Source organism: Megalops cyprinoides, chromosome 3, assembly GCF_013368585.1.
Source record: "Megalops cyprinoides isolate fMegCyp1 chromosome 3, fMegCyp1.pri, whole genome shotgun sequence".
Lineage (NCBI taxonomy): Eukaryota > Metazoa > Chordata > Actinopteri > Elopiformes > Megalopidae > Megalops > Megalops cyprinoides.
Window position 1 is genome coordinate 35397257 of NC_050585.1, and position 114942 is coordinate 35512198.

A 114942-nucleotide genomic window follows, 5' to 3' on the forward strand; every position below is an offset into this window, starting at 1 on the left:
GCCCAAATGAATATGATCAGAGAAGGCATAGTGCTTTGGTCAAAATGGAGTAGTCTCATTTTTTCACAAATAAAAAGACAGAGGCTCCCAACTGGCTCAGACAGTTAAAGTATTCATTTCACACACAGACTGAGCCCTACGGCCTATGGCCATGGTTTGAAAATGGCATTGCCATTTGCAAATTGGCTTTGTTCTGGCAGCGGTAAGAGTGGGTAGGTTAGTAAGGGCCACCTTGTCGCTCCGCTCTCAGGACCCTGAGACTTGCATTAGATCCTGAGTTACACAGGCAGCATCAGGAGGATGTGCCTATCCTTCAACAGTGTTTGCCTCTTTGTGCACTGTGGGACCTGTGAGGTAAAAAAAAAAATAGTTGCAGAAGGTGTACATGTGTATCAGAGGTTCACACTCGCCTTGCCCCATGGTCCTATGAGTTCAGGAGTTGCTGCAACAGCGGTGATATGCTTAAATAATAATAGTCAGATAGTTGTCAACAAGGTTGGGTGAAAAATGGAAAAATGCAGAAAAACATGAACAAAGGCAGGTAAATGAAGCAGAGACTCTCTCATCACTGAAAACAGAATTCACATACTATACTGTACTAGTAATATGCATCTTATAAAACAAGGAAAATACATAAGTTAAATAGGCAATCATTTTCCTCAAACCATGCATTTATATTTAATGCTTCTCACTATGCCTCTCCTCAGCATGTTACAGGGAAACCAGACCACTGTAAAGGAGTTCATCATTCTCTGTTTCCAAGGGCTTCAACCACAATACTATGACCTGGTGGCCACTTTTTTCTTTTTCGTTTATGTGACCACAGTGGCAGGAAACTCTCTTCTCGTTGGGCTGTTTGCGATCGAGCGCAGCCTCCACAAACCAATGTACATCATCATGCTGAGCCTTGCCTTGTCTGACATTGGTTTCTGCACCGTGGCCCTGCCCAGGGTCATAGCCAAGTACTGGTTCAATGCAGGAGCTCTCTCATTTCTCGGCTGCCTCTTACAGAAGCACCTAATCCATTATTTCGGGACGCTCAACTCCCTGATCATGATGACGATGTCACTGGATCGCTACTTGGCCATCTGCTTCCCTCTGCGCTACCCCATGCTGATGACAAACAGAACCATGGGGGTTTTAAACGTGTTTGCCTGGGCGTCATCCATGATCGCTCCTGGTATTACCACCATCCAGTCTTCTGAGTTGCCCTTCTGCGGGCCCAACAAAATAGCTCACTGTTACTGTGACACGTCGTCGCTGAACCAACAGGCATGTGCCGACATCACCATGCAGAGCTTTGTGTCATTCTCCTTGGCCATGTTCGTGCTGCTGCTGCCTTTCTCCTTCATCATCTTCTCTTACGTCAACATAATTGCCTCAGTGCTCAGGATAGCGGACACCCAGGGCCGTAATAAAACCTTCTCCACCTGCGGTACGCAGGTCTGCATCATAAGCATATATTACATACCACGTTTTTCTGTCTACGTAGCTCCCTTCCTACCTAATGTACAGATCACTGGTGATTTACGCACCAGTCTTGTAATGTTTTACAGCCTTTTTCCCCCCCTTGTGAATCCACTCATATACTGCTTTAGGACCAAGGAAATAAAGGAGATTTTACGCAAATGGTTCAGACAAAGAAACACCACAAGCCACAAACCCATGATTGCAGTGGTTTCCAAGTGAAGCATATAGTGAAGCCTAAATCTACAACCAAGATAGAATATAGAAATAATGCATGTACAATAAATGATTTTTATATAACTAGTCAAACATGAACAGATAAATCACATGAGCTACAGTAATTGTATGTGACTTTGCGTAGGTTGCCAAGACCCATATTAAGTGACTTAGCACCCAAATAATTTTTTTCTGAGATACCAGCTGTCGGATATTTCAACAAACACTTTTTCTAATAGATATAAATATGTTTTGTAGGGGTCTGCTGACTCAATGAGTCCTTACCAAAAAACACTAAACACTTGAAAATGCTGGAATTCAAGTGCTTACTGATGTCCTCCAGCAAACTGTATATTAATGTTGTACTTGTTGTACTATAAATGCAAACAATTGATGAGCCCCAAAAACTTCATAAATGACTTTTTTTTTCAATAACATAAAGTATAAACTCATCTGTTATGAAAAACAACACCTATATGGCCTTTCAAATCTGTGTATATTTTTAAAATGACTTCACAAAGTATGTAAAGATGCATGTATTGAATGTTATTGTTGTGCCTTAATTTCGCTCCATGTGTCATCAACACTTACATTTCGAGTGTAATCAAAGATTACTCTGGAGCTCTCATATGTTTAAGATTCTGTATCAATTATTAGACTGCAGTCTCTACTCTCAAAAATACAAATACAAATGAATACAAATAATAATTATATTTTTACCACTTGTAACTTTTCCACATTTGCACAGGTAATGTTGAGTTAGTGACAGAAATTTGCAATATGTCTATATTTAGAATCAGGCAAACGGCTATGATATGACAAAGTGATGATGAAATTAGTTGTGTTTTGATACTTTCTGTTTAGATTATCTAAGACATGAATTCATGACTGCAATAGCTGACACAGAAATAAAGTCATGCATAATGAAGCCATACAAATACAAACCAATTAATGGAGTGTAGTGGTCAGTTCATTTCCTAGAAAACCAGAAGAAAATTCAACTAGAAATTTTGTATTATGTTTGTACCAAAAAAAAAAAAAACTAAACAAACATCTAAATGTGAGAGGACTATTCATAACTATCATGTATTGTGATACTCAGAGTATAATAATCATAGTAGTAGATTATAAATAAACAACCCTGCATAATATACATTATACTGGCTATATTACCCTGGGTATATAATGACTGTGTCTTGAAGACTAACACAGTGTAGGATGCACCTCATACAAATATAACCACTTAGCCTCTTCAGTACTGAATGAAATTCCACCCAAAATTAAATATGGTTATGGTGTATTTTTTTCATGGTACAAATCCAATGCTGTAATACAGAACAGAAATAAACTGCTAGACCTTTTATGTGTCATTTTTATCTTTTTTCTTTTCATGTGTCTCTTGTGATTTTTGAGAAGTATGTGTGCAGAAGGTTATTTAGGTTATTTATAGACTAACATTTCTTACAGGGAAAGCAGAATTTGCATTTTATTTTGTGTATTTCACTTATGTAGGCTAATAGCTAAGAAATAGCCTAAATATCCAGAGTTTTTGTCTACATACTCAAATTGGATTGCAATGAAATGCCCTCAGTTGTTAACGGTCATGCTTCTCTCATGGGTGAATTGATTGCTTTGGAATTTAAAATTGACATTTTGGCACTTATTGGGCTGTAGTATGGATTGCAGTATATGGTGTCTCAAAATCCCCGGAAATAAACTAAATAATTTTGCAATCCCATGACCCAGCAAGAAGCTGTTTGCCAAAGCTACAAGTGTCTCCTCAGATCAACCCAACAGTTACTTGGTACTGGAGTGTTGTGTGTAACGGCATCATCACAACTAACATTAACGAAACAACAGAACATACATGGTTTAGCAAAACCCCTGCAAACACTTTGGGAGTGGTATTAGTGGTCAAAAAAGACAGTGGAGGCTCCCAAGCTGCCCAGTTTGCAAGGTGCTGATGATTAATTGCACGCTGATCCCTACTGGGTTCAAAACTTGCAGGAGAGGTTCTTAAAGGCAAAATGGAGTCTCAGGAAATCACTGGAACCTGAAGGAAGTGGGGCCAAGTTACTACGCAGTGTGTGCAACCTTCACTAGCGAACGTACTAGTTAGCTTTATTCCTGCTAGGTAGGAATAAGTAGTCTGGTTAAGTAGGTACACCTCTGCGTATATATGTGTACACTCAGTTGTATCAACTACGCCTTTACTGAAACCTAACACCTTAAATTCTATTGAATAACAGACTGTTTCAGACATCACAGTGGTTCTTATTTGTCACTATTTGTAAAAGTCCATGTACATTGTAAACTGTAGACACAATCGTTTTAATCTTTCTTACTGATGAGACATCAGTGGAAGTTATGTTATAGATGAACACTGCTCCCATTCAATTTTGAGAGCAGAGGCTCTGTACTGTAGTAGTACATGTTTTGACCACAAGATGGAGACTAATGAACAGTGCATATATGCCTTTACTTGTTAGTCTGCAGTTACTAAGGCATGGGTGAATTTGAGTACTGTCTGGCAAAATATTTCTAGGCTGGTTTAAACTCATTTAACCATTCTCCTTCAGCTATTTTTTTAAATGTAATCATATGATATTATGTTTTTCTATAATACAGCAAAAAAAATATATATATAAATATATATAAAAATATAAAATATATATATAACTTGAACATAGCTAAGACAGCCAATCTCAAAAATGAGCGCACATGGAAATCTCAGATATAGTGGCTCAAGAATAGTAACAAACTAACATAGCATTGTAACCTAATTCCTGGGCTACTTCATGTATTGAAAACTGACATGACTGCCTTAGCAATATTACCAGATTAGAAGTGTGCGACTGTGGATTCAAGCCGAATATACTACCACATTTATTTCTCATGTGTCAAATGTTAAATTGTTTATGCTCTTGGCTTCCTGGACCCCTGCACTTTGTCCAGAAAATGTCAATGTTTTATTAATAACGCTCCAACACAATCAGTTGCAATTACAATATTTCAGATCAAGACAAAAGAGTTTGCTTTTTACATGTCCTTTTTCCCAAGAATATTTTAAATATCTGATAGATAAAAATTGTGGTAGAGCTATCTCATATAGATCCCCTCTACCAATGAATAGTCTACTGATTTTTTTCCAATCTCAATTTTCAACACTTGGATTTAAAAAAAAAATCTATTTAGAATGCTTAAGAAAATCAGAGGTAGAAATAGGGCTACAGAAACTTTTGGTGCTATGAACAACCTTGTTGTCACTTCATTTTAACTGGTCTCACCCCCTGTTTCAGCTGGTTCCTACTCTTAATGGGACAGGGCATTTTAAGATCATTTCTACAACTATAATTTGTGTCATTTCTTGTCACCACTTTTGTATGTGGCCAGAGTCTGTCTCTACTGAGGCTACAAAGTGTTGCACTATCCATTTAAAACTATGCTGAATTACCAGCCACCCCCCACCACCCCTTCCCCTTTCCCCTGTTCCCAGTATTTCTTTCTCTTTTCCTCCATTCTGTCTCTGTACCATTCTGTCTCATACCATCCAAGCAACAAGTGCACCTACAGCCCAGCCCCAAAAGGTCACCATGAACAGCGTTGCCTCGGCATCATTATAACACTCTTTTTAGTGTCATAATTATTCAGTTGGAAGACCCTGACACCCTGACATCTGGCCACTGTTGGATAGGAAGACCCTGCTGACAGCCCACCACAGCCTGCTGATGGCCATCCCTCCAGACACCAAACAGTCCCTGGACTTGTGTAACGAACAGATGGATATTTTAATTCATAAGTCTTTATGTATTTCTATTCCACTGTATGTTTTCTTTTCAACTGTTTTCCAGTAGTCTCTCAACCACGTTTTCCTGGGGTCAGGGAATAATTTTCCAGTTTTACTTCAGCTGCCTGGATTTATGTTTTTTTTTTCAAAAATTAACTTTGTGTAGCACTTTATGACAGCTACAACTGCAAAATGATTAAAAAAAACATTTGAATTAACTGGTTGTCATGTTATTTCACAGTTTTTTTTTAAACACAGTAAATTATCCACAATTTACACATCTCAGAAACAGATGCATAACATATCACCATTCCGAGAATGATCAGGACCCCAAACACCTTCATTCTAAAGGACCACACAATGTCAACGAATTAAAAACCAGTTTTGTATAATCTTTAAACGATTCTTCTTTTAGTGTGTCAGTGTGAGAGGAAGGGAGGGAGCAGATAGGGAGGTACATAATAATAAAACACCATGGTCTTTTATATGAGCTTGTCAAAAAGATCAGTGCATGACCTTGAAGTATACCACAGTAAAAACTCACATCACTATGTGTCTATTGTGCATTCTACTGACCTGTGTCAGGTGCTCTTACTGAGGTATGGCAGAGTTCAGCCTAGCCCTTCCCCGACTGAGGCCCAGGCCCTAGCTGGAAGAGCCTGTTTTCATTTCTATTTCCTTCTCAGTCATGAAAGATTCATTTCCTGTCACATGGCCCAACATATAATTATCAACAGTGAAATATTACAGTGTTTTCTCAAAAATGTAGGCTCATACATAGGGGTGACACAGTGATCAAATTTCAAGGTAAAATGTTCAGGCTGATACAGTATTGTATATAAATATATTCATCCTTTGTTTTGTAATTGTCCAAGTCAAGCCAAGGAGACAGCAGTTACTGCTGGGGAGAGGCTCAGAATAACACTTCTGCCCTAGACCTTACTAGTTTTAGTTTGCTATGTCTTACACATGGATTAGAGGTTTAAAGCATGTTATGAGCTGGCCTCGGTGTGGGCCAAAGGGCAGCAGAGTTATGAAACGAGGGACGTGCAAAGTAGCAGGTGCTATGTCTAGGCGTTGGCAAAGACCTTTGTGGTCAGTGTGCTTGGGACCTGCAGTGGCGCGGTTGAGTGATCAAGGCTGGCAAGCAGGCCCTTGCTACAACACACACGTACACAAGTACCATTTGGCAATAAGTGCCTTCAATGACTCCATCTCCAGCATTAACGCTGGGCCGCCACCAATGTCAATGCTGAAACAGAACATTTTTTGTTTTATCTGCATTTCATTCTTGAGTTTCTGAACAAACAGCCTTGGCAGCTTGACTGTTTTCAGAGGGAATAATGTTGCATCCCCAACAGTACCAGACATGTTCCACTCAAGCTTCAAACCCACAACCTTCAACCTCTAAGAACAAACAGGTGTAATCTGTTCGGTATGCTGCAGAGGAGGAAAAGGTGACCCTTAAGGTCATAGACAGAGGAGGAAATATTTGCTCTTTGGGTGTTTTGAGGAGGGAAAACAACCCTGCAAAACACCAGCAACAGTAACCCTTTTTGTGACTCATGACAACCTAACATCACAGAACATTGATAATAGAGTATTATGAGGTGTGGATGCAACCCACATGACATGACCTGGAGCCCACATACAGCCTGTCCTAGTAAAAGCATTGACAGGCACTGCATAAGAACCTGCATTCATATTCAAAACACACAGCATGCCAGTTCAGGCTGAAATATGCCACATTATAGTTTTAGAAAGCAAATGGAGAAAGCTGATGTAATATTCATGAACGGGGCAGCAGGAAAATACAGTAGCAGTTGTACGGAAAGCATGAATGAACAGTACGTGTGAGAGGACAGGACACTCAGGCACACACATTTAGACATGATATATTACAGCAAGTGCAACACACTCACACAGATTCGCTTCTGTTTCCATCTGCCGCGGGTTCCATACAGAGCCTTCCCATTCAGGGGGAAACAAAGCTGGAGGAGCTGGATCCCCGAGTGTCAGAGATGGAGGAGCCGAGGGAGAAAAAAAAAACCCTGGGCTTTTCATTATTATGCATCAGGTCAGTTGCTGCCTCTCTGTTCAGTTGTGATAACACACAGCCTGTGCTCACCATCATAGCACACTGAGTATTCATTTTTTGTTACCTTGTTTCTCCAGCCCTGGGTAGAGATTTTAGCTTCCTGGGGTACAGGCTTTCACATTCGAGCTTGGCTGAAGGCTCGCATACTCGCTACACACCACTGATTTGTGCTTGCCGCTGTCGTGATCGGCCGCATTTGTGAGAGACGCCTCGTTCCACAAATCTGACTAAGCAGCCAGCATGTTTGACAGCCCAGCAGAAGTGATCACTGGCCTCTCAGCTCCCTTCTTTCAGAGGCAACATATGAATTACCAGGATCACAATGTTCAAAAGGATAAAAAAAAAAAGGGATCAAAGAAGAATCATGGATGGGATTGTTAGAGCAAAAACATTTAGTTCCAGCTCCATTTTGTTTTCTTTCACTCACTCTGCAGTAGTCTCCGTTTGCAGCCACAGGGCGAGTCTATATCATTCTGGTTCTAAAGCGGGGGATCATAGTCTCCTGCATGGGTCACTTAAATACCCCCCCTCAAATCCAGTTAGTTAAGTCAGCCTAACATCATGAGGGGACTGACATAAGTGAAAACACCCATTGTTACAACACCAGCCTCGCTGTGACATGTTCATACACGGACAGTTTCTCTTCTTGCAATATCCTGTTCCAACTTGTTAAAACACAACCTTCTGAGTATAACTAGTAAAAACCGAGCCTCATCTTCCTTTTCTGGAATGTTTCTTTCAAACATTCTGTCATAAACAAGTATCTGAAAGCTTTGTCTGTGTAGGTGACATTCTTTCATAGGACATGACACAATTTTTTTTCTTTTTTGTCAATATTTGATTTAGCATGGACCTACCCAGCACAAGCAGACATTGTTGAGGTATTGGGTAAGAATCACACAAGCATTACACATGTAAATAATTTCACAAAAGCATGCACTTCAATATTCTTTATTCAGTTTACGGAATTATTCCATTTGTAATTTGAAGGAAAAAAAGCATTAGTGCTATTTACAATCAGTTTGAAAACTGCTTTATACAGAGTTGAATCCTGATCAATATGAACAACACTCTTTAAGACCTAGTACTGTGTTATAAAGCATTTCTTTAAAGCAATAACCACAGAAAAATGATTATATTAGATTATCAACAGTTGAAAAAAAGTAAAGAAAAGTAAACACACATTACAATAAGTTGACTCAATGATAGGGGTTGGCTGCATAAAGTACAAGACATACTGTCAGCAAGTGACTGTTTCAACTGCTAATAAGCTATTTATATAGACCATCATACACTAAACACCAATATATCAATAATATCTATAGTCATGTACTATATAAGATTCATATTAAATATATTCTACACATATGTAACCTCAATTTTGAATATAATTCCCATTGGAAAAATATAAAAACTTTTTTTACAGGATTAGATGAAAGAGCTCATGCTTCAGTGTTGCGCAAATGTATTTTTGTATGCAAGAGAACAAAAATAAACTTCATTCCAATTTTACCTTCTGGCTTGAACTGCAAGCATCAATATCCACCACTACACTATGGTAAAAAGGAGACAAAATTATGGCAGGGAGTTTCTTTCCCAGGGGAGCAATTCAAATCTGTTTTGTACAGCTGGACACAACACTGGCGGTGATAAAAGATGTACTGACTGTTAAATGCCACAAATGAAAAGGAAAGTAAGAGTTAACAATTCGGATGATTTGTTAGGTATTTAGTACGCCTTCATGAGTGATTGGATGAAAGCAGCCTTTCCTATGTCAAGGCTAGGAAATGCACTCCTGGTATTAGGAATTTAGTTCATAATGTGCACTTTCAGAATACCTACAGGATTTCAAGAAAACAGAAATACTTATCAGTTCCTTGTTGATTGCAATCAGATTACAGGCACATCCATGTTTACTTTACTATACTGCTGGCAATATTCCTGATAAGGATTACAAGTTTGACCAATTTAGTGGTTAAAGTACACAAGTAATTTGGTGATGGGGCGTTCATCCAGTAGAACCAGGAATATCAGTGAGGGAAACAGAATCCCATCCCCAACCCACATCATCCCCTGTGGCCTGTCCCCCCTCTCCCTGATCCCCCCTCCCCTTCTGCATCTCTGAACCCCTCAAAAAATGCCACAGCACCATTAACAAAACTATCAGGGTACAAACACTCTTCAAAGAGTGACAGATATACTCCCATCTGGGATGAGCCCAGGCTCAGGGCAGCCTTTAGGATTTGCACTGTGCAACTGGCAAAGAAAGAACTGTCCCTTTCCAAAGTGACTCTGGGATAGAGGTGGGTGAACTGATGGCTTGGGGGTATACTGGGGATCAATGTTCAATCAATTTTTAAATGCCACAATCTTTATTTTTGGGACTGTCTGCTAGTAACCCAGAAAAGGAGATGCTGAAACAGGACACAAATGAAGAAATATGATGATCCAGTTTCTTCTTCTTCTGATTTTTTTTTTCTTTTTTCTCTTGTTTTTTAAAATTATTATTATAATCTCTTTTGAACAGCCTACCGGTCCTCCAAGCTAAATTACGTGTGTATTTCAGCAGCGTGAGAGATGGACGATCACACACCACAGTCAGCGGGACACAACTGGGTGTATTTACAGGATTGCACAGCAGTTGCTTTCTCCAGTCTTCTCACGGTTCCTCTGACCTGCAGGTGATGACGATATTTGGGGTCAGACATTTACATGGCATTTACATTTTTTCTGTAAACCTATCGAGTGTCCATTCAGAGGACTGTCAGGGCATTGACATTTTCCTGGTAAATACAGTTTGCACTGACAGATTCTACTCCTCCCCCACCCATTCATATGTATCCCTTGCAACAATCACAACAATAGCCAAATTTGGCTGAGTAAGAATTGGAAAAAGGAAAGACATCTGTTTGGGTAAGCAACCACCTGAATTTGGGAATGAGAAATTGACAGTACCAGTTAATAGTTTGGACACACCTGATTAAGAAAATGGGAAACATGCATTAAAAGACATTTTGATCTAAAGACTTATGCTTAAATGCTTGAAATTTGTTTGTAGACAAATGTAAATAGTGAAGTTGATTTTTTTTTACTATCATTCTAACATGTGCAAAGTAGTAAAAATAAAGAAAAAAACCTTCTATGAGTAGGTGTGTCCAAACTTTTGACTGGTACTGTATACTTTGTTTCGAATTACTCATTAGTCATTATACCATTAGAAAACACCTTTTTGTGTAAAGAAACTCACTCAGATTGATCTGTACAGACATTAACATCTCTCAAATGTTTATAGAACCATGAGTAAACAAACTTGTTAAATTATTCAGTATGTCTGTTTGTGTGCTCGGTCGGTGACTGCAAAATCAACAATCAAATCTCCATCGCAGCTCCAATCCAAGCTAACTGCAAGGCTGAATAATGTTTTGTATAGACACCATAAAGGAGAGCACATGAAATGACTTCCTAATAAAATCAAAACAGTTACCTTGGGAATTTGGCTCAGGCAAGGTCTCTCTGGCAACTAAGTGCATCACTGTGGTCTTGCCAAGGGGAAGTTTTAATGCTGGAAAAAGAGAGAGTAAATGGGCTTATTTCAGGCTTCAGAAGGGGGAAAAAAACCCATGTCCAGCCATCAAGAGGACATTTCTCAGCGTGCCGATGACCATTTCTGCAGAGGAAAAGAAAAGTGGGTGACGGTTCGCCACATGACAGCAGCTGGGCCCATTTTCGTATTTAATGGCGTAAGAAGCACCATATAAACCAAAATAACAAGCTCATAAAGACGGGTCTATTCCAGAGGAGCTTGAGTCAGTGGTATGACATTATGTGTGAACCGCAGCTCCACACATCCATCATTTTCTGTCCCCTGTCCAAAATTTGACAAGAAGCCTTATTTTACTGAAGGTTTAGCCAAAGCACTCACACTTTGATTTACTTTTCAAATACTCAGCCACTGCATGTGCAGCACCAAAACAGTCTTAATGCTTTAATTGCTGTTTTATCATATTATTGTCATTAGAAAGAAAGGATGTGCTCATGAAATGGTTTATAGATGGATATTCTGTCATCTATACAATATCAGTGCTTATGTACACACGTTTGTAACTCCTATTCTAATATACTGCCGTGCAATTAATCCAGGGGATTCGGTAAACTCAGATTGCCAGTGGGTCTCTGATGCACTAGCTCCTGCCAAGAGTACAGGACAGTTGGTCTCTGAAGCTGTCTTGGCTGCACTAAAAAGTAAAAAAAAACAAAAAGTACTCTCTGGTCAGAAGCAGTCTTTTCAGTTCAAAAAGCTCTGATTCAGACATTAACATGCTTGAGGTTTTGAAAAAGGTCCCTGATGGCAAGACATGTAACGTAATGCATCACTACAATCAGGCAGTAGGTCTCAGATGAGTTTTAAAGCAGGAGCCTAGTCTGACTAAAGCTATATTCCTTTCCTTTGCTTTCCTTGTCCGGAATGTTAAAAACCCTTGGCTCTCACATTGCTCCAGGGACACGCTTACTCATCTGAACCGCATAAACAGAAGGGGTTTAAGAGTCTGTCTGCTAGGAGAGTTTTCATGTTATCCTTACAAACTGCACAGGGTGAAACACTGCTGTATTGTCCGGGGGGGGGGGGGGGGGGGGGGGGCTTCCTTATGGGTGCCAAAGGCCCAGGCCCCGTGGGATTCCCGTGTCCCCATTTCACAGTTTTCGTGGTGCTAAAACCATGGGCTTCCACTTTCATGCACGGACCAAAGGGGAAACCTGCTCCCCACGATCAGCCCTGACCACATGCAAATATGTGCCCAAATGAGGAATCCAAAATAAATCAGCACATTTTCAGTGCATTGAAACAGACACTTCTTTACATCTTATTATTAAATACATTTTACAAAACGTTACACATACATTTTAAGATGCATATTATAACGAGTGGCCATAAGTGATACATTTTTCACCTGTATGCAGTTTTCTCCCCATCTATTTAGAAGTACATTTCCTACATTTTTTAACATAAAGTATATTAGATTTTCGGAACGGGATCCACAGCTCAATCCTAACGTTTGAGTCCTCAGCCCTGATTTCCATACACTCGATTCATCTAGAAAGCGGTTTGAAGACACAGTCATGCCTCTGTCGACAGGTTACAGTGTGTTTTTCCACTCCGCGACATGGCTTGGCACGCTCTCCCTCTCTCTCCCCGCGGGCACCTCTCTGACCACTGTCTGAGGAATAACTAAACAAAAACAAAAGTCTTTCCCCTACTGGCCAGGAATTTCCTCCCCTCCCGGTTTTTCATGAATGCGTGTTTGTGGAGGGCCTGAAGCTCAGCCATTCATCTGCAGTGAGATGCCACGGAGTCTTTGTACTGGTCCTGCTGCTGCTCTCTCTCTCTCTGTCTGTCTGACTGGAAGTGCTGCTTATTTTCACTTTGGGTGGAGGAAAATAATGAAAAACAAATCATCAGCTGGCTCTCTCCTGTCCACGTTGCTTTCAAGTCGCACACATTATAATTTAAATACATTTCTTCCATTCTAATGTGTCACTCTTTTTTGATCGGTGTCTGCAGAGGTGTCATTATGGGCTTTATTAGTTGCCCTCCTTCATAATGCAGGGGTCATATGCATCTTACAGGAAGAAGGAGTGATCTGCTCTCTCTGTAAGATCCAAGTTCTACATTTTTAAGCATTTTTAAGTCCATCTCTTAGCATCAGAAACCTTGGTGAGACCTTTGAGATGTTCAATATTATTTGTCAGGGAGAATAATTTCCAAATCCCCCTATTTCATAAAAAGATGAAAAAATACATATGCATGCAGCTAAATTATTAGAAAATCTTAACTTACTAATCACACAGATACAGCTCCCCATTCGACTGCAGCTACTGCTACTGTTCAAAGGCTGTGCATCTGCTGTGATGCTTTATGCATGACCCATGTGAACAAATATCTTAGTGACATTACCTGTCATGTTTGCAAGTGGCAAGTATCTGAAAAATATGACAACACAATCAATTTACAAGGGCACCTGGAGTTCATCACCCAGTGGAGGTTGCAACATAGCTCCAACAAGCTCCCACGCAGGGAGTTCTATTCTAGGTTCTATTCTAAAACTGTATAATAAAGTGTGAAGTTCACAATGCACTCAAAGGAGCAGAAATTTTCGCTTTGACCATGGGTATATTGTGAAGTATTACAGCAGCGCCACATCTGTCATTAACGGCACAGTTTACTAACTCTGAATGGCCACTGTAATTGTATGTGTAAGTACAAAGCACTGCCCAAGCACCTGGTGTTTATCAGTTCACTGCTGCCAGTTTTGCTTACTACTGGCAGAAATGGGGGGCCTGCAGAAGGCTCAAGTCGAGACTGGTCTGACACAGCATTCTTTGATCAGTGTAGGTTATCATTTTTTATAACAATAACAATAACAACAACAATAGCAATGTATTTATACAGCTTACTTTGGGCTGCAGCCTTCAATTTACTCAGAGCCACAGAGGCCCGATGAGAAGTGAAATGATTGGCAATAAGCCAACAAATGGAGTTGGTAACTTCTTAGAATCATTGATGTGATTGTGAGCATCACATGAGCATCTGAGCATCACATCGTAATGTCCGATGTCATCATCCACTGGTACAACCCCAGAGGATGCCCTCAGTATTGTACTGTACAGTAATTATAGCAGCCCCTTGGTACAGTAGAACAGACCATGAACACAGTCCTATGACACAGTCCTCTTTGAGGAGACCATCGGTACAGTAGTGTGGTCTTTGACATACACAACAGAACACAAGTACATTACTACAGCAGAGCTTTCAAAAGACCCCTCAGTTCAATACACAACGCAGCAGTACAATACACACCTCCAAGCGTCACATTGCCGTGCAGAAACCTGCCCTGGTAGATGAGCCTCAGAATGTTGGGACTGCTGACCTGCTCCTCTTCCCAGTCTGTGAAAGAAAGGAAGAGGGAGAAGGAGGAGGAGTAGGAGGAGGAGGAGGAGGAGAGGGAAAGAGACAGTCAGATTAGGAGATGGAGGAAGAGAGAGATGAGGCAATGAAACACTTCATTAGGCTCTACATTTTCATTCAAATTATATGTCTGTGTATATATTTTGATTTTAATTCTTTGCTTGGTTGCACTCAACCTTCTGAGACAAAAGTTTGGCAGTAAGTGTGGACTAATTAAGATTTAATCTTCTTGTTACTTTGGCTAACAAAAAGAAAAAAATATGAAAAGGAAACTGGGCCCTGAATAACTTACTGATAACAGCAACAATAATAACAACGGACTGCATTTGTATAGCACTTTTAATTTCTCAAAGATCTCAAATCACGTTCCCAATAACTATGTCTAGTTGATAGCACCATTTCCTCAGAGCTATTGCGTTGAAATCTGGCTTTGTGTGGAATCTGCATGCTTTCCTTGTGTCTACGTCAGTTTCATCAAAGTACTCCTTTCCTCTTTTCCTCTAATATGCTGACTGTTAATTGGTATCTTTAGAAATTCCTGTGTTCGTGTGTTTGTGTATATGTGTGTCTGTGTGAGGGTGAGTTTGTGTGTCTATGAGTGCCTGTGTGAAGATGAATGTGTGTGTGTGTGTGTGTGTCTATGTCTCCTGTGATGGACATGCATCATGTCTGGGGTGTGACCCCGCCCTGTGCCCTGTGCCCTGTGGGGGTTTGCCTTAGTGTGACCCCTGCTCGGTGCAACCCTCTAAAAGATAATGCAATTACTGCTCATGGATGGATGGATTTCCCCATCTCCTTCACCTCCACTGCACAGCGCTGCTCTGCCTGACTGGCTGCCTCTGTCATGTGACCCTTCCTTCCCTACAACACCCCTGTGACAAGGCCCAGTCTGTGTTAACAGTCTGCACTCTGGGGATCACTCTGGGAAGGCGTATGGAGGCATCACGGAGAAAAGGGTGCTCAATGGACAGAGAGTTAGTCAGCACCAATCACACGGATATATGAAACAGGGCTTCTCTCATCAACACCCGGCTGGGAAAATTGTGTGAGCACAGTCATGCCATGTTGGATTTACCTCATGTTGGACTACAGTCAACATGTACCATTTGACATGTCATATGCTAAGTGTGATACTTTAAAAGGGGTTTACAGAGAGCCAGACTTGCTCCTAACGGCTGATGGCATAACTGCAAGTAAGGCAGCTTTTAGTTATACATGTATGCATGCGAAGAAGCGGACATTTTTGAGATGAATTCATCAGATTGCACAATGCAAGTCTCTTGGTTGTTTAAAAGGCTTCAGACAGACTGTAGTTACTGAGGCTACAGATGTGTGGTTTGTGCATGGTGAATATTCAGTTTCTCCAAAATATTTCTTTCTTCTAAAAAATTTCCACCTCATCCCACTGACAAACAGAAGCTGCTCAGAACCTCCTTAGTGCCTGTTATGCCATCTGCAGTCAGGAGGGGCCTGGGCTCTGGACTAACTGCAGGAGTCATTCTCAATCAGCAAGGTGAGAAAAATTTACATACAGTCCCTGTTTTTGAAACCAAAATTCGTAATGAAACCTGTGCTGCTAAAACTGAACTGCAGCAGTTCCAACACTTGTTGGGAGCCTCCACTTTTGGGACAGCTTAGTGGATAAGAAAGGTAACCACTCCGTCATAACAATTTATATAAATGTTTTTGATGACATGACAGGTCTGGCTAAGGTCTGTCAGGCTAATTCTGAGTTGGCAGCATCCATGCAGACTGTGCTGAGACAGCGCCCACCACTTCTGCTGGTCAGACACTGGAACCACACCAAGCTGGTGCTTCCTGCTTCCTGCTACGGCACGCCTCAGTCTGCCTGGCTCAGGCCCATTTCAGAGTCCGGTCCCCAGTGGCGTCGGAAACAGGGTGTGCTGACAGACACCGAGCCACGCCCGGCCCAGTAAATTTTCCCAACCACTGGGCCACACAGAGGCCCAAGGTGCAAAGACGAATCAGATTAGCCTCTGACGTCCCCACTCAATCTGCAAAGTCATGCAGGGGACTGGCAGGAGAGGGAGACCACACCAAGCGGCATGTCTGGACACCATCTGCACGTCCGAGACAGGTTCACCCAGACTGCCATGCTCCATGGGTACTGCGGCTGCCCATTGACAAGCCAGGGAATGAAAAATCTGTTTTACAACAGGTGCTTTTACAAGGGTGTTCTGGGCCAAGGCCAGGCGGCTCATTAAAGCACTTTGATTCCCTCAACCTTCTCATTTTGAGGCTTTAAAACTGGCTGTATGCCTCAATACGACATTCACTTCAAGGCCTTTTTGGTCCCATTACTTGTCTCTTAACATGAAATTGGACATTTATATGTGACTAAAACACTGATGAGATTATAATCTCTCAATCTTCTTGAGTTGTGTAATTTCAGAAGAAACATGCTCTAGCTTCTTCCTCCCAGCATCAGTGAAAGATTAACTGCAACAATGCAAAAATAGAACAGAAGCTAAGCAGTAACTTTCCAGAGATAACACAGGTTTGCAAAACAATGCACTTTCATTGCTTTCTTAAAGCACAGTAATATCACACACTTCACACATTGATTTTTTTGTTCATTTCTACGCCATTAAGGCACTACTCACAAATTCCTCAGACATAATCTGTTCAGTAAAAATACAATTTAAAAAAACCCAAGATGTACTTGGCCTTACTCACCCATTGGCCAGTTGTCGTACACGTGTTTGGCAATGTCCGCAGCGGAGTCATTGGGAGAGAACAGGAACTCTTTTGTCTTTCCACTCACCAAGATGAGCCTCAAGTTGATCTGCAGCACAGCCAAGACAAAAAGAGACAGCTAGAGCCTAGAGACACTACGAGTGCTTACTGTACAGCTTTCCTTCTGCATGGCCGGTTTTACCCAGAGGAGAGGGTTTCACCACAACTCCATATGATGCAACCAGCACTTCAGTCGAGAGGGGACACTTCATTTATCAGGCATATTCCATGTATTTCCTTAAGAGACATGAATTTCTCATAGTGCAAAACTTACTACCATTTGTTTTTTGTTTTTTCATTTGTTGCCTTAATCATTCTTCACTTAAATTTGTAAAATCTTCTAAAATCTTAATGTTGAAACCAAGGCCTTGAAATCAGACAGAGAGAACAGAACACAGTGATAGCCATAGTGCCTCAGAATTACTTGGACTGGTTCTGCTTCTTAAGTGATGTCATTGTAAGCAGGAGCCATTTCACCAGGAGCCATATTACCAAGATGCAGCGTGTGTCAAGACACACAAATATAGCACAGCCTAACAGCACGCTCCCGTGTCTCTTGCTGCCGTGCTTCAGAATGAAGCACTCAGAAGAAAAACCAAAGGGGGATGGGGGTTCTGTGAGATTCAATTTCAGATCTTGCTCCTGTAATATTACTGTATCAGCGTATACGCAAGGGCCTCCATTTATGGTCACAAGAGGGGAGGACAGAGGCCTGGAGGTGTATAGAAATGTAAGGTAATGTAAGGTGAATGATTTTTCTTCGCCGAGATGTTAAATGGATGCCCATTGTTCTGGGCGTCTGTTTCAGGGAGGACATGCACAGCACCGGGTTATACACATGGCGAACAGCGCAGGATGTAGGGTAAGACAAATGGCTCTATCAGCACTCAGCCGCTACAGTACTTTCTAAGGGTTATTTTCCAATATCAATCTGGCACCGCTAGCAGTACTGGCTGCAGTCACACATTTCATATCACAATCCCAATAAGGCTGAAACAACACAAATACAAGATAAAAGAGGAGGGAAGCCTGCACTATTTGAGACAAATTCAATGTGATTTCATTCTTTACAGCAGTTACTTCACCTGGCTTACTACACTGGGACTCTGAGGGCTCAGACCTGTGCATGGAGGCAGATGCAGGGTTATATACACATGAAGCGTCTCTGCAGATCTATAATCTCTGCAAGCACTCATCTTTCAGTGTGATGTCCATTTAATGGCGTTAGCGCTTGCTTTTTACAATGTTTACCAGGAAGTGGATGTGAGTTTGTGTGTACATAAAGGGTGATAACAAGAGATCTTTCATGCTTTAATGGGATACTATTTCAAACCCGGCATGGCAGGCCCATGGCCGATGAGTGCACAGTAAGCTGCACATGTGTGTCAGGGTTTCCGCTAGGATTTTTTCTTGCCGGTCCGGTGTCTGGGAAGAATTTATTTTACCGGACAATTTTGAAACTTACCGGTCACGTTTCAATAACAGTCTATGTTACTGCAAATATAATGTACACCTAGGGTGACGAAAGAATGACAACAACCTCAAATCAGTTTGACCATTTAATGAACAGTAACGATAAAGCAAAACGAACAGTAACATTTGCGCAAAACCTCAACAATAGCCGCTAAAATATAGGCTATTACGAAACACCTGTAACCTGTAACATCTGTAGCTTGTTTAAAAAAAGACTAGGCCTACATGACATCAAATGTAGCCTATAGGCTACCAGGTAACATTTTATTTTCTCCTTTTTTTCATTGCGGCAAAGTCCTCTGCTGCCGACTTGAAATCAAATGTGTCCAGTGTGTCTTTGCAGCTTGCAATGCGCATAAGCCGCGTCACTCTCTCCTCTTTCAGACGACTTCGCAGTGCCGTCTTAATTCGATTCTGCAGAGGGAAGCCCCTCTCTGCTGTCACGCTTGACACGGGCAGAACACAGGCAATTTTAGCCAGTGTAGCCCAGTTGGGGTAAAGCTCGCTGAACTCATAAATAAGCACTTGTACTGTAGGCTGTTAATAGGCTGTTTTGCTGTCAAAACACAAATGTCCTGTTTAGGGATAGCCTTCGTTATAGCTACGTTTTGTATGAGCATTATTACCAGACATTTTGACCAGCAAGTTTTTAATTTATCGGTTTTTAATAAATTTTACCAGGCAAAAACCAGTAATTGCCGGCTAACGGAAACCCTGGTGTGTGTGTGTGTGTGTGGGTGTACGTTTATATCGCTGTATGTATGCATGTGTGTCTGTATGTGTGTATGCATATGTGTGTGACTGGTGGGAGTGTGTGTAAGTGTCTGTGAGTGCGTGTGTGAGTGCGTGTGAGCGTGTGTGATTTTGTGCATGTGCGTATGCCCGTGTCCTGTCATTCCAGTGTATCTCCACGTGGGATGTGCCTGCATGTCCTTCTGGAGAGCACATGCTGCAGGCTGATGGACCACAGCCCTGTGATGTAACAGTGCTTAACACTACTGGATTGAAACGGTGATCCTCCTAAGCGCGTTATCAAATCAGATTATGGCAGCAAATGCATTCAAACACTCTCATCGCAAACTGAAATCCACCCTCAAACCATGCCCCTGATCTAGTGAGACTGACTGCCACATGATTAGAACAATAATTTTCTATTTCACAAAAACAATAATAATCATAGTCATTTTCAATACGAAAATGAATCAGGTCTCTGGGGCCCTATTGTAAAGAACGCAGCCAAGCTGGTATGGAGTGGTGAAATAACACAGGGCTCCTTAATACGATACTAAGACGAGATCATCTCAAACCACGTACTTACTTAAATGAAATTGCAATAAAAAAGGTGGGGATCAAAGCGGGACATAAGCTGATCTCTTGCTGTTTGCGTGCTAGCGCAATTCCTGCGCGTGACGTTTCAGTTTGTTTACAAAAGAAAACAGAAATCCGACTGTGAGAGTAGCGCACTCGATGGTGCCCCAAAATTTTACAAAAGAGTTAATTAACCTTATGTGTATCGATTTAGGCTGTAGCTGTGTACCGACAACGGGATCATCCTCTACTAATATCTACCAAGATTAAAGATCTAATTCACGAGAGACCTGGTGAGCTTGGAACAAAAACATCACAATATTATTTGGCAGAATGAAAGCTCACTTAATATAAAAAGCATTCCATGTAAAGTATATTAATTGCAAATAAACAAAAAAAAATTATACTAATAACTATAATAATATACTAACATTTTATTACTACTGCGCCTCTTATAGGGTACAGGTATCCTATATGGATAGAAGTAATTCCCAAATAAAACAGAATACTGTATTAAATCTAAACCGTAGATAGACAATAAACGTACATACTTCATAAACAAAATGATTGAAGTAAGACTCTGCTTCCAGGGATCAACTTGCATACGGATGCTGGTATTATATACCACGGACTCTCAAATAAATTTTTAACTACTCTCTGACTGCACCCCCGGCATATTTTCATTGGGTCAATGCCAATATCCAGTTGAACTTGAATGAGGTGAACAGTATGAAGCAACAGTTAAAGCAGACTGAATATAAAGGGCTTGAATGATGGTAACTTCATACCTGGTGTACAAAACGCTTTCAGTGTACAGAAAGGCCAACATCCTCAAATGTACAAATAAATCATCGGTAAATACTCATTTTTAAAGGTCTTCCAGTCAAGGATTTTGATATCTGTGACAAAAACACACAAATTACTCACCAGAACAAATCATATTCTCCATATGCCAATACATACGCATTTGAAAAGACGGTTTTGCCACTCTAAATACTGTCATAGATATGGCATCAACTTACAGCTAACAAGCTACCCACATTACCTCACACCCACTTAAGAGGCAATATTCCAAACAAATACCATTGATTGTTTCCTCTACTCTTCCAAGTAACTTGGCCCTGTGTATTATTATTTTAGCACATTAACAAAATGCACTTCCCCCAATGGTCTGCACACGAATCAGCCAACGCTGAAAATGGCCAGGAAGCAAAAATCAATTCCTTGGATTGGAACAGACCACTGTTGAACTACGCTGTAAAATGTGACTGAAAGCCTTGACTTTTTGTAGTGCGTCTTATCCGGTAAAATGACATGCAGATGCAGATGAAACACAACACAGACATGCATACACACAATGGATGAAATGAATGTTACGCAGAAGTGTAGAACCTGACAGAGGTGATGCATTTGTGCAGTAGAGGAGATCCTCTTAAATTTCTCCTGTAACAGATGGTACAGTATTTGCCAATAAAGGTACTGCATTACCACATGATTTTTTTAGGACTGTAAGAATCAAAACAGTATGATAAATGCAGTGACTAACATCATATTAACACTGTGATAAAACAATTTTAAAGCAGGATTTAAGATTTAGTCATTGCTTTTTATTTTATTTTCAAAGCATTCAGATGAGTCAGATGAGATCTTAGTACACTGGCTGAAGGCAAAACCCTCCAATGAGATATTACGGCCTTAACATCCACATCCACAGTGGCTGCACATATATCCATAATTGTTTTCAGCTTAAAGCAGGCAGCAAACTTACAAATCACTATAATGACCAGATGTCAGCTACATGTGATGAAATGTATGACATCCAAACAAGACAGACCAATGGAGAACAGTGATACTAATGTAGAGTAATATTAATGGCATGGCAATATGACATTTATAAACCATACGAAACCTTTAATAACATTTTAACCACTTTAGTGCAGCACAATTGATGCTGCACTGGATTTCATAAGTCAATTGAAAACTATTCAGAAGCTCATTATCTTAAGGGCAAAATCCTGGACTGGATATTGTGATCTTACAATAGAATCTATGGTGGCTGCACATATAATTGTCCAAAATTGCCTGGTTACTATGACCAGAAGTATGGTGAACATGGGGAAATAAGCCAAACCGATCAGAAATGAGAAACTTTATTATGGAGTACTGGAGGAGAATCCTTGTGGATTGTCTGTGGAGTCATCACAACTGCCCCTTGGGAGCCTGAACCCCCACTCAGGAACAACGAACATACAGAAAAACACAACAATCCTCTTGAAAACAAGCCATTTGTGACACACCTGTCACTCACTTGCCAGAAGGGATATAACTGTATGTTATTATGGGGTATTTCTGATGCTCTCACTTGCCTTGATTGGGGGAAACAATCACACATTTACAGTCGATTTCCAGAGAGTGCTATCCCGGGGTATGCACCTGGCAGGCGAGTCCACATTCCAAGGCATCTTCCTCTGTTATTTACAATGATTTCGATGCCATTTAACTGAACTGATTAGATGATAGCATCACTGTGCATTCTGCATGGAATGTCCATGAGGAAGATCCTGCTTCATACAGTTGCTCTTTGCTTACTGCAATGCTTTTTTAAACAATTTCACAATGATTTCTGGAGTCATGCACTAAAATCACAACATTTCCTAATGTAGCAGCAACTGGGTTGGCAGGTATGCATACCCTATAGCCACACAGCACCGAGTTTGGCCCTTTTTGGGGTCTACAGAAATAACCACATTCAATCAGACTCATTACAAATACTTCACTTATGTACCATCTGACCTTATATAAATATACTGATCTACAGCTTAATTTTCCTGCCACATTATGTCACTGAAAATGTTCCTGTAACCACTACTGGTTTCTCCCCCTATACAGCCAATTTCTTCATCTGCTTAATGTTACCAAATGCAATTCACTTCCTGCCCTTCCTCCTTCCTGAAGAAAACAGATAACAGCCATCTTGGTTGCGCATGAAAGCTAGCTAGCAAGTGAACAAACTAAGCTGAAACTAAAACTAAAACATTAGGCTAATAGCAATGCGAATAAAGTTATTTAACCTTGATAGGCCACTAACATTTCTTAGACAATATGCAGCATGACAAACCTGACATTTTTGTTTACTGAAAGTGGGGATAAAATAAGCATTCACAATGGGCAAAGTGCATTCACAAAAAGGCATTAAAATGTTTTTAATTGTACTATTGTTTTTTATCTGTTTAAACTTCAGAGAAGCTAAAGAAAGGGCGATAAAGGGGGATGAGGGAGGACTGCATCTTGCAAGCTAGCATTCCCCACCTGCCTCAAGCAGACAGTACAACCTGCCATGCTGCTTTGATAAGGAATCCAAAAAGGTGATAATAGGTGAACGTTCACATGGGACCATTAGGGTTCCTTTAAAAGGGAAACCTATGATGCATAAAAGGATCACAGCTATAATAAAGCATGTGAATAGTCTCTGTAATGCTGGTAAACCGGTCAAAGTGCACTCCACTTTTTACAGTTGAAGGTCGTGACAAAACAGAAAGTAGGACAGGGACAGCGGAGCTCCTTCTTGTTGCCATAGAAATGGCCTCTGCTGCGAAGGAATTTTGACCTAATAACACCTACAGATATGCGCTTGCTTGCTCTCCTTCCTTCTCTCTCTCTCTCTCTCTCTCTCTCACTCTCTCTCACTATCCTCCCCCCCCAAAGGCAAGCATCAGCATCTTCACAGTGAATATAAATGAGGCCTTGCAGCAGAGTGAAGGAAATCAATTATCATTTCACAATGTAAACAAACCAGCAGCAACAGCATGTGATTGGCAGGGAGGGATGCGGTCTGCTTCATCTAGGTGTTTGGAGCTGTGACGTCGCACTACAACGGAGCACAAATTGAAATGGGTGCGACGTGCTCTTGTGAACACTCGGCAAGGACACAAGGACACATGAATCAGCCTCAGGGAGGCCGCCATTTCCATGTGAAGAATACCCCAGGGAAATGGATTTCCCTTAATGTTCTTGAGAGTACTTGAAGTGAAGTGACATTTCGCTCAAATTGTTATATTCGAGAGTGTGTGGGTGTGTGTATGTGTATGTGTGCGCGTGTGTGTTTAAAGAGATATGACATATGATAAAACATAAAACTATACAATCAGCAAACAAATGTGTCTGTATGTATGTCAGCAAACAAAGACACTGTCTTTAAAGTATAACATAAATGTCTTTCATACTATTTTCATAAACTTCGGACACACAATATTCTCTGCTTTGTTTCCTAATCATCTTATCTAAAATGGTTACAACAGAAGATTGTTAGAAGAATGTTAGAAGAGGCTGATGATTAATAAATACAGATTGTAAACATAAATTATAATGGTATTGTGACCTTTAGTATACTTTGCACAGTAAACACATACTATGTATTTTAAAACATACCTACCTTGCTTTTGTGCATTAAATAATTTAAATGTACTAAAATATGTAATACGTAGACAGAATTTGTGCTTAAAAGATGCCCTTCTCTTACACAGCTTGCATTTTGGATATTATCGATGCATATATCTGCATATTTACACAAAGGTAAGTCCTGAAGGTTTGCCCAGTTGAGTGTCCAAGAGTATATCAAAAGGGATGTATCATGAAATGGTATGGTTTCAAATGACGTTCTATACCACTACATCCAGCTAGTTTAAATCACTCTGAGATCACTGTGTCAGACATTGAGATGATAAAGACAAATGACAAAAAAATAGTCACAGATACAAGCACTTATGCTCATGGAGAACATGACAAACAGACAAATTGTCCATCAAGACAGTCGAAGAAAGCTCTGAACATGAGACAGTATATTTACCATAAATACAAAATCATAAACAAGTATCTGAACATATATCTGGACATGCTTTTGTCCAGAGGCGGTGATAGGAAAAATACCTGTTTCATTGAAGACAATTGTGAAAATAACTGCTGTTTTCACAAGACATAATTAAAGCTCCTGGGCTCAGAAAAGGAGACCCACTTGCCTCTACCATCAAACTGAGCCTTGCCCTGCAGTCAGCCAGAGCTTCAGGAATACAATAACCTCTGTGCTACGCTGTCCTCCATAATGAAGCACTTGTGAGGAGTTATTGTTTTGTGTGTCCATGGTGCCCGGCTTTGCCGTCTCTGGGCAGTTACAGCTCCCAGCTTGCACTGGACTGACATTTATCCAATAGGAAAAAGACACAAATAGACCCTTACGTAACAGCAAAGTGATGGAAGACCATATTAGAAACAATGCCCCGGGTTAAGCTTTCTCTCAATTGTTGTGTGTCTAAAGGAAATTAGAATGCTCATGGTAGTAATGTCGTGTTTTTGTACGCTGGGTACAAAAAAGCTGTATTGCAAACATAATGACGGGCCCCTAAATGGGAAGCATTTTTTGTGCATTTATACTAGCTAATCTGTGTCACCTTACACACTGAAGGCCTTTAACCACAAGCAAGACTGTACTGCAGTTAGTCTGCAGTCGTTTCGATGGTTGAAAATAATGTTTGTCGACATGCCCCCATTTTTTTTTTACATGTGTGTTCAGTGAAGCTGAAACCTTCAGTGAACGCTTTTCATTTCCACATTTTATCTTCATGCTGTTGCACAAAGCATGATATGAAAGAACCACTGCAAATGTCTCAGTTTCCGTTCCCACTCATGTATTAACGTCATATTGCACTTGCCACTGATGAAACTGCATTTCATACTGCTATGACTACTGCAATCGTGAGTCATGAGAAAAAAAAAATAGCTTGCACAATTGTATAGGCTAATGGCAACTTCACAACGATAGTATTAATCCTTTACTATCTTGGCTGTACTGTTTAAACAACTCTAGCTAGCATTCTTCTGCTCTCATATTCTGCAGATTAAAAATGTGTTAACATTAAAAGCATGGTGTTGATGGAATAAATATGACTGACAGTATCTGTGATGTGATTTTAAAAAACCTTCAAAGCTTATTATTACAGAAGGATTTGATAAAAAATACTGATAAACTTTCTCTTTCAAAGAGGACACACTGTGACTTTTTCATATCATAAGTAATAATAATAATAATAAGTAAGTGGCAAAGCCTCCTATCTGAAAACAAACATAAGCTAATGCAGATTGCACAGCTTTGATTCAGTGTAGAGCTCTAATGGTAAAATGACACCAATGAAAAGACAGACAAAGCTACTGAGCCAGAGGTACTGGCAATACCCTCACTGTTGTGACAGGGCAACAAAGAACAAACTGTAACCATCCGTAAGGAATGGATGCACACCCACAAACAAAAATAGGTTCTCTGAAGATCTCTAAACGCCCTAATTCGAGGTGGAGATGACTGAAACCAGAGTTTTCTCAACAGGAAATGCAGCAGGCTGGCTGGCAGACTGCAGCAAAAGTGAAATGGCACTGCCAAGGCTGAAACATTCTAATAGAAAGACATCTCTCAACCACGCACGATTCGACAACGTAACACTGATGATGTAACATTGCTTAAGCTTATAAAATAAATGTATGACTCCGGCCCCATTATTGCAAACCCAAACTGTAGGTCAATGAAGTGTGGCCCTACAGGGATAATGATTTTTAAATTTCAACTTCTTGGAGGGGAGAGGAGAGAGAGGCAGGAAGAAAGGACTGTGAAGTGAATAAGTAACAAATAATGACATCAACAGGCTCATTACAAGCACTTTCAGAGAAATTCATGTCAAAAAGTAACTGAAAAACAGCCCACATCACATATTAATGCAATATCAAAATCTGAATGAACTCGATCACACAAGCAGCCATGTCTGAGCTGATCAGATACAAGAAACAGATCACAACACTGTGATGTGTCAGTTACGTAGATGATACATGTCCCATAATTAAGATACTGGCTTGCAATGTGCTGCAAAGAATACCACTGGTAAATACAAGAAAACTTCAAAAATGCAAACAGATGATGCATTTTACAACCCTGGAGGGTGCCACATTTACAAGTGCTGGTTTCTTCTCACACATAAAAAGGTGAATGTACTGTATACATTAAAAATAAATGTGTTGCAAACTGATGTCCTAATTAAGGCAGCCCTGCCCTACCCCCCCCCCCCCCCCCCCCAAAAAAAATAACAAGGCATAATGCATCTCATTATGTGTCACTCCTCACCCCTATACATAATGTAGACCTGAAAAAATAAAAAGGAAACACGGCACTGCCCGTCACCTCCCTCTACGCACAGGCAAACTGGATGGCTGCCACAGCAGACAGCTGTCTGAGACAAGCCGCTTTCTCCGCGAGGCTTACAGCAATCTTCCCTCTGCAAACACAATGGAGAATGAGAGGTTGCCGGTGTCCTGTTCACATCTCTCCCTGTCCTCGGCAGCCTGCCGGGGCCCGTGGTGCGAGTTTCACAGGGTCCAGCTGCGCCCCCTCTCCCCTGTTGCGTTTGACAGGCACACAGTGACCTGCAGCGGCATGTACATCACTCCAAATGCCCCCTCACCCTAACAGCTCGTGTGTACTGGCGAAAGGGATGTGGTCAGATGTGAATGCAAAGGAAAAGCCACACGCGCACATTCGGTCGATTTTTTTGTACCACATCTTAATCTTCTCTGCCTGTTGTGTAAAAGGAAGTGGGCCCAAGCAACAATGGGAGTGTGCGAAAATACACTCCCCAAGATGGATTAAGGTGGCGTTCTTAAAAAAAAAAAAAAAAAAAAAAAAATCTTATTCAAACGGCTGCCCTGAGGTCATGAGATTATGCTGATGTGAGACTTAACCACCAGGATGAGGGATGAGAGGAAGGGCTATCTTTTTCCTACGATTTGCACACTCCATTTCCTCTTGAAAAAAAAAATCATCTGCTCCCCATTTTCCAAAGTAATATTCTGACTGCAAGTCTGAAGCGCTGGTCTTCAGTAAAGAATGTCTAACTCTGAGAAAGATCTTTTGTATTAGCATAATTGTTTCAGGCTCCCTGACTTTCACTGAGATGGCAACAAATGGAGGCTTTTGAGAAAACTCCGGGGAGAGCTGGAAGCAAGAATATTCATACTGCTAGCGTTTTGTACATTTTTCTCCTAATTAGATGACCTACTGTGGACTCACTGAGTATCAATGAACCAAGCTGCTAATGCTTTGACTGTCTGTGGACAAAGACAACTGTGTGGAGTTCACCTGAGGCAGCCTGACAGTGATCTTTGGCATCTAGATTAAGGAGGTGGAGAACAACTCAGCTCTTCAGGAAAAACAACAGTGACGCACCTGATTGCAGGTCTTACTGACTTAACGCTAGTGACACAGGGCAAGCACTGCCTCACCTGTCATGTTCCGTGACCAACATGGTTCTGCCTTATTTGCAAAATAGCTGACACCTTTTAGCGCTGTTAACATGAACACTCAAACCTGGGAGAAGATACCTTGCCTGCAAAAGAACCAGGCCCCTCAGTTTCAGAATGCACACCATCCAGAGAGGTGTGCAACAACGGGGCATTTGAGAATTACAGACTGAATTGCAGCTGTGTGCATAAACACACACAAGCACTCACACACATGTACATAATTAAAGTTTACAGGAAGATGTGAAAAGGTGTGTGCATGTGAAAGGTTGCACCTCATAATTTAACACAGCACCCTCAACTCACAGCATTCAGCATGAGACATTCTCTCCCATGACTGGTAGTTTGTCGGCATTAAGAACAGTCAACCAAGGATCCCTAAACAGGTATTTAAATACACACATACACACACACACACACAAGACTTTTACAAACTCCTCATCACTCTGTGATCAAAATAATCGCATCTCAATTACATCTGTTTTTTCCTTGATTCTCAGTAATAGAAGAGCAAGTGACAGCTTGAAGCAATGGGCTGCTGAACAAGAACACAAGGCTCAAATAAGAACTTAATGAGTAATAAAAAAGAAAAAAAAACATTTCACCATCCATATGCTTTTTGCAGTTCAGTAACAATAACAAGTAAGTTCCTTCTCTCCCAGAGGCCATGGTGACGTCACTGAAATTGGGATTTTTATCAATGTGTTAGTGTCAGGCTGCACATCAGGTTCCACAGCTGCGAGTATGAGACACACGCCAGCGTATCTGCCCAGATCCAGCAAGGCCCTGACCTCCTGCCAACAAGAGTGGCGTCAATTCTCAGAAAACTCTTCCAGAAGTAATGAAACAGCATATACAGCAGTCTTCACAAAAGCAATGCCAAAGAGAACTACGAGAAGTGCAATCTGGAGAACTGTCTGCATGAAACTAAACAGCTAAACACTAAACAGCTAAACTAAGCAACAACAGCTCAGCATTACCGCATATAGCGTTTATGGAATTATTGAAAACAGATATGGAAATATGAACAGCTTTTTTGCAAAAACAAAACTCTCAATGAGCTGCCGATGGATCACTGGTTTCTAGAGTTCTACAGTGTTGTTTCAAGTGGTCATAATGATTATGACGGCATGTTTGATTAGATTTATCAAGCATTTACGAATCACCTTGTTGTGACTATCAAATTGGTGTGTGCTTGGTGTGTTCAAGCAAATGGTTTACCTGAACCGTCAGATGCCTACTGTCTTTAAACAACTAACGGATTATTGGATTGTAGCCTCATTTGTAGGCTGTGCAGGTGGCTCTTGTGGCAGTGGGTCATGATGGCACAGACATCCCAAAGTTCTGAACCATGTTCTGACAGACGCAGCTTTGCCCATTCCCATTTTGTCTGTTAGCTCCCGTTGAAAGATGCCTATAGCCAAAATGCCAGCAGCTGACAGAGCAGCACCTACATGTGTGATAGGGGCAGCATTTTAGGTCACTTAAACTTGGTCCTTTGGCCCAGCTTGTCAGAATTCTGCTTTCCATGTTTACTTGTAATTTCATTTTAAGGACATATTTCTAGTAATTACACTTCTATTAAACTCTCTGTCATTCATACACTGCTATTTCCAGAAGGATTAGAGGTTCCCTTTCTCACTTGCAATACCATCATTCAACCACAAACTGTGTGCAGATAGGATAGGATAGGGTAGGGTAGGGCAGGGTAGGGTAGGGAAGGGAAGGGAAGGATAGGATAGAATAGGATAGATATCATTGAACTTTTTTAATAAATCCCACACTGTGCATGAAAATTACCCAACACACACTTTTGGTTGAATTCTGTGCATATGCAAAGTGACAAACTAGGCCCCTGGAGTTAAACAATCAGTAGCTAAACAATAGTGAAATTCCCTCCAGCCATATTTTGTCAATTATGTCTTCGCCCTGTGTATACGGCAAAAATTCCCTCTTCACATATTGACATGTTTGTTCCATCATTACAGACATCAATGGGTAAATTCACTGGATTTCAGAACAGAGGTTTTGTCCTTTTACAGCAGTGATAGGCAAACCGTCAGCCAGTCCTCGCACACAAAACCTTTCCCCTGTGCTGTGGGAAAGCAGGTTAGGGGGTCTCACTTTGTAATTAGGGATTTAAAAGAGAAGAGTTGAGAGCTACACTGGCTGACTGGAACGCACTGCACACGCCAGATTAGACACAAACAAGTCCTTTAAGTGTCACAGTGAGGTTGGAAGACAAATAAGGACAGAATTGCCGACAAGCAGAAAGAACAGCTTTCGCTGTGGCATTTTCTGGTAATACTAACTGTCAATTATGAACTTGAATCTTGAAATGATGCCTCACACACACTGACTGGGATAAGACATCATTCTGTGCTTTATTGATTTGTCCAATATTCCACCTCGTTATCTTACTGCCAGTGAAGAACGGCAGAGAAGCACAGCTGGTGAGTAAGGCAGCTTTAGTAGGCATGCATACTGAAAAACACAGAACTATCTTCAGAGTAGGGCAATCTCAATTTTTTACACTCTGATATGAGCTCATAACACTCCTCTCTCTAATGCATGACTGATAGATGGACAATTGAGTTACAAATCTCCACGACAAGTCCATTTTTATTTGCCTCAAAGCCTTTTTTATTGAAATCTTGCTACTTAAAATTTAAATATATTGAAGCTTAGTGTACTATACATCTCATTTATTTCTTGTGTGCCTCCCATTTCCAGAATATACAGTGAAGCTCAGCAGATCCTTTTTACCCATTAGCACTGGCCTAATATGCAGCTGAAATTGATGTAAATTTCATAGTAAAAAACAGGTGCAGTGTAAAAAAGGGAGACTGTTATCTTCTGATTAGCTTTATTTATGGAGACTTCATTTATGTGTTTAACTAATCAAGAATATATTTTAAACAATAAGTAATAGCATGACCTACAATATGATTTGTAAATGCAATTTGCTATGATTCAGAGAGAAAGAGAGGTGAACCGTATAATGCGGATCAGTATATTGTAGACTATGTATGAGGGATACATATCATAAAGGAGATTAAGATTAAGAAACCACAAAAGAATTTCTGATAGACTTCTGTTCTTGGTCATTAAAACCAATAAGGAGCTCTTCAAAATGGCTAATATAATAAAGGTAAGGGGAATGTTAGTAAATTTTTAAAATTCGCACTAAAGCTAGCCATTTTTCATTTACGTTTTTCATACTTAAATTTTACATTTACTATAGTTGGCAAACAAACCTAAAGAACTGAGACTGATAAAGTACACTTGGTGACAGGCATAAAAGTGGTCAACTGAACCACAGTGGTCAAATGGGCTCAATGTCAATATGCGTTTCAGAACGGCACCACAAACCACCACCTCTAGATGACCACAGCACTAACAAGGCCTGCTTGAAGATAACCAAGTAGTGTCATATAACATTAATGTGAATAATGATTCTTTTCATATATCCAAAATCACTCATGCCTATCTCAGCATTTGATTATTAATAATCCGCAAGGTTCCCTCATGCCAGAGAAGTTCAGTCATAACTCATCCATTGATGACAGCCCCCAGTACTCCCACCATGCATCACTTCATCGTACAAAGGCTTCTTCATCCCAAACCAAACCACAGATTAGATGAACAAATTAGAAAATAAGAAGCCACCATTCATCGACATGTGATAATCTCTAAATTTGTGCGTCAGACATTTTTGCCATACTTCATTCCGAATGGATGAACACAGAAAAGCATAATTTGATTATATGCCATGAGATCTGCATAATAGATGACACATTTATACATGGAATGAGGATTTTTTTTTCAAAAGATTGACTTTCATTAAATACCATTCAGTAGAGAACACAGAAACAAAGGAAGACAGAAGGAAAAAGAAAGACATCCTTGTATGATCTTACTTTGCTTCACGACATCTGTGAAGGACACCAATGTCCTTATTTCTCTGAGACTTAAAGGAATTTCCTTTCCCTGTGGTGAATGCAGACACATAAAAATGTTGCCTGCACACCACAAAGAGGCTGACATCAGTTTTCACCAAGAGAAATCGATGAAAGCACCCACGAGAGGCCTCCCATCCAAACTGGCAATACATGCCACTCACTGCATTACAGAGCATACTGTAGATTAGTACACCCCTAATGAGCCTGAATTTTGGACTGCTGTATTCGATGACACACATCTTCTGTATGCTTTCCTTCTGAGTTAATCAGAGATTAGTGCAGTGACTACTATTTTGTGGCCTTTGTAATGTTGCAAACAAAAAGTGCTTGTCAAATCCAAATGATTATTGTAAATTATGGATGCAATGTAATGCACTGCATTACACATACATTGCACATATATTACACATATTATGGGTAGTATTATAGTCTTGATTGTTTCCTTTCAAATTAACTTCCTTGCGTAGATAATTATCATTCACACTGAAAACTGAAAAAAAATATGAGTGGTTAATACCATGGAAGAGAAGCAGACTTGACATTAATTAAGGTTTCACACACTGATAAAAAAAAGATGGCAGAAACCTGACCAGAAATCCATGACTGATAAACCAACAACCTAAACTAATGATAAAACTGGTAACATTTTTTAAAAATAAAACTCTGAATGTTCAAAGGATGGCATCAAACATTTTCAAAAAGACAGACAAAATATATGTCCCACTGTTTTATGTAATATGTATGGGTCTGCTGTAAATGTTATCTGTTAAACTGCAAGCTAGATTCAGCTAAGCACTGGGTAAAATAAAGTTATGGAACAAGCTGATATCAACACTGCTCCTTACTGAATTCATAACATATTACATTAAGTGTTCTCTTTTTAAAATCATATTACAATTGGTATGCCACATTCTAGAAATAATTTATTATCAACTCCAAAGGGGCAAGACCTAAAATTTCAAAACACAAGCTAAAGTGTCTAACAGGTCTCCTGAAACAATGAGAATCTAAGGCCAGTGAGAGTGTTCAGGGGAGATAAGATCACAGAGGAAACTATTCGCTTAGGGTCATGCAGACCATCGTTTGGATTTACAGGATCCCAGATACACCCCCACCCTACCCTGTGGCTGCTGGGTATTATTTGTTGCAGCGGTAGGAGCCGTGAAATTGCTTTCGCATGCTTTTATTGATCTGCTCCCTGCTGGTCTGTGGGCGTCAGTCCATTTATGCCAATTATGTACAGGCAATGGGGTGATATGTTCTGTACTGTGAATAAAAAAAAAGGATTTTAGAGATGTTTTTCATCCCCTGCACTCTTCCCCAGCCACGGTACGATTTGGCACTCAGGGAGCTGGCTGGTTTGATGTGATGTAGCCTGGCATATGGATTCCCGAGGGCTGAGGTGTGGGGGGAGGAGGCAGGGATGCTTCTACTCACAGCACATTCACAGTCAAATTCCCATTTAAGCACAAGATGTGATGTGATTAAAATACCTACACACTGATATACACCATGTGACCTTAAGGGTCATTCACAATCCCAGTCTGGGGTGAACAGGATTAAGATTAGCCTCCCAACAGACATTCTGCAACACCTGTGTGGACACAAAATGAGACCTACACAAGGGTGACGGAGACTAAAATAGTTTCTCCACAATGACATAAAATTCAGAAGAAGTGATTCTATAAAGTGAGCAAAAACATTTACAACATTACGTTCATTGTGTGCTTAGGTCATCAAATTGCCTAACTAAGACTGACCTAGAGCTGATGTATTGTGAACTTTTACCCTCATTTTATGAATCACAATAAATCACTTATCTTTGCCATCTATTATTCTTCATTTCAACTTCTATCTTGTACCTGAAAAGGATGTTTCTTCTGAACTCAACTAAAGAGAACAGACATGTCCCTCAAGGACATAAATAATGGTTAGATCTATATGTATTCAGTTAATCAATTTCAAATGTTAAAGAATATAGCAATTCCAAAGGCAATAGCATTTGAGTTTCTCGCAGGAAGACATACTTCATGAATATACTTCACACTGCATTTGCCAATTTAGTGAAAGTGTAAATGATAGCATGGCATTGAAATAGGACTGAACTCGTTGCAAAAACAAGAAATACACCATCCAGTTACAGGTAAAAACAACTTTGCCATATTACAGACTGACTTGCATTCCATTTCAGTACTGCAGGTGAGGCAGAAAAGGTAAGAACAGCATTCAAATGAATTATTTATGATTCCTAACATTCATAAGCACACTCACAAAGTGGCAAATGCACATTCGTTTTAGAAAGAAATCCCCCCACTCTGGGCCCAAGTAAATAAATCATACAAACAAAGAAGAGAGCAACATAAAACCAAATGTCTACAATCAAGTTAGAGTTGGACTACTGCAGAATTTTAAGTACAAATGTATGATATTGCACCCATCTCCTGCACCTCATTTGAAAGCAAAATCTCAAAATATTCCGAAATGTCTTACCCAGCATTCACATTCGAATTTAATTGACTCATGCAGTACACCAGCATGTATCAAGCCACAGCTGATGAAAAGACAAAAAAAGGAAAACATGTGTTCATGAAACCTAACCCTGACTGAACCACCCCTCTGGGAGTCATACAAAATACATTGTGTTTCATCTCTCCAGTGTGGACGCCGTGAAACACGTGCAGACCACACGTTGCGGGGGCCGCAGAGACCACAGTGTACCAATGACAGGACACCAATCTTGCCCTGGTTTCCCTGCCCACCATCTCACTGAGCTGGCATAGCAACTCCACGGCCAGCCCCCCCCCCCCAACCAACCCCCTCGCTGACAGGCCTTTTAATCAGTTCACTCCATCTCTGGCACAACCCCTTCACTGTCTGTCACACTGATAGATTTTGAAACAATCTGCACAGTCTCCAATTTACTTCCGTTTTTTGTCATTCTTTTTATATATTTTTTTTATTCTAAATTCATAAACGTTGTTGTTGCAGCCGGGTTGAAAAGGACACACTTTACTCTAGGGCTGGGTATTGGCACAGATGCCCCGACTCAATTCGATTATGATCGAAAACGATCCCATTCAATCCGATTCGATCAGATCCCAATTCGATATCGATTTGATAGGAATGAGATATGAAATATATTATAGCAGCTTTCCATATTTGGAGAGATGTTTAAAAAGCTCTAAAGGGAACACAAATTTACAAACGCAGAGTCACTGGAAACAAATAGTGACAACCACTAAAGAAAAGGCCAAAGGCTTGTTAACCAAAATCTTTTTATCTGAGGAACACATGGGTATAAGTTCCTTAAAAACAAAACCAACCTGGGTCATTGCCTACTTATTAATGACACGAAGCAGCAATGTGTTTGCATTAGTTAGCTCAGAGAAAGGTGGTTTGTATGGTAGCTACAATGACTGACAAAACGTAGCTGACTGCCAGTAGCAACTTTGCAATTGTGAACGTTTCCTTGCTTCCTTCCTTTGTAGAATAAGAAAGACTGAAAAAAAGGAAATGATAAATCTTAATATTACTGCATTCTGAACAAGTTCAAACCTACTCTGAAAACTAGGGTGGCATCCTTTGGTTCAATTCCCAACACCCCCCCCCCCCCCCCCCCCCCCTCCCCAACTGTCAGAGAACTGAAGTGACCTCAGCCTGCTGGTGAAAGCTGGAGGCATCAAGTCCCCATTTTTGTGCCCAATACAATCTCACCACACTTCAAGGACAATTCAGAAGAGTCTGAATTTCGACAAGTCTCACCCAGCACTCTGCCTCACGTCATGAGAAAACATCCCTTGTCAGACCTGGCCAAATGTTTGCCTCAGCATTCTGCCTGAAACTCCTTTCCGAAACCATTACGCCATGTCACAGACAGTAAGGTACCACCTTCATAAATCACACACCATGGCAGCTGCGAGCTCAAGCCCATCCAGACCTTGCCATCAGTATCCCCGAGTTCTGACGCAAGCCGGGGGCAGTGGGAAGAACGGGGAGGACATTTATCTCGTGCATGGGACAATAATCACAACAGCTCTCTAAAGCTTTGGCAGGAGTTACGCCTCCTCCCCCTAGAAACTGGGTACTTGGCGGATTTTTCCTGCAACCTGGCACTCCGTTTATTCTAATGCTTGGAGCATCCTTGTTACTCCAAAAGGTTCATCTCAAGCATGGAAAATCTGACAAATACAAGCATTTCTGTATGTGTGTGTGTTGGGTGGGTGGGTGCGTGGTTGGGGGGAGGGAACTCATAACAATATTAACAGCATTAATGTCAGGGAGTTCCATTGAGTGTCCTGTGTGGCAGGTCAGCCTTAATATGTTTAACCCTTTTATAAAACAGCCAAAACATAGCAAGATGGATGAGCTAATCACCCAATGAGGAGTTTGAAAGAGGGGGGATGGTATGTCCTCCTGTCCTGTGTGAAACAAAAGGACCTCTATTTTAGTCCAGTGCTATGATTAGGCCAACACAAGTGGGCCACTGCAATGCTAAACAATGCCCTTTTTTAATATCTATTGTATACAGAACTGTATAAACCAATTCGTCAACAATGCTTGAAAATTCCTCCTCGACCATTTTATATTAAATGCCAACGCACAACTTGCTGGTGTACAGTTCTTTTTGCCAAATTAAGGAACATTTTGTACTCAGCTGGTGAATTCCTTTCTCGTGAAAGATTTCATTGAAGTTTTAAAAAGGAAGACTATTTTTCATGAGTATCCTGCTTAGAATGTCCAAATCAAACAGACTTACTGCTAGGCTATATCTGTGAGATTTTCCTGAAGCTGGAAAGAACACCCTTTAAATGAATGAATGGTGAGCCAATAAAATTTCCGCCGTCACTGCAAAGCACTAAGAGAAGCCAATCAGGCTGAATGATGACCAATGAGAGAGAGAAATCAAATTCAGCTTCCGGAGAAATGTTAAAAATAGATGTTTCTTCTTTCTTCTTTCCTTTAATTTCACAATGAAGTTTATTCCAGACATATCCACATCATCAAAATGGATGCATGGTCTGGCAGGTGAAAAAGTGGTCTCACTCAATCATTAAGGCACGAAAGTACCAACGTTTAATTATTCATGCTAATGTACTGCTCTGAGCATTAAAGATGGTGGGGGGGGGAGACATTTCATTTTTAAATCAATGAACCGTGTGTCTGATTATTAACCTGTGACAACAGCACGTGGTGAAATTCATTAAAAACCATCACACACAAGGGTACTGTCTCAATGTCTGTGTGTCGAGGGTGCAAAGCAGACCACAGAGGAGAGAGAGACGCCACTGGAGTCTGCACGGGCTCGAGAGGGAGAAACGGAAGAAAGCTCCCTGATTAATAAGTCAACTCCAGCGCTTCCTCAGCAAAGCTGCACACACCGCTGGGAGGAAACGGTCCCTCTCCAGCAGCCTCTTAACACACTGAACCCCCCCTCCCCCTAACCATTGCCCCTACCCCCGCTCCACTGGGGCCCAGCGGAGCACTGAGAAGCCCTTGGAGAGGGGTTGCGGGGGGGGGGGGGCTTGCCACATCAATATACACAGCTATTATAATCCGGCAATGCCAGCGGCCCATTACCAAGTCTCAGCCCAGATTTCAACGACTTACAAAAAGCACTAGTGTGGAGAGAGGGATGGAGAGAGAGAAAAAACAGAGATGAAAAGGCTTCCTCTTTCTCTCACTCTCTGAAACCAGCTGAACCAAATGCAGGCAGCCTCTTGCCCTGAAGCCACTGCCCACGTGCATGCTGTCTGCAAAGGGCAGACATCTGTAGAGAGAGAGAGAGAGAGAGAGAGAGAGACTGTGTGTGTGTGTGTGTGTGTGTGTGTGTGTGTGTGTGTGTGTGTGTGTGTGTGTATGTGTGCTGAGCTCTTGCAAACTGAAATGTTCTCTGTCCTGGAATTACCAGATGGAATCGGAAACTTGCAGCGGCATTTCTTTCATCTATTACCCTATAATTTACACACAGGAACCCATGGGGAGATTAAAAAAGTTAATTTCAATAGGTAGCACTCCAGACTTTAGGTTCCTTGATATTTCTGTCTCACAGAGAAGGATCCCAAGGTTGCCTTAAAATGCTAAGTGTGACTCTGCATACAAGACACTGCTGTCATCTACCCGTCTGTTCATCTGCATTATTCGTCTAATTAGCAGCAGCATTCTGATTAAAAGTCTAAAAATAGAAGCCAGATAGACGGCCTGTTATCCGTGACCAGCCTGGGTTTCGGGCTTCTTCCCCAAATCTGACATAGCTGACGAGCCTTTTCAGCCTTAGAGAAAAAGACAATTCACTAAAGGAAAGATAAGGGCTTGACTCATGTCTCCTTGCCTTGAGTGGCTAGACATTTTATTTCAGCTGAAAAAAGCAGGAAATACTTGTAGTCTGGAGAGGCAGTGACAAGATGAAAATCTTCATTCCACAGTGGCAAGCAGCTAGAAAATACATATCCAGTTACATCATCAGGTAGACTGGTGCTGCCAATGTTCAACAGCCTATCATACGAATGGCCTATGGTAAGGGAAAAGTCTTACCCATTCCAATGGCTGTTACAAAAACATAATAAAAGGCAAATGACTCCACTAATAAACATAATTCCAAGTATTTAATTCCAAAAACAACCAGGCCTCTAATGGAAGAACAAACCTGTAAAATAATACACTAAATTATCACTTTAACACACAAATAACTAAAAAGCTAGTATAAATAAACATCCAGGGTATTTTATTTTTTCATGCATTTATTCTCTCAGTCATGCAGTGTCTCTTGCTCACATGTTAATGAGTGCGGTCAATATCAGAGCCCACTGACAAACTGAAACACTGTTCCAGTGTATTTGTCAACATTTGAAAAGCTGGAAAATGTGCAACTCTGCTATCACTGTGCTGCACTGATGTGTTAGTGTACTTATGGATGGATTAACATGGACACTGTCATACCTTCCAGTCAAGCAACTGGTTGTGCTGTGTCTGCGCTCTGTGCTTAAGTTAAAAACAAATGGAGGTTAGTATAGGGGACATTTCTGTTTTCTCTAATGTAGTTGTTCATCAAGTTGTGTGGCATAACTTATGGTTTTTAGTTTATATTCACTATTAATACAATGATGACAAAAGTATTGGTAACTGAAATTATTTCTGCGGAGGGGAAATTAGGAAATTAACTTGTGGGTTGTGTGGTAATAAATTAACTGGATTGTGGAGATGAACATTGTGGTCTCCATAATGCAAGTCAAATTAAAGTATAACATTTAAACCATTTCACACAGAAAACATGGTCCAACACATATGTTTTTATTTTATGTATTGTTATATTTCCTAGTTAATCAGGAGTATGAGTTGATTAATGAAAAAGTAAATTGAGTAAATTGAGTGCATTGTATATGCAGTCAGTAGGCCAAAGTTGTTGGCCAAAGCCAAATGGTGTAGAATATACAGTACTGTAATGTAAGAATGCATGTATCAGTACATGCATTAGGGAGGCAGGTCACCAAGAGATATGATTATCTCTCTGTGCTAGGGTCAGCTGGGTCCTTAATCACACTGTAGTTCTGGCTGTAGGGGATGATGTCAGCTTCTGTAGCCCCACTATGCATGCAAAACAGGATGCTTGATCAGGGCAACTTGTATATCTAATGTGATCATAGGCACATAAAAAATATCCTTGCTTTGACTAACAGCAGACAGTAGCATTACGGCAAGTAACACTAAAATAAAGAAATAATGATTGAAAAAGCAGTTTTTATTATGCGTTTATTCATTTATTCACATTATACACCGGAGTACCCTATTCATTTATTTCCTGTATTTATTACAACATTATTAATTCATTTATTCTTTTCATGTTAGCAGGTCTGTTTCCGCGTAGCATCTACTCCTGCTCAGAAGGAACCAAATGGGTAATGCCCATAAGCTAACATTGTATGTGTCCTGCCATCCTTGGACAGCAGAACCTCTCACTCACTGATCCAGCCAAGGCTCACTGCAGGGGGTTGGTGACTAGGAAGGTATATGCACAGGGATTTAGCCCCTGGCACTGGATGGCTACAACCGTACACTCACCAAGCCAGAGAGCCACTCTCTGGACGAGGGAAGAGGATCAAAATAATGTATTTCCACTTACACGTGCACTTTCACTCTGTGTGCTGTTCAGACCGGCATCTAACAGTGGCAAGTTTCAGAAAAAGCAGAAATCTGATTCAGCACATGTTTTGCCAAATTGTACGCTGTCATTACGAAGGAACAAGAAAAATGACAATTCATCATTTTTATTGTCTTTGTAACATTTAATTATGTTAGCATTTACTTATGTAAGTAAACATTTCAAAATTGTACAATCTGGATTCAAGGGTCTCAATAAAATTCACTATATATTGAATAAATTTCACCATATAAAAGATATCCATTCCCAAGATGGTAGATAGAGTTGAAAAATTCCAGAAATTTCCAAAATGGGAAATTCTCCATGAGAATTCATGGGAAATAACAGGTTTCTCACACACCGACGGCTTTTTCTCTCAGAGCCTTTTATTCTTTTTTGCCATCAATTGAAAAATACCATTCAGGACAAATAAACACAGGCTTTAAAAAGCTTTATAGGTTACAGGTTTGAATTTTCATGAAATAAAATTTTACCTCTTACCTTTGTTATGAGGCACAAAAATGAAAATGGCTGAAATGGCTCAAATTGAGGCAAACATTTTAAAGACCTTAATGTCTTTGTGGCATTTGGTCAAATGGTGCTGCACCTATGTGGCATTTTTTGACATATGATTTTGCACAGTAATTGCAAATTATCTGTTGGTTAAGGTAAAATGCCTCCACACATCTGATGGTAAACATGACATTGTTTTGTGTAGTGAAATAAATCGGAAAACTCTTACGAATGATGACACCTTGCAATTTCGTAGTACAACTATTACATACTCATTTGTTGGGATGTCCTGTCCTGGTCAAGATGTTGCACAGGCAATTATTACAACGTCCTCAATGCTCTCAGACTGACTGACACAGTGCGCCCCGATCTACAACAGCCAGATTTCATGTGAACTCAGCACAGGAGCTCATCCGTTACCACAACAGTCAAAGTTAATGCCATCATAATGAGTAGTGATAATGATTTCTTATTGTGCACAAGCTTCATTATGAACAGACAAAACCTACCAGAGGGAAAACACACAACAACTCTCCATCTTTGAACCACAGGCAGCAGCAGTTTCATTATTAACGTTCACAAGCTCCACACAGAGCATGACAAATGTGTGCACAAGAGCATTAGCACAAAGGCCACCATTTCGCTCTCTGTTATAGAGTGTTATAGACTGGACTCCATTTATTACCATTGTGTCTAACTCACATAAGCCACACGCTGTCTCTATAGGGGGATTAAGGTAACACTCTCCCTCCAGGCAGAATCCAATTTACAAATAAAGGGAATTTACCATGAGCCTTGTGACAGCAAAAGAGCAGCACAGGCCAAATGCATACAGGTCTTGCTCTCATCACTGCATTAACTTTACAAAAAAAAAAAAAAAAAAAACACCCCATAAAGCAATTGCTTCTCCACTTCAGGAAGTTTGCAGATCACGCCAAACCTCTATTTACTGCCTTTCCGCACCATGTAAATAGGTTTAAAGGTTACAACTTCTTAAGGGGAGGGATCAATCACTAAACAGCAACATCCCCTACTAGCTCTGCATAATGGTTCAGTTAGCTTTATATTAACATGTCGATTTGGGTGCCAGTGCTGTCTGATCGTTCCCCATCCGAGTCAAAAAAAAGACCTTTAAAACGCCACCCACTGCCTCTCTGCCATGTGCCACATGTTTGGGAATCTGCCTCAGACACTGACAAGGATTCAGCATCCCGAAATGACTCAGTCTGGCCTTGCACAAGGAGATTAACTTCGTGTCGCACAATGCGTCTGGTCACACTGGCCAAACTGAGTAAAGACACAAGAGTAAATTTGTGGAAGGATTCTACCATCAGCACTGAGGTCTGAGCACTTAAGACAGTATCACAAATTTGATGTGTCACATCGTGTAATGAAATGCCTTTGGCAAAGGGAAAAACCTAAGCATTAATACTATCAATCTGTTCAATGGAAATGTCACAGAAACTTCTGCTGCAAAATTAAAGAAACTGGGACTGGACTCTACTGCAGTTATTTCAGTGTCAAACATACTTTCATCAAAGAAAAGCAATATTCGTTCACTTTTGCTTAACCACACCTCACAAAACCATAACTGTGAGCCATAAAAGGAGAGCAAAGTCTTTTTAGCCCCGTTGCTCAGGAAACTGACCTCCACACCACCATTTAGTTTATGCAGAATTGCCCTGGGACCCTGAATAAACACCTACAAAAAATTCTGTCTGACACATAAAACGACTAACACCAGACACTAGCAAAACAAAGGCTACTGTTTCCTATGACAATGTGATGAGGGAATGCATCACGTAGGCCCATTTCCTCAACAAGTCCTCAGTCGAATATCCAAACACTCTTTCCTCAATGAGCCCTCTATCCAATATCCAAACACTCTTACTCCAGGGGTGATGTCACTGTATCGGGGGAGGTGGGTGCATGGTGGAATAAAGTCGAACTCACATGGCCCACTGTTGTCATTCCTGTTGAACATGTGACAAGAGCATATTGAACCTCCCATATAAGGCCTGCTACTAAACAGATGAATCATTACAGGGTATTGTTTATTAGCTCAGCAAATGCCCTTGACCTCAGCAATTTCAAAACCTACATGACCAGAGTTGACAGATTTTTTTCTCTGGTTGAGAAATTAAGGTTCTTGTCCTTGGGTATAAGAGCACCGACCTACCTTTGAAACCTTAAGTTTTAGAATCTGTGGCAATAGTATACCACCACACTTCACATGTGAATACAGTGGACTTCAAGAAGACTTTCCAAAAGCCATGTTACACATTCAATGAACTGCTCAAGGAATGACAGCTTTTACACTGCCTTAATTTTTCCACATTACACATTTGGAAATAAAGTCTTGAGGACAACAATGACTTCAAATTCCATACCATTCCACAATGATCTTGTTATATATTAGGCACTCCAAAAAGGAAGTCATCAAGAAGTAATAAAAGAGGTCATATAGGCTCAGAGCAGAAGGCAACTATAAATAGGAGGAAAAAGAGACAACCTTAAGACAACCGACAAACTGTACAGTATCGATAGTCTCTTTTCTATGAGCAATTACCAAGTGTGAAATGTGCGCTGCTCTGCAGAGAACACAGTGGCTGCAGAAACCCTTGTAAATTGTTCCCAGTTCAGCTGAAAGGCTCCTTTATTGAGTGAGTCTGCCCCACTTCCTCTTCTCTCTCCACTCTTTAACCCGTTCCAACCTACTCTGAAACAGAAAGTTCTCCTTTGGGGTGCTGTGCAGAGGCCAGGCAACGCCAAGTTGCACACATCTGAAGGACACTTGAGTGTAGCCTGTATAAGGACAGCCGGCAGGCGCACAGCAGGCAAAGACAGCCATTTTGTGCAGTGAGGCCAGCCACTTTGAGAAAGAGCTTCTGGAAAATTGAATTTCTTGCCATATCTCATTAATTTTATGCAATACATTGCCTACAACATCTCACAAAACAGAGCAATACACAGTGGAGTATCTCCCTCCAAAAGTTTTCTGTTGCAGGTAAAATGACTGTCACTCCACTTCTGTAGATTGGTACTCTGCTGAGAGTGCTCTTCCCTTCTGGCCTTTGGCCTCCAGTGTAAGGTTAGTCAGGTTTAGCTTGGTGGAGCTACATGTTTGTTTTTAGAGCAATATGACACATCATTCTCATGTATGAAAACAGGTTTGACTGGCCTTTCCACCAAGGAGTGTCCTTTTACCCTATCTGTACTGTCTCTGCCTTTTGGTAGCATGCGGAAACACAATATCCCAGGATAACATAAGCACTGCCCTAGCTGGCACAGCCAGCCCATCATTCATGAGGATGTTCTTTACATTCTCTTTTACCTCCAAGTCTAACATTTATATAATCATGGCACTCCAGCCTTGTACTAATGAATAACTTGACATACAGCATACAGACCAGCTGTTATGTATGAATCATGCCCTCTATACTACATTTTAATTTGTGGAGCTCTGCTTGTGTACATACATATGAACAATGACATTGTGAGTCCAGCTTGCAAGAAATGAAGGCCACTTTTACTTGAACACTAGTTGCACCCTGTAGGCTATGTATGGGGTGTTGTTATCAGCTCTAAGAAAAATAAATATGAACTAGCTAGCTGGAAGATTTCATGTAGTTTTTACATTTTGTCCATTTTACAGAAACAAAACTATCACATCTAAGAATCAAAATGTCACAACTGTCACCAATAAGATCTTTCCGTTTTTGTCTGATCCTGTACATCACTTTCTTCCTAGACTGAGAATGTAATATAACCATATAAGCATAATATAGTCACAATTCATGAGGCATTCCTGGATTTACAATGGGTGATGACCCCCCCACCTACACACACACACACACACACACCAGTACCACCACCTTAAAAGTTCCCAGATGGAGACCACACACTGATAACACTCCTTTTCGCAAAGCATACTTCTCACATAACTGGCCCTTATGATTTGCAGTATTCTTCTGTGAGACAGCGTTAGACATGGAGATCCACACAGTGTGCCATGTGAATTCCCTGTTGGTTAAATAAGTCGATTTACTGAAAAGGGGTTTATCTTAATAGAAGTACCAACTTAAATTTTTAATCTTTAATAGTGCCTGTCTTGGCTGTCATTTCCTTCACTACTGAAAATCCTCTTGAGGCAAAATCTTGCTCACCGTCATATATTCAGTTTTAAATTGAAATTTTAGAGGGGGAAAAAAATGCCCCCTGGTGCATGTGCCGCTCTCGGTTTTGAGAACGTCAGCAAATCTGGAAATGACCCGAAACCTCTTCACTTTCCCCTCACCGTTCCGTGTCACTTAGTTTGAAGGTAATATATTCACAAGGGAATGAACAAATCACTGAGTATCAGCCTGTGCCTCCTCCTCCCGCACGGCATTTCAGCCGCCACCGTGCTGTAGGTGCTGCCCCGAGCTGAGTCGCACCGTGCCCGCTCCCTCTGCGCTTGGCACTCAGCATTAGCTTGGAGCTTCTGGCCTCCTCAACCCTTCCCCTTTAAAATAACTGCACTACTTTTGGAGAGCTAGTCCCATCCCTTCCAATCCCTCCTCTCTCCATTTCCTCGGAGCCACTGCTGACAGGAAATGAGAGATGAGAGAGAAAACCAGGCTAACTATAACTCCTAGAGGAAACCATGCCTGCTTCCCCCCACCCTCAGAACAAATATTACAATGACAAGGGCAGGTTCCATTCAAACTTTTTTTTTTAAGACTCATCTAAGAATATTAAATATTGGCATTTATGCTTCATCTTCCTTACTAACTGGTCACCAAGCCAGATTCTCCATATGCATTTCATTTATCCAGCCAGCTGTAAGATAATCACCCAAGATACCGGGGCTTTTTAGTGTCAAGTTCACTCCCTGGGCATTCACTCAAGTTCCAGCAGTGTTTCACAACTGCTGACCAGTGGCACAGCTCCCTCTCAATATTTAAACTGAACTGCAGGTCCTGCGCTTAAAATGTAAATGGCCCTGCGGTCACCGCTGGCCTCTTGTTCCTAAAAGATTAACTGCAGTAAGTGATCAGCTCATTCTGGCTGCCGTTTAACAGTCTTAAACCTTAACATGTAGCTAGAGATTACAGCAGTATAGGCCTATATGTTGCATTCTTTCTTACACTGTGCCAGACGTTGGGCCCTGGCTGTGTGACTGTTTCCAATGTCTAACCTACATGCAAAGTGCAAGTCTACTAACTAACTCAAATGCAGTGAAAATGTCCTTTTGCCCGCGTAAGGAAGTATTTCTACGGAGTAGTGGATTTAGCGCATGTTTCCACGCAATCGAGGCTTAATTCACCTACTGTTGACTTTGGAGACGCTTCATAATGTGCGGTCGGTCAAGAAAGTGACAATCTTGGCCACGCACGAAACTATACCAGTTCTGTATGAACTGGTATACTTTCAAGCTACAGGGAAGCAGGACATATTCATACGTAAGAACCTCTGTCTGAGTGCTGCAATCTCACTCTAAAGTTGTTATGGCTACATACAGGCATTTAATTTTCTGTGCAAAGGTTATGAACAAAACGTTTCTTCAAACAAATATCACAGGGTTTTGAAAATATAAACATCCGTCACTTTGTATACACAACAAAAAAACACCTCGTTCTTGTTTAAAATGTACAATAATTAACATAGTTTCAAGATCAAGATTAAAGTAGTATGTATTTGGATGCTTTTTAATGACAGACTAGTGCAGTATAATAGTACGTATGCTGAAATGCTACCGTGATAATAAATACAGCCAGCTGTAGGTCCGTAGAGACAGTGGAGAGCAAGGAATACCTGTTTATCAACACATAGAATATAGCTCCTGTGTGCTGCCTGTAAGAACGAGACGTTCTCTTAAGTCTGAAGTGTATTACCAGAAGCCATCAGGTTTAGGTTTGGGACAGAAAACCCGTCCAATCAACATGGAAGCAGTAGAACTTTATATTATTTACCCCAGACAAATAAAGCAGCAAGACTGCGTTAGTCACATGGGGTTATGATCCCACTGAGCAAAGGCAGCTAAGTGTAAAACAGCGTATCATGGTGGCAAAATGTCAAATAAGACGTCCTTCCGTAAGTAATGTACTTTAACATGACTGAGCGTCTAGCGTACTTAGTTAAACTATAGGTCAACATGTCGCTTAAAATTACACAATTATAACTTCATATAGCCATGACATCTACATTAAAACTTAGAATGGTAACTCGCGTTTTGAAATCTCTGCGGCACTAGCTCTGGGCTACACGTCGGCTTTACGAAGCCTGAAACGATTGATAAAATCAGTAACAAAATTGACAAGACATAGAACGTCATTGAAATTACCGAAAGAGGAGAGGAAGACTGAGTTAAAAACAAACAAACAAAAAACATCAAAAAATTACATTCAGAGGAAACGCTGACATATTCTCACCGTGTCCGCTGGAATATTGCTCGTCATCTTAGAATGTTACCCCTTTTCTGCGACCTTCCAGGTGAAAACGCCAGTCCCTTTGCTGTGTCTTTATAAATACTTGTACAGTTACTTCGAAAAATCACAAGTTTAGATTCCAAAAACGGTATGGCGGTTGATACTGCAACTCCTTTCGCAAATGTGATGATGCCGAAAGCAGAGGTAGCTATTTGAATGTTAGAAATGTAGTTAGTCTTGTACTACACATTTGGTCGGCTTTTTTGAGTTGACTAATTCTTTGAACAAACTGTATCCTTAATTCACTGGAAGGCCCCCCTCCCACCCCCCAAAAAGAAAAATACAGTCTTTAAAAAAAGGTGCCTACGCCATAGGAAAACGAAATATAGAATATCCAGGAAATTCAACACTTTAAATCCTTACTGTTTGCTCGAAACAAAACACAACAAATCCGTATCAGTTGGTTGTTTCGTTTGTATCAATAATTATTTGCCATGCCCTCAAAAAACAGAGTTTATTCGGCATATATTCACGTATTAGGTCCGTCTCCCCCTTCTACTCCGTCCTGCTGTCATCCTGCTTCAGAAAAACATGGCGGCAGTTCACATGAAAAAAAAAAAAATCTACGGGGAAACCGTGGCTAGCTAGAAAAAAGCACGATGTGGTTCGGTATGTAAATGCATACGCCTCCATACGAGTTGAAGGAAGGGGTGGGGAGTTGGGGGTTTACTTAGTGCCCCAACGTAGACAACAAGCTTTGTTCTGGTTTCACTGTCGACTCGAAAAACCTCCGGGGTGGCCACACTGGGTAATTGCACACACTGTATTTCTATAATTTTCTGTGGTGATTTAAATAAGGAGACCTGTAATGCGCTGGCTGATTGTATCTAACCGTCTTGTAACAATGTGGTGTTTAACATTCCAGATTAATACATTGCACTTAACCAACTATTTTATCAAGGTAGGTAATTAAATCATAAACAAATCTGCTGATGGGTGAACTTCAGCTGATCAAAATAAAATTAATTCAAGTTACTATGTCCTTGAAGAACTGATACTTCCTGACAGTGGGGGTCATTATAACTGTAAAGAGATGACCGAGGAGTTATGACAGGGACGGTCTCAATCTGGAGCAGTAGATAGATGTGCCATTGTTTGAATGCAAAGTAAATGCATGTAATGTAATGCGATGAATGCACCTATTGATATGTGTAATATCAACAGGATGAAGGCAACATGGTTTTTGAATCTGAACACATTTTACAAAACGACCAAGAGTGGGCATCATGTCGTTTTCATTGTAAATTCTTGCTTCTCTGTACTAAATAGAAGCAATTTTTTATGATTACTCCATGTATGTTATATCTATTTCTTATTTACAAGTGTATTGCATTTATATCATAACTGTACATTTATTTTTATTATTATGATTATTTATTTATTGGATTTTACCATTTTAGAGTGTTAAACAATGACATCCTTGGTCTTCTGAAATAATATAACATTTAAAAATATCGTGTCTACTTAAATGGAAAGCAGTGATAACATTACATAACTGCATAGTTAGGGCTAATACTGTACATGATCAGTAAGGGCCTAAACCTAAAATCTCATTGTTGTCTTGTCTAAATTGTTTTCTTCCTTATGGAGAGAAATTCATCCTGACATCAAGAGTCCTCCCAAGAGATCTGCAAAAGGATTAACTTCTTAATCTACCACTGACTCTTTCCTGTAGAGAAAAAGGTTAGTGCTCTTCTGAGCCAACTCCGGTCTCTTATCCGCATAACATTGCAGCCCTTAATCCAGGTACGGCTCTCCCTGCTGCCAGATCAATTTGCAGCAACAGTCTGACATTTGGGGCAGACGTCCACTCTGAAGTGCGAGCATGCATGAGTGTGTGTGTGCATGTGTTTACGCATGTGTCTGCGGGAGTTTGTGTGTGCCTGTGAGTGTGTGTGTGTGTGTGCGAGTTGGGCTTTGTTTTTCAACTGTTGAAGCATATGCTGAGACAAAGACGAAAGCTGCTTACCTCTTGTGTGTTTAATCTCACACAGAGAATCTAAACAAAACATCACCCCCTTCCTGTTTTTCTTTATTTTGTTGCCTCAGTCAGTACAATGGGGTCTGTTGCAATCCAGACAGTGTCAGACAGCCCTTGTCAAGAGTCCAAGTCACTTTAGATGGAGAGGCTTAGTTTAAAGATACATATTATGCGCTCATGGTCCATATTCCACGTGCTCTTCTCCACAGCAAATATAAAGATAACCCAATAAATTCTCTCAATGTTGTTGTGGCATTGCAGGAAGGTCAAACATTGTGAGAATGTTACGCTATCCAGGAAGAGACCGCTACTGTCTGCCTCTTCCTGGTTTAAGACAGTAGTGTTTTTTAGCTGATCACTATTCTTTGAAATATAACCTTTGAAAGCCGGATAACTTCTGTGAACTGTTAATTCCTCTGGAATAATGATGTCAAAGTAAACACTATAGACTTCAGTATTGTTCCTTTATTTAACCTCTGTGGGAATGTTCTGTGCAAATGCAGTTTCCTCAGCTGAGAGTAATTACCTTTGCCACGTATAAGACAGGACTAGGAGCATTACACCATCATCTCTGTTATCCCAGTAGAGGGGACTAATGTCATGCCACATAAACTATGTAACCTGTGCATTTAAATTGCTACCATGCATCAAGCTAATTATTAACAGCATTAATGTTGGATATTATTTTTGGAATCTTTTGGACCTTGATCTTGTCGTGAAGGCAAAATGTGTACTGTTTGTCTCATACACATTCAACAGTGAGCTAAATTCAAGATGGATCAATTATTCCTGCTGTGCAAAGGATGGATTTTTATCCACCAGAGCTGTTAAGCTTTTTTTAAACCCCATTATATGAACCTTAAATTGCACTTTATTAAAAAAACAAACTAGCCATGAAAAGCATCCTTTATGTCTTTTCAGGTTTCTCCCATAAGCTTACACTAAATCACTGACTACTGCATAGGCTTTGTTGTGAAAGATCCAAGGTTTTTGGAGAATATGATTTGGATGAAAAACAATCTTTCCAATTGTTCCTGACAATACAGTGAATATACACTTAAATTTGAAATAAAGTTGAGTAATGCAAATCTCTGGGATTTGGGTGGAGAGAGTTGGCATTTGTATAATCATTGAGAAATCTCTCTAACATTTCTACCAACAGGAAAACTATTTCAGTTAAGAATTCTTACAATTCTTACAATCCTTCTATAATGTTATGCCATCCATATCACACTAAGTGTTATGGCCATGTGTTTCCACAAATGACCCTGGACAAGCAGTCGTTTGGAGCTCCTCACCATTTTTGCCATCAAAGCCTTTTCCATTGCATTCGTCAAGACAAAAATTATTTTGCAAAAGCTTGAAAACCCAGAACTGCATCCAAAAATTCTATCAATGTGCAACATATTTCAAATGTCAAGATTTTGACAGAAACACATTAAGAAGTAACACGTTGAGAATATGTAATGCATAATGTTTGAGAATGTGGCTTTTCTATCACCCTGTACCATGGATTTCTGTATTTTTCAGTTTCTAGTGTGTGCTTTTGGCTTTCATCAGATAAGGTGCTCTCAATGGCACTTGAAACTGCAATTTATATGAGGCAGGGAAATTCACCAAAAGACAGGGACTTGAGCAGCTGAAGCAGAGATTAAATCAGTCCCCATCCATCCCTCTGTCATGGCTGAAGTGTGAATCCTGCTACCTGGGAAGTCCCTGAGGTTGCCTGGCACTTCCGAGCCCCACAAGGATGTGGACTGCTACCCTGATGGTTGCCAAAGGGGTCTGCTGTGGCGATTGGGGCAGATAAATTCAGAGGCCACTGATGACTGACAGAAACCATCTCCCGTGAGACCTTCCCATTCCATCTCAGGCTGTCATGCTCCACAGAGCCAGTGGCAGATGCACACAGTGACAGCAGACCGGTCGCCCAGATTTTCCCAATTTTTTTTTCAGTGTCCAATATGCCAGTATGTGAGGCGAGGAAGAGCCCTTACCACTGAAGGCATTTAATGAAATGCGCTTTAAAAGACAGCAGCCTGTTTGATGTGAAAGCAGAATAATTTGTTTGTCTCTGTTCATCTTGCCATTAAAAAAACAGTCCCCTGCCATTATAACAATTTTTATGGGCAGTGATACTTGCAGCGCAGAAAGAGCTATTATCAAACCAGAGGCTTTCACTATTCACTTCCCTAACTTTGAATAGCTGACAGGAAGGCCTTATTTTCTATCAGTGTTTGTGTGATTAAAGGTCAGTGCATCTCTAAACATTGAATGGACATATACTTCGTCAGTCACTCCAACAAGCAACCAACAAACAACATTAGAACCCCCTCCTATACACACACACACGCATGCGCGCACGCACACACACACACACACACACACACACACACACACACACACACACACACACTACAACCACTACATGTACGTCTAACCACCAGCTGCCAACGTAACCTGGTAACAGAAACATGAGCCGCAAAGATCCAGTTATATGGAACAGGAACAAGTCCGTTCACTCTCACATTGCATGTTTCAGATGGGAACATGATACCGTTTAAACAGACAGACTGCATATATGTTGTTGTCAGGGTAAAGCTTTGACGGAGATTTCAGTATCTTCTCTGAATTTATTTGGGGTTTCTATATTCATACAACTTGGATCTTCCACCCCCCTGGAATCCGTACTTTATTTTGTTGCATGTATAGTGCACAGATAAGCAGGAGTTTAAATATTTTCCTTATCAGTACATGCCTCATCATGACAGAAGATAAATGGAAGATTGATTAACTTCACTCTTGTTTTTTTTTAATATAATTTCCTTAATCTTCCCATAAGGACTGGTTTTGATATGTCTAGGCAAGGAAGACAAAAACTGAATTCCATTCAAGTCTTAAAATGATTATCACTGCCTGATATTCCTATGATATCTTAGCAATTCAATTTAAGGTTGAAAATAAAACCCAAGTCTTTATTTTGGCCACTGGTCTATGAAAGCTGGGTCTGGTGAAAAAAAATTAGCAACAAGCAGTATCTGTCTTAAACATTTAATACTTAAATACTATGGAGAAGTGAGCTTTTAACAGGAAGGTTGCAAGTTTGAAATCTAGGTGGGGCAGTTCTCTGCACCCACAGAGCAACGCACTACCTGAATCCTGAATCCACATCCTAAATTGCATCAGTAAATATATGGCTACATATTTAGATAGCATATAAACATCCCAGGCTAGTTGACCTGGACAAGGGGATATCTAAGTTAATATACAACTATGATTAATACTTGCAATTCCTCTAAAATGTGGAAATCACAAAGAATGTCATTCCCAGTTTCTGGTTTGGTGTTCCATTGGCCCCATTATATGTACAGCAGTATACCCTCTTAGCTCTTAGCATTAATCAGCTATTAATGGGTTGTGTTTTTGATCACATAATTTGAGTAAGTGAGGGTTTGCCTACGTGTTTGAGGCATTTGTTGTGGTTAAGGAGCATGGCAACAGAACTGAAGAGAATGTGTGTGAGGTATCCATGTTACTCCTTGTCAACACATCTATCCATGTGGACTGTTGACCTTTATTTCAGTGTGGCATCACCAGGGGTTACAGTAGTCTAGATTTCTATGTGAATCATCTTCATTACTTTCAAAATATTAAATTTGTGGCACTCTGTTGCTTGGCACTCCAAGTCATATCTCTGTTTCTCTTTCTTGTAATTGTTGCCACTTCTATATGTCATGTTTCTTGTATAGTACCTTGTAAAATTACATAAATAAATATAGTTAGGAGATCTATATATAGAATGTATGAATATATAATATCCACATTCTATACTCAGTGCTAACCACACCCTGACATGTAGTCACTACCTGCAAGGGTGGATCTCAGAAGGCCCACGTCAGGAAACACAGCTGTGTTATTAGTAAACAGGCACTTTTCCCACCTGAGTCAGCCCACTCTCTAACTGATCTATTCCTGGAGGATGCAACCAGCACAGCCTCCAGGCGCCCCCTGCTGGTCAGGGTGCTTTCAGTCCTTCTTCAGTCAGCTAAATGACCTGGCTCGTCTTCATCAAGCAATGAGAGACTGGGCCCTTTTTGGATGGTGGGGGTGTGCATCAGAATCAGACATAATGAACCTACCAGGCTTATGTCAGGAGGATGATGCAGACGGAGTGAGTGTAATATCAGATCATACCTCCTTTCAGGGCGGGAGTGAAGCAGAGGAATCACCTCATACATACAGTGCTGGCCAAAAGTATTGGCACCCCTGCAATTCTGTCAGATAATGCTCAATTTCTCCCAGAAAATGATTGCAATTACAAATGTTTTGGTAGTAATATCTTCATTTATTTTGCTTGCAATGAAAAAACACAAAAGACAATGAAAAAAAAATTAAATCAATTATCATTTTACACAAAACTCCAAAAATGGACCGGACAAAAGTATTGGCACCCTCAGCCTAATACTTGGTAGCACAACCTTTGGACAAAATAACTGCGAACAACCGCTTCCGGTATCCATCAATGAGTTTCTTACAATGCTCTGCTGGAATTTTAGACCATTCTTCTTTGGCAAACTGCTCCAGCTCCCTGAGATTTAAAGGGTGCCTTCTCCAAACTGCCATTTTCAGATCTCTCCACAAGTGTTCTATGGGATTCAGGTCTGGACTCATTGCTGGCCACTTTAGAAGTCTCCAGTGCTTTCCCTCAAACCATTTTCTAGTGCTTTTTGAAGTGTGCTTTGGGTCATTGTCCTGCTGGAAGACCCATGACCTCTGAGGGAGACCCAGCTTTCTCACACTGGGCCCTACATTACGCTGCAAAATTTGTTGGCAGTCTTCAGACTTCATAATGCCATGCACACGGTCAAGCAGTCCAGTGCCAGAGGCAGCAAAGCAACCCCAAAACATCAGGGAACCTCCGCCATGTTTGACTGTGGGGACCGTGTTCTTTTCTTTGAAGGCCTCGTTTTTTTTCCTGTAAACTCTATGTTGATGCCTTTTCCCAAAAAGCTCTACTTTTGTCTCATCTGACCAGAGAACATTCTTCCAAAATGTTTTTGGCTTTCTCAGGTAAGTTTTAGCAAACTCCAGCCTGGCTTTTTTATGTCTCTGGGTCAGAAGTGGAGTCTTCCTGGGTATCCTACCATAGAGTCCCTTTTCATTCAGACACCGACGGATAGTACGGGTTGACACTGTTGTACCCTCGGACTGCAGGACAGCTTGAACTTGTCTGGATGTTAGTCGAGGTTCTTTATCCACCATCCGCACAATCTTTCATTGAAATCTCTCGTCAATTTTTCTTTTCCGTCCACATCTAGGGAGGTTAGCCACAGTGCCATGGGCTTTAAACCTATTGATGACACTGCGCACGGTAGACACAGGAACATTCAGGTCTTTGGAGATGGACTTGTAGCCTTGAGATTGCCCATGCTTCCTCACAATTTTGCTTCTCAAGTCCTCAGACAGTTCTTTGGTCTTCTTTCTTTTCTCCATACTCAATGTGGTACACACAAGGACACAGGACAGAGGTTGAGTCAACTTTAATCCATTTTAACTGGCTGCAAGTGTGATTTAGTGATTGCCACCACCTGTTATGTGTCACAGGTAAGTAACAGGTGCTGTTAATTACACAAATTAGAGAAGCATCACATGATTTTTCAAAGGGTGCCAATACTTTTGTCCGGCCCATTTTTGGAGTTTTGTGTAAATTGATACTTGATTTGACTTTTTTTTCTTTCTCTTTTGTGTTTTTTTATTGCAAGCAAAATAAATGAAGATATTACTACCAAAACATTTGTAATTGCAATCATTTTCTGGGAGAAATTGAGCATTATCTGACAGAATTGCAGGGGTGCCAATACTTTTGGCCAGCACTGTAAATGACACAGACAATTATAGGAGCTTCCAGGTCAGCACAGCTCTATAAAGGAGACAAGCCACACTCTGAACAAGGACTGAAGTGTAATATATGCAGTGGGAAGAGCAAAGTCTACACTAATGACTAATTGTCTACAGACAGTCACCCTCATTAACTAAGTGACAGGGACTGCAATTAAACCTGAGGGTGTGCTGTTTTATGAAGATGGTTGTTGCACAACTCTGAAGAGTACAAAGCATGCAGTCTTGATTGGACGTTTTATAGTTTCCTTATATCAAATATTTTATTTGTTCATATTTTTGCTGTTACATTTTTATAGCAGGCACTTTCATCTTGTTCTCTTTTGCATATTTATGATTTTGTGTTTCAAAAAGTAGTTCCAGTAGTTATTATGGCGAATTTGTTGGGTTTCATTTTTGTTTCATTTAATTAGACTTAAAGAAGAATTGATCAACATGTTCCCAGCCAGAGTATAATTATTGAGTAACGCGTTTTCAACAGTCCACCACTGTAGCAGTGACACCTGCTGGAGCCTGAAGTAACTGCATTTCCCATCCTATATGATCATTGAAATGAAGAAGCAAAGAGCACTTTGAACCACCAGCCTTGGGCTGTGAAAATATCCTTCACACATTTCATATCTTGTCTTGAAAGATCCTCAGTGCAAAAACAGACAACATCCAAAGAAAACCTATCAATTTCCCCAGCACCTCACTTGCCACTGAGATAATCACATGGCAGTACAATGAAAAGACCAAGTGAGTTCTCCATCATCTGGGTGTAGGTGTCAATGTGCAGGCCAGGATTCACAGTCTCTCCCACAGCTAAGCGCCCCCCTAGAGGCAGGCCCCGTCTTGCCCCTTCTGATCTTACCCCATGGTACGGGATGGGCATCTCTGAGGGGAGAACGTCTGGGGTGGGAGTTGGCTATAGGCTTGGGGGGGGGACTACCTATCTCCTCCATCAGCTACATCCTGTATCGTCACATTGCCATTGTCACACCGGAAGGCTTTGTTGCCTGTTTGTTGCCTTCTTTCCACAGTGACCTGCAAACTTCTCCCTGGTCTACAGCAGCACTGCTTGATGTAAAAGGCCAAGGACGAGAGAGCAGGAAGGACGGCGCCGGCGATCCACAGAGGGGTGCCCTCTGTTTCTCTAACCACGCTGTGCACAGCAGCCTTCTCTGCCTCTGGGGAGCCCATGATTACTATAATTACACTGTGTTAAATGTCTTTTGGATGGGATAAACCGGCTGGCCTCCAGCCTGCAGGATCTGAAGAACCCTAATCTGAGGAGCTGCGCACACCACCTTCATCTTTCTTCACTCAGTCTAAAATTCCACCCCAACACAGTTCCATCCTCTTCATGACACCTCTATCCACATTGCAAACCTGCTCCTCACCCTTGTGGCACCAATTTAAAATCACTATAGACCGCTCCATCAAGTTGTACTGTGAGGTCTACAGAGTCCTGATATCTAAGAAGGAATCAATGTAGGAAATTGGTGACAGGCAAGAGAATGAGTCTAATAATTTTGCATAGGACCTTCTCCAGCTTCCTATGAAATTTTGTCCAGACTACATAATAGTGTTAAATCTTACATGTATTTGTGCATTTATGTGTGTTCACCAGTCTGGAAGAAACTGGCACACTGGTGGCAGTATTCATTTCCCTAGGTAATACTTACTTTAAAAACATCATGTGTTTTCTCTATGTTTCTTATTTGGTCCCTTTGTTTATCTGTGAGTGCTTGAGCTGTGTTAACTTGTGGGTAATTATACAGCTGCTTATGAAAAAAACTAAATTTAGCTTATCATGGGGGAAGGACCATTGCCTTCACTGTCAGTTCTTTGACTTTGTAAGAAATGAAATTCATGGGTTTCATCACAGAGCTACTTTCCAGTTAGAGACCCAGCCTGTCAGATAATACCTTGTATATCAACAGACTTTTGCAAACAAAAAAAAAACTGTCTTCTTGGGTCTAGTGTCCACATAGCTAAGACTTTACACGGCAAACCCAAAAATATTAATATTACTTGTATTTTGAGATCAGTTCTGGATTTGTTTGCATTGATTTGTGGCACTCTTGCATTCTTGGATTCTTGGTCACTTCAGCAATGATACTATTTACACTGGCATCAGCTCGGACCTTTAACTGATATACTGACAAAAGTGCACGTTTGCTTCAGTAGGTGGCTTTCATTTAGTGGTGCTTCTGTGATTTGCAGGCTCTCATTTTGAATTGCAAGTCAGTGTTCAGCTTCATAACATTAATAAGCACAAATCACTACCAAGTCACCATGGCTGATAAAAATGCAATGTGTTCTGTTTTCTAGATATTGCGCTGTTAAAATCATTCATCAATTCATTTTTAAAATATCTTCACTTTTAACAAGAATCTTTTGTAGGTTTTCAATGTCTAATTTTCATTTTGTCTTCTGTGTACAAAGCTTCAAAATGGATGTCATGCAGTGAACCGTCGCAAATGGCAGAAAACAAAACAGAAACCCCAGGGGGGCTTGGCGAGATGCGCCGAGAAGCAGTCGGCAGATTGGCCAGTGAATTGGTTGGGGGTAATGTAGGAACACCTGACTGACGAATCCACGCTGGCTAGCATGCTGAGGCGACTGAAACGGCAACAAATGCCACGGGGATGTGAGGAAAACAGCCCCTCCCCACCCCCCGTGAACTGAGTTTTGTGCTGTGGGTTTATCGTTGGGTTTCACTGGGCACCCAGGCCACTATAGTGAGAGGGGCTATGTGGGTGACACGTGATTCACCAGCTTAGGATGAGCTGCCCACGCTGTAGTCATGGCACGTGTGGGAGAAAGGGGTGGGGGAGGAGGGGGGAACCGGGGGGGATGGAGGCGTCTGTGACTCAGCTTCTTGCTCTCCTGGCAATGAGGCTGTGAAAGAGCCCATCTGCTCCAAACCTCTACGTCTCCATCCTTGCCGCCCCTGCTCCTGAGGTTGGACAGTAGCAGGGAGATCCAGCATACTGTGCTCAGCTCCACGGAAAGGATATTATCTCTGAGGTTTTAAGACAGAAAGACAGATAGAAAATCTGCCAGTAGGATGGCTCTCTGTGGCTAGGGTTCTCTTTTACACAACTTACAGCACTTAAGCTTTTCAAATGCGGGTATGAAGTATGGAGTTAAATGGTAAATGATGACAGGACGGGGAAGAGGGAGCAGAAGACTCCTGCTCACCCAGAGAAAGGATAATGCGGCAACACATCAGGCAGTGATTACAAGCAAATGAACATTGCTCTGTTCCTGAGAAGTGATAGACTCATTAGCTTCAAGTTGTTTCAAGTGATAATGCCTTTCCATTCACAAAAACAATAGTCAAGATGCCACAGTCATACGAAGTCATCAAATCTAAATTTATACATTTTGTCACACGCACACACACACACACACACACACACACACGTATATCAATCCACTAGTTTAGGGAAGTTTTACACATGCACTGGGGGAAAATGATAAAATTTATGATTATATTGACACTTGTAAAGCAATAAACAAGATGACCTCAGTCTTCATCTCCACTGCAGGAAAGACCTGTAACAATATGTTGAAAAATAATCTCATGTCAGCAAAATAACACAGCCCACATAATTTAATGATAAGGCTTTTAGGCTCTCTTAGAGAATGAATCATTCATTTAAACTAATAATGGTGACAGTGCATCTAAGCCTCTCAGTGTCGTCTAAATGACAGTAAATGTCCTCATGCTCCATTTCAGAAAGGTGACAGATTAAGACTGAAATGACTCAGTGAGCTAAAATGGTTTAATGCCAGCACTAAATAGTCACATGACCAGGTGAGCTCTAGGGAGCCTTAGATCCCTTATGTAGAAGGGGTGCATTTTTCCAAACATCAAACAATGCATAACATATATTCAAAAATATACAAATCAATCCCATGTAAATGGTAAATGGACTGCATTTATATAGCACTTTTCTACTCATTTGAGTACTCAAAGCACTTTACAGTTATATGCCTCACATCTACCTACCAGTGGCAGAGGCTGCTATACAGGCTTACCAACTGGCCACAGGGAGCTGTTGGGGGTTCAGTGTCTTGCTCAAGGACACTTCGACACTTTGCCAGGATGAGCCAGGGACCTTCCAATCCCCAGTCGACTCCTGAGCCACTGTCACCCCATGTACACATATTTTTTTGTGCATATGCCACTGAATATGTCTTAATGAGTAGCTGAAGCCACTGAAGCAGCTCAGCTCCACTTCTGATTCGCCCTGAGGTGAAGTGCTGAAGTATTTAATGGCAGGCTTAGATTCCCCACTCATCCACAATTAAAAGCACGGAGGGTTTTCACTCCATTCCCCATCTGTCAGTCAGGGGCAGGCCTTTTCCAGGACAGGGCTATATTCCAAGCTGCTACTAGACAGCAATAGTGTTATATGTCTTTCTTTCTGTAAAGACAGTAATGAAGCCCTCAAATATTAACACTTCAGCCTGTCATGGTATCAGACTGTCTACAAGCCATATTACATTAGAACATTGAGGAAACAAAAAAACCCTCATGTCTACACAACTTTTTGTGTGACATGTAAGAGGTGCATATATGTATGGGAATGAACAGAACAAAGATAGTCACTGCAATGCTCACTAATCATTTCCTCGACAGTGATGCCCAGGGGACAGCATACCCCCCTGAAAGAACATGTTTAGTTGCTGAGCAGACCCTGGCATTAATTGAGATCACAGGGATGTCTCTCTGCCACCAGCTAGGATGTTCCCTGCTCAGTGTGGATGCACACAAACAAACACACACACACACACACATATACATTCCCACAACCAATTAAATTATTTTACTTTTTTGCCGCACTGTGAGAGAGGGGCTTGATTCACCAAGCAAAAGGGTTACCTCACATTCATTTTAAAACTCACCAGGTTTTATAAAATAATCTCTGAGGGGGACGGATATTGAATCACTTAAGTCAACTGAAAGTTAAATTATCCATCTGGCAGGACCCTAACAGGATTCTGCAGGTGAGGTTGATGCTGCAATGAGATGCTGATGAGAATGAGCGTTAATGACACATCACACAGCCAGGCACCTCATGTGAGCACGATAAATGTAAAAGAATGGAGAACATTTTGTTTGCCTAGACACACTGGTTCAATTGTACAGCCCTATAACAGTCTAAATAATTTAGCTAATTTGGTGTGGCATAGCCTCAGGTTCAGCTGGATGTAGTGCTTAGCATATGGCAAACAACCCATGTATGGGAGAAGAATAGCATGGATGGTGTTATGTGAAGGTCAAAACCTTGTATTTTTGCCACACTGAAGGGGGTTGCCATTTCCCATCATGCATCTTGAAAGTATGAGGCTTTTCCGCATGTATAAAAATAGATGGATTATGTGCCCCACCGAGCAGCTCCCCTCAAGCAAAGGTTCAGCCATGTGCAAGGAGCATTAGTATGTACATCATATACGTGTACGCACACACTGTCACCCTTGCTGACACACGCAGACACACATCCACACATGAATACACATGCATGCGCAAGCGTGGGTGCATGTATCTATACACGCGCGGGCGCGGCCACACACACAAACGCGCGTGCATCAGAGCCAAGCCCAGATGCCCAGGATGTTGCTGAAGCTGCTGAAGCCGCTGAGGTCGCTGAAGCTGCTGAGCTGTGAGACATCTTGATCAATGCGCGGATGTAACAGCTTGCACTTAATATCAGCTTTCTTTCCAAATTGCTTTCAACTGTGGCAGGCGGCACTTTCAAGGGCAGCCACATCTGTCATGACCCAGCCACCCCCTCCATATTCAGGGAAAAGGTTCCCTTCAGAGAGTAAAGGGCCCTGCCAACAGGAAAGAGAGGGCCTAATGGAGACCTGTGATCAATGGCCAAAGCCTGTGTGTGTGAGAGCAACAGGACTCTGGGGGAAGGACAAGACAAACAGTCCCAAACACATTTGACACAGGAACAGTGAATTAAGTGTTTCTTTCAGGAAGAAGCTCTCTGGGCAACGCAATGGTCCAAGGAGGAACCTCTGAGTCCTCTGAGGTTCTGACAAATCTGGCAAGGATTAAAAATCGGCTAAAATGACACAGCCATTTTGAGGCCTTTTTTGATTCACTCAGGAAAAATTACATCTGCTGGTGGGTGAAGCTGCAGCGCTCCTTTTAGGTGCCACAATATTGCATGTGTATTTTTTACAACTGTTTTTGTGCCAGATCAAGGTCATGAAGGGCTGAACCTGGTTGGTGGTCGGTGATCTTAATCCAGTCTGAGTACAATGAAGATGTTTACTTTTTTACATAAGCTAAGTCTGCATCAAGCACGTAAAGGTTATAGCAAATACTCCAGCTTTAGGCTCCAGCTCCAATCTGCAGCCACACCCTTGTCGGCAGTTCTCCCACAAGGCGATAGTTGTGGACCCTGCCTTTTTAGATAGCCCCACCATGCTTCTTAAAGCATCAAAGCACGTACAACTGACAACAGCACAAACACCTGTGATTAACAAGGACTTTTCCTGAATTCTTACTTCCACTCTCTTCACCGCTCACACACACACTGCTCTGACACTGCTCAGTGTCACTGCATTCAGTCTGCGCTATTCCTCTGTTGCTATGGTTTCAGATGAATCATATCCCATTTGTATTCAGCGTATCCTTTTCTCGCACACCACATCTAACCTTTGCTGTGCTGTTAAAAAAAAAAGAAAAGTTTCACTTTCTCAGATGGTTCAATTAGCCAAGTGGGTCTCATCTGCCACATGTATGCAGCACTGGGCGTGATGACAGTGGTACGCACACAGACTCGCAGGTGTTGCCACGGAGACCCCCCCCCCCCCCTTCTTATCTGCACCGTTATCTGCATCAAATCGGTTGCAATGTATCTGTCCACAGTTAGCAGCCACACCTGCCCAACTGTTATGCTTCTTAGAATTACAGGTGTCTAGGCTGGGTGCATGCAGGGGTGAACACACATCACTATTTATTTCATTTTTAAAGGAAATGTTACCAGATTAGTCTGTCCTATACAGGGTAAAATGGTTTCTGTTTTCCATCTGATGATGTTAATTGGTAATGGCTTTTACTTCTTTGCCTAAGTCTAATGGCACTCTGTAATTAAGCACTGACTGTGTCACACGGCCAACAACAAAAGCCTTGGAATCGTAACAGCCCCAACTCCACTGCTCCCCTTGGCAACACATGTCAGTAATGAGCCGCGCTTGCTTATGGAACATCAACGGGATGAATAATGTTTTGACACACCACACAAATTAGACTGCTAGTACGTGTGACCTCACCTTCACCTTTTTTTTTAGTCGCTGTGTTCCCGTCCAGGATTTTAACCCACAAGCCTTCAGAGGAAAGACAACTACTCCTCGCTATCACCACCCCCTCTATACCCCTCACCACCCACCCACTCAATAACACAGTGACACCAGGGACACAGGAACCCATTTTTACACGCCACGCTGGCATTTCACAAATTGCCTTTGTTAATGGAGGGATCGAACACAATGCAAGGCCTCAGACAGCTCATTAGCGTTCCGCAACGATAGAGAGTCTAAATCAAGCTGATTACATCAGAGCCACTGTTGAACCTCCAAATTGGCTTCGGCCTTGCTGTCACAGGGAGGACAGCATTCCCTTAAGTGAGGAGAGCTGCTATTTGTCTTAAAAAAAAAGATTATGTGCCGTGGCTGTGTCGCTTTATACAATCTCTTTTTATTATCGCTAATGCCACATTCAAAACAAAGTACAAAAGAAAATGATGAATGCAAGCACCTAAACAAAAACTCCCCAACCAAAAGCTACAATCTTCTGTCAGGACATTTTACTGTTTCTGCTGGTATGTCATACATTCAACAAAAAAATGACAGACCTGCCAAATCCCATTTATACTGACATCAATAAAATAACAATGACAATGAATACAAATTAAGTTAAAAATGAAGGAAATAAAAATGGTCTCATTAATGTACCGTATGACAAGTCCAGTGTAAGAGGGGTGGTAGTGCATTTCAAGAGACATGACATGAAAGGTGTTCAAATTACCTAGCTGCTCTCCAGAGACTAAAGTAAAAAGCATAATCATTCACACAGTCTGTTAGGTATGAAGTCATGAGAAAAATGGACCCTCTTAGTGCATTCCTAAAATGTTAGGCCATTTAAAGAACGAGAGGATGACATCTTTTTCAAGTAATAGTTGAGCCTACAGCAGGCATCAAAGATTGGGCTTGAGGGGCTCAGCAAGGCAGAGACAGTTTTGGGAAAACCTGTGAGTGATACAGCCCAGGCCTCCTTTCTCAGCAACTACCTGCCTGGCCCCACCGAGCCCTGCTACACAGATCCAAACTCTGCCATCCAAGACTGGTACTTCTCCAGGTCAGCCGCCGAGACGGACTTGGAGATCTTCTTGAGGGCAAGCTCGAAGTCCTCCATGGTGACAGGCATCTGCAGCTCCTCCTTGGACAGGGCCCGGATCTCCTCTGGACTGAGGCCCTGGATCCGCCGACGCATGGCCATCATAGAGGCGTCCCTGGGAGCACAGGGCACAGCAGCCCATTAGACACCCCCTCCCCGCCACGGCGGCACCCGCAACCTCAACAACGGAGCGCAGCTGTGAACTCAAACCGAGACTGTGGCCGCACGCATTAACAGAAACACGGCACCAGTCAAAACAACAATCATCCTGTTTTTCATCTAGCGCTTTCAATCTTGCCCCCACCCCAGCTGTTTGCCGTTATGTAATATCTGGTAGTGCTTGGGAAGTGAGCGGGGAGGCATTCGACCAACGGCTAAGGCAACAGCACTGAGGTCCCTGACATCGACATGCACTGGCACAGAGCACCCACTCACAGGATAAGAGTAATTCCCACAGGACAATATAACATTGGAATTCTTTGAATCTGGATTTTTAATGATGGCTTTGGCAGGCAGCAATTTTTTTTTTTCTGTTTGTTTGCCCCTCATCCACTCGCATTGTGATCTGCCACGGAAAGGATTATAATAACAGGGCAGAAAAAAAATGACCTTGACGTCTGCTCCTTGGACCGCGAGAATGTTGTCAGCGCTGATACGGCAGAACGAACACGGCGTGCAACCGCATTTACTCAGCGCGCGGCTGCCGGGGACTGTGGCCCGGCCTCACAACGGCAAAGCTGGACTCTGTGCCTTTAGGAAACCCAAGAGAAATATTTGCAGCTGCTGTGCTGGGAATGAAACCAGCATAGCAGGCTTTAAATTCTACTTTTCCCTGATTTTCAGCAAAGATTTCTTCTTTTTCCATTTAGCAGATTATATATTCAGACATTCAGCTGGCATGTTCTACACACATGGCTACTGTATGCCCCCCCAGCCTGCTGAACATGAGGGTTCGCCCTTAGCCACTGCCTTAGATGTTTGCCTTCTTTTGAGGATTACAGAAATTTCACATTGCTTCCATAGTACATGTGACGTGCAGTCAAATAATGAGTCACCCTACGGGTCGTGATCTACTGCTGTAAAAAAAAAAAAAACATGAAAACAACAATAAGTCAGCCAACCAACAATTAAGAACACAAGTTGTCAGAGTAGAGAAATGCCTCTTTGATACACTCTCTGGCTCTCAGGGTAATTCAACAGGAGCAAATGACTAAACAACAGAGGTGTTTGCATACAGTGACTGTGTAAATGAAACCCTGGGCAGGCAGATACATTCTAGTCTGGGAAGCGATCCAACATGCGTAACTGACAAGCAGCAGTTCAAAGATTGACAGGACGCCACAAGTTAATCAGAGCTCGGGAGCTCGTGCACCTCCGCCTGAAACAGAGCCAGCCAATTCCTTCAGCAAACAAAGCAACAGAACCCACTGATAATCAATGAACAAAGTAGAAGACGCTCTTACATAAGGCAGTAAAGCACTGCACAAGTGGGTGAAATGAACGATGTTACCCCAGCCAAAATGAACGTTTAAAAGGGATTAAACTGTGAGTTTTTTATGACAGTTCTGTAAAACATCCCCTGAAAACCCATGTCAGCGTATTGCACCCAACATGTCCTCAGCATTGTTCATGCAAGTTTGACAGTAACGTGTCCACAATATTACATTACATTATTCTCATTTAGCAGACGCTCTTATCCAGAACAACTTACATAGGTTACAATTTTTACATGTTATCTGTTTATACAGCTGAATATTTACTGAGGCAACTCTGGGTTAAATACCTTGCCCAAGGGTACAGCAGCAGTGGCCCATCGGGGAATTGAACCAACAACCTTTCGGCCACAAGCCCCACTCCTTACCACTACCACTATATAGCGCAACCTCAAAATTATAATATTCTGTAGATTTTAGAAAACTGATATAACTTTGCATCAGTACCTATTTGTGTGTGTATCACCAACGGGGGGCGTGGGTTTAAGACAGACCTGCATACGTTGGTGATGTCTGCTCCGGAGTAGCCCTGGATCTTCTCAGCAATGAGAGCGAGGTCCACGTCAGGAGCCACCTCCACCTCCCGGAGGTTGATCCTCAGCAGCTCAGCTCGGCCCTTGGCTGTTGAATAGAGCAGCGGAAACAGGGCCGTGAGCGCCAGAGACACACCTGTGGCACGCGGTGCACCAGCCCTGCTGCCCATGGACTTGGACTCGGAACACTCCGGAAAGGAAGTTCCAAACTATGGCCAAGGTCCATTTTGCCCCAAATTCTCTCCCAACTTTTAGGAAGCTAACCCAGCTGTCAAAAAGCAGCCAAAGCAAGACGTATGCTGTTTTTCAGAAGCACACCTTGACCTTTCGCACTTTTTGGAGCACGTGGCTTATGACAGCTTCCGTGCGGCCTGCGTTATCACATTATCGCTACAATCTTCACAGGCTTAGTTGACACATTTTGTTGCTTACATCCTTTAAGCACAAATGACGTATTTCAATACATTCTATTTTCTCACTGCAGACGTGTGGATAAATATGGGATGGTATAATCACAGCACTAATCATGGCTCCATTTTGCTGGCAGACAGCCAGTGTGTGTGTAAAGCCAGAGCACACTGGGCATGATAGTTGAAGAGACAGAATAACAGCAGACGAAAATGAGGAATCACTTTGACTACAGTTACTAATCAAGGTCAAGCCTGGACTGTGTCATTTGCCAATACTGACCGGAAATCTACAGCAGCTGTATTCTGCTGGGATTGGGTGGGTTGTGCTGGTCAGGCTCCCTTCCTCACACCACTCAATAGCACCCTCTAGCAACTCATCAGGAGCCTGTGAACTCCTCAGATGACGTTAGCGGGGGTTGCATCTGTCCACCGTTTGGCATGTGCTGTCCTGTAGTGCACTGTGGGACTTGCAGTGTGAAAAATCGCAACTGGCTGCATATGAGTGTGCTGGAAAACTGCACTCCTCATTAGGCAGGAGTTAAGGAGAGGTTAATGTGTATATGATTGCTGATTTCAACATCAGGGTGAAAACAGCCAAAAATGGAAAAAAAGGAAAAACTGCACTTAAAGTCAGCAGACACACCACCACTGATTGTCTTCTGACAGATTCATTTGCAAAGCTAAACGTTTGCCAAGCACTACAGCTGAAAATGAGAGTGAAATGAGATATAAATATAGATTCATATTTATAGATATACCCTCCTAAAAATAACTACTGTAACGACACTTGAATGTGTAATCATACATTTATTTTTCAATCATGTTGCATTTTAGAAATTGAAAGCTTATATAAATGATTGCATAAGTCCCCTTTTCTACGCGCAAAAATTCCTCTTCCAATACCTCCTATACACAAAATTTATAGTTTATAACATTGGTTGTATAAGCTCATATACGAACTTTACCTCAGTCATGCTGCCAAAAAAACGTATCCTGCCCTACTCTAATAAATAATATCATACAATCAGGCACCAGTAACTTCAGTTTCTTCAGAAGTCAGACACATGTCAGCTTATATCCTCAGACTCTATTTCCTAGTGTCTTAGCATTTTAAAGCTCCCAATGTGGCTGAAAAGCACCCTTTGTCCCACATAATGTCATATGTTTAAGGTGCATTGTGAAGCAGACACATATTCATTAACTTTCCCTTTATTAAAATAGCTATCATAGGAAATTGATCTATGAACCTATTCAGTGCTGTAGCCATACACTATTTAACAGTGTGTGAAGACAGTCTAAATATACAGCTGCTGAAATATGGAATGACATTTGATGTGGACAGCATTACATTTAAAAGTGGAGACAGGCAATGTTCACCTCAAAGCTAAGGTACTACAGAGACAGTTCAGTGTGGGGCCACCACCAGCGCACATTTTTGCAAACCCCCAATATGGTGTGCCCACATAAAATAGATAAGGATAAATTTAATCTGCCAAGGGTCATGTCAGTAAAGTTATACAACAATGCACATAAATTTATTGATATCCCCCTTGGCAGATCTCATTTTATTTTACTGTCAAAGTATAAGTTCATTTATAATTACATTTCTGATACTGTTTTACCAACGAGCAAATCACTTACACTGCTTTGCTCCTATAAACACGTGTAACACGTAAAAGACTATGTAAGAACCGCAACTTGCCCCAGATAAGTTGGCTAAGCCATTAAATAAATAAATAACAATGAGTGTATGGGACCATTTTGAAGTTGCAATCAGCTTTAGTTGTTCAGTTGTTGATCAGCTTTAATAGTTAATGCTTTAATAAATACAGGACTGTGACAGTCAGAAATCAAAATGTATTTGTGTGACACTGGCATGAGGGCCTCTGAGTACCAGGGAGAGTGTCTCAGGTGTGGGGAGTGACTCATTACATGTCAAATGATGTAAGGAGGTTTTGACACCGACTGCCTCAGAACTTGCTGACATTGTATCAGATGGTATAAAGTGATGAAAGAAGTGTTCCCCACCTGTTCAGTCTTTGATTCTGATGTTTCCTGCAAAAATCAATAATTTTAAAACTATGACTCAGTTTTGGTTCTAGGAATTTTTATGGACCTGAATTGTGGGTGTCTAAATGGGTCTGAAGTTGTGATGGTTATTGTTTAAGTCAAGAAAATTACATTTATAAAGTTTATAATGTTTTGTACCAAAACAATTTGTTGTGTCTTTAGACTTTAATTTGAGGAGTACAGCTCCATGCTACTGGTCAGAAATATGGAAATTAAATAATTTGCTGTTAAAATAAATATTAAAATTGTGGAGCATAGAGGCTTAAAATGGGTTTTTGTCTGTTGATTTGGATTCCTTGGGTGCTCAATTATTGATGCAACCATTGCTAATCTAAAGCTAAGTCTCAGTGTTGCAAGATTTACAGGAAAAATGAGAAACAAAGCTGTGTGTGAGGTGTAGAGAGTGTGTGTGAGGAACGGGCAGAGTGTGTGAGGTGTAGAGAGTTTGTGTGACGTGTAGGGAGTATGCAGTATGTGGGTGTGTGTGAGGTATGGGGGACAGTGGGGACTGAGCCAAGTGATATGTAGAAAGTGACTGAGGAACAGGTGAGCCTCACCGGTGGGCAGTGGGATGTAGATCCTCTTCTCCAGCCTTCGCCTCAGTGCCTCGTCGATGTCCCAGGGGAAGTTAGTGGCAGCCAACACCATGACCATTTTGGAGGGGTCATCATTTTCAAGCGCACCCCCAACACCTGCACAAAATCAAACGCACCCTATATTGCTTTATCAACCCCTCTGCTAGTTCCAACAAAGAAGGGAGACCGAGTTGCCAAACCTGAAGGTCACTTTTCCCCTGCCGAATGACCCCTACCGCACCGCAGCTCAGAGGGAAAACATTTTCAGATTAGATGACTAGCGCTTCTGAACTGAGCCGACAGAGAAACGTTGAGGGTGAATTGGGCAGCTGCCTGCTGTTGAGTCGGCAGCGAGAATGACGCAGCAGAGTTACTGCGGTGTCCAGACACATCACAGAACATTGTGTTTTCTGGCTATGAGAGTACGTTTGCAAAACTGTGTGGAGGTGGGTGTGCATGTATCCGTGTTTGCACGCACAGAGTGTGTGTGCGTGTGTGAGTGTGTGTGTGTGTGTGTGTGTGTGTGTGTGTGTGTCTGTGTGTGTGTGTGTGTGAGCTGAACCTGTCAAACCCCTGCCATTCCGCTCACATCCCCGAGACTGCGTTGGATTTCCAGAGAGGCTCGGAGATTAGATTGTTATCATCTGTCTCACAGCGTGCTGCTCTCTCTCTCTCTCCCTCTCTCTCCCTTGCTCTCTCTCTCTGACAGCGGCAAGACGACAGCCGGTTTCTCCTCTCCTTGTCTCAAAGACATGATCCCATCTGCGGCTGTGACTCGTTTGCATATCGGGGGGCCTGGCGATAATCTAGGGGGCGGCAGGGTTTGGCAGCTCCGTACATCGTGTTTTTGCAATCTGTAAAACTGGCCCTTATCTCTTACCATCCATCTGCACCAGCAGCTCAGATTTCACTCTGCGACTGGCCTCGTGCTCGTCTGATGTTCCCCGTCGACTGCAGATGGAGTCGATCTCGTCAATGAAGATCGTAGTTGGGGCATAAAATCTGGCCTGTTTAGGAGACAATGGGTACAAAAAATTTTATTATTGTTTATTAAATTATATTGTTTAATTAGTTATATTGTTGAAATAGTTCACTGTTGGTTACTGTGTTAAAACATACTTTTACCAATCCCCACTTGATGTAGAAAATAAGGTGATAAGCGGAATGGTAATAGGCTGTAATGTGTAGTGAAAACAAAAATCACACACACACACACACACACACACAACACTATATCACATTCATTTAGCAGAAGCCCTTATCCAGAGCGACTTCCAGCACAAGAGAACAGAAGTGTATCCATGCAAGTTAAATGAGCAAGACCACCAAACACATACATAACCAACAGGCATAGAATCTGCAACGCAGCTGAAAGCTGTTTCAATTCATTTACACCCCCACCCATCTCACCACACACACACACACACACACACACATACACTTACCATTTCAAACAAAAGGCGAACAAGCTTCTCCGATTCACCTCTGTATTTGGAAGTGAGTGTAGAGGATGACACATTGAAGAAGGTAGTCCCGCACTCGGTAGCCACCGCCTTTGCCAGCATGGTCTTCCCAGTACCTGGCGGCCCCACCATCAGGACTCCCTGCGAGAGAAAAATACCCACCAGCGTCAGTGTGATGGATGATCAAGGTCAGAACTCATTTCCTCTTCTATTTTCAGATCCCCTGTAAATTAATTATCTGAAGATGTGCAACTACGCCTCCTGGACAGGGCTATTACCGTGATGCATCTCTTTAATACCGAGTACAAAAGCAGTGGCTCAGCTGTAGCAGGCTTTAAAGCATCTGCTAACATTCAGCTGGGGGCTGAACCCACAACCTTCTGACGCCAGACCAGAGACTAACCATAGGCGCATGGAGCACCAGGAACAGGTCCTCACGTCATGACCGAAGATTTCAATGAGCATTTTGTACGCGCACGACAAAGCAACATCTACACACTGAAAATAAGCCAGTGTGCCACTTCACAGTGCACAGTTGTTCTTCTTGAATCAACAGCATGACGATAAAAAGAAAACCATATACCGACCTGAACAGAAATGGCTGCTGTGCCTTTACTATTCAAACACTGTTGGAAGGGATTGAATTTCTTGTCCTTTGCAATGGTGCCACCCCCTGGATTGTAATGGTACTGACTGAGATGTACAAAAGGGGGAGTCCAGCTGGACTATTTTTAATTTTGAGCTATTAATTCTTTTAAGTGTTGCAAATTCATGACAAAATTCAACACAAATCATGATGTCCTGTCAAAACATAAGTAGGACATGAACCAGGTCTTGGTGGTTGAGCAGATGCAAAGGAGCTAGAACGATGAAAATTCATAGGATTCTGGGGAACAGGGAGGACAATATTTTTGTCAAATCTAATTAAAATCTGCAAATAAATAAAAGTAAGGTGCCAGAATTAAAAAACTAAGGTCAGAGTCAGTGACCTTGACCTTTGGGACCTGAATATTAGCAGGGTTCTAGCGACACTTGAATGAAGACAATAAATGCCAAATAACAAAGACCACACAGGTCAAAAGACAAGACGTTGATGTATGCTGAGTGTATCTTACTGTCTGCAAATTGCTTCTGACACGCTTTATCTTTGAGTGACAGATACTGTGAGCTTCAAACGTAGTGTTAATTCACTGCAAACTGCTTTTCAGTCTCTTTATGTCATGATAATCTAGGGATAACTGTAACTGTTTACAGACCAGAAATCATTTTTGTTAAGGAACCATGGGCCTACTGAGGGGCAGAGAGGCAGCCAAAAAACATTACGTCCCTTTCGCTGACTTTGTCCACAGGGAATAACCATCAGCAGTTTAAACAATTAAGCGCTTTAAGTGTATAGAATTAGATACCTGGAACAGGATGTCCAGACTGCTCACTTTTACCCAAATATCAAAATGTCCTCGAGCACAGCAATAAAGAGCACCAAGCTTCATAAACAAAGGCAGGTTTTCAGATGATCATGATGTGATAGGCTTTGGCACCACAGATAGTCTCAAACACACACACATATACATACACACACACACACACACACACACACACACACAGGCCTCTGCCAGGTGATCTTACAGAGTCTGGCAGCCTCCTAGGGGCACAGTGTTACCTTCCAAGGTCGGCGGATGCCCTTGAAGAAGTCTGGCATCCACATGGGCAGCACCACCGCCTCTCTCAGCAGCTTTTTGGCGTCCTCCAGGTCAGCAATGTCATCCCTGCAAATACAAACCCCCCTCAGCAATCAAGTTGCTTGGCTTGCCCTATGAGGCTCTCCCCTGCACACTCCCTGACAGATGATCCCAGCATGATTTCTGCACCTAATCTACAACAGCATTGCAGGATTTAACTTCACAAGAGCCCAGTGTCCAGAGTTCAGTACTCTAATCATATGAATGGCCATTCAGTGTGGCACAATTACTAAATTTTGAAAAGAAAAGATAACAGAAAAAGCTGAAAGCAGAGGTTCATTCATACCAATGAATATTGGGATTCCTGGAAACAATGTCTCTTTCGAGGGCTTCCACCAAGTCGTTGTCATACCCTGTGCTGTCAAACCTCTTCAGCTCACCTTCACCCACACCCTCATGGGCATTTTTCTTCCCCTGAAAGTGACCGCACGGGATTAGCAGATAAATTTATTGACTTAATATCCTCCCAGAATCGTTCACATAAACCACCAAAACAAGGTTTACTGTTAGTTCGCGTTATTTGTACTCATCCACCCAGCAGGACATTTGTAGGGTGCAATACAGTAAATTTGTCTTTTAAAATACATTTTAAACAGAAATAATCCCAAATCAGCAACTGTGTGAAGAAAGAAAGGATTATCTCTACTGGAAAAGGCCAGTAATTTGCCAGAATACCAGTTGTTCTTTCAATTCCACAGGTATATTGGCTAGAGATAAATCTGGCTGAGAAGGCAAATCTGGTAACCATGGATCACAGCCCTCTCCACTGGAAAGAGCTCCTGCTGCCAGTAGATTTAGAAAGCCAAAATGGCAGGGCCATGAAGGTGTGGAATCCAATGATGATAAAAAAAATGCACTTCACACTTTAGCCAAACTGGCCTACTATCTCAGTTTCAGATTTGAATACCTAGAGGTATGGTTACAGTTTCTTGATGGCATAAATTTGAGCACTTGAGAGCTCTGAACCATGTCAGCCATTTAAAACAAGCTGACGGCTGGAGCACATCCTTCCTTAACCAAAATTAGTAATTGGCTGATTCAGAAAAACACTATATTTAATGGAAAAACTGCAAATGCTATTGTGCTAATGTATATTGTTAAGTGAAGGTAAATCGCTATCTCAAGGTGTGGAGTGACAGGTCAGATACCTTATCCTCTCTGGCTTTGGTTCCCTTGCCATCCCTGGGCCCAGGCTTGTCTGCCTTTGAGTTGGGCTGTGCCCGGCCCATAGGTCCGCGGTGCTGCATCCCTGGGGAGTCCTTCCGTTGTGGCTTTACCCCAGTATTGGGCCGTTTCACCTGGGTGGGAGCTCTGCAGGTAGATGCAACCATGGGTGTGGGTCATGTGTCACCAAGTGTCACAGCCCATGTTCATAAAGAACAGGGATGCTGAAGGCATGTCTGATCACCATGCTCAGGTCTAGTAATAGGGTTACTAGGGACATTTAATAAACATATACACAATATTTGAAGATTTTAACATATTTAGCTTTGATCACAATGCAAAAAAGACAAATTGTGACGCAAGATAATAGATCTCATTCCCTGGCATTATACACCATAGATGCAGAGTTAGGTCCTGTGTCACTAGAACTACCAGCATAAAGAAAGATATTACTAGGGTGATGTATTTCAAATGGCTAATTAGTGAGGTACGCCTAAGTGGCAGCTCTCGTATCTGCACAGTACAAGGACATGGGTTCCAACTAGCCAGCAAATGTGTATGTAGCTAGTTATTGTACTACTTTGCAAATATAGCTGAGGTTTACAAATAGGCAGAAATACTTATGGTATTTAAATACCTTGTCACAAATGCTAGGTAATGTTTTGTAGTATTTCTTTTGTTGCATAAGAGTAGCTTAATTAGCTAGTTATCTGGCTAAATTAAAGATGTCCATGGTGAAATGGATAGTCAGCAAACACGACATTATTTGTGTGAATGAAACATTATAAACCGTACCAAACTTCAGGATAGTCATGTTATGACTGTTGGATTGTAAAGTTTGTTTGAACAATGAGGTACAGGGAACACAAAGTCTATCACATCATCTGTTCTACGTAGGATTAATTAACAAGATAAATAACATTACATTATATTATATACAAATAACAAGCACAGGGTAAAACAACACTAATGTGTTATAATGGACACAAGCCATAAATGAACCAGCCTTGGTATGATGGCTGATGTAAACAGAGGACAAAACTGAGTGAAATACAACAGGCTTAGGACTTGCTGATTTATGCAGAAACAGAACACATAATGTTAGGGAAGTTTCCAGCTTACTGGCTCCAAGATGTGCATAATGAGGTAAAGTATCTGAATGACTAGCTAGCAAACAAAATTAAGCTATTGTTAGGGATTGAGCGGGAAATGAGTTAGATTTGCTGGCTAGCTAGTTCACCAATATTATAGAAAAGACAAATGTATCAATTGCCAAGGTACCAGCAGTTACTATGTTTCAAGTTTACTGAAATACTATGCAATGCCCTGTACTCCTACACATGTTTACAGTCAAGTATTCCCACTTGTGTAGATGGTTACGTCAATAATTAGTGGTCAAGATCTTTCCCCAGGGAAGGCCCAAAGGCCTAGGCATTGCTGAACAGCTTTTCTTGTAAAGCTGCACTTTAAATGAAGGTGAGTAACGAGCAGTGTTTACCTGTGTTCAGCAGGGGTTGGGGGTGGCCACACTGTGGGGTCACGTGGACACTCCTCTGCCTGTGAGGTGGGGAAATCCACAGGCTTGTCCACCTTGAAGCTTTCTAGAGTGCTGACAATGCCCTTCACTTGCTCGTACTCCTCCACCAGTTCCTGCCTCACCTAGATATCAAAATCAGAGGTACCATTTCATTTTCTTGTGCTTTCTTCCTTTCTAAACCCTTACAAAACACCCTAGTGGACCACTGATTCTACTCTCTGACTCATATAGAGACCTTCAGCAAAACATAAAATGTTTAGAATAGTTTTGTGTGAAAATACAGAACATTTAGTCCAGACATTAACATATCACTTTGATTCCAAAGTATCACTGGATACGGATGTGGGTTAAAATGAATTTTTCTTGTTAAATGCACAAAAGTATTAACCTCATGAGGCCTATACAATATAAAGACAGATTATGAGTTATTATAGTCTGTTTGTAAGAAGAAAGTCACTTTTTTAATTGGTTACCAAGTCTTGGGTCATGATGTTGTGTTTCTCTCTGCCTCCACTAAATTTGTGACAGTTGATATAGAGTATATGCTATAGCCCATCATGATAAATTGGGGACCACTACTAATACCTGAAATTAAAATTTATACAGCCTTTCTTTATTTAATTAACCACTGCTTAATAACAGTAAATTAACTTATGTGTTCAGCTAAAATGGCTACAGTGACACATAGATGGTTTCAACTGAATTATAGGCTACAAGACCTGGTCCCTGCAGCAGGCCCAATTTCTCTACATGCTGTGGATCAAAAGAAACCTATCACTTCATAATGCAAGAGTGTTTTTAGAAATACACATCCTGATGCTACAGATCATTGCATAAGCACTATATCACCTCATTAGTCAGATATGCTTTGGCACAAATGAGCCTTGTAGAAAGAAAGAAAAACATAGAAGAAATCAACATGCCCATCTTATCAACAGAGCAACTCCCTTGCAGTAGGTCTGTTATCAACTAAGTGTCCCACAGGTAAGTGACACACTGCTGCTCATCTTCTGTAGTGTTCACAGTCAGAAAATTCACTCACATCAACAATTTCGCCTAGTGATCCATCAAAAATCTCTTTGTTAGCATGTACACTGATATTTTATTGAACATATTTAACACAGGAAACTTCATTATGCTGAACAAAACTTGTCACCAATAAGTGCACTCTAGCAAGTCCACTGTGAAACTCACTAGCTAGCTGTCAGTGTGACCACCACTAGAAGCAATACAAATTGCACATCCGACACACATGCTTTGCATCAAATTGCACATGTTAAGGCACCCTGTCACAACCTGCCTGCACACCCTAGAAAGGCAAGTGCTTGCTGACTGGTCTCTGAGCCTTTATCAACGATTTATGCAACAGTCACTTGATCATATGCTCAATAGTGAATTGTCAATATCCAACTGATGAATATTCAAAATAATTTTGGTTTACTACTTTAATACTACTTTCCAAAATGATATATGCATGAGTGATGTTTTATGTGCAGCGTAATTCAAATCCAAGTATTCAATGTAGTATGCTAAAACACAATAAAAAATGGATGGAAGCGTGAATTGGATGAAAAGTCAATACACAAACACGTTACATACATGTTTTCCAACACCACTTACATACTAACGAACTCACTTACCTGTTGCCATTTGACCTTCAATGCGGGATCCCTGACTGACTGACAGTGCTTGTGGATTTGTTGCATCACGCCCTGATAGTACACCATGGAGGAGTCGTAGTTGCCAAGCAGGGCATATTCTCGCCCTTTCTTAGCATTGTCGCAAATCTCCGTCAAATTCATGTTGCTATAAATAGGGAGACATAACACAAGAAACATAACATTCTAACATCTTTTAATTCAACAATTTCAACAACAACACATTGGCAATGAAGAACAACGTGGAGATACTGGTACTGAAGGTAAGTAAGATAACTGAACAAGATTATTTTGTACAAAGTGACATCTTTCGAACTAGAATAAATGTTCCTAGCCAACAACAACTAACGTGCCAGGTTGCCAATAATGCAATTAATAACTGTGATATTTGCCTGTTTAATGCGTGTAAGCTATATTTGAATAGTAATAGTTGTATAACAGACAACCAAACTTTAAATAATTTTGCATGTAGAAACACCGCTCAGATATCTGACTAAATGGTCAAATTATTGTTTTTTTTTTCTTTTTCTTTTTTCATTTTAGCTAGCGAGCTAGCCGAAAAGCCAGCTAGCTTGTTAACTATTTGTCTTTAACGTTATGCCTTCCTGCAAAATGTCCTCTACAAACATATTAAGTTTTGAACCATCTATTGCAACTTTCATTTCATACAATGTATTTTCTACTATTTTAATCAATTATAAAAAATAAAGCTGTTCTATATCCAGATGCTCCCGTTTTGCTGCAATACACATTGGGTTTTGTAGTTTTGTGCACGTTTAGTTTCTTTTACAGGGCGACTGAATAGAACGACATTACCCAGAAGCAGTCACGCAGTTTACGCCCCAGATTTAGGCCACAGACAACAAAACGGATTGCATGGCAACACAATATATCCTCGGGTTTACCAACTGCAGATTAAACACGTACGCGATTGGGATGAAACGACGTTTCTCAAGTAAATATCACCAATACGCTGATATTAAAATGGACAACGTTTTTACCTCAGAAAGAAACACTTATTTCTGTACTTCTCTGTGGCAGTCCGTTACACATCGATGTTACCATGGCCGCAGACCGACGCTGTGGTTTAGAATGACGAGGTGAGGGGGGAGTTTCCGTCTGAGTGGCGTTCGGCACAAGCAGTTCCATTTGAATGAGTGGAATCCAGAGAGGGTAAAGGGCTTCTGACGCTAAGATATTGTAGTTGTTCAGTGTTCCAGTTCATATTTAACTAGGACAAGGCTTAAGTACATGGGCACTTGTCTTGAGAGGTGCGTTTGAAACTATCTTCGTTTAGTTTGTGACAATTGTGCAGTCATGAACATCACTAATACTTTATCTGTCGTATATTTCTTTTTAAATTACCTACAGATTTAATGCAATTTCTGGCCACTGAACTTTCTTTTTGTTGGCATCCAGTAAAACATAATTTGGTTACATCCCACCTGTTACCCTTGCATATATATAAGTTGATACATTTGGGATACTGATAGCTCACATTGTTACATAACATTGTTTCTCATAAAAAGTCACACTTTAAAGTTCATAGATTGTACATTTGAGATGCAACAAACCTGATGCAGAGGTACCTCCAGTGAGTCCTTTTATTATAAAGATCAAATGTCTCTCTTCCAGTATACATAAAACCAATGGGTTTGTCACATAACAAATAGAAGAAAATGTATGATATACTGAACATGATGACTCCATGCCGGGAAAAGCAGCATCTCACTGCTGTGGGGCTGATGTGGAAGATGCAAGCATTCTTTTTCATTAAAACAGGAATTCATACCATTGCCAGTCTTTGGTTTGTGGTTTGGATATAAGCCAACATGGAAATTGTGCATAGCATAATTCTGTAATGCCTGATGCAGTGTGGCTTTCACTTGTCCTAAATTGAAGCTCTGTGGTGTTTTGGGTTTCCATTTGTGGTATAAAATGGGAGAATCTAATCTTTTTTGTTATTTTTTTATGGGTGAGTAGAACCATTAATAATCCAGACAAGCAATGAACAGATGAAGTGATCTTACAAAGGAACCACAATTTGTTTGAAGCCAGATGAAATTCACAGTTACTCTCAATCAACAAACCACTAGAACATAAAAATTATGGTTAAACCCAATTCAAATCACTTTCTGTATTGAACGAGTAAACATAAAGAACGTTATTGGCAGAGAGAATAATTCTTGTCCCCTGAGTGGTGGAACAAGCTGCCTATAGCTGACAGAACAGAGGTGTCTTTGGCTAACTTCCGTCAGAAGTTAAGACCCACCTCTTCAGACTGTACCTCAATCCCCCTACCTAAGTGTGATTTCATATTTCCCGTATATTTAATTTTACATGTGGTACTTTTAGTACAGGGCATGTGGTAACTTTCTGTTTGGAGTGGTATATTCCTACTGTAGTAGAAATTTTGTCATATGTATGCACTGAACCAAATATGCACTTGTGATCTCAGCACTATGTTTTTCAGTGATGCATGTAGTGCCCTGTTGGTAAATTTCTTTTATCGAGTTTCATATGAAAATGTTTAAAAATTTGGGGTTATTTCTTATGATGTACATCATCCTCTGTTCTCTGCGAAGAGAAATTGAAGACTTCCAAAACCTGCAAATCAAAACTGATAGGGCCCTGTCCAAGGTACTGTATGCTATCATCTGTTTTTGTTTTGACACATTTCACACAACATACTGAATCTTTCATCCCAGAACCAGGAGAGAACAAAGACCACTTTACATTCCATTATATTACATTAGGTTACGTTCGTTGAGCAGACCAATACAACAGAAGTGTATCCATCCAAGTTAAGTGACCAGCAGTATCAGACTAGGCTAACAACACTCCCGGTCCAGCACAACACCATTCAAGCACTACCACAATTTAACTTGTGCTAACCTGAAAACAGACAGTAGAAAACTAAGGGAAATCAAGTGCATGCACTCCCATATATCACATAGTCATTAGATCACAGTATCCATAAGACATTGCAATACTACAAGTAAATAAGTGGGAAATAATACAAGTAGCAGGTGCAAGGGGGTAGGGATTTAAGTGGAACTGAGATGCAGTCTGAAGGACTGGGTCTTCAATCTGTATCAGAAGATAACCAGTGACTGCTGTCCTGACCCCCATGAGAAGTTCATTCCACCACTGGGGGCCAGTACAGACAGGCATTGTGGCTGAGTGGAGTGACCCTGTCAGGAGGGGATAGTCAGTTGCCCCAGGGTTGCAGAGTATAGTTATCTGATTGATATGTAAGGCTGGAAGAATGACTGGAGGTGTGAGGGGGGTGTGTCATTCACTGTCCTGTATACCAGCACAAGGTTTTGTACTTAATGTGAGTGATAACATCTCCTGCAGATCAGTACCAGGCAGGCAAATGATAGCATTACTTGTGTAATGATAAATGTATCTTACTAAGGATTCCCATTGGCTTGGTGAATGATACTTGTATTTGGCTAAATACATGTACATGTATCCTACTAGTGATACCCAATTTCTCTCATTTATCCTACATGCACATTTTTCATACATTTATCCTTTAGATACACATTTATCATACATTTATCCTTTATTCCACTAGTGATACCTGTGTCTGGTTATGGTCAGCTATTACTTATCTATTGCTGGCTATTTAGAAATTATGTGAAATTGATGAGGAAAAGAAGGTAAACGTAATAAAAAAAATTTATTTTTTTTATTACGTAAAAAAAAAAAAAAAAAACTCAAAAGACAGTGAAGGAAATCATTACAATATATTTTATGCAATATCTTGTCTCAATTATAGTAGACCTAAAATCTAATCACTTTATACCAAGAGGCAATCACTTCATCAAGGTTAATCTAAACCTGTCAACAGCTTATTTAGTTATCCCCTTAATAATGAAATGGACAGACACCACTCACAGATGACCATATAGCCTGTATTCCACCTATTGGTGTTGAAAGTAACAACAGGCTAAATCAGATTTACAAGTTTAATTCCAGAAATTCTGGGAATTTATTGCATAAATAGAACATTAGGACAGGTTAGTTTGGGCTAACACAGGCCAAGTTTGTCACGCCCACATGGACAGTTTGATTTGATTGGAAAATGTGCTGCTGAAGACATGTATAGATGAGTACACTACATGCTGGATCTGAGGGCTATGGGTTTAATTCATGGTGGAATACTTTGTATTTGTACCCAAAAAGAGGACACATTCATACCGCAATGAAGAACTTCATCAAGTTTCCCCACATCAATATCCACATGTTTTTTTTTTTTTTTTTTTTTTTTTTTTGGTCCAAAGAATTTCAGTGAATTTGTGGCCACCCTGTGGAATATTCAGCTTGGATCATGGTGAGGGAAACAGCTACTCAGAGCTGTTTACTTCACAGCTGCTCCCTGCCATCTGGACCCTGCCTCAATAAGCTGAAACTATGTACAGTAACTGCATTTCCCTATGGAACAGACCAGGGCTGCTGCATTAACTGTTTTTTTTAATGTTCTTAGCATTTATTCATTTATACTTTCATTTACATCCTTTGCTCAAATTCTCTTGAAGGTAAATGTTTGCAGTTTAAATTTGAACCTCTCCTTGCTGGGAATGCTAAAATAAGCATTTTATGTCTTAAAGGGGGCAGATACACAGACATTTCCAAACTGGACCTGATAAAAAACAATAATTCAGGCCACAGAGAGACAATATAGTAAAGTGTGTTGCAATTCACCGCACAATATACTTCAGTTACTGTTCCCAAAGTTTAACTATTTTTACTTATTCCTTAGCTTAGCTCTGTATCAGGTGATTTTTTTCACCATACTTGTAAGAGACCCAGCTCATACAGTGAGCAAAGGCCAGCGTTAGTTTTTTGTATCCATTTTTGTGTCCATCCATCCAACTTGAAGCCTCCTCCCTGTTAAGTCCAGTACAGCATGATAATTAGATTCAAGCACTGTATACAGTGTATGTAACAAAAACAAATATAATGGTACATCCAGGCGTCAAAACATGTCAACATAATATAATGTTTAGGTGAACCAAACGTTTAACTAGTAAACAAGTATCCAGAAAAAATGTTCAAATCAAGAACATATTCGGGAGACACAGCAAAGCCAATGCGTTTCAGACATCGCTATATTTAAAACTACCCGCTGTAAAAATTCTTGGAGACTTTTTTGCCTGGTCTGACTCACTGACACAATTAAGCTTTTACAGCTGTTGGAAGTCAAAGAAGCCAGTACCATAACCACGAGTGACTAACCGTCCCTCTAAAACTATGGAAAAACGTGTGTCGCGGAAAAATGTGAGGAATCTTACCATTTAAATTCTACGCGCCAATTCAAATATTATCCATGCATTAGCTTTAATTAGGTACCAGTTCGTTAGGTGTTACACCCCGCATCTATGGGCACAGTCTTTTATGTTCACCTGCACTCGAGCGTTGCTTCATCCTGTTTTCATTTTGACTGGATGTATTTAGCAGCAATGCGTGTGTATTTCACGTAGCGGGATGCTGATTTATTTGTTTCTTTTTAGTAGTGGTCGTAACAGAATATATATATTTTAATCGAAATGCAATGTTTTGTCTAGTTTTAATATTATACTAATATTTACATTTTTATATTATTCTCTGATGGCAAAACACCTCTGGGTGGCGCCTTATGACTCCTTTTCTGTGCAATTTGTGAAAATGAACAGCAGGTGGCTCAGATTAGGAGAGATATGAGGCATGTTGTGGTCACGGTTTTGTCTGAGACTCTGCACTAATGTCCAAATACTAGTCCACAGTCCGCAAAATCAACAGCTGAGAGCATATTCCACTGCACAGGGCAGCCACGTGGTGCTCTGCCATTGTTTGCTACTCTGCGCCTCCCCCAGCTATTCAAACATGATATCGCTTAGCATGAAAAGTAGTGGTACGATTGCTCAATTGTCACATTGTGCCCAGTGTACTGTGTACTCTAAAGGGCACAATGAGCGAGGCTTGATTGGTTGCAGTCAAAATAAAATTTAAATGCTACCGCAGACATATATTACATTACAAGAATTATATGTTCAGAATATTTTAAAACAGAGTTTTCAAACTGTTTTCCTCTACAAGTTCAATACTGTGTCTCTAATGCAAAATCTGATTATAGTTTCTGATCCTACGCAGATCTAATTTTAACAGCCCTAAAATCTAGTGATATCTAGTGATAAAGAGAAAGGATTCACAAAAATGTTCCATGTTCCAATGTGACTGGTCTAAAATTTCATCATGTCCTAATCTGTCCCAAAGAAGAAATCACTGAGACATTCTCAATCCAGAGGTATAAGGGCCATGATAGGTGTTGAGGGACTAACCACGTATGATGTGTGCATAGCTTCACAGGGTACAATCAATTTCTGTGTAAAATGCAAATTGACAAATTTAAGACTTGCTTTACATAGAGTGGTCCTATTGCATTTTATGTACCTAATGCAGGTGTTAAATAGTGGTTTAACTGAGAAATTCTAAACACACAATAAAAAAATAAATATGCTCTTTAAAAACAAAATCTAATCAAATGATATGAAATATCTCTGATGATATGCATTATGTACCTATGTTTAGGACTGCTCATGTAGAAGGGTATCAAGTCAAGAACTGCCTTAACAGCTGGTGAAGGAAAGTGGCCCTTTAACCAGCCAAGTTCAAACAGAGTGAATGAGGAAACAGAAAACTATCCAAAAAATAAGCTTTTCCTCCTGATGGAAATTGTTGATTTTGGTTTTCACTCAACTTATACATAAAGAAATAATCAAAAGTCCCAAATCCGTTGATAAACTCACACTTTTCAGAACAATTCTTTCTTTCTTAAAATGATCAAAATTGTGTGGAAAAAGTAGCATTTTCAACAAGAGTTTTGAATCTCTGTTCAAGGGCTAACAGAACTCAGTTCTGAATGCTCAGTGATGCCCATTGTGAAGCATCACATTTGAATTTTTGATTGAGATTTTTCTTTGAACAGCTCCATTGAAGGAAATAATTAGATGCTGGTTGATAATTGAAATTATTCAAAATGACATACACAGTAAGTTAACTTGTGTGTACCTTAAATATGAATTTTTTTAAAAAAATGGTACGAATGGTATGTTGGAAAAAATAATTTATGAATAACCTCCTTTGCGTACTTTGTATGGTTCAAACAAACACCGTATTGTGTTTGTATTTTGTGATACTAATGTCAATGTCTTGGTACGGCAATACTGAATTCTGCAAAATACACCATCTTTAATACTCAAGTCTTGTTTTTTGGTCTGGAATGTTACTATATCACATACCTCCTTCTGAAGAAAGCACAAACAAGAAAGGCCTAGTGTTCACATGCGTGAGACATAAATGTGCTCTGAAGCTTTCCTTTCTAGCAGCACAATGAAGTTGTATAAAAAGGTAGCAAACGGTTATGACTCACCACCTTCTTTCACTGAACACAGCCTGTCTGGGAGATTGAAAGGCTGCACAGTCAAGAGGAGCCTGTCTCCCCTTTGCAGCACATCTGGCCATATTTTTCTCCCACAGCTCCCAATTCCAACAGCACTGATAAAGGCAAAATTTGTACCAGTCTGACAGCAGAACACACTTCCTTCTAGCCTATTAAAATGTATTGTAACTGATTTACAAACAATATTGTATAAGCAAACATGTTGTAGTCCTCACAGTTCAGTGCACACTATTCTTTCATTTTTTTCCCCATTAATCTCTTATGATAGTCCTCTTTTTCTTCAGGCTAAATGTGTTGATTGAGTTAATACACCAGCCTCTTTTTAACATGTCACCCAAGTTCTAAGTCCCGGAATGTTCAAAACCAATACACGTTTTAAAAAAAAAGGGTTTATTTACTTCAGAAGCATTTCAGAATGTCAACAAAACAGCTGCATTTTCTTATTCTTGCAATTACAGAGTGGTATTCAAAGTACAGTAAAAGAACCTTATGATACGGCAAAATTTAAAAATGATAATACGTAATAAAAAAACAAATACATCTGGGAAAGAACTACAACCTCACATAAAACTAGATTGTGTGCTGTGCACCACTAGGAAACCCACTGCCTCCAAGCCGTTTTACAACCCCCTTAAACTGTACCAGGCAAGGATAATGGCTTAAGAACTACCACTGCAAAAAAGGAAAAAAAGGAACACAGATGACACTTTTGTAGTGTTAACTATACAAAAAGAAAAGGAGAGAAAAAAAAACTGTACAGCTTAAAAACATATCATATACACAGCCTTACTTTTTTTTTTTTTAGTTTTTGTTTCTAATCTTTTTTTAAGTGAAGTGTGTACAGGGGGGTTAAATGCTTTATTAACAAGAAATCTAAGCTCTACGAGTAACTGATTTATTCATCATCCTCATCCTCCTCCTCCTCCTCATCATCATCCTCATCATCATCTTCATCGTCGTCATCATCATCATCCTCTTCCTTCTTCTTCTTGGCCTTCTCCACCTTAGCAACGGCCTTCTTGGGGCCAGAATCAATTTTGCCCTTTGCACGGTATGCAGCGATGTCCTGTAAAAGATCAAGAGAATGTCAAGAGTTTTACAATGGCTTAAAACTCAAGACCACCATTTATTCCCAGTTCACACATTACATGTTACAGGGGAACTGACAGATTGAAATCGCTAGGAGATAAGTTTGGATAGCCGATTGATTTTGCAACCCACATACACCATGTCACAAAGAGAATATTAAAAATAATAAAAATGTCCACCCCTGCAACACCACAGTCTGTTCTAACAACCTCTCTCATTAAAGGTAATGGCTTGTACTATACCCTAGCCTATACCCTCCTAACCTAACACATGACAGTTCAATTAGCATCTCCTGCTTCACTTTACCTTTTCATACTTCTCCTTCAGCTTGGCAGCCTTTTTCTCATATGGCTGTTTGTCTTCAGCAGAAGTGCCATTCCACATCTCCCCCAGTTTTTTGGCGACATCCCCAATGGACAGCCCAGGTGTTTCTCCTTTGACCTTCGGGCGGAAGTCAGCACAGAAGATGAAGAACGCCGATCTGAAAGAAACATATGCAAATTTAAGCATGTCATCGCAGATTCTACCAATGCTATGTCATCAATTAGTCACATTTCTTTGACAGTGTTTTCATGTAACCTTTGCTTACTGCAGTACTTACGGGGGTCTTTTGGGAGCATTGGGGTCCTTAAACCGCTTCTTCTTCTCACCCTTGGGTGGGATATAGTTTTTCATCTCCCTCTCATAACGAACCTTGTCCAGTTTTGCCAAATCTTCAAATTTGCCCTTTTCTTTGGCAGACATGGTCTACAATACAGATTTACAGATAATAAATATAACAACAACATACCCACATCACCAAAAAGAGAATTTACTAACCTGACAGTCTAACTGCCTGCTACAATAACAGTAAACACAATTATTCAATTGACATCCAAATAAAATACTATAATGTACTGGGCTTTCATCAATGATTTCCTACCTTCCATCGCTCAGAACACTTCTTGGAGAACTCGGAGAAGTTGACCGAAGCCTCGGGGTGTTTCTTCTTATGCTCCTCCCGGCAAGTCTGCACGAAGTAGGCATATGAGGACATTTTGCCTCTTGGCTTCGCTGGATCTTTACCCATTTTATTACAGATATCTGCAAAACAAGAGTGTACCTCATGAGATTTACACGTCATTCCAACAACATCTTATGGTATTACGAATCTTCCTCCATTTCTAAGTTCTGTCTGTCCCACCAACCCTACCATAGGTGCACAGCGTACGTATGAAAATTATTCAAGAGCGTAATGAACTGCCGCTTATATTGCTAATTCCTAAGCTTGATCCTTTGAGACTTTTCCGTTCCCCGTCTTGGCTTCGGTACAGAAAAACTAACCACGGTAAACGCAGCTCCCTAAACACGTCCGGTTCTGAAGTTTCTGGTAAACAATAAGTAAAAAAGGCTCTCATTTTCGTGTGACAAAATATCGATGCGCCCTAACTCACGTTGAGTATTTAACGTTACCCCCGCCGTAGACAAGTGATAGAATAGTGGCCTCATCCAACAAACAGTATTTGATAAAATCAAGATGTTTTCAACGTTTAAATAAAACGATCACATCCTCGTTTTAGCTTTCTTGTTTACAGGATGTAGCCAAGCTGCTAACTGAGCTAGTATGCTAACTAGCTAACGAACTAGCGATATAAAAGGCCAGAAACTCAAAAATACTTCGTTTATATTTTCGAAGTTTGCCAGCTTAGCCAGTGTCTTATAGAAACAGGCACCTCAATGTTTTCTAAGCTTACGAAATACAAAAGCTAGAAAAAAGCAAAAAAAATAAAAAGGAAAAAAAACCGCCTTCCCAGACTATTTTAAAGATTTTCACCTTTAAACAGTTGATTGTGTTATAAATGCATTGTTATTATGGTGGGGAAAACGTATTAAAACTATGAAAATCCAAATGTGCCAAAAATGACAAAAACATGTACATCCTCCCCTTTTATTATTCTAAACACGATTCTACAAAACGTATAAAATTCAACCAACATTAGCCATTTCGACCGTATTCCCCATTAAATTACAGCTATTTGACTGTGCATAGCTGTAAAGCTAGCTAGATAGTAATGGCGCATAGGCTCTTGTTGAGGAAAAGGAGGTCAACAACGACAGCAATATTTCTTCTTCCATTTTGTGAGAAAGCCTTCTTCATGAAAGAAAGTCCCCTTCAAATGTCTCCACCCGCCTTCCTGTTCGATTTTTTATTCCACAAATATGTTACGAAAGCCAGTCTTCCTGACTATTTTTTACTTCGAGGATCTCAATACACTAGCCCCGGTGTATAGTAATACACTGGGTCTGTACTATGTCTATGTGCGGGTTGTATTGAGTTAGTTTCCTATGAGCTCGGAATGGCCGCTTGTCTTCATCTACTAACACAGAGAATATGGCTCCTTCTCTTTGTGTCAATGCACAGCCATTACACTGCATGCAATAGAGGGCAGACCGACCGAGATACCCACCTCTTTTTATTCTACGATTTCAAACCTTTAACATTTTCAGAAAAATATCAAAAAACTATCATTTTAAAGAAGGAAGATGGAATTTTCTTTTTCTAGTTCAAAATACCAATCTTTGCGACCCATTTTGGGACAAAACACGGTTTAAAAAAGTTGAACCGAACTGCGCTCGGATCGCAGGCTCCCCTACTGGCTCAGCCTTGTTTCCTATGCAAGTACAGTCAGCCATTACAGTAAAGCGCAGATCCTGAGGTAATTTTTCTCCTAATCTCCAAATCGTCCAAAACAGCATGTAGCTACATATTTTTTTCAAAATGTACTCGGATGATATTTTCTTCTTTCAAATTTTTCATTTCGCTAGACATTTCTCGCACTCCCATGTCTTCACATGACAGGCTTCTCGGTCTTGGAATACACTGCAATGGCTAGCTAGCGAGCTATGCCACGGACCTTGTTTGTACGCAATCTTGCCGTCCGCTTAACATAAGCTTTTTTAAACGAATAACCAAGCTATCACTTGAACTGAGGCTGTGTAAATAAGTGGTCTATGATAAAACAAATTATTTGCATTGGGAGAAAATAAGGTTTACTGAGGAAAATGTGATGGAGGCATTTTTTATTTTCTATTTTCACAATGAGCGGCTAGCTAATGCCTGCTAACGTTTGGTAGCTAGTTAATAAAATGTTGTTTTGACGTTTCCATCCGTTAAAAAATCTCGCCAATATCTCCATTTTTATATCAAAACATTATCTGTATTTTCGTATTAATATGATATCTTTTTTCTTCGTTTCATTTACTTACCCACACTTTCAAATTTCTGTCTGTAATACTTACCGAGGGCTGTCGCTGTATCTCAATACACTGCAATGGCTGTATGTGGGAGCAATAGCAATACGCAGTCTTCTCACTAGGTCCTCGGTTCTGTAACATTACTCTCGGTGGGGCTCGCATCCCATTGGCTACCGCCAACTCTCCAGCTTATCTGATTCGACACTGCCTTTCCATTGTCCTAATCAGAGACACGATTTTATTGGTTCTCTTTTGAGAAACGTCACCAAAGTTTTAAATGGCGCGTTTATACGAAAAATGTTTCAGACTTCGGCTTCAGGCGGGCTGCTGCTAGATAGTGTACTGTGTTTGCTATAGTACTGAGTTCTGTGTATTGCACACATGGTATTAAATGAATGAGGGAATGTGTAGCGTTATAGCGAACGAGAAAATCTTATCCGAATGATATTCCAAAGAATGTGGGCGATTTACAGCAAGTTCAAATACCACCATAGCATGCTCACCATGATCAACGTTATCTTTATTTGCAAATAATTATATTTTTTAATTTGAGTTAAAATGAATGTTTTACGCACATTTAGTCGAGGGAAATGTACGTAGTTGCTTGGTATACTAATATAAGAACTACAGACGAGTAACTGAGATGATTAAACATGAGATATTGATCCTTATAGATAACCTGTCTACCTTCAATTGTTTACATTGGAAATGCATTAGTGACAGCTTTGCTGGAGTTGACTCAGTAAGAATGGCCAAAATAAAGATGGATCAGGCTCCCCCGGCCAAACTACGGAAAATCTGACTAATTGATAATAGGAATACATAGAAATGGCTGATTCGACATTCTGTTTGATTATGGCTACCAATAAACAGCATTCATAGCACATAAACCGCATTGAGCCACCACTAGTTCCAGAATTAGTTCCGAAATTGGTATCATCGGCGCTTCTCTACCTGTCTAGTGTGATCTAGAGACAAACTAAATAGTTTTTAATAATATACACTTATTTTCAGTGTCTTTTTCATTTTCGTCTTACACACATGGAGATGCATTTTGCATCCATATGCAGTCTACAGTAGCTCTGACACGGCTCTAATTACTGTTGGGACCATTTCAGTATTACTTATATTCATATGTCCAGATTTTGTTCACAGTTTTATAAGTAGTGAAATGCCTTAAGGAACAATAACATACACTACTGAGTTTTAACTTGTTGCTTCTGTTATTTCTGAGTGACCTATCGCTGCACGGTCGACTATTCTCTTCTAAACGAAAATGTAGCCTATTGGTAAATGCATATACAGGCCTATAAAGACCCATAGTGTGCCTCGGTGTCAAAAACACTTAAACTGACGATAGTGTAGCTCCTCTCTCATATTTGCCTTAATATGAAAGACAGAACAATAGGCTAGCCTATATGACGTTTACATGAAGAGTACCCGGTAATCCTTACAGGTGCTTGATGGAACGCTCCCAACGGATAAAAGCGGATTTGCGTGACAAAAAAACCCCCACAACATATAGTTGTCAAAATACAGGCATTGAATTAAAGTTGTTTCTATTACCACTCACAGCCCCACACAGTAACCTATGTTACAGGCACGTGAAGGTAATATTTTTTAAGAAACAAAACATGGAATAATAGAATTATCTTCACGGTTTAACTATAGAAACCACACAATTAATAGCCTATCGTGCCGTTTTATTAACTCCACTAATAAAGGTTGTAAACCGGCGATTTCGCTGGCATTTTTGAAAATTCATGTATTGAACCATTTTCTGCTAGAAACAGAATACTTTAATCTTAATAGCGTTGCACAAAGCGAAATCAGCACTGACTACAAGTATTCAGCTTTGTTCTGAAACTCGAGTGTCACATTATTTAAATACTTGCACCACTTAATGTTTTATAGATCCTCCTCTGACATGGATTTTACTGTCTGTAATATATATTTATATCTACGTGTGTGTGTGTCTGTGTGTGTGTGTGTGTGTGTGTGTGGGGGGGGGGGGGGGGGGGGGGGTTCTTGGTCTTTTGGCTTTCTTTGTGAACTTCAACCAAAAACTATATATGAATCACCCATACTGATCTACATTTTCACTGTATCCATGACATATGATTCCAGTTGTAATTCAAATGTACTTTGTCAGACTCAGGGTGCCTTGTTTTGTGTTTTGCCTTCAGGAAATGCTTCTTCTATGCAACCCATGCCTGCTACATTCATATATGTGACTTGAAATGGCATTTTTCACACTATGTACCCTGACGATTCTTTATGAGATCTTCATCTGTTCTCTTCGGTCCGTGTTTGTTCCTGAGCCACTTGTCGTAATGGCAAGATGCACTAGCATCCTCCTCCTGGCAGGGGTGCGCTGTACCAGTGGCCTTCAGTCAATTTATTAACAATGGACACTACAGTGGAAAGTATTACATTCAACTTTTGTGGACATAATTTATTTATTTATTTTATTTTATTTTATTTTTTTGCAGTCTTCAGAGACAATTATATACTGGAAAATCTTTACTACTGTTTTCTGTTCTTATAAAAACATTTTATTAATAATAATAATATTGTATTAAAACGTAAACAGTAGTGACCCTGTCAAGAAGCCAAAATCTAAAACTTACAGCTTGTTTTCACGATTGTTTTCATACAAATGCTCTTATTAATATATATATATATATATATATATATATATATATATATATATATATATATATATATATATATATATATATATATATTAATCGTTTAGCCGACATGATGCGATTAATAATATCGATAACATTGATTAATAGATTTTATATATGTTTAATAAATGTTATTAAATATATACTAAAATGTATATATTTTAAAGAAATTTAATAACCCATCTGCTTTTCGGCGGAATTTCTATTTGTATCCTGCGCAGACAATAATTTTGTGATAATTGATGACCATTCATCTAGCTCTTCGTCTATGTTTCTGTATGGGGAAGATAATCTTTGCTGCACAACCGGAAATATAACGTTGGGTGTACGCAAAGGCACATGGAGGGTTAGCGGCCGGTGCAGAAGGTTCAATGGGCAAGTTTCAAATGGATTTGCTGTGAGCTATTCTACTTCTTTGTATCATAAACTCGATGGAGAGGTATGCTCTTTGAGTTTTACTGTTGAGCTACGTTTATATAGTAAGCTACTAGCTGTCTAACGAACGTTGTGCTAATACGCAATTCTGACGCTCCCTCTTTAGCAAACTAGACAGCTAGCGTTAGCCACATAAGGGTAAACGGGTCCTTCGCCAGCTCGATCTACGGTTATAGGTTCTTTTAATGCATGAAGCTAGCGAGTTTAACATTGCTCTTCCAGTACATGGCGTGCAATGTATATTTGTTTCGTCTTACCTACTCTAACCCACCTCAAACAACTGATATTTAGCTAACGTTGAGTAAGTGATTGACTTTTTGAACACGATGTTTAGCTAGCTGGTTGCTGCTATCTTTACAGTGTTTATTTGTAGCCAGGTAGCTAGTAATTATTAAGGGAGTCAGTGCTGATTATTGATCACTACGGTTACACTGAAGATGATATTTTGCCTAGCACATTGAACAGTGTGCTGTATGTTAAAAGTACTGTGTTACTCGTAACGGTACTTAGAAATGTTGTCCATCTGATTTTGCAAACTTAGCTAGCTCTCTGTACATAGCTGACTTATCTATGTGTATCGCACTTATTCAATGGTATAGTAATCCGGTTTTAATTGCTTTACTTGTTTTGTCCTGTAGCACGTGTGAAGGTGAGCCTGGCTCCAGTGACAGGGGGAGTGTGTAGCGCATGGCCGCGGACAACATTGGACCCAAGAGATTCGCTAATGAGCGGCGAAGACACTGATTCTGGGGTACCTACCCCACTGGCGGGGTATTTGGGAAAAGTCAGTTGAGCTCAGTTCTCTCTCTCTCTTGTCACTTGTGCAAAGCTAATTCGAGAAAACTACAAAATAATGATAATTGGATCTCAACTTTAAAACACTTCTTTATTAGTCTGCTTGCGAAGAAGACACAATTTAAATATTACAACCTGAAACGGAAGTCACTTATTAAAAAGGCGAAAGATTGTACAATGTTACCGGGTGTTGCTGTGTGAGTACATGTGTGGCAAGCTGTTGTATTGGAACACACGAAGGGCAGGTGTGAAAGGCACCTACTCGTTCACGTTCCTAACAGGGTAATAATAATATTCATGAAATCTGACTGAGAAGTGGTTTGTTGGATTATATTGACACACACTCCAAGGGCAATCTAGTTTCATGGGTGTATCTGTCAAATATGTTTTTACTGTTATTAAAAGTAACCAGAGCAACTAAAACTAAGTTCAAATGCATTACCAGCTCATATTAAAAATTTGTATGTGAAATTATCAGCGAGGTGAAGTTACAGACATTTCAGACCATGGTCAATTAAGATTAATTAAAATGCATATTAAATATTTAAGATTTTAATTTCTGCCAATGAAAAGTGCAGTGTGTCTTGTTGGGCTGTCAGTCCTGTATGAAATTGCTGATACTCTGACATGGCTCCTCTGACAACTGAGGTGTTGAAACTCAAGTGTTGAGATTGTCTGTGTGTGGTGGTTTCCTGGATGGCGGTCTTGCCCGCGGGCCTCTTGCTTGTTCTTGTTAATGCTGTTAATGCAGTGTCCAGTTCTATTTTCCTAGACTGCAGAAAGGGCTTCCCTGGTGGAGAACTGCCCTTGTTGTGCTGCCAATGGCCAGATTTATACCCTTCGTTCATACCGCATCAACTTCCAGGAGTCGATCACACTCTGCACAAACCCACAGGTGAGTGACAGCACTCATCAGTAAAGAAAACTTTGGCATGCCTTGTTCTCCTTGGGCACTTTGGGATGGCCCAGAGTTCCAGGTTCCACATTATCATAGCTGTCAAATGAATTATTAGGTTCTCTAGAGTTAAACCAAGAAATGGAAATTACTTTCACAACAATTGTGACGTACTATCATTTGAAAAGCAAGTCTTAAATGTGCAGCAGTTTTCTTAATGTATTTTAGTTTTTATGACTTAAACTCAGTAAGATTAGTCATTGTGTAGAAACTGCTGGAACTGCCTTGCTACATTATGGATTAATTTTAGCATCTCATCAACTGAATATGACTTCATTTTCCAGTTCAGCAATACAGCTTAACATTTTTACAAGCTATATTTCAAAAAAAAAAATTGAAGACCAGACCATCTTCATATTTTAGCTAGCTTACCGATTTTTTTCCATTAATTTTTAAAATTTGCGTGCCTCCATAAATGGTTTGTTAAAATTCCTTAAGCCCCACTGTTTGGTGTCCTTATTAGAACACCACATATGTAAGCGCCTCTACTGTCGGTACTGTAGTAGCGGTCAAGGTATCAAGGTATTTTACCCAGTTTTCTGCTCTAGAAACACCGTTATTTTCCACACTGCATGTAGTCTTCTTGGTGAGTTAAGGTGATAGTAGAGCCAGCTGTAAAAAAAAAAAAAAAAAAAATGCAACGTGACAGACATGGTAAAGGGAAAACTTTAAATCCTTCTCAGACCAAGGCTAGGTAGTTAGTAAGCCCAGTCTTCCTGCGGTAGAATTTGAATTGCATTGTCATATGTAGCTTGTGGTTGGACAATCATAGATTTTCCAATTTTGGACCCTCTGTCTGTGTTCATCCATTTTTATCTGTAATTTGGGAACTTAATATTTCACTAGAAACTCTTTTCAAGAATTAAAGTGTATGATCTCTAAGATGTTTCCGCAGAAGTGTATGCGCTCTGAACTTCATCTTGTTTTGTCTATATAACGCTGATATGTTTTTTTTCTGTTTTTAGTGCCTGTTTCCCTTCTTGAACAATCCCTTGGAAGAAATTTTTAACAGCATTACCACAGGAGAGAGTAAAGCTAATGGGAAGGAGAAAAGCCCCTGCAGCCCTTGTGAAGGACACCCTGTTCCTGTCCTCAAGTGCCAGAAGACAGGAGATGTTGAGTGTGCCAATAGCCTGGTGTGCAGCCCTTCCAGTGTGGATCAGAGCCACAATGGCTTGTCACAGCAGGCTTTGTCACTCAGGGACAATGATGACAGTCAAGAATCGGACTCTCCCAGTCTCCCCAATAATGTGGAGCACACTGGCTCCACAAAAAAACCAGATGAAGCAGGTTCAGAGACCAGAGAGCTGAGTTTTCCAAAGATTGAAGTGAGGCCCGTGGTGGAGCAGGAAGTTGGGCCCTCGGTGGAGCGGGAAGCAGAGTCTTCACTTGAGCAGGATGTGAGGCTGAAGGTGGAGCAGGAAGCAGAGTCCTCTGCTGATCAGGCTGTGAGGCTAATAGTGGCACAGCAAGAGGAACCTTCAGTTGAGCAGGAAGAGGAGCCTGCAGTCGAGCAAGAAGTGAGGCTGAAGGTGGAGCAAGAAGCAGAGCCCGCAGCTGTGCAGGAAGTGGGGCTAATAGTGGAGCAGGAAGAGGGGTCCTCTGCCATGCAGGAAGTGAGGCTGAAGGTGGAGCAGGAAGAGGGGGAGTCTGCCGAGCAGGAAGTGAGGCATGAAGTGGAGCAAGAAGCGGAGCCCACAGCTGTGCAGGAAGTGAGGCTAATAGTGGAGCAGGAAGTGAGGCTGAAAGTGGAGCAGGAAGAGTGGTCCTCCGCTGTGCAGGAAGTGAGGCTGAAGGTGGAGCAGGAAGAGGAGGAGTCTGCCGAGCAGGAAGTGAGACATGAAGTGGAGCAAGAAGTGGAGCCCACAGCTGTGCAGGAAGTGAGGCTAATAGTGGAGCAGGGAGAGGAGCCTTCAGTCGCGAATGAAGTGAGGCAGAAGGTGGAGCAGGAAGCGGAGTCCTCAGCTGAACAGGAAGTGAGGATGTTGGTGGAGCATCAAGGTGGACTTGTAGAACTGGTTGCTTCTCCATCCCATCTTTTCTGGAGGAATGAGCATAATCTTTGTTGGCTGGACACCTTGTTAGTGGCACTGCTGCATTGCCGAACTCTGATGGAGCATGCTGCTAGTCTACCTGGGGACAGGTCACCTGTGCAGAAGCTGTGTGACAGATACAACAAAGCTTGTGATGTCATGAAAGCAAACGAACAAATTGATGTTGAAGGTTCATTCTGAAACTCAGTTTCTACTTATTTATTAATAGTCATTTTAATCAAGTAAGTGTATTTTGGTGCTTTTTAGTACTTGTTTTAAAGTGAGAATCTCGTTTTTATTTACAGATGGGGCGGTCAAGGTTCCATCAGATATCCTTCACCAGGCAGAGAGAGAAATGGAGGATCTCCGAATGTCTTCCTTCAAGCTCCTTGAACCCAAACTGCACTGCAAACTTGGTAAATTAAGCTCATTCTTGATTTTAAATTGTGTATAGAACAGACATGCAGTTGCATCATCTGTGTCTTGTTGGAAAAATATAGAAAATGAAAACGTTGGATTGATGAACAAACTTATTGTTGTGTCAGAGTGAGCCTTGTGGTAAAACAGGCTAAAGTGATAGGTTTGATGCTGGAAAAGAGCTGCAGAGTGAGGGTTTCCATGAAATTTTTTTCTATTCAGCAAAGCAGTGAGAGGGACTTGATTATGTATGTATTGCCCCACAGGTCAGAAGGCTGTTATTTTAATCTTGTGGTTCTCTGTTCCCTTTTTCCCAAACCTATTACACAGTACATGCCACAGTGCCTAAGTATTTATGCTGAGATTTGTATGTAGAAGTATATAAACATACAAATATTTGTATGCATTTTGAGCTTTGATTTCATCATATTACAGATAGTATGGAACACAATGTGTTCATGTTTTGCTAAGGTCTCATTCAACTGAACATCTCCTTTACCATGGTATGGGGCCTGGTTTACCTGTGAGCATGTGCTTTAGACACTGTTGTGTTGTGCACCTGCAGGAGAGAGGGAGACCCCTGTCTTTGCCCTGCCCCTCTTCCTCCGGCTGGACCCTCGTGCTGAAGACCTGTTCCAACACGCTTTCCATTGGGACTTTGAGTGTGCAGCATGTGGCCACACCTTCAACAACAGGTAGGACTCGCATTTAGAGGTGCACAGCTTGTTAAAGAATCTACACCTCTCCATATAGAGGCTCGAGTTTAAGCCACTGTTATACAGTCTGTTACTTTTGGAAGAGTTTTGAACAGTTTTGGAACTTAAGAAGCTGTACTATGGGTTTGCCGTACTAAATACTCAGGCTTTACCTCAATATGTTATTAGTTCTAGTTTGTCTTCTTTAATAAACATTATAGTAACATTTTTAATTCCCCCTACTGGGAGCTGAGTGCATTAAGGATTTAGGCTGGGGTTAAAATAAGCAAAACCTTGCAGTTTTTCTTTTCTTGGCACCAGTCAAAATATAATTTCACATCCTTTCTGGAAACCTGCCCAGCAGACTGCCTGGAGGGCATCGTGGAAGGGAGAGAAGGAATATGTTTAGCAAATGAAATATTTAAGGTTCCCGTTCACACGCGACCCCTGCCTCTCCTCCCTCCTTACAGGTGTGAGAAGACTTTAACCACCTTTACGCAAGTCGTGCCTGACTGGCACCCGCTTCATGCCGTCCATCGAGCGCAGTGCAGCCGATGTCATCACAAACAGCAGCGACGGAAGATGCTTCTCGAGAGGTGAGGGGATTGCCTGGGTGATCTCGCCCCGCTACCGTGGATTGTTTGTTGATTTCTGTTTTTGGAATGACAGTTTTCTCCAGGCTAACGTGTGAACCCAATAGCACTGTGTACTGTAGAGCTACCACATTTTATGTGACCCACCCCTCAGAAAATGAAGGGCACCCAAGAGTTTGTGCGGTATGATTAAGGGACCGCTTAAAGCATGCATACGTTGTTCTACTTCTGCACGTCTGTAACTGAAAGATGGATACGTTATGTGCTGGTATTGCACAGTAATGCTTACTTGCATGCCTTTTGGTGGAAGTAGCTTGCAGCATCCACTGTGCAGTTACTGCTGTTATGTAAAAACTTGCTGTGCATGATGACTGCAGTTCCGTTGACTAAATCAAGTGCGATTCATTGTGATTATTATTTACAACATCAGGTTAAGTATTGATTAAGTATTTATATTTAGCTTCTCTTTGCTGTGAGATATTTGGAGGAATTGCTTATAAATTTAAAATGTGGAGGAAATGCATGCATGTAATAATGTGTTGTGTAATTCATCTTTTTTGCAGAGTATCCCCTGTGTTTGCGCTGCACTTTGTGGAAGGACTACCTCAGAATGATGTCACAGTTTACTCGTTTGACTTCCAAGGCAATCATCATGTTGTCAGCACTGTAATCCAGTATGATAAACACTTGAAGCACTTTGTTACATGGGTCCGAGATGCCAGTGGTAAGCGGTGATTCCTCCTTTAAGCCTCCAGTACAATGGTGTTTGACCCCATGTATTTTGTTTAGTAATTTAGTCATTTTGATGTGATGTACTTATAACTCTGTATTTAAAACTGTGCTTCGAAGTGTTCTACAGGTGTGAGAAGAAGGTAAAAATGTGTAAAGGTTCATCACTTTTTTACTTTAATTTTCCTTTACCAGGATCATGGCTCGAATTTGATGATCTGAAATACCCACGATGCATTGCTCACAAATGCCTGCCTGTCCCTGCGGATCAGATCCACGTCGTTTTCTGGGAGGTCCAGGCGACAAGAGAGGAGATGCGACCTGGAGGCCACGCGCTTAATGAAGCTCCAATGGAGAGGGACATCACCAGTGCAGGCGCCCAGCAACACGACCTCTCGCTCCCCTTTCCACAGGATAACACGTACATCCTAAATGCATTGACAGAGGAGGACGTGAATGGTGGCACCGGCATGGCGTCTGCCACTAACCTAGATGCCTCCATTGGCACCACCACACTTTTAGATGCCTTCGAGGGCCTGTCGCACAGCGACATCATCACGCTCACGCTTGTGGAGGTGAAGGTGGACGGAGAGGGCAGGCCGCTAGACAGCTGCGGGAGCGTAGCGGTAAGTCAGCCTGTGAGTGCTGACACTGGGTTGTCTGCTGCTGTGGAAGCTAGCTCTGTTCAGTGCGCTGCTGCTGACAGCAGTGCTCAGAGCCCCCCAGAATGCATAAGGGAGCAAAGCACAGGAAGTAGGCCCGGCCTGACAAGAAAACGAAAGGCACCGTCCGATGAGGAGATTGTTATGCCATCCGTCATCATGCCCCCTGCTGCCGATCTGCCTTGCGTGGACACGGCTGTCCCTGCTTCCTCTGGGACTGCACCTGTACCTGGGGTCCATGACTGTAGTGCTGTGTCCAACGCTCGCTGGTCCAATCTCCTCAGCAGACATCCCTCCCTCCAGTCCACCCCCATTCCCCCGAAGCGCGTCGCCACTGCCCCGTCACAGAGACCTGCGCTGAAACTCGCTGACGAAAAGGTCCTCCCTGCAAAAGCAGCAGAAATGTTTGGGGGTTTCAAACCCAGAGGGTCTGTAATACAAACAGAGTGGTCATCCAAGGGGAACCAACAGCATCATCCCACTGATTCAAGGACACAAAACACAGTCTTCAAGCAACCATTGATAGAAGCCCGCAGCCCACAACCCTCAGCACTTCACTCACAAAAATCCTTGAGTAGGGTGGGAGGCCCATTAGGAGCTACTGTGACTGCTAAAAGCCAGACCGCAGTCCCTCTCGACAGCACTGGTGCCCTGCGTCACAAACTCTTGAAAAAGCTCAAAGCGAAAAAGAGAAAACTTGCTGCCCTGGATCAGCTGCTGGGGAAGGGGAAAGCGGAAGCTCTGCAGAGACCCGACAGCACAGAAATTACCTCCCCCTACACTGTCAGCTCCACCACCTCCCTGTGCAACAGTCCCAGCTATGACCAGTTCTTCACAGACCTCCTGTCTCCCTCCACAACTGCAAGCAACCTGTCCCCAGACAGCACTGGCCTGTTGATGCTGGCTAGTGGACAGGAGGGTGCAGAGGCAGTGGGGGAGAGCATTTCAGCTGCACAGCCGGAGGGAATCGGCTCTGTGGTTTCTCAGCCCACAGGAAATGGCCTTGGTTCAATAAAGGATGACTTCCTGGAAGAATTCATGTCCGGCACGGAGCTTCAGCCATGTGCCACTGAAAATGCTGATTTTAATGTATTTGACATGTTCTTTTAATTATAAATTTTGTTGCTTTAGTCAACAAAGCATCAATTCACTTTGTGTGCACTACGGGAAAGCTAAAATGAAGCAGCTAGTTCTTGAGTTTTTTTTTTGTTTGTTTTGTTTGATCATTTTTCCATGTAAGTTTATACACTTTTGTAATGAAGAGGCTGACAATATTTCAGCTATTTTGTATAAAATGAATTATTGGGTAACTATAATAAATTCAAGAATTGTGCATGATTGGTCTGTTGTATGGTTTGTACAGTTGCTTGTGGATATGAGGATTGTTTATGGGAAAAGGCTCGGCATTATCTCGGCAAGTGACTATATTGACAAGAGACCCTACTGGACATGGACATCTAAATTGTCCTTGAGGAACTAAATGGTTAGGATTTATAAAGGCTTACCCAGAAATTTCCCCAGCCACAAATGTATTTGGTTGAGGAATTTTAGAGAATGTGGAAGGATTTGCAGACAGGAGGGCTTTACACTTTTGTCAGAGTTAAATTGGGGAAAACTTGGGGTGCATGAAGCATAACCTTACCACAACTTTCCTAATTCATGACACATAACTATGCATTGGTTTGGAACGCAGGGCATTAGTATACTTCTTGAAAGGAAAATAAGTGTAAGTAAGTAAGTGTAAGTAAATAATTGTACTGTATTTTTTGCAAAACAAACAGGGAAACTTGCAATGTTAAGTCTCACCAACTTGTGATACATGAACAGTATAGTTTAAAAAAACTCCACCCCTTTAAAACTTACAGAAGCTGGTTATTGGCAGAATGGGGTTACATGTAGTAGCAGCTCTTTTAACAGAAATTTTTGGTGAATCTATGAAAAGACAACATAAATTGGATATGGCATGTAAGTATAAGATGTAAATGAAGTTAACCTCTGTAAGTACTGCCATTGTTCAGGATGAAGCATAGGGTCTGAAATTCCCCGCAAGTGCATCCATTGTCTCCCTCAGTTGAAAAATGAAAGCCCACCTGAGACAGACTGAAGAACAAAGGGAAGTGTAAATAAGTCTGGAGCAGCTTCAAATACTTCACATCTGTACATGCGCTGAAACCATTGGATCCAGATATAAATACCTTTTCAATAAGGTACAATTATTCTCGAACAGTAGGACTAAATCGACTGATGGCATCTGTCTCCAAATGGTGCTTATGCAATCTGCTTTATACCACTAGCCTATTTAACTATACAGATGCCTGTGTGTTTTCCATTATCAGATAGGGAGCTGAACCCTGCTAATCAAATTACCAAACGTGAATTATTCCTTAGCTTTCATTGCTGGGGTATTGCTGAAGGCGTTCAACGTAACCATAAAAAATAACATTTAGAAGAATAAATCCTGATGCTTTTGGAATGTATTTAGGAACTCCTGATTTCGAGAGGGCTGGAGTGACAAAATTATTTTGTTGAACATACCCAAACCGTCTTTTCATTATAACAGATGAAGTAGCCTTCTGCCATTTTCGCGTCTACATATGTGTAACTAGATTTGAAATAAATAGAAGTATGTGGAAGACATATATCCAGATATAAATTAAGGACTACCTTTTAACATCCAAACGGTGCCAAAGTGCATTGGCAACTTGCCTTTGTAGCTGGATGGCGAATCGGAACAATTGACAGCTTGCTAACAGTCTTGTCTGTCGAGTCAAGATACCGTGATGTTATACAGTATATGAACGTTTTTAAGAAACAAAATGGTAACGGGGTTTGTCCCATCGGAATAAAATTGTTTAACAACTACTGTAAACGCTGGTTAATACGTTAAAATGTATTTAATTTCAAAGAACAAATTCAGGGTTTTCCTACTTGACGGTCTTTGGTCAAGTCTATCACCCAGACTCTCCCCACATATGTCGAGAATGGCTGTTCTGGAGTCCCACGTCTGAGCTAACTAGCTAAATAAGCTCCTGAAGATCAGTGGTGTGAGCTAACAACTGAGATTTTTCGTGTCGCGGCAATTGCATAGCACCGCCGCCCATTGATTAATTAAAGCGCTATTCAAAGTAACAGCGGGTTGTTTACTTGGTTAGCATTCTAGCTCGTAAGCCAGGGTGTTTTTATACTATTAAGACTTCAAGATAATGCACTTAGAGGGAATCGAAGTAACCGTAGGCGCTAGAGCTCAGCTAACTTCTTGCACCGGCCTTATTCCTAACCTGCTATCCAACTAGTACCGAAATTAAGTATGTAGAAAGCGGTTTTTGATTCCACATACAGACCAGCTAGCTAAAGTAGTTGACATACGTTAGGAAATGCATACCAAGCAAGTTATTGTTATATTATTGTCTAATTGTAAGTTAATAGGGAAAATGCTATCTTACAGGCTGCTAGTTGTCTTCAACAGAGGAATAAATGCTAATATATACGTGCTAGCCAGGTAGCTAGTCGAGCTATGTTGTCTTGAACACCATTATCTGAGATTACGAACATGAGTTACTGATATTTTTATATTTTACTCTTACTTGTGTAAACTGTCTACATTATAAAAATTAGTGGAGAACAAGAAGACTTGTGACTATTTTGTTGTACACCATGGCGGTCATGTAAATCCCTGTACGCCCGTCCGTGCAGTCGTCACAGGCATAGTAGCAACGTCGACTGCTATGTCTATGTGCCATCTAGCGGAGGAGATTAAGTACAGCCGTTCGATATGCACGTGCAGGTAAACCTTTGCGTAAATAAATACACTGGAGAAATGTAGAGAGAAAAACTAGTTTTCTTCTGTATCTGCAGAAGCATTTGAGTAGAAACAAATATTTATTGTTGTGAAAGCCACAAATGGGAAAAAAAAACACTAGAATAATAAAAAGCATCCATGTTTCCGCCCGGTTTCGAACCGAGGACCTTTCGCGTGTTAGGCGAACGTGATAACCACTACACTACGGAAACGTCGATTACTAGATGGTAACTGTCATTCATTTACATGACAAAGTGATGGTGTAACGCAAAGCAGTTCAAGAAAACACCGATTCCCATACCGGGAGTCGAACCCGGGCCGCCTGGGTGAAAACCAGGAATCCTAACCGCTAGACCATATGGGAAGATGCCAAGAGTACATTCAATCACGTTTTTTATATTTCAGCACTTAAGTGAACGTTGGTTCAATTGTCTGTATAGAATTAAACTGGTCCCATATTATATACAGTATGTAAGCGTTATTACCTAGCAGCGCTTCAAAATGTATAGGCCTAAGCGCAGGCATGTAAGTTATGGTTTTAACTTGTATAAATGTTCAGATTGAGGTGTGTAAATAGATGAGGCAATAAAGATAGTACATCATCTTTTTTGGAATGATGGGTATTCTACCATTATGCAAACATGTAGACACCTTCCATCTTTACTACGCCAACGCTCTTATTTTTCATTTGAATACATGGACCCTGAAGGTGAGGGCTAGTAACGGGCCCGTCAACCAGGAAACGCATGACACTGTGGTGAAAGATATATAACTTCCTCATTTTGAGGTACAGGACTTAGTTTAACAACGGGTGGACTAACAGAAGCAGCTGACATTGCTACTGCTTAGCCAGACTTATTCTCAGAGGCACCATGTATGTGAATGTGATGGAGAACATCTTCCTGTTGGTCCTGGTCACTCTGATGAGTGCGGTTCAGAATGGTAAGAAAGACGTACTTTTGCCTGTAAAACAGGCATAGAGATTGTCTGATTAGTTCAATGTAATTTCAGTCTGGGATTGTCTGATTAGTTTAATGTAATTTCAGTCTGTCAAACTCGAGTTCATGAACTTTATTCATTGAAAATGATTTAAAGGTATGTCAGGTGTATCCAGGGTTGCCAGGACAGTTTGTGTCAAAAGTTGAAGTTAAAAGCAAAATGAATAAATGCCAAAGTAAAATGCCGAATTTTAAATAGTTTCTTCCGGAATTAGCTTACTATTCTCTTGGAAAACAATATCTGGGACCTAATGTAAAGGAATACAACATTGACATGCTGTTGTTTTTTTTTTTTTTGTGGGGGGGGGGGGGGGGGGGGGGCTTTTTTCTTGAAGGATTTTTGAAGCCTAATATTGCAAAGCCTGTAAAGAGACAACAGAATAATGTAACAGATATTTTTCATTTGCTGATTGAACTCTTGAAAGTTCCATTCTGTGCTACAAATCAGATTAAAGATATTAACTGGTTTTCAGATGCTCCATTGTATACATTCCTTTTAACACGTTCAAGTACAAACACTTTTCAGTTGTTTGCATTTACATAATAATCGTTGCATGAAGTTATATTGACACCTTGAATTATGAAAAATGTATGTCAAAATGTTTTTTTTTTTTCCCTAAGAAAGCAGTCAAGCCAAGTACATCAAATTTGTCATGTAAAATGGCTACCCTGAAAGTGTCCATACATTAATGAGCCTGTGTTATTCCAATGCTGTTTTTAAATATTAAAGTAATGTATGGGGGTCCTCTAATGTTAAATTATTGTTGATTGTTTGTATATTTACAGCATTCTTTGCACAGAAAGTGGAGAAAGAATGCAAAACACACAATGCAAAAACAGCCGCTTTTGAGCGTGTGTACTGTGCAACGTAAGTAACCTCCACAATCTTCAAGTGAGGACTTTAAATGTAAAGACTGCTTGAAAAATGAAAGATGGGAGTGCAGTTCTGTTTAATCTTTAAAGTCCATAATGACAAGAGTAACTTGTCTACACTCTTTTTTTTCTTCATTTAAAGCATCTATTACATGTTTGGCAGCTAATCACACTGTAGCAGACTAAACAGCAAGCATTTGTTTTGTTTGTGGAAACTGGAAATCTTTGTATGTAGCTTTGCATTTTATCCTTTCCATTGTGTAATAAACTTTGCATCTGGTTTGCATTGGACTTTGCGGGAGAAACCGAGACGAACTCTCGAAGCCGCAGCCCACTGCTGCATGCAGCTTCAATGTTAATACTTCACAGCTCTAATTCAGTCCTTAGCCTACCTAATGGAGTTAGAAACAGCAAATGCACAATTCTCTAGGGAGGTATTTGCTACTCATTAGAGCAGTCAAGTATGAAGTAGAGTAAATATATGAAGTATGAGGGATAAGTATATGATTAATAAAAAGAGTGTATTTTCAATGTAAAGCAGAAATGTACTATTTTGGCTTAAGAAGAAATGAGGAGTGTGAGGTGCTACAATGCAGAGATGTACAGACTATGGGCTGACAAAAATAGACAGGCCATTCATATGTTCATAAGTTCCTGTTATAAAGAGAGAAGTTTCAAGCCACCCACATCCTCTACTGACATTTCTCATAAAATGTGGTGCGTAATTTAGGGGTCCTTGAACTAAATTTCATTTAAAAAAACGTTTCAGTATGCTCTGACAGGTCCTCAAAGCATCAGGCTGATATACCATCACTTAGAATTAAAATGTGAAATATTGTGTTATTTTTATTTATTTATTTATTTATTTATTTTTTACCTCAAGAGCAGTTGGTGTTTTTCATGTCCAGTGTGGTGGTCAAGAACTTAAGCAGATACTTTGCACAACCTACATGAGTCTTGTCTTGAGTCTCAACCTCACCAAAACATATTGCTCCATTCCACATAAGGTGGAAAGTGTGACTGTGCAACGGTAACACATATATTGGAAAAAATCAACAGACTCATCCAGTGCTACTTGAGGTTGGCTGTGGGAAACCACAGCACTAGCAGACAGAAAAGAAGTGGCCACTGTTATGTGGTTTGCTATCACTGTCATCGTCTTCGTAGCAGCTATGCATTTGTTGGTTAATATGCTGAGTAGAGGAGCTTTGATACTGCCTGGAGTACTAATAGCTAACATGAATTACACAACATCAAGGTCAGAAGGGTAATGCATTCTGGGAGACATCGAGATACTGATCATGTCACCCAAGTGACTCGCAAGATAATCAAATCAAGAAGCCGAAGAAAGGCAAGGTAGAGGATGATGTAGGCTTCCCATGAAAGAAAAAGGCCTAATCTTACCAGCATTGGGCACTACACAGGTCTCTCCTGGTATATCAGATGTGCATGACAATGATAAAAGCAACCAAAAGGAACCTCAGCATGTCCCATAGTAGATGGTTTTAGATGCATCACAGCTTCACAGGGAGAAAATACCCAACTACCTCTGGGAGGAGCTCTAGCAAAAGAAGTCAAAGTAACAAAGGAAATACAGGTGCTCACACTATATGTCTGCAGGAATGAGAGAATGTGACAGCACTGAGGATCAAACCTCAAAAAAGGCAGAAAGCAGGCAGCAGGAAAGGAAGTGAAATGGGAAGGAAGGATTGCAAAACAGAGACATTGTAGACAACAGGATGACCAGGCCTTTGCTGATCAAGAATTATGAACTGGAATGCTATGTTAAAAGGGACCTGTGTGGAAGAGGAGGGGAAGGAGAGCGCAGGTAGTTGGCATTTCACTGCAGAAAGGTGAAAGGTGCAAGGAAGAAGAAAATAGTATTGACCCAACAGCCAGACAGTGGAGACACTTCTCCAAAGTGTTTGCAGAACTTTACACCGTTCAGCAAGCTTTGTAATCTTACACCTCAGCTGCTCATTTTGTGGTCAAACACTTGTGCTTATCTTACTATCAAGCAAGCAAAAAAAAAAAAAAAGCTGTTTTTGAAGGGTGATACTGAGGCATCTTAGTATCACCCTAACAAGACAGTTGGAGGAAACAACAAATAGAAACTAACTTTAGTCTGTGAAAAAAGTCTTTGTTCCCTTTAGATACAGAAGTTAGGCATAGCCTTTTTTGGTATGGGTTGAGACGAATGTGGACATAACAGGTTCTATGGCTTTGACATTGGTCTTAAAAGTTGCATGTGAACAACACCGATACTGTTGCATTACCTGGAACACAGTGCTGTTCCTGATTTGATTCCACAACTTGTTTGTGAAACATTAGAGATGCTGGGCACAGAGGAAGTGATTTCAGAGAACACAAGGCTTGAGTAACAGTCTGGAAGCCAGCAGGGTGCTTTGCCTACACAGATTCAAACCTCAGTAGCCTTCTTTTTTACTCCTGAGTCTATTTTGCGAGCATTTGGACATGTCCGTACAGCCATATTTTTGTATTATTCACATGGTTATCCTGGGTGGTGCGACCATGCTCACCAGTCATGTGTGGCTCTTCTTTACTTTGTGGTCAGGTAACGAGATTCAGAAGTCTTTGAATCCTTGTTATGTGGACATGGCTTCGCAGAGGGAAGCTGGTTTTGGATAAAAATGTCCTTACACTTTTTGGAGCGTATGGCTCCTTCTCTCTGGATTGAATTCAAAACTTTTGTCTCTGATGAATGATTTTTCATTCAACACAGGACAATTGGCACAATTTGAAACTATTTGTTCTCTGTTAAGAACTCATACACTGGGACAGCACAGGTTTTTACCCTGTCATATGTTTTCTGTAAGGAAGCTCAGCTCTCTTAGGGATTGTGTTTCAGCAGTCCTGACCACTTTTTTTTTTTTAGCTCGTGGCTACTTAGCAGTGGTGTTGTCTAAAAAGCCTTCAAAGTTTCCTCTTTCTTGTAAGAACCTCAACTTTCATGTTACTGTGGCTCATATTTTGCAGTGATCCTAATGTTGTTTCTGTTTCTTGCTTTTTTTTTACAGGCGAAACTGCATGGATGCGTATCCTACCTTCATTGCAGTTATGTGGTGTGCTGGGATATGTTTAAGCCAAGGTAGACCAATGCACTGTGAACTGGCTGTTGCTTGGCTTTGTGCTGTTGGCTGTTTTATGTTAGGGTTACAGTCATCCTTATGTGATTCTCAAACCACTACACACAAATGCACTGAAAAGATGGCCAATAAGCAAATGACACATTGCACGCACACATAAACACATGTAAGTTTCCTGAGTTTCACAAGTGTTTCCTGCATTTAACCACAATGATCCTGAAGTCTGTGTCCGTACAGACAAGTACTTCTGTCCCATCTTGCATCATTTCAATATAAAGAATTTAGATACACTTTCAAACAGCCACCTAATAAATGCCCAAACTTGGCCCACTTTGCATTTATTTTTTTCCTTTGTAAAAAGTATATGGAAAGTACTTTGTGGCTTGAATTTGATGTCCTTATTGTAAAGTCTTTTATCATGTTTTCAGCTCCAGCGGCCTTTGCTGGACTGATGTACCTGGTTGCTAGACAGAAGTACTTTGTGGGGTACATGGGTCAGACATCTCAGAGGTATGTACAAAGAATTTTATCTTCGTATTTCAGTAAATCAGTTTGTGTGCAGCTGTGTATGTATGCAGGGTGTGAAACCAGAGGTGTAGTGCAGAACAACACACTGCAGGTTCTGCACAGATGACATTAGTGTGAATTAAAATCTCTGTCAGCACAGTTGTAAACCTTTGATAACTTTTTCGTAACTTAGATACTTCATTCTTTTAAAATTTGGGAAAATACCCATGAAAAATACCTTAGTGTCAGTCTCATAGCATAAGCAGAATTAAGTTTTGTGGAAATTAAGTTTATTTGTAATTGAATCCACTGTATTTGGCAACTTTTCATGTTTGGAATATGTTTGTTTTATTTGCATAGGTAGCAGTGTAACTGGGAACTTAACAATAATCTTTTATATACTGTCATTGCAATGTTCTGCTTCAGTGACTGCAAATTTGAGATTAACACCCATGAAAATACACCATTTGCCTGCACAGACCCACACAGACAATTGTAATACTGTTAGTTTATAAGCTTACAATGGGGCAATAATGAATCATATTGCTTTATTGCAAAGTAAGACCTTGGGAAATATTTTTGCAAAAGAGTGGCATGAAGCAATTGGAAGATGTGCTTGTGTTGCTTCTCAGACACATGCATGAAGTTCACTGATGGCTCTTAGCAAGGCAGCTGGGGCTTTGAGACTTTCTTCCTTATTACACCAACCTTACTTATCAGTCCTGGTGGCTCTTGTGCCCTAACTTTGCTTTCTTTTTCCCTGATTGTGTTCTGTGTCCTGTGGAACCAACAGCACACCAGGTTACCTATTTGGCAAGCGTATCCTCTCCTTCCTGTTCCTCATGTCTTTCGTGGGGGTTGTAAACCACCTGCTGGCCCACTACTTTGCCACAGACTACAAGGATTACATCCAGACCATCACCAAGGCTGCGTCTGCCCTGCTTCTCCTGCCCTGAAGAGGCACTGTCTGAAGAAAGAGGGCCTTTCCGCACCAATGGGTGGGGTTCTGTTGGCAACGGCCTTCTCTTTGTACCTTTTCCGTATGCATTTATATACACATTTGAAATTATGAAATAAACAGGGTTTGGCATACTTCGTGTTTTGAGTGACTGTCAGTATTTCTAAACACAAAGATTGTACAGATATTTCTCCTGAACTGCATTAGTAGAGGAAAATAATGACACACGTGACAAATCAATGCTTTAATAATTTATATAATCCATAACATTGTTTAAAGACTACACATAAAACGTGTTATCAAAATATAAAAAAAATAAATGCAACTTGTTGACAGCAGACTCCCACAATAAATGCATCTAATGCACAAACTGATGCAAAAGTCAATCCTGGCCAACCAGGGAGCCTTGAGCATGGACATGCAAAAATTCAACTGTGAGAAGCATCAGGGCTTTACAGCTTCAGCTTATTAAAAATGAAAGGAGCCACTCTTCACAAACCCCCATTCAAATAACATTTAAATGTCACCCTACTGGACGTCACCACCTAGACACTCCCAAACCCAAACAAACAGGACCCACCTATTTAACATACTCATCTCAGTTTCACCTCTGTGGTAAAGCAGGCAAATAATGCAACCATACTCCAAACAGTTCAAACATCAGTATCATTGGAAGGCACCTGGGTGGTTCTACCACCGAATCATGCAAGACCATCTGCATATAATTTTCTATTTTTTCCCATTGATTCTGAGATGGGTTGCAATATGCTCTGTGTGGGATGCAATACACTCTGTGCTATGCCTAAAACTTCTACAACAGTGTGTGGCTGTCTAAATTTACTAAATTACTTCAGTGAAGTAGTAAATCCAGTGGAAAAAATACCCATTTGCTGTCACTCAAACACACAAAGCAATGTCCCTTAAAAAGTACAATATTGACCCCATGGCGCCACCCTGTGGCGTCACTTCAGGTAGGAACACAGTTCCCTCTGTTTCATTTCACTGACATCAATTGGTTGAAGCATTCTTCAACCTTTTTTGACGATTATAATTCTGAAGAGTTTTCTCTTTCCTCATCTTCCACAAATCTGCAGGGGGAGAGGGTTCTTAGTGTCAGTAACTGTTTCATATGATAAGCTTTTGTTAGACCACAATCAGTCAGGCTGAATCTGACGTTAGAAAGAGGTAAATCCTCCCTTTACCTTGAACTGGCGTTTGCTGAAGCCGAGCCAGTATGGGAAATCAAACAGCGAATCGGAGTGATAGTTCAGGACGAAGGAAGTGTCCTTCCAAAATGGCTTCACTTTCCGCCCGTCCACAAGTATGTGAAAGTTGTCTCCCATCCAGTTCTGCAGCACCTCACTCAGGTCGATCTGCAAGATCACGCCGAGGTGAGCAGCGCGTGGGTGGGGACAAGTAGAATATAAGGAGAAAGAATTCACACTCATTGCTTTACCGTAAACCTTAGCACTGGATTCAACAATACCAAAGACGTTTCTTCCCCTGCCTTATACATTTTCACTAGTCCCTGTTCAGTAACGAAAAGGGGACAAATGGTAGCCAATTCCATAACATGTTAACATGCAAGACAAAACAATCAATGATAACTTAGACAGTAGGTATTTTAGCGAATGCAGGCCTACATAATTTTCTTACTTAAATGTGGACGCTACATATAAAAAGTTCTGGTTGGTATGCCAATCTTCTTCTAGCGTCGGAAAACAAACTTCTAACATTCTAAGTGGTGTACACAAATGTGGTAAGCATGCACCTACATCCACTGTGTAGCTCTCCCCAGCCACAGAGGATATAGTCTGGTCCAGTCCTCTCTCTATCTCCCACTTGATAACAGGGTTACTCCCGTTGATGACCACGATGTACTGCTGAAGCACTGAAACAGAGCATACAAGGTCATCTTCAAACGTCTCTTCCAATTACAAATGAAAACCACAAGATGAAAAAGGCTAAATTCAACAATAAAAGTGGATTACAATACCAAACCATAATATGTTGCTTGTTCAGCATCAAATCGTCTTAAATACGTTGATTATATGAAGGAAGCCTAGTAATATTTAGATTATATTACATTACTGGCATTTAGCAGACGCTCTGATCCAGAGCGACTTACAGTCAATTACAGGTTTTTATGTTATCCATATATACAGCTGGATATTTATTAAGGCCTTTGTGAGTTAAGTACCTTGCCCAAGGGTACAGCAGCAGTGTCCCCGTGGGGTATCGTCCTGCTCCTTAACCACTATGCTACCCTGCCGATTTAGATATTAATTACATTCATTCATGTAATGACAATGAGTGGAAGAGAGAAAAATCAATGCGCAACCTATTACAGTAGAATGAAATGCACGTGAGGTAGGTTACATGTCTGGCTACCTTTTGCTGCTTTCTCTGCCTTCTTTGACCATGCAGAATTGTCTTCGTAAGCTGAGACCAGGACACAAATGCGTTGCGACGTTAGGCTTCGTCGTACGTGCATGTAATCTCTCAGGGTATGGATTTTGATTTCCCTACAAGAAAACAATGACAAGATGATGACTTTCGAAAGCAAACATAATGGTACTAAGTAAGCAGATATTTCTGTTTCAAACTTACCGTCCTGGTGAATCCTGGAAGATAACTTTCCCTTTTGCACTTTTGATTTCGTCTATGAACACGCAACAACTGTGGGAGTCGTATTTAACAAATCTGTATCCCGTCCCGCGGACCTCCACCGTGAAATCATCAGGAGGGTTCCTCAAAAAGTCCTCCAGCTCAATAACGTCAATGACAAACTGTGAATCTTTGTCACCCGACATGACTATTTCATAGTCTCTTTCCTCACAACTCCAACAACAGGAATGTTACGCTGTCTGAGCTTTCGCCACTCTTGCTTTTCTACTGTCAGACGTGTACACGTCCTCCCACGTGACGCGGAGATATGCTTGACTGCACGGTGACACGGAACCAGAAAGCGAGGCTTTGTTAGTGGTATTTTTGCCTAATGAACAATAATAAAAGCTATGCAACAGGTTTATTTGTTAAGAATGATTGCGGGAAATTGTTGCACCTGTGGGGAAATTACTAAATTGGGACACTGCAATTTCATTGCACAATATTACAAGCACGTGTACAAATAAAACGAGTCATATCTCCAAACCTGATCCCATTTTATTTCGTTTTATCCACTTTAATTTATTTTTCACCAAAATTCCAAATAGATTGTTGGAACATTAACGTGATCATTGTTTTACTTTTCTCAAAGTACTTATGATTTGTTTGAGTTAAATGTTATATTGTAAATCAAAAGAAGAAGACCAGTACAGGCTTACTTACAGGAGTCTGCAGAAAAATTATTTTTAAATACACAAGCAAATATTAAAGGTACCATGGTACAACTGAGAAGCAATGCACATTCGTCATTTTAAGTGGCTTTCTTAAGGTGCAGTGAGACATAAGTCATTCACTGTTTAAACAAGGGTTATGTTATAACACATGCTTAAAATAGCATATACCCCGTAGCAAGGGTAGCCATGTTGTTTTCTAGTATTTGATGTATTGAAAAGAAATTAAAAAAGGAACACTATACACCGACTTGCATTTTGTATTCAGGTTGATGTACTTGATTATATGTTTTAATAGCCTTATCCAGGCGTCCACAAAATAATGCAATTAATAACTTCAATTTCTCAAAACCTTCCTAATTTGTCATGTTAACAGTATGTTTTGCTCTCAGATGGGGTTGTAAATTAAGTATTTAAAAGACCTTCACATCAATCTTGCAGCCAATGTCACAATAGCTTAAAGTTACAGGACAACACCTGCTGTGTATGATAACACTGTAGTATCAATCCATAATACAAACTTTATTTCGCAGAACACAGTTTGTGAGGAATGTGTCTTATTATAAAAGCTCAGTTTCATCTGTTTTTTATATAACACACAATATATTGGTGTGTTGCATTGTGTAATATTCATGTGCTGACTGTAAAGATATCTTGGCTAGATCTTCTTGAAGGGAGATTCTTTTTATCTTAATGGGCTTCCTGGTTAAAGGAAGGAAATGAATTTAGGAAATAAAAGAAATACATCTTCTTATGAATCTATCTCAGTGAACCAGTGGTTCTCTTCATTATTCCACATAAACACCTTGGCACTGCACACTCTAAAACACAAGTAAGCTTTTTTGAGGTGGATGTTGGATGCCCTGCATGCTGAGCAGATAAAAGTTGTGTTTTTGAAATCTGTTTGGATTATGAGTTAACCAACATTCTTTCATCATATCCATTCATGTGAAGCCTTGTTGACGCATATTTCAGCACAGATTGCCAAGAGTTTGATTTCCAAGTCACCAGATTGGCTGTGCCTATTCACACGTATGTTAAAACAAATTTGATCGTGGAAAAAACCATCTAACCTAGTTTTTTGTAAACAATGGGAAATGTAGTAATACTGCAATACTATACACTTTTCTTGGGCATCGTGAGTAAATGGTCCTTGACTTAATGAAGAATCACTGATCCCTGACAACTTAATAAATATATGTTCATATTCTGTTTGTTTTTTTTTACATAATTTAAATTGTTGCTGGGCTGAGTGAAAATCCCTGGGTTTAAGCCCCACGGCCATGTACAAAATATATTCACAAGGAGCAGAACACTTTCTTGAATGTGATGTAAATTAATGGCCAATAAAGCAGATGCCTGCGTGGCATGTAGGGCAGGTAGGGACACCTGCAATCCTATGGAAGTGTGCACATGCCCTGGTTAAGTAAGATTTCAATCTTTAAGAGCAGTTTTTGTTAATATTACAGCAGAAATGCATCGTTAATTCACATTTTATGGCCTTCAGATAAAGCTGTTTACCTCTCTGCCTAGTTTAACTATTCCTTTCTCTTTTCTGTGTTTTTTTTTCCAACTATCATCTAGTTTTGCCTTTCCCTAGCCTTGTTTTGTACCATGTACATTAGGCAAATTCTCCACTTTGTATGGTACAAAATTAAAAACTCAAAAAAAAAACAACAAAAAAAAAAACAAACAAACAGTGCCAAGGGGCCTTTTAAATTAAGTTGTGAGAGTGTTTAGGACAGGATTGGATGTTGGGGTTCAGTCTATTCCACATGTTTCCTTGCGATTGGCATGACACAGCAACATATCAATCCATGCCATTTGGTCCATGCTTGAAAAGCTAAGGACTCAGGTCTAAAACATTCAAATTTCTAGGAGCATTGTTTTGTTTTTATTTTTACTCCTTATATATCTGATGGTGTCTTATATATATCTGGTGTTTGACAGGGCAGATCAATTTACCTGTCCACAGTGAACAAAATGCAGTGAAGAGTGGGTCATGTTTTTAGTTACCCTTTCCAGTAATTCCTGAAGCAACAAATTACTGCATGTGTGCATTACTGAGTAAATATTGTAGGACTACGAGGGTTAGTTTTCATTTTTTGCCATGGATGTCAATGAAATGCATTGGCTTTTGGGGCCTAGAGTGTTAGGGCATTGTCAGTGCGTCATAATGGTTAAAAAGCTCCTGCCATTTCAACATTTGTTTTTCACAAGGACAGGAGGAATCATAGGCATTTTTTTTTGGAATGAATCAACTGCCAAAACATAGCAATATGGAATATCATGGCAATAAGACCAATCCTCTTTCAAAACATGTTGTGGTTATAAAAGAATTAAAACAAGTGTCGTTCACAAAATGGAGCAGTCTTCACTTGGAAAGTTCACTTGGAATTCATTCGCACAAAGCAGAATGTTAAAAGAGACTCGACTAACGACAAACTTAAAACACGACCAACCAAAGTGACAGCATTCCTGACAGAAGAAATGTAGAAAGCAAACACTGCTAGACAATGTGATAACCTGTCTGACGTGTTGCAGAAACATTGTTTGAACATTATCTTTGATAGAGTGCTGTATGGCAGGGGGTAGGGAGGTATCACCTGAAAAGAACCTCCACCCTCCCACTGCTGATAGGTAAAGAGATGTAATGTGCAGTGTGACACTTGAACTGTTATCTTAGTTGTTTTAGTTGTGAGTCACTCTCTCGGTTTTTGTAACAGTCAAGGGCGTAGCCTCAAAGTTTGTTAGATGTATCTGTTTTTTTCTTGTCCATGTTTTTCAGTCCTTTTGTCATTTAATTCATTCTTGGCTCTTTTACGATAGCTCTCACAAACCCATGTTTAAAAAACAAGTCTAGATCCAAGGAAATTCTGAAATATAAAAAAATATGCAATGGCGTAGTTCCTAAGCCGTGCATGTTGCATTGACTTAGATGTTGATCTAGGCACGCACTTGTGTTCTCAGCAATATGTTTGGCACTGACACATGTTCATATGTGGTTAGTGGTGTCGTGTTGTCGTGTTCATGCTACTTTATTAGATGCACTGAGTAAGTTGCTTTGGATAAAAGCATCTGCTAAATGACGATAATGATATGTAATGTGATGGTTTTATCCACATCATAGTAAAGAAACCTCTATGAAACATATTTGGTGTCTCTCATCAA

The 114942-nt window shown here is 40.8% G+C and overlaps 7 protein-coding genes and 2 non-coding genes across 11 annotated transcripts; 3 read left to right on the top strand and 6 right to left on the bottom strand.

Annotated features, from left to right (window-relative positions):
- Positions 1–708: 708 nt before the first annotated feature.
- LOC118774758 (olfactory receptor-like protein DTMT) lies at positions 709–9452 on the top strand. Its single transcript, XM_036524232.1, has 2 exons — positions 709–1631; positions 9413–9452. The coding sequence occupies exons 1-2, from the start codon at positions 709–711 to the stop codon at positions 9450–9452; spliced, it is 963 nt and encodes a 320-aa protein (XP_036380125.1).
- Positions 9453–10167: 715 nt separating this feature from the next.
- ubl3a (ubiquitin-like 3a) lies at positions 10168–48274 on the bottom strand. Its single transcript, XM_036524233.1, has 5 exons — positions 47424–48274; positions 17230–17338; positions 14425–14511; positions 11053–11130; positions 10168–10243 (listed from the first exon to the last, which is right to left on the bottom strand). Exons 1-5 carry the CDS (start codon positions 47448–47450, stop codon positions 10191–10193), a joined length of 354 nt encoding a protein of 117 aa, XP_036380126.1. The 5' UTR covers positions 47451–48274; the 3' UTR covers positions 10168–10190.
- A 15398-nt stretch (positions 48275–63672) lies between these two features.
- Positions 63673–77487, bottom strand: katnal1 (katanin p60 subunit A-like 1). The gene is made up of 11 exons (XM_036525134.1): positions 77413–77487; positions 76394–76559; positions 74715–74875; positions 73201–73363; positions 72339–72466; positions 71974–72079; positions 70296–70454; positions 69731–69857; positions 68833–68967; positions 65757–65883; positions 63673–63884 (listed from the first exon to the last, which is right to left on the bottom strand). Exons 2-11 carry the CDS (start codon positions 76553–76555, stop codon positions 63686–63688), a joined length of 1467 nt encoding a protein of 488 aa, XP_036381027.1. The 5' UTR covers positions 76556–76559; positions 77413–77487; the 3' UTR covers positions 63673–63685.
- Positions 77488–84685: 7198 nt separating this feature from the next.
- Positions 84686–88303, bottom strand: hmgb1a (high mobility group box 1a). Its single transcript, XM_036524328.1, has 5 exons — positions 88230–88303; positions 85873–86033; positions 85552–85697; positions 85257–85431; positions 84686–84927 (listed from the first exon to the last, which is right to left on the bottom strand). Exons 2-5 carry the CDS (start codon positions 86017–86019, stop codon positions 84757–84759), a joined length of 639 nt encoding a protein of 212 aa, XP_036380221.1. The 5' UTR covers positions 86020–86033; positions 88230–88303; the 3' UTR covers positions 84686–84756.
- A 2902-nt stretch (positions 88304–91205) lies between these two features.
- On the top strand, positions 91206–99396 carry uspl1 (ubiquitin specific peptidase like 1). Of its 3 annotated transcripts, none has more exons than XM_036524958.1 (9): positions 91206–91274; positions 91951–92096; positions 92880–93002; positions 94028–95285; positions 95401–95511; positions 96078–96207; positions 96678–96803; positions 97364–97524; positions 97725–99396. In XM_036524958.1, exons 2-9 carry the CDS (start codon positions 92037–92039, stop codon positions 99299–99301), a joined length of 3546 nt encoding a protein of 1181 aa, XP_036380851.1. In that variant the 5' UTR covers positions 91206–91274; positions 91951–92036; the 3' UTR covers positions 99302–99396. The 3 variants fall into 3 exon arrangements, with proteins under 3 accessions (XP_036380851.1, XP_036380850.1, XP_036380852.1); XM_036524957.1 differs by having other exon boundaries at positions 91208–91316; XM_036524959.1 differs by lacking the exon at positions 91206–91274 and adding an exon at positions 91418–91613.
- Positions 99397–102129: 2733 nt separating this feature from the next.
- On the bottom strand, positions 102130–102202 carry trnav-aac. The gene has a single exon. It is a non-coding gene; the product is annotated as a tRNA-Val (tRNA).
- An 80-nt stretch (positions 102203–102282) lies between these two features.
- Positions 102283–102354, bottom strand: trnae-uuc. The gene has a single exon. It is a non-coding gene; the product is annotated as a tRNA-Glu (tRNA).
- A 460-nt stretch (positions 102355–102814) lies between these two features.
- On the top strand, positions 102815–108548 carry LOC118775652 (arachidonate 5-lipoxygenase-activating protein). The gene is made up of 5 exons (XM_036525664.1): positions 102815–102932; positions 103775–103856; positions 106900–106970; positions 107397–107478; positions 108269–108548. Exons 1-5 carry the CDS (start codon positions 102863–102865, stop codon positions 108429–108431), a joined length of 468 nt encoding a protein of 155 aa, XP_036381557.1. The 5' UTR covers positions 102815–102862; the 3' UTR covers positions 108432–108548.
- A 958-nt stretch (positions 108549–109506) lies between these two features.
- Positions 109507–111309, bottom strand: LOC118774506 (mesenteric estrogen-dependent adipogenesis protein-like). The gene is made up of 5 exons (XM_036523851.1): positions 111044–111309; positions 110825–110958; positions 110209–110324; positions 109636–109806; positions 109507–109521 (listed from the first exon to the last, which is right to left on the bottom strand). The coding sequence occupies exons 1-5, from the start codon at positions 111244–111246 to the stop codon at positions 109507–109509; spliced, it is 639 nt and encodes a 212-aa protein (XP_036379744.1). The 5' UTR covers positions 111247–111309.
- Between the last annotated feature and the right edge of the window lie 3633 nt (positions 111310–114942).

Excerpts from the sequence above, each read along its gene's own strand:
- LOC118774758 (XM_036524232.1), top strand. The coding sequence starts at position 709 with ATGTTACAGGGAAACCAGACCACTGTAAAGGAGTTCATCATTCTCTGT. Across the intron at positions 1,632-9,412 it reads AAGGAGATTTTACGCAAATG|GATTTCAAGAAAACAGAAAT; the intron begins GTTCAGACAAAG and ends GAATACCTACAG.
- ubl3a (XM_036524233.1), bottom strand. The coding sequence starts at position 47,450 with ATGACGAGCAATATTCCAGCGGACACG. Across the intron at positions 14,512-17,229 it reads GTACGACAACTGGCCAATGG|ACTGGGAAGAGGAGCAGGTC; the intron begins GTGAGTAAGGCC and ends TTTCTTTCACAG. Across the intron at positions 10,244-11,052 it reads GCCTGAGCCAAATTCCCAAG|GTCAGAGGAACCGTGAGAAG; the intron begins GTAACTGTTTTG and ends CATCACCTGCAG.
- katnal1 (XM_036525134.1), bottom strand. The coding sequence starts at position 76,555 with ATGAATTTGACGGAGATTTGCGACAATGCTAAGAAAGGGCGAGAATAT. Across the intron at positions 69,858-70,295 it reads TTCGCCTTTTGTTTGAAATG|GCCAGATTTTATGCCCCAAC; the intron begins GTAAGTGTATGT and ends TCTCCTAAACAG. Across the intron at positions 68,968-69,730 it reads GCTGCTGGTGCAGATGGATG|GTGTTGGGGGTGCGCTTGAA; the intron begins GTAAGAGATAAG and ends GATTTTGTGCAG.
- hmgb1a (XM_036524328.1), bottom strand. The coding sequence starts at position 86,019 with ATGGGTAAAGATCCAGCGAAGCCAAGAGGCAAAATGTCCTCATATGCC. Across the intron at positions 85,432-85,551 it reads AATGCTCCCAAAAGACCCCC|ATCGGCGTTCTTCATCTTCT; the intron begins GTAAGTACTGCA and ends TGTTTCTTTCAG. Across the intron at positions 84,928-85,256 it reads TGAAGGAGAAGTATGAAAAG|GACATCGCTGCATACCGTGC; the intron begins GTAAAGTGAAGC and ends GATCTTTTACAG.
- uspl1 (XM_036524958.1), top strand. The coding sequence starts at position 92,037 with ATGAGCGGCGAAGACACTGATTCTGGGGTACCTACCCCACTGGCGGGG. Across the intron at positions 92,097-92,879 it reads TGGCGGGGTATTTGGGAAAA|ACTGCAGAAAGGGCTTCCCT; the intron begins GTCAGTTGAGCT and ends CTATTTTCCTAG. Across the intron at positions 97,525-97,724 it reads ATGGGTCCGAGATGCCAGTG|GATCATGGCTCGAATTTGAT; the intron begins GTAAGCGGTGAT and ends TTCCTTTACCAG.
- LOC118775652 (XM_036525664.1), top strand. The coding sequence starts at position 102,863 with ATGTATGTGAATGTGATGGAGAACATCTTCCTGTTGGTCCTGGTCACT. Across the intron at positions 103,857-106,899 it reads GAGCGTGTGTACTGTGCAAC|GCGAAACTGCATGGATGCGT; the intron begins GTAAGTAACCTC and ends TTTTTTTTACAG. Across the intron at positions 106,971-107,396 it reads TGGGATATGTTTAAGCCAAG|CTCCAGCGGCCTTTGCTGGA; the intron begins GTAGACCAATGC and ends TCATGTTTTCAG.
- LOC118774506 (XM_036523851.1), bottom strand. The coding sequence starts at position 111,246 with ATGTCGGGTGACAAAGATTCACAGTTTGTCATTGACGTTATTGAGCTG. Across the intron at positions 110,959-111,043 it reads TTCCAGGATTCACCAGGACG|GGAAATCAAAATCCATACCC; the intron begins GTAAGTTTGAAA and ends GTTTTCTTGTAG. Across the intron at positions 109,807-110,208 it reads GGGAGAGCTACACAGTGGAT|ATCGACCTGAGTGAGGTGCT; the intron begins GTAGGTGCATGC and ends GTGATCTTGCAG.